This window comes from Mauremys reevesii, linkage group 22 (genome assembly GCF_016161935.1).
Source record: "Mauremys reevesii isolate NIE-2019 linkage group 22, ASM1616193v1, whole genome shotgun sequence".
Classification (NCBI taxonomy): domain Eukaryota; kingdom Metazoa; phylum Chordata; order Testudines; family Geoemydidae; genus Mauremys; species Mauremys reevesii.
The window spans coordinates 5,477,367-5,599,262 of NC_052644.1; the positions used below are offsets into that span (position 1 = coordinate 5,477,367).

At 53.4% G+C, this 121,896-nt stretch overlaps 1 protein-coding gene across 1 annotated transcript; it reads right to left on the bottom strand.

Moving 5' to 3' along the window:
* Nucleotides 1–60,759: 60,759 nt before the first annotated feature.
* On the bottom strand, nt 60,760–104,577 carry LOC120388929 (serine/threonine-protein phosphatase 5). The gene is made up of 13 exons (XM_039511052.1): nt 104,342–104,577; nt 91,503–91,744; nt 90,539–90,686; nt 86,382–86,503; nt 84,005–84,070; nt 81,019–81,117; nt 79,622–79,727; nt 77,259–77,401; nt 76,239–76,326; nt 67,522–67,562; nt 66,632–66,810; nt 65,355–65,436; nt 60,760–62,780 (listed from the first exon to the last, which is right to left on the bottom strand). Exons 1-13 carry the CDS (start codon nt 104,460–104,462, stop codon nt 62,718–62,720), a joined length of 1,500 nt encoding a protein of 499 aa, XP_039366986.1. The 5' UTR covers nt 104,463–104,577; the 3' UTR covers nt 60,760–62,717.
* Between the last annotated feature and the right edge of the window lie 17,319 nt (nt 104,578–121,896).

A 121,896-nucleotide genomic window follows, 5' to 3' on the forward strand; every position in this document is an offset into this window, starting at 1 on the left:
CTCAAAATGATTGTCTGCTGTTGCTTTCCCGGAGGAAGGAATGAGTGACTACATGTGCCCAGAACCACCCGCGACAATGAAATTTGCCCCATCAGGCACTGGGATCTCAACCCGGAATTCCAAGGGTCGGGGGACACTGCGATGGGGTGGAACAGGGGCAGAGTTTATGCTTTCCAGATTGCTTGCAGCAGGAGTGCGCACGAGATAGGTGCTGTGCATGCTCTTGTTCACAGACACAGACTAGACTGTGTTCATTGTTCGCAAAAATGTATCTTTGCAAGGAATTCACTCCCTTTTTCCCATCACACAGCTTCGACTGTCTCCAGACCTGCCACAGCATCCCCCTCACAGAGGCTGGCAAAGATTAGGCGGTGAAAGAAAAAGACACGGGATGAGATGTTCGCTGAACTTATGGGCTGCTCCCGAGCCGAGGCGGACCAGCAGAGCCAGTGGAGGGAGACCCTCTCTCTGTACCAGCGCTCACACAGCGAATGGGAGGAGAGGTGGCATGAGGAAGACAAGCAGATGACTCAAAATCTGCTTGGACTAATTAGGGAGCAAACGGACACGCTCCGGCGCCTTGTGTATGTTCTGCAGGAACGCAGGCAGGAGGACAGAGCCCCCCTGCAGTGTATCTGCAACCGCCCTCCCCCACCACAAAGTCTCATACCTCCCTCACCCAAAATAACCAGAAGGAGTGGCGCCAGGGGGCGTTAAAACTGTCACTGCACCCCAGCAGAGTGCTCAAGTACCCAAAAGCTCTCATACCCTAAATTTTGAGAAGTCCTTCCCTTCCAGACTCACCCAAGTCCCAATCCCAGTTTCATCCCCTAACTGTCTAGTTATTTATTAAAAATACTTTGCTGTTAATTACTGTTTCCATCATGTTTTTTCACAGAAGACTGTGTTTGAAGGGGGGGAAGGGGGTTGGTAATTGCATAGGACGGTCACCTTTACCAGGGTACAGACACGGGTGCAGGATCAGCAGCAGGTCACACACACAGTGCAGTCAGTAGGCACCCTGGTCGGTATGGGAGGTGGTTTCCAGGTTCTGTGTGGGTGGGGGGGGGACGGGACGTGACTTTGTAGCGGGGGAGGGCGGTTACAGATCTTATGCAGCGGTCCTTGTCCTGGACCGCAGAGTCACGCAGCAGAGGAACCTGTATCCATCCTCCTCCGCCACAAGGTCACATAGCCCCCGCACACAGAATCCCAAAAATGAGGGATGGCAGGCTCCGTTGAAACAACCAGTCCGGCACTGCAGACCGCTCTAGGAGCAGGAGCCTGTCATTCCTCGAGTTTAGAGGCGGTCTTTACATCACCGCACACCCTACCCAGCAGTCTGCGTCCCAGTTTCAACCCTTTAATGCAAAGTCATTAATAAAGAAACCGTTGTTAAGTAACAATGGAACATGTATTTTATTTTTACATGTGTGTTGGAAGTGGGGGAAACGGGGTGAACGGGGTATGTAACTGCAGAGGATAGTCAACAGTAACTGGCTAAAGAAACAGGGGCAGGTTCAGCTTCTCTGTAAAGAAACTGAACAGTCACAGGTCACGCTGCTCGCTGGTACTTGAAGAGTTCCTTGTCGCTGTCCAAGGCGCCTGCATAGGGCTTCATGAGCCAGGGCATTAGCGGGTAGGCTGGGTCCCCGACGATCACTATAGGCATCTGCACATCCCCAACAGTTATTTTGTGGTCCGGGAAGAAACTACCTTCCTGCAGGTGTCTAAACAGACCACAGTTCCTGAAAACACGCGCGTCATGAACCTTGCCTGGCCACCCGACATTGATGTTGGTAAAACGTCCATGCTCCACCAGTGCTCGCAGCACCATTGAAAAGTAGCCCGATTTCTCAGCAGCTGACTGTGGAAGAGGTGGACGATAAGGTGCGAGGAGGTGAAAACAGCCATAACTGCAGCGGGCTCCATGATCGCAGTGCTGTGGCGTCCGCGCTGTCACTGACCAGAAAAGTGCACGAACAGATTGCCCGCAGGCGCTTTCGGGGAGGGCGTGATTGACGGTTCAATGATGACAGTTACCCAAAACCACCCTCGACACATTTTTTCCCCCAGCAGGCATTGGGGCTCTACCCAGCATTCCAATGGTCAGCGGGGACTGCGGGAACTGTGGGATAGCTTCCCACAGTGCACCGCTTCCAAAGTCGACACTGACCCCGTTAGTGTGGACTCACAAAGTCGAATTAGTGTCCTTAGTGTGGATACACAAATTCGACTTCGTAAGGTCGATTCCACAAATTCGAATTAAGTTGAATCGAACTACTCTTGTAGTGTAGACATACCCTAAGGTGCCACAAGGATTCCTGTTCTTTTTGCGGATACAGACTAACACGGCTGCTACTCTGTAACCTGTTACTTGATACCTATTTGCATTGGTGCGTTCATCAGCCATGTATGCACATATTTTGAATATGGTGCGAGAGTTCTTCACTTTTTCAATTGCTGAGTCTTTCACTGTTGCACCGCATGCTCCCAAGAGAGTCTGCTGAGTTTTTTCAGAAAGATACCGAGCATTTGCCAGTCTTGTTCAAAATCAGTGTCCAGCTTCAGGATTAACAATCGACAATGCACTTAACATTGGCCTCCAGTTTGTAGTGTGTGGTATCTCTTGCTTAAATAGAAAGTATGGTGCAACAGCCATGTTGGTTCACATAAGAATGCTGGAGACACAATTCAGTTTAACAGCCACATGAAGTTCTTCTAAAATTGGCTTTGACAGTGATTGGCTTACAAGACTTTCTGCATGTTGATGCAGTCCAGAGACATGTAGCTTGTAGCTTTTTCATATAGGTTGTCAGTATTGGCTTAGCTGATCAGTCTGGCAAATCAAGCTCCTCCATTTCTACTATGTAAATCCTTGACATTCGCACATCTTGAACACTACGTGCAGTTCCGGACACCCCATCTCAAAAAAAATATATTGGAATTGGAAAAGGTACAGAGAGGCAACAAAATGATTAAGGGTATGAAACAGATTTCATAGGAGGAGAGATTAAAAAGTCCGGGACTTTTCGGTTTGGAAAAGAGATGACTAAGAGGGGATATGACAGAGACTTATAAAATCTTAACCAGTGTGGAGAAAATGAATAAGGAAGTGTTATTTATCCCTTCACTTAACACAAGAACTAGGGGTCACCCAATGAAATGAATAGGCAGCAGGTTTAAAACAAACAAAAGAAAGTGTTTCTTCACACAATGCAGTCATCTGTGCAACTTTTTGCCAGGGATGTTGTGAAGGCCAAAATCAATAACAGGGTTCAAAACAGAACTAGGTAAGTTCATCGAGGTTAGGTCCATCAATGGCTATTAGCCAGGATGGGCAGGGATGCAACACCATGCTCTGAGGATCCCTAGCCTGTTTGCCAGAGGCAGGGAATGAGTGACAGGAGATGGATCACTCGATGATTTCCTGTTCTGTTCATTCCTGCTGAAGCACCTGGAATAGTCACTGGGATAGATGGACCATTGGTCTGATCCAATATGGCCGTTCTTACATAATAAATAATTATGAAGAATCAAAAAGTTTAGTACAGAAACTCCCCAAGATAACGACTTCTTGAGATAACAATGATGTGAGACAATGACCTTGGCAAATAATGCATTTTAAAAGTCTTGGCCTACTGGGAAACGTATTTATATAAGTTTCCCAGTCACAGATCTAGCATTCTGGAGCGAAGTCACTAAAACATAGTCCACTGTTCTGGCCGCTGTTTGTTCACTCTACCGCTCCGTCCCCAATGGCCCTGAACTGTCACCTCCTGCTGCCACCTGCCACTGTGAGCTCTGCGAGTCGGTCTGTCGAGGTTCCACCCGGCTCTCAGTGATGGAACCTCGCTGCTAGTGCCAGCTGGGCCGTCTCTTCCTCAGAAACACTGCTCTAAAGCACTTACACCTGATTATCAATGATTTCAGCTCTAGTGGTCACTTACGAAGCCTAATCAGCTCTCTCACCCCACCAAGAAAAACACCTGTGTCCCATCCTCTCTCTCTTCACTAGGATCTGGCATCCAAACCTCCTGCTTAGTGAGTGCTGATCAGTTGAGGATGCCCAGTGCTTAATTTGTAATCAAAGAGGTAATGGGCTCAAGCAAGTTTCTTACTTTCATAGCTGATCTGACAAGCCCAGAGATCCCAGGGCTCTGACCTGCCCAGCCTAGAGGTGCCAGGGCTCAGCCCTAGCACAAATTAAGCACTGAGGGAGACCCCCTCATTCAGGCAGGCTAAGGACAGTTCTGCAGCCCTTTACTCACACAATAAGGATGAGAACATTTCATAACCCCCACATTTAATACATCAGTGATTTGTAATCCAACTGTGTCAGTGTACCCCATAGGGCTTTATGGGGGTGTGTGCTTATAAATGTATGTATGATATAACTGGAATGGGGTTTTGCTACATATGCCATGTAACATCTCTCTGTAAAGGTTAGTCTACAATATCTATTCACCCTATTTGTACACACATCATTTTGTATTTGAGGTTAAGAACATGGGCTGTATACTTGCTTGATTTCTAAGTAAGCTTTGTGAGGCATTTGGTCAGCTTCTTTAGGAAGGAATTTGCAAGGTTAAGTATCAGAGGGGTAGCCGTGTTAGTCTGGTTCTGTAGAAGCAGCAAAGAATCCTGTGGCACCTTATAGACTAACAGATGTTTTGCAGCATGAGCTTTCGTGGGTGAATACCCACTTCTTCGGATGCAAGCAGTGGAAATTTCCAGGGGCAGGTGTGTATATATAAGCAAGCAAGAAGCAGGCTAGAGATAACGAGGTTAGATCAATCAGGGAGGATGGGGCCCTGTTCCAGCAGCTGAGGTGTGAAAACCAAGGGAGGAGAAACTGGTTCTGTAATTGGCAAGCCATTCACAGTCTTTGTTTAGTCCTAAACTGATGGTGTTAAATTTGCAAATGAATTGGAGCTCAGCAGTTTCTCTCTGGAGTCTGGTCCTAAAGTTTTTTTGCTGGAGGATGGCCACCTTAAAATCTGCTATTGTGTGGCCAGGGAGGTTGAAGTGTTCTCCTACAGGTTTTTGTATATTGCCATTCCTAATGTCTGATTTGTGTCCATTTAGGTACCCGATCGCACTGGAGCCCTACAAGATTCCATGTGGACAATGGCTTCTGCTTGTAAAGACTGAGTCATGTAGGGACATGTGACTTACCCAGGTGACTCCAGAACTCCATCTTGGAGCTGGACTTTGCATAGGAGTGAGGAGGGGTCTCCACCCACAAGAGCAAGTCTATTTAAACCCCTGGGAGACCCCTCCATTTTGGCTTCAGCTGGCTAAAGAAGGAGCCTCTCCACCCCCCCCCCCCCCCCGCCCCAAGATACTTGAAAGAAACTGGAACAAAGAACAGTAACTACAGAGGGTGTGAGTGATTGCTGGACCCAGGCTAAAAGGAGATTAGCCTGTAAAAGGGAGCATTCTGGAACTGGGGAGGATCTTATCTGTATTTAGTTTGATTAGACATAGATTTGCGCATTTTGTTTCATTTTGCTTGGTGACTTACTTTGTTCTGTCTGTTGAGCTCTTCTAGCCTGTCCTTTCGCTTCTGGGTAATGTGGGCTGCTGGGAATAGGACCAAAATCCTATTTCATGCGGAATGACAAATCCTGCGGTAATTGTGGTTCATTGTTTATCACTAGCTGTTCTGCAATACCCAAGTGAGAAAAAAGTGCACATCCGCTGCTTCATAACACTGCGACGTGTTGAGTCTTTCAAGCACATTATTTCTATCTACCTGGAAAAAAATAGTCTAATACAGTAGAACCTCAAAAGATGCAAACACCAGCATTATGGACTGACTGGTCAACCGGACACCATGTGGAACCGGAAGTAATCAGGCAGTGGCAGAGACAAAAAACAAACAGCAAATACTGTACTGCAGGGGGTTGCAGCCTTTCTTTCTAACACCCTGCTCCAACATACTATAACAACAACAACTCCAGGGCCCAGCAGGAGGGCCTCGGGGCTTCAGCCCTGCAGGGGGTGCTGGGGCTTGGGGCTCTAGCTATGGGGGGGCAGGGGCTCCCTGCAGTACTGCTCCCAGTTTCATCTGCAGTGGCCCCTGTAGCTAAAGCCCTGAGCCCCTGACCCGGAGCCCTAGCACCCCAAGAGTCAGAAGCCCTGAGCCTCACCCCCCAAACCTGGAACCCTGATCCCCCTACAGGATCCCCCTGATCCCCCTACAGGATCAGCCCCAACACCCTCCCACCATGTTGGAAGTCCATATTATTTTGTTCAGAGTGACAAACATTTCAGAGTTAGGAACAACCTCCATTCCTGAGGTGTCTGTATCTGAGGTTCTACTGTACACCCAGGTAATGATATCCTATGAACTTGACTAAATTTGCAGCTAGTCTCTTCCCAAGGTCTGTCCGGCAGCTCAGGCCAGCGCCATCCATGGTACTATCAGTGGCTAAACAGTATAGTGTAGTCAAGCATCCCATACACTTCCCCGTGGGAACGTAACTTCCTCTAGGAGCTAAATTTTAGTAACTGAGGCTTCCCTTCCCATGTGTTGATTCCAGCCCAGAAAGACCCAGCAACTCTGTCTGAAACACCTGATCTCCCACCTCCCAGGGCGGAAATCACTTCTTCCCCTCTCCCAATGGGGTAGCATTGCCTAGAGGTTAGGTACAGAGCTAAGTTCCTTCTAAGCTGCATGGCTATCAAGGGCTGTGGGGAGAGGCACCTCTCCCCCAGCCCCGGGCTGCTGAGGTGAGAGAGAGCTGGGGGGAGTCCTCTCTTCCTGCAGCAGCCCCAGAGCAACCTGCACCCCAAACCCTCATGTCCGGCCCCACCCCAGAGCCTGCATCCACAGCCAGAGCTCTTACCTCCCCCGCACCCCAAATCTCTGCCCCAGCCCCTCCCACACTCTGAACCCCTCGGCCCCACCCCCGCCACACATCCCCTCCCCATAACAAAATTCATTCAGCACATGGATGTAAAAAAATTAGAGGGAACATTGGTCAGGCAGATAGTTCATAACATCCCCCTTTGTGGCAGGCCCCTGTCAGGTTAGCCTGGCATCAGCCTGTCTGAGCATTGATACAAGAGCTCTCACTCATGTTACAAAACTGGAAGCCTCCCGCCAACCTCAGGGCCCTGCCGTGCTGTGAGCCTTGTGCTGAACAGACACGTGCGTTGGGAGCTTTGGGCAGGTTGACTGGACCCTGCTGCCAGGCGTCTCAGTACGGACATCAACACTGAGCTCTTGCGGAAATCACGCCCATTACGAGAGACAATCCCTGTCTCAGCAGTGGGAGGGGAAACTGAGGCACCTAGCAGTCAAGATCATTCAGCAGAGCTGGGGCTAGAACCCAGGTCTCCTGAATTCCAGTCTAGCCCCCTGCCCACTGGCCATCTCAGAAGGAAAACAGCTCTAAGCGACCATGGCTGCTGCCATATTGGGGACTGAATGAAGGACCCCTCGAACTGAAAGCTTTTAAGCTCCCTAGCTGGGGCTGTAATAGGCTCCTTCCCAGTCACGTAGTGCTAAATGTTACAGCGCAGGAGCCCTGCAGAAATTATCTCAAGTGAGTAATTCTGTCACATGAGCAAGTCTCCAAAATCCATCTTGTGTGTGACGTTCCCAGAAGATAAAGCACCCACATTCGAAACCAAGCTAATATCTTACCCGTCAGATTTATCTAACTGAGAAGTTGTGCAACAGCAGTTATGAGACTTCAACCCAGTTTTAACAAACACATCTCATACCCATAGCACCATGATAAAGTTTCCCCTGTGGCCATGTGACTGTTTAGAAATGTGATCTCATCAAGTTTTCAATTTTATGTGATATCAGTGGGGGTGATTTAGATTTAAAGGCTCTTTTAAACTCGATCCATATTCCTAAAGTGAGAAATCATCATATCCGTTCAGTGAAACTATTTAAGTATAGCTGGTGGCCATCCAGTATTTATTTACGATGCTGCAGTGGTCTCCATTCAGGTGTAAATATTTGTCAACAGAAATCGGTACCTGAAAGAGAGATCATGTAGAATTATCAGAGCACTTTAGCAATACTCTTTGTAGCTCAGAATGCTGGATAGCTACTTCTTCATAGACTAGGGAATAAATGTGATTCTTAGATAGCCTCGTGTGGTGACTATTAGGAAGTGTTGATTTTTTTAACACGTGTTCTATATCCTGATGCCAATAATATCACTGAAAATATTACGAGACAGGCACTGTGTGTTACAGCAGACACAATTCAGCCACAGAACATATGACTTTTGGAACATGGCTTTCCAAATTGCTTTATTGCTGGGAATTAGTTTAATAGACCAGAGAGAGAGAGAGTGAGACGGGGTCCCTGGGGTGCAAACTGGACTGAGGCCGTGGAGTCTTCTGACCCATCACCCTGCGCTGACATTCACACTGATGCGGATGCCAACTTACAAACCTCTGATAAGTATCAGAGGGGTAGCTGTGTTGGTCTGGATCTGTAAAAGCAGCAAAGAATCCTGTGGCACCTTATAGACTAACAGACGTTTTGCAGCATGAGCTTTCGTGGGTGAATACCCACTTCATCGGATGCAAGACTGTGTGCCGTCCCCGCCCCCTTACTTGCTGCAGGCGACCCTCCCCGTTCTCCCCTGCCCCAGCTCCCTCTGCCTAAATGCCGGCGGTGACCAGGGTGGCCGAAGCTCCTGCCGCCGCGGTCGCTGGCGAAGAAAATGCTGACCCCAAATCCTAGCACCCTAGGCGACCGCCTAGGTCACCTAAATGGTTGCACCAGCCCTGAAGGAGGTCCATCATTGGTACTTAGCTATACACATTAACATACGGCCATTTGCTTGTTCCTTCATCATTCACAGTACATTTCAAAGAGAGATTAATACCAAGATATCCTGTGTTTACAATTCATTTAAATGCTAAACTGTTCTTTTGACCTCTGAATTATCAGAATACAGCATAGACAGGGACTGTTGATTACATTGCTGACCCTTACTCATACATAACATCACAAAAATGCAAACATTATCTCCTCACTTGTCTTTTGAGGGTTATTTAGTTTGCAGGATGTTTAACCCTTGTTGCAGAGTTGCATCGCCGGTATGAAGCATACAAAGAGGTATGCAGCTACTTCAGATTTATGAACAATCTGCATCTCCTTTCTGCATCAGAACTACATGATTCAGCTGTTAAACTACAAAACAAATAGAGTACCGACTTACAAGAGGATTTTGCAGATGAATTGGTTCCATTTAGGGAGTTCACAAAAAACAAAATGGCAAAGACACTACTTCAGGTTTTAAGACCACAGAGTCTGCAGTCTGTATTTCCCAATGTAGACATTGCCTTATAGATTTTTTTTGACACTGCCAGTAACTAACGCTGGAGGGGAAGATGTTTTTTATTAGCACCAATTTTGAAAACTAAGCTGAGGTCAAGCATGGACCAGATGAGCCTGAATAATTTGGCTCTAATGTCAATAGAGTATGACTAGATGTCACTGAAATCCAGTTGACTAAGCATCAAGGATTTCTTAGCCCTGAAGACCAGAAAGGAACTAATATAGCAGCTGTTTTAGGTAAGAAGTAGGATATTTTGAATTAACTTAATATTCTACATGTTTTAAGACTGAAATGTAACCACACAGAACCGCTTTATGGTAATTAAAAGGCAAGTTTAGTAGAGCGTTAATACCCTCGATGCCATAATTGTGATCATTTTCTTTTAAATTAGGAAAAAGACTTGTATAAAGGGCGGCCCCCACAAAAAAAAAATCTAGTAGCCCGGGGCCCACAGGAGAGTTAATCTGGCCCTGCACACAATCCAACAGGATATTAGCGCTCAACAGATCAAGATTTTGAAAGTGATGCCCCACACGGCATGCATTGTATAAAGCATATCATAATTATAGGAAAGTGGTGAATATGAGGGAACCGCCGAGGGACAGTGTCCCAGTGAGGTTTCATTGAGATCAAATGGAAAGCTCTGAGAACAGCCAATATAATTTTCAAAAGCTTTGGCTCGTTAAGAAATATTAAAATGATTTCTCAGACCATTAAAGAAGCCTGGAGTACCCATCAAAGCCAAGAAAGCTGCCGGACGTGTGATGGAACCGTTTCCTGTGATCTTAGCTGAGGGGTGGGCGGTGTTCCACTGAGACTTTACGGGACACATTGTTATTGAAAACAAATTTAACTAGCGGTATAGGCAAATCAGAACCAGGCGTCCCTCATGACTTCTCATCCCAGTCCAAATGCGCACCGCATAGCGCCATTTCCTCTTCCTGGGCCCTGGTTTGAACAGAAAACTGCTTCTCTTGCTTGCCAAAAGTCACAGGCCCAGCAGCTGAAATTCATTCTATCCGCAGCAGATCTACCAAGCAGACACTGACCTGACATCGCACCGCTATGCTGTTTCAATGGTTCTGGGCTGTATTTATAGAAATGGCCCTAAAATACGGCTTTATCGCGGCTGATTCTGTTTTTATCTGGGACCTGTTTCTTTTGCTTGGGCTATCTGGTGTTTTTTTTCCCTTTTCAGTGCTTAAAAACGGCTATGGCTAATTACAGAAAATGTATTCAAATGTTTGCAAACTACAGCATATGCTGGTGCATGTCGGCAGGTGGACACTTCAGTCAGTCAGCTTTGTCACATGTTTTGGTAAGTGAAATAAATCAAGTTACATCCACAAATGTGCTTTCTGCATCACTGACATTTTTCCAAGCCATGATGGGCTGACTCCAACCTCTGCGGTCCACCGCAGCCAGCCTCCCTAACCAGTGTGGACTCCAGAGGTAGGGAAAGATTGGCACAAATTGACCCGCAATTCCACAGAGGAGTCTGAATTCAGCTAATGGAGTTCACGAGTGGGCAGGGATGTGACTAACTCAAGAGTTGTAAGTTTGTAAACTTTCCTTCAACCAAGGGCTAAATCATCCTTGCTCCAATTACAGCATCCTGAAAAAGCCAAAGGCATTCAGACAACTCCAGTTCTTTGTATACTTTAATAATAATCAGCGCATCTGTGATAAATAAGGTGGTGGGTAGAGCTCCCTTTGATGGACACCCAGCCAGCCAGTTAGCTGTAAAATCCCTCTCAGTAGCTGTTCTTTACTTGCTTTACCTGTAAAGGGTTAAAAAGTCCCCCAGGTAAAGAAAAAAAAGTGGGCACCCGACCAAAAGAGCCAATGACAAGGCTAGAGCTTTTTAAAATGGGGAAAGAAACTTTCCCTTTGTCTGTTGTTCTCTGGCCTGGAGGGACAGCAGCCATGCTATAAGGAGCTTAAGCCAGGTATGATCATAAACCATCAGATCATGCCTAAAACTACTTATCTAAACTCCAAATGTGTAAGTCGATCAGAATGTTTAGCTAGACGCGATCAGGTTTATTTTCTTTATTTTGGCTTGCGGCTCTCTTCTGTGCTAACCCCTGATGCTTTTGTTTGCTTGTAACCTTTAAGCTGAACCCCAGGAACGCTGTTTTGGGTGCTTGATTTTTGTAATTTGTTTCTTTTGAGATCTAGCAAAAAGCTTAAGTTCCAGATGTATTTTTTCCTTTTTATTTTTAATAAAATTTACCTTTAAGGACAGGATTGGATTTTTGGTGTCCTCAGACGTTTGTGCATGTTATTTGATTAGCTGATAGAAAACAAAGGAAATTAGCTGTGGCTTTCTCAGCTCTTCCCCAGAAGAAGGGCTTGAGGGTAACCCCACAGGGAGGACTTTCCAAGTGCTCCTTCCTGGGTTCAAAGGGGTTTTTTTTGCATTTGGGTGGTGGCAGCATTTACCAAGCTAAGGTCAGAGAAAAGCTGTAACCTTGGGAGTTTAATACAAGCCCGGAGTGGCCAGTATTAATTTTTTTAATCCTTGCGGGCCCCCACCTTCTGCACTCGAAGTGCCAGAGTGGGGATTCAGCCCTGACAGCATCCAAGACCGGGATCGAAAAAGGATTTGTAAATTCTAAGGCCAGAAGGGACCCTTGGGATTGCGCGAACCCCCTGGATAACCCTGTCCAGAAACCTGCCCCACAATAATTCCTACAGCAGAGCCTTTAGAAACCAAGCCCACCTTGATTTAAGCATTGTCACCGATGGAGAATTCACCACCCCCCTCAGTAAATTGTTCCCATGTTAATTTACACCCTTTTTTCCAGCGTGAATTTGTCCAGCTTCAACTCCCAGCCATTGGATCGCGTTAGACAAGTGGTTCTCAACCTGCAGCCCAGTCAGCACACAGCTGTGGTCCATGTGACATCCCCAGGGCCCTACAGGTTGGGTACTGTGTGGATGCGGCCCCCGTAACACATGGGGAGCTGCATAGAGAACCCCTGTGTTAGATCTGTCTCTGCCAGATTGAAGAGCCCATTATTAAATATTTGGACCCCATGGTGACGGGGTGCTCAGCTGGCGCCTCCTCCTGGCCGTTCAGGGGGAGACCACCACATCCCACGGCTGCACACGCCGTCTCTCTGCCTCTCTGGGTCTGCTGCTGCCTCTTCATGACTCAGCCCCCCCCCCCCCCCAGGTCTCTACACGCGTCTTCCCTCGCCGGGGTGCCAAAGTCTTCCTTCAGCAGTGCCCGCCAGCAGCTGGCAGGGGAACCTGGGCACCCCCTCGATTCTGGGTCCCAGCTCAGGGATCCCCTGGCTTGCAGGCAAGGTCTGGTCCCTTCTAGAATGTTCTGACTTCCCCCGAGCCCTTCCCTTGCCACCTGGCACCTCCCCTCGTTGGGGTTTGCCAGCCTCCTAAGGGAGTAATGCTGGGCTACCCGTCTCTGCAGCCCCCAAACCCTACTCCCTTCTCCCAGGGAGCATCCACAGCCTTCCCCAGCAGCCAATTTCCTGGGTGGGGGGCTGGGAGCAGCCTGCAGCCCTTGTCTCTGCCTGCCCGGGGCGCGCTGCCCAGGGCAGGTGGAGGGTCCGGGGCTCCCCACAGCAGCCCAGGCTCCCTGAGTGGCTCTTACCACGGCCTGGCTCTGTAGGGTGACCAGACAGCAAATGTGAAAAATCAGGACGGGGTGGGGGGGGGGGTAATAGGAGCCTATATAAGAAAAAGACCCAAAATCAGGCCTGTCCCTATAAAGTCAGGACATCTGGTCACCCTACGGCTCTGGCTTCTGGCCTGGCCAGGGGCGGGGCCTCAGGGACGAGGATGACCAGGGGGTGGGGCTTTATGGCAAGGAGGGGCTAAGGCCGACCTCAGCCCCCCACACCGGGAACAGGCTGGCGCTGCCCCTGAGCCTCAGGCAGGGGTGGAGCAGCACCGCAGGGAATCCGGGGGCAGGGATTTGAACTCTGCCCCACCCAATTTGGGACAGGTGGTCACCCTAGGCCCAACAGGTGGAGCGGGACCAGCTGTTGTCAGGCTCCGTCCCAGCTGGGTGCCCGGCCTCCCCTACCCCTGCTCTGCTCCTTACCCCTTCCGGCTGGCTCGCTGCTTCCCACCAGTCCCCGGCGCCGAGAGGGGCCTGGCAGACAAAGCAGGACCCAGCTGCCGGCCACGCTCAAAGCCACGCGAGGTGGTTACTGTTGCACCACCTGTAGGGGTCTGTTGCCATCCCTCCCTGTCAGTCTTGGAGGGAGGCCACGCCCCCTTGCTACCACGTATCTGTAACGGCAATCGTTAATGGGGAATTAGCAGTCTCAGCATCGGATCCTCTGGCAGGGCAACATGCAGTCTATAGGGCTCTGGCCTTCTGGGCAGGGCAGAGCAGTGAGCAGTCTTTCACCTGATCTCCCGGCTCAGGTACAGTGGACAAATGCAGGCCTCTTGGTCTAAGGTGGGTAGGCAGCCACCCCAAAGGTGGGGCAGCTGCACCGGGTAGGGGGACCCGGGCCCTCCCTATTCCAACGGGTCCCAGCCCAGGGCCCTAACAGTGGTGGATGGTCCCGCCACCGGGCCACCTAACTCTGTCCGCATATCTATTCAAGGGACACCATCATAGGGCCTAACCACATCAGCCACACCATCAGGGGCTCGTTCACCTGCACATCTACCAATGTGATAGATGCCATCATGTGCCAGCAATGTCCCTCTGCCATGTACATTGGCCAAACCAGACAGTCTCTATGCAAAAGAATAAATGGACCCAAATCTGACATCAAGAAGTGTAACATTCAAAAACCAGTAGGAGAACACTTCAGTGTCCCTGGACACTCAACAACAAACTTAAGTGGCAATTCTTCAACAAAAAACCTTCAAAAACAGACTCAAACGAGAAACTGCAGAACTGGAATTAATTTGCAAACTGGACACCATCAAATTAGGCCTGAATAAAGACTGGGAGTGGCTGGGTCACTACAAAAACTAATTTCCTCCCTGCTGATACTCACACCCTCTTGTCAACTGTTTGAAATGGGCCACCTTGATTCCATTGAACTCATTAGCATGACAAAAGTGATTTTCCTCCCTCTTGTCAGCTGTTGAGAATAGCTCACTTCCACCTTAATTGAATTGGCTCATTAGCAGTGACCCCCCATTCGGTAAGGCAGCTCCCATCTTTTCATGCGCTGTGTATTTATACCTGCTTACTGTATTTTCCATTCCATGCATCCAATGAAGTGGGTTTTAGCCCACAAAAGCTTAACCAATTTATTTGGGCATAGTGTCTAAGGTGCCACAAGGACTCCTTGTTGTTTTTGCAGATACAGACTAACACAGCTACCTCTCTGAAAACAGGTCCTGAGCTCCTTCATACGAGCCTTTGTTTTGGGTCATGATGTGTGCCTGGGTTTTGGGTGGAGGTTGCTTTTATTTCAGCCAGCTGGCTTCAGAAAGGAGCTTTAATGGCTTCAAGCAACTATCTTAACCGTAGGGCAGTGGGGTGACATCTCCAGTTTCAAAGGGATTCACGCTAACTTGTAAAACTCCCATCTGAGCTTAGCCCATCATCCCCATACCGCCTACAATGGTAACTGTCTAAAGAACAGAGACAGAAAGAAACAAAAAGAGTTTAACGAGTTGCAGATGATACAGTCAGCTACCTAATATCTCTCATGAGGTTTTTTTACATCACACAACAAAACCGCTCCCTGCCTGATTTCCTGTCGGCCACTGCCAGATCTGATGGTGCAATAAATTCTCTCCTGAGAACTTAGGCTTGTGCTATAATTAACTATACTTTCGTTTCCAGTCCATGTCCTTGGGCCAGTGCCACCTCCAAATCATAAGCACTAGTATCTGTTCCCAGTACGGAAGGGGCTTGACACGTGGACAGGGCAGGACAGAAGCAGTCCCCAGAGCCATTTTTAACTCTGAAAATGCTGCGTCACACTCTGCTGACCACTGGAATGGTGACCCCATCTCACCCGACCTATGCATTGGTTTTGCACTACTGGCACATCCACAAATAAACCTTCTATTACGGGAGCAGAGGCCTACAAAACCCAGCACATCTTTAAGAGTCTGTTGGAATTGGCCAGCTCTGTCCAGCCTCAGCTTCCTTTCCATCCGTGGAAATTCCCTCCTCACTGATTGTGAGCCTGTGAGGATCAGGGTCCAGATGCCCCAGTGGGAGAACAGGGAGTCTGAAACCCTCCAAATAAGCAATTGAATCAACTGATAATATACAACAGGGGTAGCCAACCTATGGCACAGGTGCTGAAGGTGGCACGCGAGCTGATTTTCAGTGGCACTCACACTGCCTGGGTCCTGGCCACCGGTCCGGGGGGGTGGGGTGGGAGGGGGAGGTGGCTCTGCATTTTATTTAATTTTAAATGAAGCTTCTTGAACATTTAAAAAACTTTATTTACTTTACATACAACAATAGTTTAATTATATATTATAGACTTATAGAGAGCGACCTTCTAAAAATGTTCAAATGTATGACTGGCACGCGAAACCTTAAATTAGAGTGAATGAATGAAGACTCGGCACAGCACTTCTGAAAGGTTGCCAACCCCTGATATACAATATTCCTGTACAGTAAAAGTGTATCAGAAAAAGTACTGTAAGCATGCAGACTCACCCCTGCCGTGCCTCCTGCTGGTGACTTCCAGGAATTAGCTTGTTCCAGCTCCGAAGAGCCCTCTGCAGGCTGGTGATCTGCCTGTCCTCTGGCCCTGTGTCCCTCCCAGGACCCCAGTGCCCCATTTACCTGGGGTGCTGCCCCCTGGCAGTAACCCCTTTCTCTCAGGGTCTCCCCTCCACAGGGAACCCCCACCCACTATCCCCACCTTGCCTCAGTATCAGGCTACTGCCAGTCATTGCCTAGCCCCCACGCCCTGGGGCAACTGCAGTATCAGCCACTCATCACTGGCAAGGGGGGGGGTTGGACCTGCCGCCTTGGCCTACCCCTGGGCTGCCCTCTGCAACCCCCAGTACCTGTTAGCCCAATGCTAGGCCGCAGCCTGGGGCTTTCTAGGCTGGAGCTCCCCAGCTCCTCTGCCTTTCCCCAGCCCTGCTCCACTCCAGTACTCTGTCTCTAGCTCCCTGCAGCCAGGCCCTTCTCCCTCTACAGCTAGAGACCGCTGGGCTCCTGGCTCCCAGCCTTTATAGGGCCAGTTGAGTCTGTTTGGGGCATGGCCCCAGCTGCAGCCACTTCCCCCAATCAGCCCAGCCTAAAAGCTGCTTTCTCCAGCCACAGCCCCCTCCCAGGGCTGTTTTTAACCCCTCTGGACCCGAGCAGGGTGATCACCCCGCTACAGGTACCGTATAAAAACTGGTGACCCACTGGCTATGCATGTGGTGGATTCTCCTTCCTTAGAGGTTTTCAAGGCCAGGCTTGACAAAGCCCTGGCTGGGATGATTTAGTTGGGGATTGGTCCTGCTCTGAGCAGGGGGTTGGTCTAGATACCTCCTGAGGTCCCTTCCAGCCCTGATATTCTATGTCATTGCGGGATGTGTGTGTGGGCTGTGTACAAAGAGTTATGTCTGTGTGCTGGAAATATGTTCTTAAAGTGTGTTTTTGAGGTCGGGGGTGAACCTAGCCTGCCCTAGACATACGAAAGTAGATTCCCCATCTGCCCGGCTCACAGGCAAAGGGCAATGACAGGAGATTGATGGGTCAGGTGAACAAAGCCATTGGAACGAGACCTGTCTCTTCTCTTGCTTGGTATCACCGACATCTCTGTTTTCTGTGACGATGATGAGTGGTTTATAGGCTGCAGTCCGCCCCAGTGAACGGGAGCTAGATTGTGACTGGCAGTAACCACTGAGGTGAGGGAGGGATAGGGGGTTGGGGGTTCCCCTGGGTGGGGGGACCCAGACTGAGGGGATACTGTGGTGGGCAGAACCCCTGGGCAAAGGGTCTGGGAAGGACTCGGGGGGCCAGCGGCAGGCGAGACACCAGCCAGCAGAGGGGGGTGTCAAATAGTGCCTGTGACTCTTAGGCGGAGCCCACCCCACCAAGCAAAACACCTGTGCCCCACCCTCTCTCTCTTCACTAGGATCTGGCATCCAAACTTCCTGCTTAGGGAGTGCTGGTCAGTTGAGGGTGACCAGTGCTTAATTTGTAATGAAAGAGGTGCCGGGGCTCAAGCAAGTTTCTTACTTTCATAGCTGATCTGACAAGCCCAGAGGTCCCAGGGCTCTGAACTGCCCAGCCTAGAGGTGCCGGGCCTCAGCCCAAGCACAAATTAAGCACTGAAGGAGACCCCCTCATTCAGGCAGGCTAAGGACAGTTCTGCGGCCCTTTACTCACACAATAAGGATGAGAACATTTCATGATTCCCACATTTAATACTTCGTGATTTGTAACCCAACCGTCTGGTCCTGAAGCCGTCCCTTCTCCCCTGGCTCATCACTAGCTGTCAGGGGAGAGAGCATTCAGGCCTTGCTTACAAATCATCACTTGGAATGATTGGTTAGGCCCATATAGCAGAGACGAATGTGCTGAGATTGTCATAAACAGCTGTATGAGGAAGCTAGTCTTTGTTCATACTTTTCAAACCCATTCTGCTTTCTCAGGTACAAGTCTTTTCTCATATACTGTGTATGCTTTTAAAGTAAGAACATAACAACGGCCGCACTAGGTCAGACCAAAGGGCCATCCAGCCTAGTATCCTGTCTACCAACAGTGGCTAATGCCAGGTGCCCCAGAGGGAGTGAACCTAACAGGCAATGATCAAGTGATCTCTCTCCTGCCATCCATCTCCACCCTCTGACAAACAGAGGCTAGGGACACAAAGCGTGGATTAATGTTTGAATTTCAATTCAAATTTCCAACCAACAACTAAATTGGCAACACTGCATGAAACTGGGGGGGGAGTGTTGGGGAAATTCAGTGTGTGTGTGGTGGGGGGGGGGGGTGTCATTGTCAGTCCAGACTGGGAGTTTTGTGGCTGGCTTTCCAACCTGCCTGGACTCTGCAGCTGAGGCAAGAGCAAAAGATTTGATCTCTGACCAAAGGTCTCTCTCATCCCCTGCCACGAAATGTCCAGATGTTTTTTGCAAACGCCCAAGCTCCTCTTTTAGGTCTTGTGTAAATCCCTTGTGGCCATCGGTGATTTCTGAGAGCACCTCCATTATTTGTTCCCTTAGGGGCAAACAAAACACCAGCTCACAATTTTTTTCCCTTGAAAATGGGATCCCAGTGTTACCAATTTTTTTACCTCAGTGGCTAGGCACAATTCAGGACCCTGCGGGTTGTTTCCACTAGGCGGAGAAATTGGTGGTGGAGTCAGGGGTTTCTCTGGTGCAATCATGTTTATTTTACAAAGTCCTGTTTCCCTGAACACAGAAGAAATCAGACAACAGGAGACGGTTTCTTTGCTCAGAGCTCCACGCCTCTTTTCAGCCAGCACTTTGCCCCAAGAACTCTCTCTTTCTCTTAGCTTTTTCTCAGGGCCATGATACCAGAACTTCTGTGGTTGTGTCTGGTGCTTCCTTCTTCGTTTCCTTCTGCAGTGTTTGTTTCCTGGGCAGCTTCACTTGTGCCTGCGTTTTGGGTGGTAACATGTTCTCGTGCGTTGCAATGAGGTTTAACACAGCCCATAACACATAAGTCAGCACAGAAGCCAGCCCTGTGTTGCCCTGGCACTCTGCAAACTCTACTGTTTCGCTGCCTGATCCTGCTCTGAATTAGAAGCATGGGTCCTACCGCGCTCCCAGACCCTGAGCAGGTGGATAGGAATGTCCCTGCAGACTGCCTCTCAGATCTGCCCTTTGAAACTTTTCCAAAGCCGTGGTACCACCCACTCCCCTCTGCTGTGACACTGACACAAAACTGAACCCTCTGTGGGCCCCTGCTGGGCTGGGCTGGCTGAGCAGAACTGGTTTTTTCTTCCCATGTTTTCCCTCATCCTGAGTGTATTTGCCTCTTGCCTCATGCTGAGGTTGTCAGCTCTCCAGGGCAAGGACTGTCTCTTTGTGGTGTGTTTGCACAATGCCTGGCCCAATGCAGTCTACCATAATACTCCTAATAGCCATAAAAATGTACAGCACCTTGCACCATGGGATTGTGGGCCATGAGTGGGGCTCCTAGGGGCTACCATAATACATCTATCAGTAGGGCCAGGGTTGTCTGGAAATTGCTGTGCTTGCCGCTCCCTCTTGCCCCCTGAAATCACCCTCCATTTCTGGAATCGCCAACCAGAGGCAATGTGTGAGTGGAGCCCCCCAGATTTCTTCCAGGAGACACCTGACTCCTCCCCAGGGCGCAGGGCAGAGGCTAGGGGTTGGCTGATATTCAGATTCGCTACCAACTTCTCCCACACAGGCCTGGGCTCAGCAAAACTGCCCCGGAGTTTCCCTTGGGCTGGCAGGGCGCTTGGCAGCAGGAGGCCAGGGCTCCCTCGCCACGCTGCAGAGTGGACGGCACTCACACCTGCTCTCGGCAGCATCCCCAGCACCTCTCCCCCCTCCTCACCTTCCCTGCACACAGCCGGCCTGGCCCTAGCTGGGGGGGCATTGACTAGCATCTCCCTGTTGATAATTCATGAGTGGCTTAGAGGGCATTCATGCAACTCAGCTGGGTGTGTGTCTCCACATGGTGACGGCTGAGTGATCACAGCACCTGGAGGGGTTTGTGGCTTGTCACTAGCATAGTATTGTGAGAGACAGCCCAGGCTGAAGAGTTTAAAGGGACTTCACGGACCTACAGGCTAGGTTGTACCCCGGGGGGATGGCACACCGACCAGTACACATTTTTTCCCCCTATTGATCTTGTTCCAGTCCAGTTTTTCTACTGTGGAAGCGAAGATGTTCGAAAGACAACCGTCGCAATTCCAGAAAGTAACGTACTTACAACAAATAATCCTAATCTGAGGTAAAATGACTCCATTATTAAGAACTTTAAATTTCAGATAATGGTGAAAACAAAGTTTGCAACGGGTCACGTAAGCTCTGAAAAGGTGTTGAAAGACTCTGATGGGTGCCAAACCGAAGCTTGTGGCTTTCTGCCAAAGGTTATTCACATCGAACCATGAGAAAGTTGACATTTTACCAATTCAGTTTTAGAACTAACTATTTCAGCTAATCAGAAACTAGCGTATACGTATACATTAAATCCTACTTTTAAGAGGCCAGGTACGGAGTAGCCAGAGCACACGACAGCGTGTTCGGTCATTACTAAACCAATGAGAATATACTTTTTCCAATAATACTGCAGGGGGGGAATATTCATCGCTCCATTCTACCAATGCCTCATCGGCGGTACATTAGGATGGGGTTAAATAAAGCTGCCTTGAGGGATGCAGGGATAGAGGCAGCCAAAGGTCTCACAACCGCAAATGGAAGCATAAAAAAACCAAAACAAAGCCTGTGTGTCACCACATATTTTGCAAACACCAAAAGACACGGGGGGAAGGGGGGAGGACTGGAAGAGGAGGGAAGAGACCAGGTCATGTTCCGGGGGAGAGAAGTGATTGAACACTAAGAGGCGAGGAAGGGTTATGTGGCCTCCCACAATGTGTGAGTGTGGTGTGGGGGGAGGGTTGGGGGATTCCAAGTTTCCTGCCTTTAGCAGGACAGAAGAGAATCCTCCCATTTGGCTCCCATGTGCATGGAGGGGGGGTTGCATTTCCCTGGAGGCTGGCCCTGGGGGTTGAGGTTGTGGGGATTTTCCAAGCCTATGGGGGGGGCAGGATAGGGGCTGTGGGGGGATTTCCCCCCCTCCCGCCTACTTATGTTCTCCCTCTCGCTGACATGCGGCAGGTTTCAGCCTGTGCCCTGGCCACTCGGCTCGGGGCGGTAGGACTGCAGCCAGGAGGGGGCATATCCCGCGCAGCTTGGGGCTGGAGGAGACGCAGCAAGAGGGGTTGTTCCCCCTCTTCCTTCGCCCCCTCCCCCCCCGTCACTCGCCCTTATGGCCAGTAATAAGTGATGGGACCCTGCTGCCCTAGCAGCGTGAGATTTTTCCAGGGGCCCCCCCAACGGGCTGGGGACCTTGGGCACGGCCCCGTGGGCCTGTGTGTTAATCGACTCCACCGCTCCACCCCTCAGGGCCCAGCTAGGGTTGGCACCTGTCTAATCACACAAACCCAAACACCCTTGCCCCGCCCCCTGCCCCGAGGCCACACCCCTGTCCCGCCCCCTCTCCGATGCTCCACCTCCCCCCTCCCTCCAGCCCCCTCCCTCCGTCGCTCGCTCTCCCCCACCCTCACTCACTTTCACCAGGCTGGGGCAGGGGGTTGGGGTTCGGGAGGGAGTGGGGGAGGGGGCTCTGGGCTGAGCCTGGGGCAGGGGGTTGGGGTGCGGGAGGGGCTGAGGGGTGCAGGCTCCGGCTAGGCGGCACTTACCTCAGGCAGCTCCTGGAAGCGATGGCATGTCCGGCAGCAGCTCTGCGTGCTGCCCCCGCAGCTCCCACTGGCCATGGGTCCCTGTTCCCGGCCAATGAGAGCTGCAGAGTCGGCGCTCGGGGCGGGGGCTGCAGAGACCTGCTAGCCACACCGCTGCTTAGGAGCTGCTGCCAGGACAGGCCAGTTGCTTCTGGGAGCGGCACGGAGCCAGGGCAGGCAGGGAGCCTGCCTTAGCCCCGCTGCGCCACCAGACTTTTAGTGGCCTAAAATCTCCCAGATTGGCTTCAGTAGCCTCTGGGCGATCGAGCCCGATTCCAGGAGACTCCTGGCCAAACCGGGAGGGTTGGAAACTCTATGCCTAACATCTGCCTCCCTTCCCCTGCACGCAGCTGTCTGTTGTCCTTCCCAGCAGTACACCGCTGGCTCGAGGCACCTGGCTCACATCTCGCTCCCGCTTGCAGGCTCAGTGAAGCTCCCTCACGGCTAGAGCCTCTCCCCACCCCTCCTGCAAGCCGATTCCTTCCTGTTTTTCCACCTTGTGCTTCGGCTCTTCAAAGCCGCTCCCTACCAATGCCGAGGGGAGAGTTAAAGAATTCAGCAAAGATGTGCTCCATGTGGGCGGAGGGACGTTATTTTGTACCGTTTTGCAGCCAAGGGCTTGACCATGTGAAAAAAGGACCACACAGGCAGGCACAGGAAAGGTCCACGGCGGGATGCAGCAACGGAAAACAGAAAACGAAGGGCGACGTGACAGCAGCAAAGCCCCAGCTCACAATTGCTGGTGTGCGTACACGGCAAAAGGAAAACCAGAAATACAGGGAAAAGATCGCACGAGATCGGGAGGAGGCTGGTGGCAGGGCAAACATCCCTTTAGGAAAAAAAAACAGACTATCCCAAAATGCGAGAATTCCTAAACGAAATGGGGGCTTTATTCCACAAGCGAGTCCATCTTCCCCGCCCGCCCATCTTTGAAGAAAACAAGCAACAACTGAGCGCTGAACAGAAGGATCAGACAGTAGCTGTCATTCTGGATGACTATACAGACAGCCTACACTGGCACGTTGCAAATATTCGAATACAGCGCATGCAGGTTTCAGACGGTTGCCCAGCTGCCACCAAGCTCGTCGAAACAGTGGAAGTAGGACGTGTTAACTACGCTCCAGTTGCACAAGCTGTTACAAAGACCCTGGTACAACATGAAATTGACTTGTCAAATGCAGGGGCTTATGGGGCAGGTAATGCAAAATCCCTGCGGCCGTCGTTCAAAGACAGGTTAAGTGGCGTTTTAACCAGCGGCATTCCTGTGACCTTCTGGGCACACGTTACAGCTTTGCCAGGCGAGTGCTAGCACCGTTTCTATACAGAAGTGGATGCTCTGTGTGCTCTAATAAACCTTCCACTCAGACCTGCTCGCTTTAGAGACTGCCTAAGTTGAAAGCCTGACACTACCTCTGGAACCAGTTGCAACAAGGTGGAATACTCGGTTTAAAGCCATAGACTATGACAACCATAGTGTGGAGTACGACAAGAGGTTCATTGCTCAGAAAATCAACATGGAGGACATGATGGCCGTTTTAGAGGAGCTACGGGTTTTATTGCAGAGTGAATCACTTGTGGCAAATTTAATTTATCCAGCTCCACTTGTTCAGACACAACTTACGTTTGAATCACAGTCGACATTATCAAGAGCAGTGTACAACCTTGCATCTGATTTGCCGGCAATGCTTCTGTTCAAAGGACGGCATGCACTGGACAATCCCAAGTGTCATGTTTTTCAAAGCTGTGCCGAGTAACTGCAGGGTACATAAACACAGACAAACAGCCAGCATAGGTTGGCCACAATGTGAAAATCCTCGATCTCAAGCAAGTCTGTGTACTCTCCCACCACTGCAGTGACTGGGAACGGAGTATTTCACTGCTGCGCTTTGTACCTGTGGGTGAGTGGGCAGTTTATTTGAGCATTGTAAATGAACTTCCTCGTCCCAATGACATTTCTCTCTCCAGTTTTTGGTAAAAGCACAGACAAACGTTTGCCAAAACTTAGCCAGATTGCTCGTGGTCTTTTCGTGATCCCGTGCAATTCATTTGACGCTGAATGTGGTTTCTCCAAATTTGGAGAACGGCTAACCCCACCATGTCATTGGAAAGTGCGACGATGTATGGCCAAATGAGCGGTAATGTGCCCTAAGCGTGTGTCAATGAATATTTGTATGCTGATACGGGCGATAAACAATAGAACGTTAGTTTACTTTAGGCAGAAATGTAATTATGGCAAATTTCCCTGTGCTGTTAGATTATTTTAATTGCATAATCTTGCACGGCAAGAATGTTTTGTGTTTATAGTGATGAAGATGATCACTTAATAAATTCGTTATGTTCTAAAACTGACAATTTCGGTTGTCAAAAACAATTTCAAAAGCGTCTGTAAACACTGTGATGCAGGCTACTGCATTTTGGTGCTATCAAGGGTTACATGTTGCTCGGGTTTGCCGATCCGTATATTTTCTGTATTAATATAATGCATAGCTGATATTTCCAAAATATACAGCTTTGAAAAGCTGAAATTACTTTGTTTTCATTGCTGCAAAAACCCTGGGCCCTACCTCTCAGCAACGAAAATGTACAGCACTGTTGTATTAATTTAGATGGAACATATGGGCCAAGGGTATCAACACAACCCAGTCACTGTCCAACATTAAACAGTGTCCGACAAGGTTTGGAGTTTGGTATACAGAAATGTCAGCCTGCTTCGTCCCATGGCAAACACGTCATTCAAAACTCTTGTAACCTTTTATTAAAGATAAAGAAAAGAAGGAAAAGCAGTGATGGCAGTTGCAATGTCAGATATTAAATAAGGCTTTCGTTTTAACAACATTCCTAGTTCCCCTTAGCAGGAGAGAGTTTTAGAAGGAAAAACTCCCTTCTTTGTCAGTTTTAGATTGTTTGGAGTCTTGTTATAACTTCTTGGTTCCAGGATGAGAGAGAAACAGAGTGGGTGAGGTCATATCTTCTGTTGGTCCGATAAAAGATATTACTTCACCCACCTTGTCAGTCACTTGGACGGTGTTGAGGATTCAGCTGGCACCAGCAGAGGTCACGGTGTCAGCTGGGTCCCTCCCTCTGGCCCTGTTTGCTCAGAACATAGATTTAGGGTGACGAAAGTCCAGAGTCCCAGGAAACAGTGGGGGGGGGGGGGGAGAGTGGCTGCTGTGATGGTCTTCAAATATTTGAAAGGCTGCCATAAAAAAAGATGGAGAAAAGTTGTTCTCTCCTGCCACAGAGGGCAGGACAAGGGGCAGTAGGTTCAAACGACAGCCCAGCAGATTTAGATGAAATCTCAGGAAAAACTCCCTCGCTGAAAGAGCAGTAGGAGAATGGAACAGATGCCCAGGGAGGCTGTGGAAGCTCTTTCACTGGAGACTTTCACAAGAGGCCGTCTTGGATGATTTAGACGCAACAAATCCTGCATCTTAGACTAGATGACCTCGGCCGCCCCTTTGAACTCTGTGTGACACTCACTCCAGTAGCATCCATCTATGCTTCCGTATCTGCCCACAAAAAGTGTTTAATAGCCCCGCCCCTCATTATTTTGTCCACCAATCAGGCAAGGGCACCCCGGCAGACTGGCACGGCGTGGCTTCGACTGGGGGTGGAGAGGCAGCTGGCAGAATTTCTGACCCACCAATTTCAGTTCATTGGCTTCCGGATTTACATTTTCTTGGGCGTCGGGCACGGACTTAACCCAGTCCCGGAGTTCTATCAGGAGCTGTTTTGTGTCGGCTAATTCCGGTTTTCTGTCCCCGGGGTGTGCCTCTTCCCACCAGCTTTTGTGATGGTAAATTATTGGGACGTCTTAGGAACGTCCTCATGCTTTTTACAGCTGAGCTCACAACTGGAATAAATACGCAGGCTCAATTATGACAACAGTGGGGCCCAGACCTGGGGCATAGGCGCCGACCCCGTGGGTGCTCCGGGGCTGGAGCACCCATGGCGGAAAATTAGTGAGTGCTCCGCACCCACCGGCAGCCAAGCTCCCGCGCGCCCCACCTCCTCCTCCTCCGTCTCCTCCCCTGAGCATGCCGCGTCCTGTTCCTCCACCTACCTCCCAGTGCTTGCCACCTCCAAACAGCTGTTTGGTGGCATAGCAAGCTCCAGAAGGGAGGGGGGAGGAGCAGGAACATGGTGCGCTCAGGGGAAGGGGGGGCGGGGCCGGGATTTGGGGAAGGATTCAGAATAGGCGCAGGGAGGTGGTGGAGTTGGGGCAGGGCCGGGGGCAGAGGGGAGTCAAGCACCTGCCGGCGTGAGCGGAAGTTGACGCCTGTGGCCTGGGGTGCTACCGTAATACACCTAAGAACAATAAAAATGTACAGGGCCTAGCACAATGGGTTGCAGGGCCATGACCTGGGTTCCTAGGTGCTACCATAATACACCTAATAAGCAATACTCACCACATCGGCACGGAAAAAGAAATGTAACTTGGCTGCTGCCAGCTGCCTCTCCAGCCCGGGAGAAGCCGGGCCGGGCCAGTTTGCTGCCATGCCCTTGCCTCTGAGCACGAGGTGTCGGGGGAACTGAACTGTGGGCAAAAAAAATCAGAATCGGCCATTTTGTCTGCAATTCCCGGAGGCATTTCCCGCCCCTCCAGGACTCCTGCAAGACCCTCACAGCTCAGCTGAGTTCTCTTTGGCCTGCGTAAGGGCCAGGTGCTTTCAAGCCATCCCCGAGCCGTAGCCCCACGCCCTCAGCTGGGAGGCAGCCAAGCAGTCACGGGAAGGGCTGGGACCCTCTCCCCTTAAAAGGCCGGTCAGCCTGTGATATACCTGCCTCCCCCACCAGCGCCTCCCTCACCCCCAGGGGACGCTCTTCCACCCACACCATGAGCCAGGGCTCAGTGTGCCGCCAGCTCCTCCTCCTTTCCTACCCGGCTGGGGGATTTGAGTGCCGAGCTTAGCCAGGGGCTGCTGCTGCTCCCAGCCCCCAGTGTGCCCCCTCCTCCCAACTCCAGTCTGGAGTGGATCTGCCCACTCCAGCTGTGCACAGGGAGCAGAGGGGAAAGGGGATGAGGGGCTCATGCGCCGAGTGGGGCTGCTGGTATTCGGGCAGGTATCCTGGGTCACTCATCTCCCCCTGTCCAGCCTGGGGATACCCACTCCCCCCCTCCATCCCAGACCGGGGAGACCCCTGCCCACTACACGGGACCCAAGGAGAGCCCCACAGACCATCCCGCCTCCTCCCCCCCCACTCCAAGTCCCCGGGGGCTGCAGGACATCCTGTCTGTCGCCAGCACTGCCAGAAGGAGCCCCGGGTCGACCCAGCGCTGCTGCGGGATGGAGAGCCGGCAGACGGGTGCTGGGGTGTGAGAGGCCCCGGGTCGACCCAGCGCCGCTGCTGGGATGGAGAGCCGGCAGACGGGTGCTGGGGTGTGAGAGGCCCCGGGTCGATCCAGCGCTGCTGCTGGGATGGAGAGCCGGCAGACGGGTGCTGGGGTGTGAGAGGCCCCGGGTCGATCCAGCGCTGCTGCTGGGATGGAGAGCCGGCAGACGGGTGCTGGGGTGTGAGAGGCCCCGGGTCGATCCAGCGCTGCTGCTGGGATGGAGAGCCGGCAGACGGGTGCTGGGGTGTGAGAGGTCCTGGGTCGATCCAGCGCTGCTGCTGGGATGGAGAGCCGGCAGGCGGGTGCTGGGGTGTGAGAGGCCCTGGGGCTGGCGGATGGGTGGGGGGGTGTCAGGGCTTGGGGGCAGGGGTGTGGGGTAGATTAGGGAGACGAAGGGCCTTAAAGCCTGTCCCGGAGGGCAGTAAAATCAAGCTATTCTGCATGGCAAACACCCGGCCAGCAGCATCTCCCGCCACGGGACCCCGGCTCACGACCCCCCTGACCCCAGCCGGGCAGGATGGCCCAGGGGGAGACGCCGTCTCCCAGGCAGATCCCAAGCCACTTGGGGCTTTGTAGGTCCAAACTACCACCTGAGCTTTCACCCCAAACGGCAGAGAGCTGCTAGCCCAGAGGCCTCTATTTACCCACGGAGCAGGTCCAGCCCAGGCCGCGCACGTCGCTCGCAGACAGCTCCAAGCCCGAGCGTTGTCCGCAGCGTGTTCCCGGTTAACACTGTCTGGCCCCTCGGCCTGCCACGGGCTGGGCGTCTCTAGACTGCCGTGTGGGCCGGCAAGCTGGCTGGCTTCCACGGTTTCCTGCAGCACGCACGAATCTGTCTCCATCTGGCTCCAGCCACCGCTGGAATGTGCTGAAGCCCAGCCAAGAACCACAGTGCCCTACGGAACAAGCCGGGGGTAGGGGCCGGTCCCTTTTCCATAGCGTGACAACAGCCAGAGGGCTCAGCTGACATCGGGGGCCCACGGAGCCCGGCGCTGCCCAGACCCCGACCGAGATCGGGGGCCCCATCGCGCGGGTGCTGCCCAGACCCAGAGTCTGAGACAGTCCCTGCCCCAGAACACTCACAAACAGATCTGATGACAGAGGGTGGGGGACAGATGGGGTATTCTCCTCACTCACGTGGGTGTCGCAGGAATAAACCAATAGTGCTTGCGAGGTGCTTAGCTACCGCTCCGCTGGGAGCCCACCAAACCACGACAAGAACGCTAGGCAAGCCGGTGAGCTGTTCCGCTTCGGGCTGTTTTCCTGGCTTCCGGCTCGACGCTGGGTGTGGTCACCGACTCGTGGGATGGGAAGGTGAGCCCGGCACCGTATCTGATCTGGCTGGGGCGCTGCCAGCCTCCCTCCAAGGTGGGACATGCCAGTGCGGTGATCTGACCTCCTGCCTGGGCTGTCTTCACCTTCTCTCCCCAGGGGCATTTTTTGTTTCTCACCTTGTAACAGGGGCGTGGCCTCGTCCCGCTTCGGCGCCTCCTACTGGCCCATCTGGGGATTAGCTCGCCCCCTGGTCCGATGCCCCGTCCTGCAGTCACTGAGCTTGTCGTGCATCCTAGCTCCCTTCCAGGTGCAACCTCTGGCTAATTGGTCTCTCTTGCCTATATTAACCCCTCCAGGGCTAGCATGGGGGTGAATGGCACCTGTTCCCTGACAGCACCTGTCCCCTGACTGTGGGGTGGCTGCCTCACATCACCCGTGACGGGCGTGGAAGAGGAAGCTAAGCAGAGAAGAGGCCATCACCAGCACGTCAGAGACAGGGCAACCGAAGCCAAGAGAGAGGCAGCGATTGAGCCCCGCAGGACACACGGACGGCATGAAGCCAGGACTTCCCCAGCCATTTCCAGCCCCACCAGACCAGCCTTGGAGACATCATCACGGGAGCTCCTTCAAAGCCGGTGGAAGAACTGGTGGCTCACTGGGTACTCACAACCTCCCCGGTCTTTGCTCCTCACCGGTAACGCTTCTCCAGCCGTTGGCCTAATGACCTATGGCCCAAAGTCAACACTAGAGACTTGGGCATGGACACCTGCTGTTACTCACACACTCTGGGACACCCCACCTTTACCCTTCCGTGGGCTCAAGGCCTACCCCAATTAATTTAGGCACCTTGAGGTGTACACAGTTCCTAGGGCTCAGGGCGTACTCGCCTGTGGGTTTGCAGGGCCTTTTCCCAGTGAAAGAGCCTTACACAGTAATATCCTTAACCTCTATTTATTAACAATCACCACACGCTAAGCATACAATGCTCACCCAGCCTGAGCACGCAGGCAGACTTTCCTTGTCGGCCAGGCGAGGTCAGGCTCTGGGTTCTGGTTACGGTCGTGCAGAGGATTCTAGCAGTTCTGATCTTGGGCTGTGTCTTGGAGATGAGTTTTTCTTCTTCATCATCTTCCAGCTCTTCCCTTCTTCTTTTCCTTTCTTTCCCAGCTGGTCTCCTTCTTGGACCCCAGTTTATATCGTGAAACTCGAGTCCCGCTCAGCTCTCCCTGAACCATTTTCGGAAACAATTCTTTGACCAATCCTACCCCACTCCCTTAGTTTATTTAAATCTGGCAAAATTATTTATGCAACAGACAAACAGTGAAAAAAACCAGACGGAAACCATTCAGATCAATGACAGCGAAGTAGGGACCCTAAAGAAGGAGAGATTTCACATTCACACTGTTGATAAGTGATTCCTTGCCAGACAGAATGTCATCAAACCAAGTTTTCTTTAAACATCTTAAGATCTGTTTCCAGAGGCGTCAACTTCCCCAGTTCACGGAGGGGCTCGACCACCGCTCCGCCCCAGGCCCTGTCAGGAGCCTTCTAAACAGGCCCATTCTACATTGTTTTAATGGAATTTAGGTAGACTGTGAGGATGTGACTTTCTGCTTTTTAGCTCATGGCTGCTGCTGTCCTACTGTAGCTGCAGAAAAAGGCCTCAGGCTGTTTGGGTGACTCTGGGTGACCATCTCAGAGGGACATCAGCCAGCGCCTGGTCGTGTTTGGGGCACCCAGCTGAAGACACCTGATGTTCCAGAAGCGCTGAGCACCCACCACTCTGGGAATCAGGCCCAGGGCCACCCAGAGGGAGGGGCAAGAGGGGCAATTTGCCCCAGGCCCCCAGGGTCCCCCACGAGAGTTTTTCGGGGCCCCTGGAGCAGGGTCCTTCACAGGCTCCAGGGGCCCAGGAAAACTCTCGCAGGGCCTGGGCCCCCAGAGCTTCTTCCGCTCCAGGTCGTTGTTGGCAATTCGGCAGCAGGGGGTCCTTCCACTCCGGGACCCGCCACCGAAGTGCCCCGAAGACCCGCGGTGGGGGGTCCTTCCAGCACTTCGACGGCGGGTCCTGGGGTGGGTCTTCGGCGGCGGAGGGGCCTTCCACCCCGGGATCCACCGCCGAATTGCCGGGTCTTCAGCAGCGGGGGCCCCCTGCTGCCAAAGACCCGAGGTCCCCCTGAATCCTCTGGGCAGCCCTGATCAGGCCCTTTTCAGGCAGCTCAAGCAGGGAAACCTGCATAGACTGGACACACCCGACTTCACAAGCTGCCTGTTGAGAATCTTGGCTGCTGTTAGCATCACAAAGCTCTGGGATGCAGCAATGGAAAAGTCCTGTTAAGCCATCTTGCTCCTGCCCCCGTCTGGGATTGCTCTCTGCAGTACACTTGCTCCAGATTTCTCCAGGGGAAGGCCGCCCCCACGGTAAACGGCGTCTCATGCACTGTTTACCATGGGGGCGGCCTTCCCCTGGGAAAATCTGGAGCAACTGTGAGGAACGTTCCTCTGGCACTCAGCGAACATTCTCCCAATTCTGCAGTGCATTCTTAGTTCCCACTAGCTCTGAACCACTCATAAGTCTTCCTTCCAGCCTTCCTGGAATTTGCAGATGTATTTCCATCACCTCCCCAAAATACCACACAGGATTCCTCTACACTCTGTTTTTCCCCCACCCCAGCTGTGACAAAGTGGGGATTTTCCCTTGTTAGGTTGTACGTGAGTCTTACTGTTTGAGTTTTACTGTTCTGCATGAATAAGGTGTGTGCCTCAGTTTCCCTGTGTGCTGCACCAATACCCCGGTGGTGGGAATAGGGGTGTGTGATTTTGGCTGAGACCTCTGGGGTGGGTGAGGCTGCTCCAGCTGTCTGCATGGATGGTCTGACTGGGGCCCTTCGTAACCTGAGACCCAGGAGGGGGACGCAACCAGGTGGTGACCAGGTGTGTCTTTGCCCAGGAAACGAGACAAAGCCAAGGAGGAGGAGCACTGAGGGTGTCTGAGGTCAGGTTGCTGGAAGCTGGGCAGTCTGCTTGGGGGGACTGGAAGAGGGGGAGGCCATGCCGCCTGGCCCAGGACTTCCCAAGATGGACTTAGCTGAAAGTCACTGATTTCTGTGCTAACGAGTTCTGTTCTCCACTGTGTTCCTGTCGACTAATAAACCTTCGGAGGGGTACCGAAAGAAATGACACCATCTGCTCAAGAAACTCCCTGCTATAGCACAGGAACAAATCTACAGGGACACCCCCCTAGAACCCCAAGCAGGGGTATTCTATCTGCTACCAAGATCCACAAACCTGGAAACCCTGGACGCTCCATCATCTCGGGCGTCGACACTCTCACAACAGGATTATCTGGCTATTTGGACTCTCTCCTAAAACCCTACACTCCCAGCTATCTTCGAGACACCCCTGACTTCCTGAGGAAACTACAATGCATTGTTGAGCTTCCTGAAAACACCAACCTGGCCACCCTGGATGTAGAAGCACTTTAGACCAATATTCCACATGAGGATGGACAACAAGCTGTCAGGAACAGTGTCCCTGATGAGGCCACGGCACACTTGGTGGCTGAGCTTTGTGACTTTGTCGTCACCCGCAACCATTTCAGATTTGGAGACAACTTATACCTTGAAGTCAGGGGCACTGCTATGGGTACCCGCATGGCCCCACAGTACACCAACCTTTGTATGGTTGTTTTAAGTCAGCGCTTCCTCGGCTCTCGTCCCCTAGCGCCCCTCCTCTACTTGCGCTACATTGAGGACATCTTCATCATCTGGACCCACGGGAAGGAGGCCCTTGAAGAATTCCACCTGGATTTCAACAATTTCCACCCCACCATCAACCTCAGCCTGGACCAGTCCACATAAGAGATCCACTTCCTGGACACTAAAGCGCAAATAAGTGATGGTCACATAAACACCACCCTATACTGGAAACCTACTGACCGCTGTACTTACCTACATGCCTCCAGCTTCCATCCAGACCACATCATACGATCCATTGTCTACAGCCAAGCTCTAAGATACAACTGCATTTGCTCCAATCCCTCAGACAGAGACAAACACCTATAAGATCTCTATCAAGCATTCTGAAAACTACAATACCCACTTGGAGAAGTGAGGAAACAGATTGATAGGGCAAGACAGGTATCCAGAAGTCACCTACAACAGGACAAGCCCAACAAGGAAAATAACAGAACACCACTCACCATCGCGAACAGCCCCCAGCTAAAACCTCTCCAGAATGTCATCAACAATCTACAGCCTACCCTGGAAAACGATCCCTCACTCTCACAGACCTTGGGAAACAGGCCAGTCCTCGCTTACAGACAGCCCCCAACTGGAAGCAAATACTCACCAGCAACTACACACCACACCACAGAAACACTAACCGGGGAACCAATCCCTGTAACAAACCCCGTTGCCTACTCCATCCCCATATCTACTTTGGCGACACCATCATAGGACCCAACCACATCAGCCACATGATCAGGGGCTCATTCGCCTGCACATCTACCAATGTGATATATGCCATCATGTGCCAGCAATGCCCCTCTGCCATGTACATTGGCCAAACCAGACAGTCTCTACGCAAAAGGAGAAATGGACACAAATCAGACATCAGGAATGGTAACATACAAAAGCCAGTAGAAGAACACTTCAGTCCCCCTGGATATTCAAACACAGATTTCAAAGTAGCCATCCTTCAACAACAAAAAATTCAAAAACAGACTTCAAAGAGAAACTGCAGAGCTACAATTCATTTGCAAACTTAACACCATCAATTTAGGCTTGAATAAAGTGGCTGGCTCACTACAAAAGCAGTTTTCCCTCTCTTGGTATTGACACCTCCTCCTCAGTTTTTGGGAGTGAGCCACATTCCCCCTCACTGAACTGGCCTTGTGAACGCTGGTTCTCCACTTGTGAGGTAACCCCCTTTTCTCCATGTATCAGTATATTTATGCCTGTATCTGTAATTTTCACTCCATGCATCTGAATTGGGGATTTTTGCCCAGGAAAGCTTATGCCCAAATAAACCTGTTGGTCTTTAAGGTGCCGCCGGACTCCTCGTTGTTTTTGCGGATACAGACTAACATGGCTACCCGCTCTGATGATAAACCTTCCGTTTTACCGGCTGGCTCAGAGTCACATCTGATTGCGGAACTGGGGTGCAGGGCCCTCGGGCTTCCCCAGGAGCCCTGCACGGGAGGACTCACTGCAGGAAGCGCACGGTGGGGAAGCGCCAGAGAGGTGGCCAAGGCTCAGGAGAAAAGCAGTGAGGTGTAGAGGTAGTGGAGAGGGAGCCTGGAGCACAGGACCTGGGGCAAGACAGCAAAGCCAGGCCATGCTAGGAGACAAAGTCAGGCCCTGTCTAGAGCAGACGCTTGCTTAGAAGTTCACCGTCTGGCACATGAACTTGGCAAAGGCACGGCTAGCAGGGCTGGGAGCCAGGAGCTCCTAAGGACTAGGCCCTAGGTGTTCGTGTAACCTCATCCCAGAAGGTTAGCCCAGGTTCACCCCGGTCCAGAGGTGCAGTCATAGGCGGCAGGTTTGTATAATTTTTGGTGGGGCCCAAAATGGTGGTACCCCCCCACTCCCGCCCTGTAAGCTGATATAAAATGAAGCTACAACACGTCAGCGCCACAAGATTACAAGGGTCAATTATAAGTGGAAAGTCAGAAGCAGCACTTGCCTACTTCAATATACGGTATTATATTTTGTTGCACCTGTTGTGATGAAGTGGGAATGTTCTTAATATTTTCTCTGAATACTGTGTGGGTGCCTCAGTTTCCCCTGCAAGATGCTACCTGAAGGTGTTGGGGACAAAGAGATCAGGTGGCCTCCTTGTCCGGAAGAGACACAGAGGCCAGAGGAGGGAGTGTCAGTTTGGAGCTGGCTGGGGAAATGGGGAGAGACCCAGAACTTGGTTCTGGGCTCCCACCCCGCAAGATGGACCTGACAGAGGGGTTCTGTTTTCTGTACCAACAAGCTCTGTTTAAACTGTGTTCCCGTCATCTAATAAACCTTCTGTTTTACAGTCTGGCTGAGAGTCACATCTGACTGCGGAGTTGGGGTGCAGGGACCTCTGGCTGCCCCAGGACCCCGCCTGGGTGGAATCACTGTGGAAAGTGCATGGTGTGGAAGGGCATGCTGAATGCTCCGAGGTCAGACCCAGGAAGGTGTAAGCTTCTTGTCCTGGAGACAGTCTGCTGTGAGAGGAGGCTCCCCCAGAGTCCTGACTGGCTTTGAAGGAGTGGTTCCAGAGCATCCCAGCATCCCCTTCCACCCCATGCACTTCCCAGAAGTCTGCACAGGCACTAACACTCCCTCCTCTGGCCTTTGTCAAGAAGGCTAACAGCATTTTGGGCTGTATAAGTAGGGGCATTGCCAGCAGATCAAGAGACATGACCATTCTCCTCTATTCAACATTGGTGCTGGGCCCCACATTGCAAGAAGGATGTGGAAAAATTGGAAAATCCAGTGGAGGGCAACAAAAATGATTAGGGGGCTGGAGCACATGGAGGAGAGGCTGAGGGAACTGGGATGGTTTAGTCTGCAGAAGAGAAGAATGAGGGAGGATTTGATAGCTGCTTTCAACTACCTGATAGGGGGTTACAAAGAGGATGGATCTAGACTGTTCTCAGTGGTGGCAGATGACAGAACAAGGAGTAATGGTCTCAAGTTGCAGTGGGGGAGGTTTAGGTTGGATATTAAGAAAAACTTTTTCACTAGGAGGGTGGTGAAACACTGGAATGGGTTACCTAGGGAGGTGGTGGAATCTCCTTCCTTAGAGGTTTTTAAGGCCCGGCTTGACAAAGCCCTGGCTGGGATGATTTAGTTGGGAATTGGTCCTGCTTTGAGCATGAGGTTGGACTAGATACCTCCTGAGGTCCCTTCCAACCCTGATATTCTGTGATACTCTAAACTGACCACCAAATTTAAGTTGTGTGTTTTTCCTGTCAGGTGAGGACTCTGGGGCAGGGCTGGGGATAAGGAACTTGGGGTGCAGACAGGCTGCCCCAGGGCTAGGGCTAAAGAGGACTCCCCTCCACCCTCCCTGGCAGCAGCAAGCTCCAGGGGAGGGACCCCTCCTCTCCCCCGCAGTTCACTGCACATGCTCCTAGGGTCCCTCTCAGGTCCAGAAAGCCCACTCGCCTCCCCTATGGTGGGTACCGAGGGGGGAGGTTGCCATCATGTATGGCCTCCCCTGCTGCCACCCCTCACCATAGCCTCACTGGGGATGGGGCTGCCCCTTGCCCAGCATGGTGCAGGAGTGGGGACTGCAGGGTGGTAGCTGGGGAGGGGCAGAGTATCACAAAATTCACCCAAGCCCCAGCTGCACAGGTCTAGGAAGCTCCCCTCCCCAGTGGTGTAGCCAGGTTCTAACATCGGGGGAGCGAACACGTAAAAAAGATGCCAGCCAACATATCCAATTACTAATCAGGTAGTTCTATAACAGGCTATAACAGTCTGCCCTGGACCCCATCACCCCCTGAAGCACAAGGTAGGGGTAGGCACCACCATGTTGTGCAACAAACACTTGACAAAATTACTGGACTTAGTGATGGACAATGCGGGCAGGTGGGTATTATGTCATTCAATCATTCAACCCATAAAATTGCACACATTTTGCCTCAGTGAAATTAAATATCCGGAGAATTACTGGGCCTGTGATGATGACCAGGGCTTGCTCACCTGTGGCTCCCCCTTCCTGTGCTGTGGAGGCACAGCCAGGCAGGTCTGCATCTGCAAGCAGGCACCCTGCCTCAGGTGCAGCTCCCATGGGCCCTGATAGCCACTAGACTGGGAGCCTCCCGGCCCATGGAATGGGCTGGACTGGGGGGCGGAAGGCAAAGGGGGAGATTGTAGGGAGCTTTGGAGGAGGGGAGGCAGTGGGGGAGGGGAGTGGTCTGGCACAAAGGGGAGGGCTCTCTGGAGAGGAGTGACAGGGGCACAGGGGTCATTGGGAGTCTCTCGAGGGGGCAGAGGGTTGTGTGGGTCTCTCTGGGGCAGGGGGTTGTGATGGGCGGAGCCAGCTGCAACCTGGGTCTGCTCTGCGGGGGGGGGGGTGTTGCTATAGTCCCCTCAGGAAGCCCCCCTCCCGTCCTGTGTATTTTATACCAGCCCCAGGGTGCCCATTGCTGCTCCTTTCCCTGCCCACGGCTCCATCTGTCTGTCCCCACAACCCCCCAGCTGTGTCCTGGTGTGTGTCTGTCCCACAACCCCCTGGCTGTGTCCTTGTGTCTGTCTGTCCCACAACCCCCGGCTGTGTCCGTGTGTCTGCCCCCACCACCCCCGGCTGTGTGTGTCTGTCCCACAACCCTCTGGCTGTGTCCTTGTGTCTGTCTGTCCCACAACCCCCAGCTGTGTCTGTCTGTCTGCCCCCACCACCTCCGGCTGTGTGTGTCTGTCCCACAACCCCCCGGCTGTGTCCTTGTGTCTATCTGTCCCACAACCCCCCGGCTGTGTCCTTGTGTTTGGCTGCCCCCACCACCCCCAGCTGTGTGTGTCTGTCCCCCCACCGCTGTGTGTGTCTGTCCCACAACCCCCTGGCTGTGTCCTTGTGTCTGTCTGCCCCCGCCACCCCCGGCTGTGTCTGTCTGTCCCACAACCCCCAGCTGTGTCTGTTTGTCCCCACCAACCCCCCCTCCCCAGCTGTGTCTCTGTGTCTGGTTGCCCCCACAGCTCACCGGCTGAGTCTGTCTGACAGGCACAGACCCTGCTGCTCGCTCTGCCCAGGGCTCAGCCGCTGCCGGTGGCTCGCTCCCCCTCCCTGCTGCGGAGGCGCGGCCAGGCAGCTCCGGTACCGCCCCGGCAGCTCCCATTGGCTGGGGTTCCCGGCCAATGGGCTGTGAGCCCAGTCGGGGCTGGGGCCTCTCCCGGGAGCTGCCGCTGCGGTGAGAGCGCCCGGCATTGCGATGCGGGGACCCCCGAAGCACAGGGACTGGGGCCCAAACTTTGGTGGAGCTGGGCCCAGCTTCAGGATTATTGGTGGGGCCTGGGCCCCACGGGCCCATAGAACTCGCCGCCTATGGGTGCAGTACAAACACACTCCTGGGAGGTGGCACAGGGACACAGCGACCCCAGGTCAGACCAGGATGGGAGGACAGGACGGTGCACCCGGAGGTTTGGTACGAGGCCTCAGGTTGGAAACTAACCTCCGGAGTGTAATATGCAACGTGTTTGTAGCAACGGGTACAAGGAGAAGTCATGGGAGAGACACCTTCGTCCAGCGGCGAGGGGGCAGCTGCGGACTGAGCTGGTACCAGTGTCATGGGCACACATGCGTTGGCGTACCTGAGTGCTCGGGCTGTGCTTCGTCGGCATTAAACCTGGCCGAGCGCCTTCACCGCCCAACCGAGGCCGCAGCCTTTCTGTGCAGTGCTATGGAGGTCTGCTGGGCCGGCACCCGGAGACAACTGACAGCGTAGAGTAGGTCAAACCTTGGCTGCCAAGGAGATGGCCCCAAGCCTTGCCTACCTCTCTGTCTCTCCCCCTTCTCCGGGCCTGCCAAACCCCAATCCCTCCTCCCAGGGACTAACAGTAGGCTACTTCCCTCCAGGCCCAGACACCGCACCCATCCCTCCAGACCCTTCTGTTGCCAGCTTCCCCTGGCTTATCTACGCCCCTCCAGTGGAGTCTGTTTCTAGTCAGTTCCTGGCTGTCTCCTTCTCCAGATGCAGCCTGTGGTGTTAATTGGCCCATCTGGCCATTTTAACCCCTTCCAGTCCTGTGGGTGGGGTGGACACCCCATCGCAGTCCCCCTGATAAAACGGGGGACTCTATCCTGGAGCGCCATGACTCGGGAAAAGACCCCGGGGGCCGGGGAGGACAATGAGAGGAGCGGATAGTGGAGGTGCCGGCTGAAAGCAATAAGAGCTGGCCAAGAGAAATGAAATCATGAGCCGGAGACATCTCAAGAGACATCGGGTGGCTTCTCAGAAGACAACTCGCCGGCAGACATAAAATCTTCGATGCAACAGACGCTACAAAGTCTCTGGCTAGACCTGGAAAGTCCAGCTGCAACATTCCCAGCCTGGCCTGGCAGGACAGATCGACAAGGAAACCGGCTGGACTGCTGGGAGTTATCCAGGAAATAGGGGTGGCTATGAAAGCGTTGATCATCTGGGTACTTGCTAACAGGCCTAGGACACGTTCAGTAGCCAGACTCCTGCTGGGATCGTTGGACTACCCAGATCCAGGCCGTGGGTTGAGAGGAGAAGGCTGGGGCCAGGCTGCTGTGCTGCTTGCAGGGTTAAGGAAGCCACCCCAAGGAGTGGGCCATGTACAGCGTGTGTGTGGGGGGTAAGGTTTCTGCCACAGGCTGGGAGTGGTAACTTCTCACAGGCAAGCCCAAAACCACAACCGAGCCGGATTGTTACCAACCAAAGGGATGGGGAGAGGGTGAGCCTCTATGGGGAACATCCTTAATAAATAATAATACGCTCTTACCTAGTGCTTTTCAGCCACAGATCTCAACATGCTTTACAAAGGAGATTGGTACCATCACCCCCATTTGATACATGGGGAAACTGAGGCAGAAAGCAGGGATGTGACTTGCCCAAGGTCGGCCAAGCCAGGAGTCCTGAGTATCAGACTGTTGCACTACCCACTAGGCTCCTGTAACAAAAAGGAGACTTTTGCTGTAATATTTTTATGAACTGTCTGTCTGACTCTGTGCCTAACCCCTTGGCATCGCTACCCCTTGGGGCGGGGAGCAATGGATTTACTCCCTGGGACATGAGAGATCAGGACTAGGTGTTTGAGGCATGTAGCCACTGGGGGTACGTCTACAAAGCAATCACACACCCGCGGCTGGCCCGAATCAGCTGACTCCCGCTTGGGCTGCGGGGCAATGAAATTGCAGGGTAGACATTTGGGCTTGGGCTGGAGCCCGGGCTCTGGGACTCTCCCGCCTCGTGGGATTTCAGAGCCCCGGCTCCGCTGCAATTACACAGCCCCAGAGCATGTGCCCCACAAGCCCAAGTCTGGAGAACCAGGCTCGGAGACAGTCGTGGAGCCCACGTGGCCTGCCCTGGTGGGACCACGTGGCTGCTTCAGGTCCAGCACGCGGCGGGGGCTAACCCCCAGAGACCGGGCACAAAGCAGGTGCTTAGCAGCGACTCCTGGCTCTCGCGTCAGCTAGGGCTGTCCAGGTCAGGGCTTGCGCTGCTCTCAGCTGTGCATGGCTGGGACGGGAGGCGGGAGGGGACTGGCTTGGCAGCTCTCATTTAAGGCTGGATGGTACCTGGCAGATTCCTGGGCTGGATCCTAAAACTCTGGCTCTTGTCTTCACCCCTCCCTGCCCCCCGGCCTCAACAGCTCTAGGGCTGGGGGGTTGAAGGTGAGATCTGGCCTGAATCGTGCAGCCCTCGATGGAGCCCGTGCGCAGGGCCTGGGCGGGAAACGGGAGCAGGGACGGGTGTTCTGTGGAGAGGAGCAATTGGGAGGGAACAATCACACAGCCAGGAGTCTCCCTGGTCTCACACACACACACACACACACACACACACACAGAGCCCCAATTCTCCCCTGGTCACACACACACACACACACACACACACACCCCGATTCTCCCCCGGTCTCTCTCTCACACACACACAGCCCCAATTCTCCCCTGGTCACACACACACACACACACACCCCGATTCTCCCCCGGTCTCTCTCTCACACACACAGAGCCCCGATTCTCCACTGGTCGCGCGCTCTCTCTCTCTCTCACACACACACACCCCTGATTCTCCCCTGGTCTCACACACACACACAGCCAAGAGTCTCCCCGGTCTCTCCCACACACACACTCCTGCCCACTGCATGCCAAGGTGAGAGGCATGAGTGGGCAGGAGTGTGTGTGTGTGAGAGACCGGGGAGATTCTTGGCTCTGTGTGTGTGTGTGAGAGAGAGAGAGCGCGTGACCAGTGGAGAATTGGGGCTCTGTGTGAGAGAGAGAGAGACCAGGGGAGAATTGGTGTGTGTGTGTGTGAGAGAGAGAGAGAGAGAGACCAGGGGAGAATTGGTGTGTGTGTGTGTGTGTGTGTGTGTGTGTGTGTGTGTGTGAGAGAGAGAGAGAGAGAGAGAGAGATAGAGAGAGAGAGAGAGACCAGGGGAGAATTGGGGTGTGTGTGTGTGTGTGTGTGTGTGAGAGAGAGACCAGGGGAGAATCGGGGTGTGTGTGTGTGTGTGTGTGAGAGAGAGAGACCAGGGGAGAATCAGGGGTGTGTGTGTGTGTGAGAGAGAGACCAGGGGAGAATCAGGGGTGTGTGTGTGTGTGTGTGTGTGTGTGTGTGTGTGTGTGTGTGTGTGTGTGTGAGAGAGAGAGAGAGACCAGGGGAGAATCAGGGCTGTGTGCGCGTGTGTTTAGAAAGCAAGACCGGTGCGTGTTAGGCACGTGGCTCGCACTGCAAGAGGAAGAGTGTGTCGACGTGTGTGCAAACAGTGTGTGCGATGGAGCCTGGCCATGTGACTCACAGCTGGACAGTTTTGCTGAGTCAGCCCGCTGCTCGGCATCCAGGATCACTGACAGCCTCTCCGCTGCCCCGCGGGCACAGGCACCTCCGGGGGTGGGTAGCGCAGTGAGGTTGGCACTGGGTGGCAAGGGGGGGAAATCAGGGGCGAGCTATCAGGGCGCACTGGGGTCGGTTTGGTGTAGAAAATGCAGTGGGGTTTCTTAACTTGTGTTGGTGTCAGTCAGCCCCCCCCCCCCCCTCCTGGGTTCTGTCTCCAGCTCTGGGAGGGGAGTGGGGTCTAGTGGTTAGAGAGGGGAGCTAGAAGGCAGGCTCCTCTGGTATGCCCACCTCTGGGAGAGGAGTGGGGGGTTGGGGGCTGGGAATCAGGACCTCTGGGCTCTATTCCTGGCCATGATGGGTGACCTTGTCCCCTGCGTATGTCTCAGTTTCCCCAGCTACCAAGTGAGGCTCTGTGGTCAGCATGGGCCGTTCCTCCTGCCTCGGGCCACCTGCGTGTGACCATCCCTGACCCCGAGGCGGGATCCAGATTCCAGCAGCGGCTCCTAGGTCGCTTGCCAGCAGGCAGGACCCAACAGCTGTTCTCAGCTTCATCTGGACTCTGAAGAGCACCCCACGCCCAGAGTCACTGATAGGAAACCAGGCAGCTTCCAGACAGAAAGAGTTGCATTATATAGAGTAAAAAACCACCGCGACCACCAGCCAACCCCAACCCCTTCTTGTGTAACCCCATTCCCTTCACAAGCTCCGTGGGCAGCAGAGCCAGAGATGACGCATGACAAGGGCCAGATGGTTCTGATAATGCAGCTGCACGTGGCCAGAATGCAACATCAGCCAGGGAGTTTGGGGGCTCAGGGAGAACCCCTCCCCCTCTCTTTGCCATCTTCAGCCAGGGGCCCTTTTCTTTGTTTCTTAAGGGACGGGAAACCAAGGAAGTAATTGAGCCTCATGAACTCTCTGTGGGAGAGGGAGTCTTGCTGAGTAGGGAGAGCAAGGGGGGTTGAGAATCAGGACTCCTGGGTTCTTTTCGCTGCTGATCAGAGCAACAGGTTGGGATTCAGCATGCCTGAGTTCCAGCCCCAGCTCTAGGGCGACAGTCTAGTGGTTAGAGCAGAGAAATCAGCTGTCAGGACTCTAAAAATGTACAGCACCTTGCACCATGAAGGCCTGGGCTAGGACTACTGTAATACATCTAATAGCAATAAAAACATACAGCGCCAGGCACCATGGGAGCTGCCCCGTGCTTGGGACCTGTAGAGGTGCAGACTCACCCCTGCAGCACCTCCTGCTGGCCGTTGTCGGGAATTAGCTCTTCCAGCTCCGGAGCACCCTCTGCAGGCCGGTGATTCACCTGTCCTCTGGCCCCCATGTCCCTCCCTGGCCCTGGTGCCCTTTTACCTGGGGTGCTGCCCCTCCCTGGGTCTCCCCTCCCTGGGAAACCCCCACCCTCTATCCCCACCTCGCCTCAGTATACGGCTACTGCCAGTCATGGTCTAGCCCCACGCCCTGGGGCAGACTGCAGTATCAGCCACTCAGCACTGGCAAGGAGGGTTTGGACCTGCCGCCTTGGCCTACCCCTGGGCTGCCCTCTGCAACCCCCAGTACCTGTTAGCCCAATGCTAGGCCGCAGCCTGGGGCTTTCCAGGCTGGAGCTCCCCAGCTCCTCTGCCTTTCCCCAGCCCTGCTCCAGTCAAGTACCCTGTGTCTAGCTCCCTGCAACCAGGCCCTTCTCCCTCTACTGGCAGAGAGAGACTTCTGAGCACCTGGCTCCCAGCCTCTTTATACAGGCCAGCTGCGGCCTGACTGGGGCATGGCCCAGCTGCAGCCACTTCCCAATCAGCCCAGCTTAGCCACTCCCACCCACAACCTTCCCCCAGGGCTGTTTTAAGCCCTTCAGGGCAGGAGCAGGGTAAGCACCCTGCTACAGGGCCCCGCGTGTGACTGTGGGGCTTGGTTCCGGTCCTTAGTCCGTTCACGTCTCCGGGCGGAGTTCCTCTGGGCGGCGTCCGCTGGCTCCCTTGACGCCTTCGAGGAGCTGTGGGCGCTGTCCGGGGTTCTCTGCTTGGTGTCCCCGTCAGGCTCCCTTCTTATGACCCTTTGACCGCACTCCTGTCCCTGTTCTTTTATTAGTTGTCCCCCAAAATTAGTGGGTTTCTGAGGTCCTGTAGATCCTCCCCTTAGGCTGGGGCGGGGATCCTTTAGCATTGGGCGAGCTTCCGCCCGCCTGGTTCCCAGAAACCCAATAGATACAGGGCCCCTCGGCGCCATTTCAATACGAATCAGTCATAGCAACGGTCGTTTCTGAATCTCGGCTGCGGTTTGGGCAGGCCCTGCCCTGTGCAGCGACGAGGATGATGATGGCCCACGATGAAGATCTTGAGCAGCAGCCGTCCTCCGCGGCTCGGCGCAGGCATCCCCCCGGTGGCAATGGGGCTGCGGCGGCAGCTTTGCGACCAATGGGCACAGGTTGGTCCTTCAACAGAAAAGCCTCAGGGCAAAAGGAAATAGCAGGTCCACTGCCCGTCACAGGCTGCTACCCCCAGCCCCGGAGCTCATCACCCATCTGCAGTGGAGATCGGGAGTTACTGAGTGCTGCAAAAAGCAGCAAGAAATACCCCTGGCCAGTGGCCACTGTGACCGCATTTGAGAAGCGCCACACTAGGACATGATTCAGGCTACGATTTAGTCACGGGTATTTTTAGGAAAAGTCATGGAGAGGTCACGGACAAGAAACGAAAATTCACACCCCGTGACCGGTCCATGATTGGTACTATAAATACCCCTGACTAAACCTTAGCTGCCCCCAGGGCGCTGCTGCTCTGCTGCAGCTGCGGAAGTGTCACAGAATCCGTGACTTCAGCAACCCTGCATAACAGACCCGCAGCCTTAATTGGGATGGTCCCGTGGGACTTTAAAGTTCATGTGTCATGACCCCCGGGGCATGAACCCAGCCCCACAACGTTCATAGGAGCACCCGCCCACCAGCCGCTGGCCTGCTAGCCGTGGCTTCTGGGCCCCTCGAAGCCCAGCCCTCCCCGATTGATGGAATCCCACCTGACTGATGCCAGCAGATGTGCTGGAACCTGTGTGAACAACTGGGCTCCACCCTGCTCCTTGATTTCCTGGCATCCAGAGCTGGCTTGACGCCTGGCTTCTGACTGTAGCTCCCGATATCCAGTTTGCCTCCTGCTTTTGATGTGCCAGTGTCCTAATCTGCAACTGTGGTCTCTGGCTCTGAGGGTGATGGCTGGCCTCCCACAACCCAGCCATGCACGAGGAGTCTATGAGCTGAAAAATTCTGTTTTGCAACTGAGCCTCAAATAAATTATATTCCCGGATTTTTCAGACTAGCAGCCAATGAACCAATCAGTCCGTTAGTCTCCTGGTTCTAGTTAGAGCGAGGGTGGGAAATCTGCCCTTGGGGACACAGACAAGACAGACAGACAGACAGACATGCCTGCTAGCATGTCTCCTGTAATTAGGGGTTCCTAAATACAGATGTGTGTTTAAGCCTCTTGTTCTTTTAAGATCCTTTTCTCTTATGTTCCCCCTGGCTACTAAATTCACAGCTAGAGACATAGCTTAAGTTTCATAGTGTATACGGCCGGAAGGCACGCCATTACGGCCCAGGAGCAGCAAAGGGGGGTTTTGTCAGGGAGCTCACCCGGTGAAAGAGGAGCTGTTACGTGACCGTGGGGGTGAGTTTTTAGTTTTCATGTTGCTGGGTGCTTGTTTGCTTGCCAGGTGTCTGCTCGAGATGAAATTCAGTGTCAATAAATGCACAGTAATGCACACAGGGGAAAACATAATCCCAGCTCTACATACGAAATGATGGGGTCTAAATTAGCTGCTACCACCCAAGAAAGATCTTGGAGTCACTGTGGATAGTTCTCTGAAAATATCTGCTCAACCTGCAGCGGCAGCCAAAGAAGTGAACAAATGGAAAGAGACAGATAAGAAGACAGTAAATATCATATTGCCACTAGATAAATCCATGGCACGCCCACACTTTGAATCCTGCGGGCAGTTCTGGTCACCCCATCTCGAAAAAGATATATTAGAATTGGAAAAGGTACAGAGACGGGCACCAAAAATGATGAGGGGGATGGAACAGCTTCCATATGCAGAGATATTAAAAAGCCTGGGACTGTTCCGCTTGGAAAAGAGACAAGTAAGCGGGGATATGAGAGAGATCTATAAAATCATTATTGATGTGGAGAAGATGAATAAGGAAGTGTTATTTACCCCTTCACATAAGACAAGAAGCAGGGGTCACCCAATGAAATTAACAGGCAGCTGGTTTAAAACAAACAGCAGGAAATACTTCTTCACCCAACGAACTGTAAACCTGTGGAACTCATTGCCAGGGGATGTTGTGAAGGCCAAAAGGATCACTGGATTCAAAAAAGAACTGGATCAGTTCCTGGAGGACAGGTCCACCAGTGGCTATTAGCCAAGATGGTCAGGGACACAACCCCGTGCTCTGGGTGTCCCTAAACCTCGAATTTGCCGAATGTGGGACTGGACAACAGGGGATGGATCACTTGATAATCACCCTGTTCTGTTAATTGCCTTTGACCCCCTGGCACCAACCACTGCCGGAAGACAGGACACTTGGCGAGATGGACCATTACTCTGAGCCAGGAGAGTTATGTTCTAGATTACATCACATCCATTAAATTAACCTCTTGTCCAAAGACAGTCAATGAGTAAGTTGCAACGCTGGGAAGTGAACTCAGGCTCCCCAAGTCTGCAGCCAGTGCCTTAACCACAAGCCTTCCCTTCCTTCCGTCGGGTCTGGGAACAGCCTCCCAGGCTCTGCCCCTCTCTGGGAAGAGGTGAGTGGGATCACATCCAGCTGCACTCGGGGCTTTCTCAGCAGAGGGGAACCTGCTCTGAAGGACGTCTGGGTCTCCTGGAACCGGTCGGCGTCACGCTCAGACCAAAGGAGCTGGCTAGCGGCGGGGGGGGGGTCTTGAGATTAAGGCCCCGGCCTGGAATGCCGATGACTCATTTTCCCTTTGTGTCTCCGTCACCCACCACATAACCTGGGGCATGTCCCTTCAGCCCAGATCCCAGGACCTGGTTCTTAATTATTAGTATTTTTATCTCTATTGCCCAGGAACACCAGGCAGGGATCATGACCCCATTGTGCCAGGCACTGTACATTTCTATTGCTTTCACAGCTCACGAGGGGATATTGACCCCAGCTCGGGAAATCACAGCCTCTGCAGCTCAGCTCCCCTGCTGGGAAAGGGAGACTCCCACGCGCCCTTTCCCCCACCTGGCCCGGTTAGGCTGGAAGAGCTTGTCTGCAGGGGGAAGGTGTCCTGGCAGGAGGGAGGGAGGGAATTTAAAGTGCTGGAGCTATTCTGAGATAAGTGTGTCCGGGGTGGGGGTGGGGTGACTATTTCGGAATAGCTACTCTAGGCAAGGCCTCAGCGCCCTCCTCTGGGGATGGGCAAGGGTGCTAAATTGATCGGTATCCTTAAAATGCTTTATGAGAACATAAGAATGGCCGTACTGGGTCAGACCAAAGGTCCATCTAGCCCAGTGTCCTGTCTTCCCACAGCGGCCAATGCCAGGTGTCCCAGAGGGAATGAACAGAACAGGTGATCATCGGTGATCCATCCCCTGTTGCCAGTGGTGCAACTGGAAATCATTTCTCGCTGGTACTGCATTCATGGGAGGGACACGAGGGGCAGTACGTGACCTCCCCATGTGACCCTCCATGTAACACCTCCCTGTTCCCCCCAGCCTGGGTCTCCCATGCTCTCCCGTCCCTCCAACACCCCTCTTTGTATATACAAACATCAACATGCTTAACTGCTCACTTTCCCCCCACGTATGTAGTATTCAGTCTGTTTATACGGAATATGGGCGTTGGGTGAGGAGTCATTTCCGCATATGTCTGACTTATTCAAAGACAAATTTTAAGTACAGCTGTATCCTAAACCGCATTATGATATTGCACCCAAACATTGCATTTCAATGGGCGATTCAACTTCCTTTATAAGAACAGAACAGACTCCGGAAACTCTTACCAGTCCACAAAAGTGGTACATACTCATGCAAATAGTCCCATTGTCTTCAGTGGGATTGATCAAATGATTACGGGTTTACAGGACTAGGTCCCAAGTTTGTAAATTGTTCTTGGTGAAACTGACAATGCCTGAGCTGTCAGCTCAGAAGGAGCGTCATTCGAATAAAGGTGGGCAGATGTGTGAGAAGTCTTAGCTCCGTTGTTAAGATGAGGAACATATTTTCAGCAAAGTTCTTGGCAGATTCCTGAGGTTTAAGGCTGTCAGTGTGCGGCATTATAATCTTCACTTATAGTTCTCTCACCCACAATGCTGGAAAATGAGGCATTTGTTTTCTTTGTTTTGCTGCTCCAGTTCCAGTTAACAAAATGTATGTTAGATTAGACTGGCTGCAAAGAAGAATTCTGTGTACACTGGGGACAACACATAATTCCCATCAGGCTGCAGAACTGGGCTGACGTCAGAATCCAAACATCCTCTGGTCAGCGTAAGCAGAGCTGAGCCGGACTCGATGTGATGCAGTATGGATGTCATGTCAATGGTGAGAAACAGAATAAAAAACATTCTTTAAACAGCTTCCACCCCCCCACACACACACACACCCTCCCTCTCTGGAGGTCTCCCGACCAAAGCCTTTGTTTAAGTTTGTTGGCAGGGGACTGGATAAATTCATGGTGGCTAAGAGCATAAATGGCTATTAGCCAGGATGGATAAGGAATGGTGTCCCTAGCCTCTGTTCGTCAGAGGATGGAGATGGATGGCAGGAGAGAGATCACTTGATCATTGCCTGTTAGATTCACTCCCTCTGGGGCACCTGGCATTGGCCACTGTCGGTAGACAGATACTGGGCTAGATGGACCTTTGGTCTGACCCGGTACGGCCTTTCTTATGTTCTTATGTTCTTATGGCATATGTATTGTGCTGCTAAAGCCATTTAAAGAATGAATGTCCTCCCTAGCCATATTCTGTTCCTTTAAGGAGCAGAGAGCAGCCCCTCACCCTCCGAAGGAGCAGGTGGACTAGCCCCAAGTGTTTCCGGTACTCCGTACCTGCTAAAAATTTCTTGCCGGTACTGCATACTGGAGGGTACTTGCACTCCTGCCTGTCACCCATTCCCAGCTTCTGGCAAAGAGAGGATAGGGCAGGGATGGGCAAATTTTTTGGGCCGAGGGCCACAGCTGGGTATGGAAACTGCATGGCGGGCCATGAATGCTCACACAATTGGAGGTTAGGGTGCGGGAGGGGCTGAGGGCTCCGGCTGGGGGTGCGGGCTCTGGGATGGGGCCAGATATGAAGAGTTCAGGGTTTCGGAAGGGGCTCTGGGCTGGGGCAGGGGTTTTGGATGCGGGAGAGGGTGACAGCTCTGGCTGGAGGTGCAGGGTCTGGGGTGGGGGGCAGGGATGAGGGGTTCGGAGTATGGGAGGGGGATCAGGGCTGCGGAAGGGGATTGAGGCATGGGGCAGAGTGAGGGCTCTGACTGGGGTGCAGGGTCTGGGGTGGGGGCCAGGATGCGGGGTTCAGAGTATGGGAGGGGGATCAGGGCTGCGGAAGGGGAGTGAGGCATGGGGGAGTGAGGGCTCTGACTGGGGTGCGGGCTCTGGGGTGGGGGGGCCGGGATGAGGGGTTCGGAGTATGGGAGGGGGATCAGGGCTGTGGAAGGGGATTGAGGCATGGCGGGGAGGGCTCTGACTGGGGTGCAGGGTCTGGGGTGGGGCCGGGATGAGGGGTTCGGAGTATGGGAGGGGATCAGGGCTGCGGAAGGAGTGAGGCATGGGGGAGTGAGGGCTCTGACTGGGGTGCAGGCTCTGGGGTGGGGGCTGGGATGTGGGGTTTGGTGTAGGGGTGGGGGATCAGGGCTGCGGAAGGGGATTGAGGCATGGGGGGGAGTGAGGGCTCTGACTGGGGGTGCTGGGTCTGGGGTGGGGGGCAGGGATGAGGGGTTTGGAGTATGGGAGGGGGATCAGGGCTGCGGAAGGGGATTGAGGCATGGGGGGGAGTGAGGGCTCTGATTGGGGGTGCAGGCTCTGGGGTGGGGGGCAGGGATGAGGGGTTCGGAGTATGGGAGGGGGATCAGGGCTGGGGAAGGGGGTTGAGGCATGGCGGGGAGTGAGGGCTCTGACTGGGGGTGCGGGCCCTGGGGTGGGGCTGGGGATGAGGGGTTCAGAGTATGGGAGGGGGATCAGGGCTGCGGAAGGGGATTGAGGCATGGCAGGGAGTGAGGGCTCTGACTGGGGGTGCGGGCCCTGGGGTGGGGCTGGGGATGAGGGGTTTGGGTTGCAGGAGGGTGCTCAAACCACTGAGCTATTCCTCCCCCCTCCAAGGTAGAGGAAATCGCCGACATTCTCCAGTGCCACTCCATTGATTTTGATAGCTGGGGCACGTAACACCTCATTTGGAGAGGGCTGATAGAGCACTTTAGTCTTCTTGATATTACGAGCGAGATCAAGACATGTGTAAGCATCGGCAAACACATTCAGGATAGTTTGAAGATCTTTCTCAGAGTGGGCAAAGATTGCGTTGTCCTCTGCATACTGAACTTCCACAATAGATGTTGTGGAAATCTTACTCTTGGCTTTCAGCCTAAGCCTGAAAAACTTTCCATCCCTCCTGTAAGTGATTTCAATGCCAGCTGTAAACTTCCCAGCAATTAGGTACAGAATAACAGCAATAAAAGCCGCAGACATGGTTGGAGCGATGCTACAGCCCTGTTTGACTCCAGTTTGTGCTTTGAAAGGTTCACTCTGGGAGCCAGTGCTGCCCAGAACAGTCGCTTTCATGTTATCATGAAGCAATTTTAGGACATGGACGTATTTATCAGGACATCCAATCTCAGAGAGTCCAGTCCAGAGGGCGCGGTGATTCACTGAGTCAAAAGCTTTTGTTAGATCAATAAAAGCCATGTACAGTGGTCGGTTTTGCTCCTCACACTTTTCTGGCAGCTGCCGTGCTGTGAAGATCATATCTGCAGTTCCACGACATGGTCGGAAACCACTCTGTGACTCCAGTAAAATTTCTTCTGACAGGGGCAGAAGGCGGGTTGCAAGGATCCACGCCAGAACTTTGCCTGCAGTGGCTAGGAGAGAGATATCATGATAATTTCCACAATCCACTTTATCCCCTTTCTTGAAGAGGGTGACAATCAAGGCACCCCTCATTTCACTGGGTATCTCCTCCTTTATCCAGAGTTTAAGGATAAGCAGGTAAAACTGCCGAGTTCGCTCTGGTCCACCGGTTTTGAAGATTTCAGTGGGGATCCCAGCTAGACCTGCTGCCTTGTTGTTCTTCATCTGCATGGTGGCATTGTGCACCTCATACAAATTGGGAGAGTCTCCAAGCTTGTCCCTAAATGGTCGTTGAGCGATTTGCTCAAGGACTTCATCTGCCACCACAGAATTACGGTTAAGGAGATCTTCAAAATGTTCTTTCCAGCGAGAATTGATGGCTTTGTTGTCCTTCAGAAGTGTGCTTCCGTAATTAAGATACATTATAGCTCAAAGATATAGGAATAGGGGTTATAAATTCTAATTCTGTAGTATGAGACAATATATTCATGTAATGTTTAAGAAAAGTTTTGTACATGAGTTCCAATAGTTCATGGATTAGGGACCCATCTTATGGGGTTCCAGGGGCTTCTGTAGAGATTATTTAGGTTAATCTTTCTATCTACCCAATGGGACTCAGTGCTCAGTCTAGAAGATACCATCAGAGATGCTTAGTTTTGCAGTTCTCAGACTGTGGATTTGTGTCTCCAGAGATAACGTGCTTGTTAACGGCAAAAATGTTTTTAAATAAATAATATATAGAAATGAGAAATAACAGACCTCAACCCTATGAATAGAAGATTGTTGAGGGCAGAATAGATCTGCACAAGGAGAAGAAGTCTGGAGATAAATGTGAGAAGGGAGGGACAGCTGCTTGTTTTGTTAAAATATTATGTGTTTGCTGTTGAAGAAAAAAATCCCGAATACATAACGTTGTTGTTTTAGTTAAATAAAACAAGTTAAATGTCTGTCTGGTGATGTTCTCATGATACAGCCTGGCAAGAAAATCCTCCAAATATTAATGATTAACCTGTTGAATTGGCGATAGTTCACCTCCCAGTGACTTCATAAATATCTGCGTCAGTTACCTTTGGTAAGAGAAATAGCCAAACAATCATTCGTTTTCTGATATAGCTGTAAAACGAATCTGAAAAGTTTTCAAAATAAACCACTGTTTAAGGTACTGTGTGTACCTTCTAAAAACGAAACTACATCTATCTCTGAGTTGTGAAGACTATGTATTAAGGTTATAACAACCAACAAGAATGCACTTGTATGTAGAAATCCATGATTAAATCGAGGCTCCCTGACTTGTGATTTAAATCACATCCACCCGCTTTTTCGCTGTCTCCAATTACGTGATGTAAATAAATGGGCCTCTTTTTCATGTGACTGTTACTCATCAGACTCTACCCGTACTTTATCATCTTCCATCCTCTCCTCCTTACTAGGACATAGAGAATCTCCGTTAATAGATCCTCCCCTAAGGGATGTCGATGTTGGCTTTCCCCCAGACCTTAGTTTAAAAACTGTTCTACCAACTTTTTAATTTTACGTGCCAACAATCTGGTTCCATTTTGGTTGAGGTGGAGCCCATCCTGCCTGTCAGCGGCGGCTCCAGGAACCAGCACACCAAGCGCGTGCCTGGGGCGACAAGCTGTGGGGGGCGCCTTGCCGGTCCCTGTGAAGGCGGTAGTCAGGCAGCCTTCGGCGGCGCGCCTGCGGGAGGTCCCCGGTCCTGCGGATTCGGCGGCGCGCCTGCGGGAGGTCCGCTGGTCCCGTGGATTCGGTGGCAATTTGGCAGTGGGTACACCGAATCCGCGGGATCAGGGACCTCCTGCAGGCTAGCCGCTGAATCCGTGGGACTGGGGAATCTCCTGCAGGCAAGCCGCCGAATCCGTGGGACTGGGGATCTCCTGCAGGCAAGCCGCCGAATCCGTGGGACTGGGGATCTCCTGTGGGCAAGCCGCCGAATCCGCTGGACTGGGAATCTCCTGCGGGCGCACCGCCGAAGGCAGCCTGCCTGCCGTGCTTGGGGCGGCAAAAACGCCAGAGCCGCCCCTGCTTCCTGTATAGGCTCCTCCTTTCTTAAAAGGTTCCCCCGGTTCCTAATAAATCTAAACCCTCCTCCCTACACCATCGTCTCATCCACGCATTGAGACCCTGCAGTTCTGCCTGTCTAACCGGCCCTGCGCGTGGACCTGGGAGCATTTCAGCGAATGCCACCATGGAGGTCCTGGACTTCAATCTCGTACATGGGCAGTGGGTGAAGCTTCCCCTGGGGGAGGTTAGCTCCCTGTCCCGCCTCTTCCGCCCTCAGCCCCAGCCCCACTCCAGGCACCCCTGCCCCCGCTTGGCCCCTCCCTGCTCAGCCCCCCTGCCCACTGCCATGTTCCTCCTCACCCTCCCGCCTGTGGCGAGATCCCCCCAGCCTGCCGTTTGCCACGTGCCTCCTGACTCCCCCGCCAGACCCTCCCCCTGCTGCGAGACTCCCCCACCGCTCGCGGGGGTGGAGAGTGAGCAGGGACGCTGCGAGCGGCGGGGACCTCCGGAGGTCAGGGGTGGAGTAGAAGATGACTTACCAGGCAGGCAGCAGCAGGCGATGGGGGCCTCGGCGAAGAGCCAGAGCAGGGAGGGGAAGAGGCATGGCCATCACGGTCCTGGTGTCCGCCGGTGGCTGCACCTTCCCTGGCCTATTATACCCACTGCCCGTGATCAATTACCCTGAATATCTTAGAGCATCATCATGGCAGGCTTTCGTATTGGGCCATGCCTGGTGCCCGGACTCATGTCTCTCCATGGAGCACAGGGTGGGGTTGTATCCACCGCCCCATCTCATAGCTGGCCCACTAGAAGATAACAGCCTACTGCAGCCACCGGCGATGGGAGCCGCTCCTTTAGCTTCGGCAGCAGACCTGCTCTGCTGGAGATTCAACAGCTGCCGAAATCCCACGCAGGGACTAGTGAACCTGGGTGATAAAGCACAGGTGGGCCCCACCCCAGAGGCAGCATCCGGCAGCAGGCACTGGAGGCGGAGAATGGCTTCTGGCTCAGCCACTGAAGGGACCCGCCAGGAGTCCTCTTCATTTCTCCCTCCTGCCCTTTGGTGCCCTCGCTCTGTTTGTCTGTGCAGCACGTGGTGGGTTCCCACGGGCTAACATCACATCATAATAGCAGCTGACTTCTTGCTTGAGAATAACTCCGGGAAGGCAGGCAGGGAGCGGTGGGAGTAGGTGGGTGGGCAGGGACAATCCTCTTGAAATCAAAAGGGCATTGAATACTTTCAGGCGAGCGCTGGATGCTGAGGGGCCGATGACAGGCTGAAGGGGAAGAATATGCTGCCATTGCAAGGGCGGCTGCTGGGTTAAATTTAGGGTGGTTACAAAAGCAGGAATGTTCCCAGGGTTTTGTTTCTTTCTCACTTTGCTTTGCTTTTCCCCCACTCAGAACAAGTTTGGGGTTTTTCCCCCCTCCCTTCCTCCTTTATGGGAAGTCACTTCCCTCCTTGCTCCAGCTGGAATGGCAAACATCTGGCCGGCTCGGGAAAGTGGCGAACGAACAGGACGCCAAGCGGCCGGTTTTCATCATCCCCCCCAAGGGAGGAGCGAAGCTTCCTCTCCAGAGCGGTGGATTTCTGCACCGCTTAAGCAGAGGAGGAAATTCATATGATTGTTCCGGGCACTGCACAGACCCCAACCAAGAGCAGGGCCAGGGGGAGGCGGAGCCTTCTCAAAAGTGGGGTGCCAGGAGCCCCACCCCCTCCATGGCCCCGCCTCCTCCTCTTCCGCCCATAGCCCTGCCACGCCGGAAGCCGGAGCGGGCCAGGAGCGGTGGATCCTCCACCTGCCCAGGGTGGGGGGCCCGAGAGCAGACCCTGCCCGTGTCCCCACCCTACGGGCCCCCCGCCCTGGGCAGGTGGAAGGTTTGCGGCTCGCCACAGCTGCCCACGCGGTTCTTACCTCGGAGCCACAGCCTAGCCATGGTAAGAGCCACCCGAGCAGCTGTGGGGAGCTGCAGCCCCTCCACCTGCCCAGGGTAGGGGGCCCGTGGGGCAGGGACACGGGCCTGGGGCTGCTCTCAGCCCCCCACCCTGGGCAGGTGGAGGGTCTGTGGCTCCCCACAGCTGCCCAGGCTCCCTGGCTAGGCTCCTGCTGCCGGCCTAGCCATGGGGTCGGGGGGGGGGGATTTGGGGTGGAGAGGAGGAGCAGGGGCAGGGCCCATGCCGAAAAGTGGACAGGCCAGGCCCATCCACTTTCAAAAACTGGGAGGGCCAGGGCCCCCCTGCCCTGCTCAGGGCCCCCATTGTGCCAGGGGACCCTGACCGAGATCAGGGCCCGGTGGTGGGGGGTCAACCCCACACAGGACTGGAAGGGGTTCAGATGGCCAGTGAGAGGGGTCCACGGAGTGGGAGAGATCCTGCCGGAGGGGCCGGGGGCACAATGGCTGGCCAGAGCTAATCCCCAGGATGGCCAGCAGGAGGCGCCACTAGCAGTGAGTGCACCCCGAGGCCAGGGCAGTGTACCGGGCACGGGGCTCCCGCCCGAGGCCAGGGCCCCCCCGACACAGGACGTGAGACAGTCCCGGCCCAAATTGCTTCCAGTCCGAGTAAACAGGCAAGAGAGAAATACTATCCCCATTTCACCGCTGGGGGAACCGAAGCTCGGAGAAGGGGAGGGACGTGCCTGGGCCGCACGAGGCGTCCGTGGTAGAGCTCAGCCTCGAGCCTACAGCTCCTGAGCACCAGCCTCGAGGCCTCACGGGACGGCACTGCCTCTCGTCGCTCCTTCCACCTGGAGCAGCTGCTCCACAGATGGGGTCAGCGCGTGTGGGGCAGGTGACCGTTCGGGGGTGGGGGGGCACTTCTGATTCTAACGCCCCTGCCTTTGGCACCAGGGGGGCCGGTGATGCCGGGAGTAAAGAGGGACGTGTCAAAGGGACCCACTCTGCTCAGGAGCAGGCAGGGTCCTCTCCTCCCTTTCAGCTGCTGGCCATACGGCTTCTGCTTTAACACGGGATTCTTTTTTAAACCCAGCCGTGTCCCATTAAGGCCAGGCTCTGTGCCAGCAACGCTGCCCCATGCCACCGGGTGCTCTGTCTCCTGCAGCCAGACGCTGCCTCCGGATTTACTCCGACAGCAATGCTGCCTCACTCCAGCCTCAGCGAAAGGTCTGGGTTTGGAGGGCCCGTCCCTGCCTGGGAGCAGGCGAACCGAGCCAGCCCATCTGGTTCGCAGCTGGCACAGCTTGTGCTGCTCTAGTGATTTCGAGGAAGTCACTCCGATGCCTTCAGTGGGTTCCTACTAGTTTGTCCCTGTGTATTTTATTAAAGAACCAAGGATCAGAGCAGCAATGCTGTGGGGTCGAGCGGCTAGAGCAAAGAACTGGTTTTCAGCTAGGGTGACCAGACGTCCCGATATTTGGGGCTTTTTCTTATATAGGCTCCTATTACCCCCCAACCCCTGTCCTGATTTTTCACACTTGCTGTCGGGTCACCCTATTTTCAGACATCTGGGTTTTTCCTGTCCCCAGTTTTGGGCTAGAAGGGGCGTGGGGTCGAGTGGTTTAGAGCGAGGGGAAGGGGAATCAGGACTCCTGGGTTCTATGCCTGGCTTGCTTTGTGGCCGTGGCCGAATCCTTTCCCCACCTGTAAAGCAGCGCTAATGGTCTGACCCCTCGGTTTGGAAGTATGTCAAATCCTCTCCGGCCAGCTGCAGTTTGGGAATGTGCTGAACGCGCTTTGCCAGCTCCGGTACGCACCCAGGGGAAGCCCTGCTCCTGATCCACGAGTAAGCCCCATTCCTGGGAACCAAATTCCCAGCTCCCACATGCAGCTAGGGCTACAGCTGGGCAGCTTATCAAGGCACTTAGCCGCAAGAGCCCATCTGCTGGGACCGCAAGTAAAGACTTCTGGTTCTCGGGAATTGGCTTCCGTCAGTTATGACGTCCCTTCACTTTCATGCACTGAGGGTGCCATTGCCACATTTAGGGTTATATTTTTCTAAAAGGGCTCATGATTTCGGGGGCCCAACTGAAGACCTCCTAAAGGTTATTCAGAATAACCCCTAGCCCTCAGAATCGCTTGATCTCAAAGAGGGAGAAATTCAGAGATGCTGTGGAGGCAGGAGCAGCGCCAGACTTTCTGGCGCCCTAGGCAGAATTCGGGGGGTGGCATTTTGTGCGTGCCCCATGGGGCGCGCGGGAGCTTCCGGTTCCGCTCCCATCGCGCCGCCGAAGGACCCTCCGCCGAAATGCCGCAGGCGACAGCGGCAGTCATTGAGCTGCTCAATTGCCTGCCGCTGTTTTCCGCGGCACGTCGGCAGAAAGTCCTTCTTCGGCGGCGCGACGGGAGCGGAACCGGAAGCTCCCGTGCGCCCTGTGGGGAGCTCACAAAATGCCACCCCCCGAATCCTGGCGCCCTAGGCGACCACCTAGAGTCGCCTAATGGAAGCGCCGGCCCTGTGTGGAGGAGAAGGGCAAGTTGGTTCCTACGGTAGGAGACCTGGAGCACGAACAGGATGACTTTGTGGGCCCAGCTATGACCGCTCTGGGGGAGAAGGTACCTGCCCACTCAAGGGTTGCAGTCTTGAGGGGGAGGGTTCGTGAGGGGGTGTCCACCCCACACAGGACGGGAAGGTGGCCAGGTAGGCCTTAACGCCACAGGCTGTGCCTGGAAAAGCCAGGGAGTAGATCGCAAACAGGTCCTGCTGGGCAGGAACAGGCAAGGCCTATAAAGCCAGGAAGCTGGCAACAGACAGGGGCTGCAGTGCCTTGCATCTGAAGAAGTGGGTATTCACCCACGAAAGCTCATGCTGCAGAACGTCTGTTAGTCTATAAGGTGCCACAGGATTCTTTGTTGCTGGAAAGGGCAGCCACTCCCTGGGTGTTGGAAGTTGGAGGGGGTACACCCAGAGAAGGCGGGGGGATGAGGAGTGGCGGGAAGGAGCAGGGAGACTACAGCCCAGAACTGCTGGGTTGAGGGGTCCGGGTTCCCCTACCCGGCCCTGGGGAAGTGGCACTGGCGGGGCAGTGAATGGGAAGACTGGAGGATTCTCTGCTGCTTGAAGTCTTCAAATCACAATTTGAGGACTTCAGTAACTCAGACATAGGTCAGGGGTTTGTTACAGGAGTGGGTGGGTGAGATTCTGTGGCCTGCGTCGTGCAGAAGGTCAGACTAGATGATCATAATGGTCCCTTCTGACCTTAAAGTCTATGAGTCTATGAGACCACCTGGGTTACTGTGGGAGTGACAGAGAACGTGAAGGACCCCGGCAGGGGAAACCACGGCCGTGATCGAGCCGGAGGGCTGAGTCATAGAGGCGGCTGCGGTTCCTGGAGGGAGCAAGGGGCTGCAGAGAGACGGCACGACGACGGGCGAACTGTGGGAAGGGGTGTAGCACCTGGCAGAGCTAATCCCCAGGACAGCCAGGGGGAGGTGCTAGCCAGTGGTGAATAGAGCACCCCATGACACTGGGTCAGACCAATGGTCCATCTAGCCCAGTGTCCTGTCTTCCGACAAGGCCCACTGCCAGATACTTCAGAGGGAATGAACAGAGCACAGAAATTACCGAGTGATCCATCCCATCATCCATTCCCAGCTTCTGGTCAGCAGTTTAGGGAAACCCAGAGCAAGGGGTTGCGTCCCTGAGCATCTTGGCTAATAGCCATTGATGGGCCTGTCCTCCAGGAACTGATCCAGTTCTTTTTTGAACCCAGTGATACTTTTGGCCTTCACAGCATCCCCTGGCAATGAGTTCCACAGGTTGACTGTGCGCTGGGTGAAGAAATACGTCCTTCTGCTTGGTTTAAACCTGCTGCCTATTCATTTCATTGGCTGACCCCCGATCCTCACGTTATGTGAAGGGATAAATAACACTTCCCTGGTTACTTTCTCCACACCGTTCATGATTCTCTAGATCTCTGGCCTATCCCCTTTGTTGTCTTTTTTTCCAAGCTGAACAGTCCCAGGCTTTTAAATCTCTCCGCATATGGAAGCTGTTCCATCCCTAGCTGCAAAAAATAACTCTTCATACTATAACTTTTATGGTGCTACTATAACTTAGCTGGTCCGCTCTCTTGGGACATCTTTCTGCTCTGTCTTTGTACATCACCTGGCGCAATGGGGGCTGGCTCCTCGGTGCTAACACAAAATTAGGAATAATGGACTACAGCGTCAGGAAAAGGAAGAGACCCCAGATGTGCTGAACCCCTGTCCTCTCCTCTAACCACTAGTCTCCATTCCCATCCAGCCCCAGAAGGGGAACCCAGGCATCCCGCATGCCAGCTGGCTCCTCTCACTGCTCGTTCTCTCCTGTTGAGTCTCTTCTGGCTGCACATTGCGCAGAGCGACCAGGCTGCAGTGTGTTTCCTGATGGCTTCATGCGCCCCAGGGACAGAGCGAGTGGAAAAGCGTGACCAGCTGAGCCTGGTTTGTAGCTTGCTTGTGATCTCAACCCTGGCGTGTGCTGACAGATCCGTGGCGGTATCTCTGTGTGTGCATCACTCACATAGGCGGAGCTGAAATGGTTCAGCCAACCTCATTCATAGACCTAAGGGACTTTGATAAGCTCGGGGACTTCCTAGCTTAACAAGATCCTAATCAAAGCCCAGACAAATGGCTAAAAGCCAAGGACATTTACAAGAAACAAACCCCAAAGAGTTCATTAGACTGGGCCGTGGCTGCTATGAGGTTAAAAGGTAGCGGCACTGCACTGAGAATTCGAACTGGGCTGAAAATCCTCATCCACCCACCCTGGAAAAGGTCAACAAAAACAATTATTTTTGAACAAGCTTCTCAAACCCCCAAAATGTTCTTTTTGCAGCAGCCAAAAGGCAACATTTGTTCAGTTTAAAACAGATACTATTGTTCAGTTTAAAACTCAGCTATTTTCAATGGCAAAAAAATAACACACTGAGGAAACGGAAGTGGCTTTCCCAAGGTCAGCCAATGGCAGACCCTGGAATAGAACCCTGGGTTCTTGAGTCTCAGGCCACTAGGCTACGCTGCCTCTCAAACAGCATGTCATAAAGACTGCTCCCAATGATGCACACAAGGTGGGGCAGCATTAAGGTTATGGAAACATCCTTAAACCTAGGGCCTGGTAACAGCTGTGTGCTTGTCTTTGCAAGCTCGATAAGGTTCTTTTAGTGTCACTTTTGGGGGATGTGATTAACTACAACAAAAGGAAAGGGGGGGCAGAGAGGAGGGACTAAGACTCCCCCACCTGCCAAGCAGGAGATACCCAAGAGGCACGTTAGAGGGTGAGGCGGCCATGTTTGTTGTGGGCGAGGCGTTCTGAAGTTTTTCTGAAGCCGATATGCTAAGGAACTAAATGCAAAGGCCATATTCATGGCAGAACCAGAGTATGGATCTGGGGTATCAAGCCAGTGAGTCTAGAGCTGGACAAACAACAGATTTTTTTTCAGTCCACTGGCAATTTCAAAAGGTCAGGGGGGAAAAATCATTTGGAGTCAAACCAAACATGAAAATTTTCAAGCAATTGAAAAGTTGGGGGAAAAATGAGGGTTGGGTCAAATGCCACATTTCACTTGGACAAAATGTAATTTTTTTTTTTTGCAAACTCTGACCGAGTTGGCAACTCTCCCCATTGCACAGAGCCCAGCTAAAGTCTCTTCAGGGGCCTCTTTGCATCCTGTTCTATTATCTCCAAGCCCCTCCGCCAACACGAACGCCAGCAGCAGTTGTGTGATCAGTTGCTGGCTGATGATATCCAGGGCAGGGCCTGGCTGTCAGCTCTGGGCTGAACTGCAAGCCAGCGCCCAGCAAGGAAAAAGCCCCATCATTCCTTCCGCAGATCCACCCAGTCCCTTTCATAGACAAATTAGAGGATTGGGCCAAAAGAAATATGAGGAGGTTCAACAAGGACAAGTGCAGAGTCCTGCACTTAGGACGGAAGAATCCCATGCACTGTTACAGACTAGGGACCAAATGACTAGGCAGCAGTTCTGCAGAAAAGGACCTAGGGGTTACGGTGGACGAAAAGCTGAATATGAGTCGACACTGTGCCCTTGTTGCCAAGAAGGCTAATGGCATTTTGGGTTGTATAAGTCGGGGCATTTCCAGCAGATCGAGGGATGTGATCATTCCCCTCTATTCAGCACTGGGGAGGCCTCATTTGGAGTACTGTGTCCAGTTTTGGGCCCCACACTACAAGAAGGATGTGGATAAATTGGAGAGAGTCCAGCAGAGGGCAACAAAAATGATTAGGGGGCTGGAGCACATGACTTATGAGGAGAGGCTGAGGGAACTGGGATTGTTTAGTCTGCAGAAGAGAAGAATGAGGGGGGATTTGATAGCTGCTTTCAACTACCTGAAAGGGGGTTCCAAAGAGGATGGACCTAGACTGTTCTCAGTGGTAGAAGATGACACAACAAGGAGTAATGGTCTCAAGTTGCAGAGGGGGAGGTTTAGGTTGGACATTAGGAAAAACTTTTTCACAAGTAGGGTGGTGAAGCACTGGAATGGGTTACCTAGGGAGGTGGTGGAATCTCCTTCCTTAGAGGTTTTTAAGGTCAGGCTTGACAAAGCCCTGGCTGGGAGGATTTAGTTGGGTTTGGTCCTGCTTTGAGCAGGGGGTTGGACTAGATACCTCCTGAGGTCCCTTCCAACCCTGAGATTCTATGATAGCAGCTGATCAGGAGCCCTGAGCACCATCCTGCAAAACCCCCCTGCTCCGCCAATGCACAGCCTGAGGAGCAGGAGATAAGCTATGAAATGGCTTGGGGAAATTGATTGGCATAACTAGGGAAGTAGAGACATTCTGCTCTAGCTCCACGGGTCAATTTCCCTGTGTAAACGGGGGCCTTTGGCAGCCCAGGCAGGAGAACAGCAGGGGGCGCTACGGCCACTCGGGACAAGCGATCTGCTTGCGGGCAGGCCCGGGACACAGGAGTGGCCAGTTAGCCCGCAAGGCTTATAATAATTATTTTATTTTAACATCTTTAATTACAGACAGTAAAATAGCTCGAGAGGCGGCGGTGGGGGGCGGGCTCCTGGATCCGGTGGTGCGCATGGAGACACCCAAGTGCTTTGGACGCATCTGCTGTTGGCTTGCGCATGTGGCACAAAAGGCCGGTCGCGCTTCCTCGAGGAGGTGCCCGACGCTCCCCAGGCTGAGAGAAAGGGGCAAAGGTGGGGGTGGGCAACTGGGGTAAAGCACCCCACAAAATCCAGTCTGGTGCCCCCCCACTGCCCCTGCTACACACACACACCCACACACTCCTGGCATGAGTTGGAGGCTGGGCCTCTGCCAGCCCAACACCCGCACGCCTATTGCTTATCTGTAAGGCTAAGATTAGGTCACGGATTCCAGGACTTCCCGAGACCTCCGGGACATTTTCTGCTTCAGCCCTTGGGCGGTGGGACTTCAGCTGTCAGCCAGCAGAAGGCCCCCTGGAGCTCTGAGCCACCATGGGGGGGTCCCACATCTCCCAGCTGCCGCAGACCTCCCCCCTTACCTCCCCCGCAGCAGGGCTCGGACCCTCATCCCACCCGTCAGCCCCATTTTGTCACAGTTCTGTTGAGCGAAAGCCAGGGCCGGGTCACGGGCTTCTGTGAATTTGTGTTTATTGCCTGTGACCCGTCCCTGGCTTTTACTAAACAAACTGTGACAAACTCTTAACCTTACTTCTTTGTCGTGGAGGGCTAGAGGCAGAGGCCCAGGGAGGAGGAATGTCTCATGGGAAGGGAGGGGCGTATGCTGCCCCTGTCCTCTGTAGCCGGGAGCTGCGATGAGAGAGCTCACAGGGGACCTGTGAGAGGTCCCAGGGGTGAGAGCGCTCCTGTGAGATTGGCAGCTGGTGGTCCTGGGACCAAGACCCCGGCACCCAGGGGTCCTGCATCCAGATCCTGGCAGCCAGGGGTCCTGGGACTCAGATCCCAGTATTAGGGAGGTCCTGTGAGACTGGCAGCCAGGGGTCCCGTGGCCCAGATCTCAGCAACCAGAGGTCCCGGGGCCCAGGTCTTGGTATTAGAAACCTCTTGTCAGACTGGCAGCTGGGGGCCCTGGGACCCATATCCCAGCAGCCAGGGGTTCCAGCCCCACAGATCAGGGGTCCTGGGGCCCAGATGCCAGCAACCAGGGGTCCCGGGGCCCAGGTCTCGGCATTAGAGACCTCTTGTCAGACTGGCAGCTGGGGGTCCCGGGCCCAGCTCCACCGAGCACTGAATGCCTCCAGGGATGCACTCAGGGATCCCTACTGTGCCCAGCTCTCGCCCCACCTCTCTGAGCTGACACAGGGAGTGCCTCCGAAGCTGGTGACAGCACAGCCCTGCCTGCCCACCCTGGGTTTCTGATGCAGAGGGAGAGGATGACTACGGATGGGACCCCCCCCACGCCAACACCTTGCTTCTGCTCGTGACCTGATCCTAACCTCTGACCCCACCAAGCCCCCTCACCTCTCCTGAAACCCCCAAGCCTAGAGACCACCCAACAGAGACACGCCTCAAAGCCAGAGCACTTGGGGAAGGGAGGGGAGGCCTCCGCGCTCCACCCTGCAAGCCAATACCGTCTGTCGGGAGAGATCGGGCCGCAGACAGAGCTGGCTTGGGCCCAGCGGCCTCTCTGCTCCGGGCCGGAGGCTGAGCAAGCCCTGGGAATAAATACAATCTTTCCAATATATTAAAAAAAAAAAAAAATACTCCTGCCTCTCGGCTGTGCGGCACCAGCTCACGGCAACACTACAAATGGGCTCGGCGTGGGGGGGAAGAGAACCACAGCAACCCCCCCTCCCTGCCCTCGTGATGGATGCTCCGGCACCTGGGCAGTCCGGGCTGATGGTGGAAGAATGTAAAAAGGCCGAGGGGCCGTCTCTGCCTAACATGAGGGGCCTCCAGGCGGGGGCGGTGGCGACAGGGCAAGTTACATCATCCCCAGCTGGAGGAGGGTGTTGGCATAGGCCATCGGTTTGACGTTCGGGTGAGGCTGAAAGAGAAGAGGTGGCCAGGTTAGGGCCCGGCGGGGCTCTGGGGGTAGCCCTGTCCCCCCTCCCATGGTATCTGCAGATTCCCCCACCCACTCGGGGAGCAGAAGCACAAACCAAGAGGCTGGAGGGAGACTGCGACGGGGGCGCTGTCCTCTCTCAAGCAATGTCCCAGTGTGGCACTAAGGGGCGCCATGCTGCAGCAAGCAGGGTGGGGGGCGCTCTCCCCAGCAGTCAGTGCTGGCCCCAATCGCCTGGAGCAGCAGTAGGGGGTGCTGTGCTGCACGGAGTGTTTTTTGGAGTAAATCGGTAATATCAAGGTCTTGCTTGCTTGTGGTTGTCAGAGGCGAAATGGGATCTTCCCTCCACACACAAGCTGGGGCATCTGCCTCTTCCCAGATACATTCTAATTGGATAAATATGTCAGGCCCAGGGTTTCTGTTCACTTCCAGCCCTGAACGGGTGTGGTTTTGCTGACAGCTGTTGGCAAACTTCTGTGCTTGACCCCAAACACAACTGTGCTTCTGCGCTGGCGGAAGTGATTGTGACGCGCACACACGCTGAGCCATTACGCACTTAGGAATCTCGGATGCTCCAGATGGGTAGTAAATTAATGATTACAGGGCCCCAGTGCAGAGCCAGGGGGCGCTGGGCAGATGCCAATGCCCAGGCAGGGTGTCAGGAGGCACTGGGAGGGGGAAAGGATTGCCCATGCAGCTGGTCAAAATGTAACAGGGGGCACCACCACAGACACGTGGATCACAACTCTCGACTGGGGATTAGAGCTGGGTGACAAATTGATTTTCCCGTTCAGCAGCTGAACCAAAAAAATCCAAACCCACTTCCGTTCAGATTGACCAAAACGAAAAAAGGTGGCGGGGAGGAGGAGGGAGAATTCCATTTTGGGCAGAATTAAAAGGTCCGTTTTCTGGTGGGTTAATGGATGTTTTCACTCTATGTTTCTGAGGGTATGTCTACACTACCCCCTGGATCGGCAGGCAGCAATCGATCCAGCGGGCGGGGGTCGATTTATCACATCTAGTTTAGACACGATAAATCGACCCCCGAGCGCTCTGCTGTCGCCTCCTGTACTCCGCCGTGTGCGCAGGCAGAGTTGACGCAGGCGGTTATTCACGTAGCTGAAGTCACGTAACTTAGCTCAACACCCCTCCCCACAGCGCAGACCAGGCCTAAACTATTCAACTTTCTGGAATTTTTTTTACCTGTTATTCTTTTCAGCTGAAACTAGTAACCAAATTTGACCTCAATTCGCAAACCGTTTCGCTCCACCTGAAACTGCATTTTTCACCCAGAACTGCCCATCTCTCTTAGCCAGGGCCAGGGCTCCTGCCCCTTCTCGAAATCAGACCCTTTGGGAGTCTCAAATTGGGCCTTGAATCACTAGGCACCTTGGCAAACATAACCCCGGAGGGCCTGTTCCCCCCCCCCAGTTACGGGACACTTCTCTCCCCTTCCCTTTGATGGGGCAGAGGCTGCCCAGCTATTCTGAGAATCGGGCCCTGTCCCTTTAAGACCCCTCAGCCCCCACTGCCCCACAGGAGGGGTTTAAGGGCATCCTAGCCTTTGTCTCCCATGGTTCATTCCCCTCAGGAGCCTTGTTGCCAATGGCTGACTCCCCCCTCAGGCAGCGGGGCTGGAAAACCCCCTCTAGCCCAGAGATCCTGTGGCTGGGATGAGGGGACCACACCCCAGGGCAATGACTTCATTGCAGCGAGGAGCAGAGACAGGAGAAGGGTAAACATCCCCTCACAGCCAAGGGCTGATGAAACTTCAGCACAATTCCTCCTCCCAGGGAGGAGGGTTAACACTGCAGCTCCCAAGCAGCTGGCGCCTGGCTGCTGATCGGCCTGTGTCCAGAGCATCCGAGGGAGGCTGACTCCATGGGCTGGGAGATTCGGAGGGGCACGTGGTGGGCACGTTTTTCCAGGATCCGGCCTCGTTCCAGTGACAGTGGGCCCCATTCCCAGCTCCCCTGTCCCTGGGGAGAGGGGCAGGGGGCAGCTTTAAGCCCCCTCTGCGCTCCCCATATACTGGGCCCCTGGTGTAAGACCAGCCCTGAAGCTGCTGTAATTAACTCACGCGCTCTGCCCCTATGGGCCCTGGAGGGCAGAAAACTGCAACTGCGCTGTGTGCTCTGAGCATAAATCTGATCTCCCTCTTCCGCACTCCACACCTGCTGGGGAGGCCCCTTGAGCGGGGGATGTGGGGGGTGTTTCTGCCCCCCTCAAAGGCCTCTTCATGTTGCCAGAGCGGCCTATAGGGCCCCGGTCTGTCTGCACACTGCAGCACAGGGTGGTATGGGACAGGACAAGCTCAGAGATTTCACAACTGCCCCCACCCCCCACCCAGCCTCCCCAGGTCTGGTTGCTAGGAGCTGGGTCTGGACGGGCAGGGAACCCCAAGAGGCAGACGGAAGGAGCAGGGGAAGGCTTGGGATTGTCTGCCTAGCCACGGAAACAGGCCATGCCCATGAAACCGCACCCTTGGCAGGCAGGCCCACAGGGGCGGGTGCAGTCAGTGCCCGGAGGCCCCGACGGGACAATCCAATCACTCACCACGGCTGTGAACTGGTGGAATTCGGGGCGCAGGTCCGACCCCCGCAGGTGGATGTATGAACCTTTATTCCCCATCTGGTCGCTGGGGAGAGAACGCACAGAGGGCTGGTCACGTCCCGCAAAGGAAAGGGGAATCCCATCCCCCGCCCACAGAGACCTCCCTGACCTTTACCCAGTGGGCCTGGACCGCCCCTGACTCTGCTGCTTCGTGGGAGAAAACCACCAGACCTGTCTGCTGCATCTGCTTCAGGAATAGGGCGAGCAGCGCTCAGCACTTCCATTGAAACCTCAGAGGCTTCACCTGCAGGGCTGGGACCCCCATGGGGAAACCGAGGCACAGAGCAGTACCGTGCCCAAGCACTTGCTGAGTTGGAAATAGAACCCTTGAGTCTGACTCCCAGCCGCCTCCCCTGCTCTAACCACTAGACCACACTTCCCTCCCAGCTCTAAATACTAGGTAACGCTGCCTTTTACAACACGTGCGCACAGCCTGTTAGCTGCTTGCTGGCCGCACTGCTCCCCTTTCCCAGGCAATGCGCCCTCCCCCGCTAACCACGCTGGCTTTGCTCCTGCACAGGAAAGAGCAGCCTGGAGCCCTGTGCTGTCCCCCTTGAAGCTGGGCTAGGTCAGTACCGTACCATGACTTGAGACCTCCCGGAGAAAGCCAGAAACTGCCGGGAGCAGGGCAGACGGCTCAGCAGGGGGTGCGCTCCCTGCTGGCCACAATGTCCCAGTGCGGACGCTGTGCTGCAGGGGGCGGGGACTCACCCGGGGGTGCTCTCCCCTCACACTCAGTGCTGGCCAGTGGTGCTAGGGGGTGTAGGAAGCGTGGACAAGATTGAAGCCTGAGATCCTGACCTCCTGGGGGTTGTTAAGAATCGACAGCACTTCTCACAGGAGCTCAAAACTCGGCTTCCTGGGAAAATCTAGCAAATTCCCTCTGGCCCTAGGATTCTTTACTTCCTGCCCTAACCTTGTCGTGTTGTGTTACTGCTGTTAAACAACTGCCACGCCCCAGAGGTGTCTGCATCTCAGCAGCAGGTGAGCCATCCCTATACAAGCAGTGGCCATGTTCCACCTCAGAGGTGGCTGCATCTCAGCGGATGGGGAGAGGGAGCAGTGATCCCTGGGGTTGAGACTTCACGATCCGAATGCAGCAGGCTGGACAAGCGGCAGGGGCCCATACAGGCCAGGCCCTGAAGAAAACAGAGACGTGCCCTGCTCACTCCGGGGTGTGGCCAGCCAGGGGTCCCCAGGGCACGGCCCGGAGCACTCACCAGTAGTTGGGCGCCGAGAAGACGGTGATGCACTTGCCCTCGTGCGTCACCTCGTAGCCCTCGGGCTTGACCTCGTGGCTCCGGATGATGTAATCTAGCTGGTTCCGCTCCAGGAAGCTTTTGGTGACGTCGGGCCCGAACTGACAGCTCACGCCGCGCTTGCTGACCGACCGGCCGTTCTGGAAAGGCAGGGGGAGGGGATCCCGAAGGAATCACCGAACATGTCCTGATGCGGCTGGGCAGGGGGAGGGGTCTGCACGTGGTGTGGGGAGCAGAGATCCCACAGACGCAGGCTCACAAGGCAGTGTGGATGCCCTCACCGACTCCCAGATGCAGCTTAACTCCCTCCTGCCTGCCAGAGCTTTGGGCTGGCGCCAGGTGCTGCAGACAGCTCTGGGCAATCTCCTTTTCACCCCCGCACTGATAAACCTCTAAGGGGCGACGGGGATTCAATTTCCACGTCCCTCAGCCTCACAGCAAACGCGCTTGTGCCAGCAGAGACGGGCAAGCCCCTGCCACGCCTCTGAGCTGAGCCCACCAAACTTACCTACCCCAGCCACTGCCAGAGGGTGGGGCTGACCCTGGGCTAGCACCAAGCAGAGCAGCAGATGGTCCCTCCTCCCCCCGCAATGAGCTGTCAGCTGGGGCGGAGAACCAGCGTCAGCTGCCAGGCAGTGGGGGGCCCCCACACAGCTGCCTGGATGCCCCACGCCGGTGAGGGCCAGCAGAGGCCGCTCTGAGTGAGCCCACCCGGAGCAGTGACCCGCTCGGCCTGTGATCGGCGCTTCCGTGCAGATGGGGGGGCAGAGGACAGCGGCTCGGCGCGGAGCCCGCACCGGGAGCTGAACTAGCCGCACGCCCGCAGTGCGGGGGATTTCACTGGCACTCACCTGAGGCTGTGGGTCGGACCAGAGCAAGTCGCACATGGGACCTGCCAATGAGGAGAGAGCACGTCACTCCACGCAGGGTGCGCTGGGGAAGCGCCACCCTCGTGCGAATCCTACACCAGCTATCGGCTGTGACTGAGTGAGCCTTCCTCCTCCCGCCCTCCCCGGCTCAGTCCCCTGGGCCCCTCCAGTCCGGACCCTCCCCCCACCCTCCCCGGCTCAGTCCCCTGGGCCCCTCCAGCCCGGACCCTCCCCGGCTCAGTCCCCTGGGCCCCTCCAGCCTGGACCCTCCCCCCACCCTCCCCGGCTCAGTCCCCTGGGCCCCTCCAGCCCGGACCCACCCCCGCCCTCCCGGCTCAGTCCCCTGGGCCCTCCAGCCTGGACCCTCCCCACCCTCCCCAGCTCAGTCCCCTGGGTCCCTCCAGCCCAGACCCTCCCCACCCTCCCCAGCTCAGTCCCCTGGGCCCCTCCAGCCCGGACCCTCCCCGGCTCAGTCCCCTGGGTCCCTCCAGCCCGGACCCTCCTCCACCCTCCCCAGCTCAGTCCCCTGGGTCCCTCCAGCCCGGACCCACCCCGGCTCAGTCCCCTGGGCCCCTCCAGCCCGGACCCTCCCCCACCCTCAGGGGAGGATTTATTAAAGTGGACACTCTGTATCAATGGTTCTCAACCTTTCCACATTTCTGAACCCTCTTCAGGAGTCTGGTTTGTCTCGCACACCCCAAGCTTCCCCCTCGCTCACAAAAATCAGACATCAGAATTCACGGGTGCCCCAGCGCACAGCTACTGAGCAATTGCCGGCGTTCTCATTTTTACTATCTAATGATAAACGAAGGCGACGGGACTATGAATACGGCACTTTCATTTCAAATGTGATACCTGAGCCTGGTTTCCCCTCGCGAGCCTGGTCACTCCCGGAGGCGGTGGAGCGACACCAACAATTAGCTTTTTCTCCCCAGTGAGTCTCTTCCTGCTCTTTGGCTTGGCTGGCCGTCAGGGCAGAACACGAGACTTCACTGATAGGTTAACCCGGAAGGTAACAGACCATCCGAAGCCTGGTTCCCGCGGTCAGTGTCCTCTCTCTGTACTAAACACCAGAACTGGGCGAGTGAGGAGTCACTAAACATCATTCGCAGACCACGGCCTGAGGCTAGCTCAAGAAGATTTTCTTGCTGGCCGGCAGAGCGCTAACATCTGACAAAAGGAATGGGTTTTTTACCAATGTGAGCCGAGTTGTGTTGAATGTTGGGGAAATGACTTGAACGCAGATGTTTACTATTATTTCTTTAATTTTGTTCTGCTCAAATTTCCCCTGTGCAGACACCAGTGACATATGCGTGACGCAGTGGAAAACAGGTACAGTCGCTGCCTCCGCATCTGGACTTCCAGAATTTCTTGATAAAAGCATTCATTTTGCCAGAGAGAGTCAGAATGTTAGTGTCACGGCCTAGCGTGGACAAATTTAGATCATTCCGCTTGCTGAATACATCTGTGAGGCAGGCAAGTTGCGCTAACCACACATGTTGTCAAACACAGAAGCAAGAGAGGATGAATGATCAGAAAGAAACGTGAGCTTCCGTGCGTCATTCAAACAATCTGTTAAGTACTTTTCCTCTTGAAAGCTAGTAAACCTCTGGGTGAAGCAACAGTTGCTGATGTTCGGACTCCACCTCTTTGCAAAGAATGGGAAACAGGCGAGCATTGAGTGGCCTGGACAGGAGAAAGTTGACAAGTTTTGCCAGACTCATTTAAAGCCTCATGCAGCTCAGAACTCATCTCTTTTGAAGCAAGTAGATGGCACAGTGCAGGCTCTGCAAGGAAGGGTTTTTTGTCCTGATTCTAGCTATTAAGTCTGTTCACTCTCCGGGTCAATGCAGCAGCCCCGTCAGGGCAGATGAATCTGCATAAATTCCAACTCAATTTGTGTGCAGAAAAAACAAGTCAATTAAACACGTCCTCTCCAGTTGAGCGGGCCCTGGGCGGTGTGTGAACACCCCTGCCCCCTTTTGGGGAAGCTAGCCCCCCCAGCCTTGCCCCTTTCGCCGGAGGCCCTGCTCCCCCTCGCCCGCTGAAGCCCCAAGTCCCTCTCCCCCATGGCAGGAGGAGCCCCGGACGGCTCGTCCGAGCACTGCCTCGACCCCCGGCCTGCCGACCAGCCCAGACAGCTCCGAGCCACCAGCCGTTTTGAGCCCCGAGCTCCAGGCTGCCAGCTGGAGCTGTGCCCCCACCGGCTTCAGGGGAGGGGGGGCAGGGCCTCAGGGCAGAGCGTGGGTGGGGCCACGGCCTAGGTTAGAGGAGGCATAGCCTCCCCTGGCCTCTAATACCCATCAACACCCATAGAGTTGGCCTTTATCCTTTTGCAAAACAGTATGTGCTCATTGATATCAGTGGTTTCAAGCATCGAATGTGAGCAGCTGAGCTTCTCCGCTGATATCCGTGGACTCATCAAGCTGAAGAGCAAATGTTTTTGCCATTTTAAGTTTCCCTATAAGCTGAGAGACAATATCCTCAGCCACTTCTTCACTTCTACAGCACATGGTGTCATTTCATCAGGGTACTTTCTTGAGTGTATCGGCTGCTTTTTTAAAAATCAAGCATGTTTTCTACAGGCGCCACAGCGGCAGGCAAAATCAGATTTCCTGCACTTGTGTACATCATCTTTGATTTTGCTACAAGAAGGGAGACCGCAGATGAAGCTTTGAGTGCATCTGTGGAAGCAGTTGAAGCTTTTTTCATTTTAAGCTGGTAAGTCTGGACCTCAGAAAGCTTTCTTTGAAAAAAATTCTACTGACTTATCCGCATGCACAGGGTGTATCTTCAAACGCCATTGCAAATGCACCGGCTTCATACTGTTAACTGATGGTTTCTCCGCAAACGAAACACAAAGCTTGAGGTGGATCGTTATGTGTAGATGTGCATCCAAAAGCAATATACTCCTCGCAGATCTGAGGATGGCGTTTTTCCAGTCTTTTTCAATTTCCTACAATTTTCACCATCGCCACTTCCAGCTCATCATTTAAAAAAAAAAAATCTATGCACTTTTACATCACAGCCGCATACACACCATGACAACTTCAGCCTCATTAACGTGCCTGAATGCCTCAGTGACATAAAACGCATGTCTAATACAGTGCAGATACGCAGGTTACGTTATAGAAAGCAGTCTAAACAAGTCATTGTCTGTATGAAACTTTAGTTTGCATTGACTTCGCCAGTGCTTTTTATGCAGCCTATTGTAAAACTAGGCAAATATCTACACGAGTTGACGTAACCCCTGGGAGACCTCTCTGTACCCCTAGTTGAGAAGCACTGCTCTGCACCCTGGTAAAGAGGAGAGGGCAGAAGTTGGTAAAGTACAGGCAGGAGCTGAATAGAAACAATCAAACGAAAGAGAGTCCCATTCAATTACATCAGAGGAAGGCAGACAATTATATACTAACGCATTCTATAAGTAATTGTGTACCTGTGCTAGAAGTCTAAACACTAAGATGGGAGAACTAAGGGGTGGCCTTAAATGAGGATATTGCTATAACAGGCATCAGAGAAACTTGGTGGAACAATGCTAACCAATGGGACACAGTCATAACAGGGTACAAAATACACAGGAATGATGAAGTAAGTCGCGCTGCTGGGAGAGTGGCACTGTATGTGAAAAGAAGCAGAGTCCAACATAGTAAAAATCTTCAATGAATCAGACTGTGCCACAGGATCTCTACAGACAGAAATTCCATGCTTGAACAGTAAGAGCATCACTTCAGGAATATACACCAACCATGTGACCAGGATGGTGATGGCGAAATGCTCAGGGAGATTAGAGAAGCCCCAAAACCAACAAATAAGGGGGGATTCCAATAACCCCCCATACGGACTGGGTACGTGTCACTTCAGGACATGATGCAGCTAGTCCCGGAACCCACAAGTGGAGATGCAATTCCTGATTTAGTCCTAAGCAGAGTTAGCGGAACCATCCAGTAACAGCAACCATAAAATTATTACATGAACATCCTTCTAGGGGGGGAAATACCAAAAACTCCACATTTCAATAGCATTTGACTTCAAAAAGGGGAATTAAACAAAAATGAGAAAGTTAGTTAAATGGCCATTAAGACAGAGAAATGCCTGCAAGCTGCAAGGAAACTATTTAAAAACACCATAACTAAATGTAAACAATCAATCCACACATACATACAAACAAACTGTAAAAGCAGCAAAAAAACAAAGGCCACTATGGCTAAACAGCAGAGTGAAATGGCCATTAGAAGCAAAAGGACATCCCCTTTGGAAGTCAAATCCTAGTGACAAAAACAGAAAGGAGCATAAACTCTGGCAAGTCAAGTACAGAAGTATAATTAGGCCGGCCAAGACAGAATTTGAAGAGCAACTAGCAAAAGGCACAAAAACTAGCAGCAAGTTTTTTGTTGTTGTTGTTGTAAGTACATCAGAAGCAAGGAAGTGGGCTGAACAATGAGTGAGGCTGCTGGACAATTAAGATGCTAAAGCACCACTCATGGAAGACGAGGCCATTGCGGAGACGCTAGTTGGATCCTTTGCATCAGTCTTCACCACAGAGGATTTCAGGGAGATTCCCACACCTGAGACACTCTTTTGAGGTGACAAATCTGAGGAACTGTCCCAGATGGAGGTGTCGATAGAGGAAGTTTTGGAACAAATTGATAAATTAAGCAGTAATAAGTCACCAGGACCAGGTGATATTCACCCACAACGTCTGAACGAACTCAACTATGAAATGGCAGAACTACTAACTGTGGGATGTAACCTATCGCTTAAATCAGCCTCTGTACCAGATGACTGGAGGGGAGCTAATGTAATGCCAATTTTTTAACAAGACTCCGGCAGCAATCTTGGCAATTACAGGCCAGTAAGCCTGACTTCAAGACAAATTTCCTAATTTTCAGACAAATTAGTTGAAACTATAGTAAAGAGCAGAATTATGAGACACACAGATGAACATGACATGGTGAAGAAGAGTCAGCATGGCTTTTGCAAAGGGAAACCATGCCTCAATCTATGAGAATTCTTTGAGAGTGTCAACAAGCATATGGACAAGGCTGATAGAGTGGATATAACGTACTTGGAGTTTCAGAAAGCCTTTGACAAGGTCCCTCCCCAGAGGTTCTTAAGCAAAGTCAGCTGTCCTGGGATAAGAGGGAAGGGCCTTTCATGGATCAGTAACTGGTTAAAAGACAGGAACCAAAGGGTAGGAATAAATGGTCAGTTTTCACAGAGAAGAGAGGTAAACAGCCAGGTCCCCCAAAGATCTGTACGGGGCCAGTGCTGTTCAACACAGTCATACATAATCTGGTAAAGGAGGTAAATATTGAGGCGGGGAAAGTTTGCAGATGATACGAAGGTATTCAAGACAGTCAAGTCCAAAGCAGGCCATGAAGAGTTACAAAAGGGATCTCACCAAACTGGGGGACCGGGCACAAAATGGCAGATGAAATGCAATGTTGATAAATGCAAAGTAATGCACATTGGAAAAAAAAAAAAATAATCCCAACTATTCATACAAAATGATGGGCTCCGAATTAACTGTTACCACACAAGAAAAGAGATCTTGGAATCATTGTGATTAGTCCTCGGAAAACATCTGCTCAACATGCAGTGGCAGTCAAAAAAGCAAGCAGAATGTTGAGAACCATTAGGAAAGGGAGAGATAGTAAGACAGTAAATATTATAATACCGCTCTATAAATCCATGGTACGACCACCCCCAGAATACTGCCTGCAGTTCTGGTCACCCCATCTCGAAAAAGATTTCTTAGAATTGGCAAATGAGGAGAGATTAAAAAGCCTGGAACTGTTCATCTTAGAAAAGAGACAACTAAGGGGGGGATTTGATAGTGGTCTATAAAATCATGGAGAAAATGAATAAGGTAGTGTTATTTACCCCTTCACGTAACATAAGAATCAAGGGTCACTCAATGAAATGAACAGGCAGCTGGTTTAAAACAAACATAAGGAAGTACTTTACATAAAGCACAGTCAACCTGTGGAACTCATTGCCAGGGGATGTTGTGAGGGCCAAATGTATAACTGGGTTAAAAAAAAAAAAAGAGAGAGAAGTTCCTGGAGGACTGGTCTATCAATGGCTATTAGCCAAGATGTCCAGGGACGCAGCCCCATGCTCCAAGTGTCCCTAAACTTTTGACTGCTAGAAGCTGGGACTGGATAACAGGGGATGGAACGCTATATTATTGCTCTGGTTGTGTTCATCTAGCACCAGCTACTGTCGGAAGAGAGGGTACTGGGCTAGACAGACCACTGGGATGCCCCAATACGGCCACTCTTATGTTCATTCCCTCCCCCCAAAAATATTGGGATTTAATCCAAAAAAAAAAAAAAAAAAGCTTTTTGGTTTCCCAATGGAGAACAGACGATTTCCCAAGTCACTTCACCTCTCCTGGTACATAAGAATGGCCATAGCGGGTCAGACCAATGGTTCATTCAGCCCAGTCTTCTGACAGTGGCCGATGCCAGATGCTTCGGGGGTGTACACAGAACAGGGCAGCTGGAGTGATGCACCCGTCTGCCCCCTCTCATCCTCCAGCAGCTGGCAGTCAGAGGTTTAGGGTTGTGTTCCTGACCATCTTGGTGGAGAGGAAGGAGGGCCCAGTGGTTAGAGCACTAACCTAGTACTTGGGCTACGTGGCCAATTCACTGCTCTGCCACAGACTGGTCTAAGCAGCTTATCGCCATCTGTAAAACGGGATTACAGCACTGCCCTGCCTCTCTGGACGGTTATGAGGATAAATATGGTAAATATTGTGGGGTGATGAGGGCGAGACAAAAACCTGAACAAGGCGGAGTGACTCCCCGGGACTTGGGATCACAGATTGTTGTAGTGCTTTAGAGACAGGCTGGGCACTGAGGCCTTTTCAGGCTAAGCATAGGACATGGCAGGCGGTGAAACTACAGGAGGGTGAAGGATCCAAGTGGGCCCCCGAACGTGCTTTTAAAGTGCGTCTCACTCTCGAAGGAAAAGTTAACAAAAAGAAACGAAGCTTTGGGGGGGGGGAAGAGGGGAGGAGAAAGCGGTGGCAAGAGACATGGGGCTCAGGAAGCCTGTTCTAAGCACACCCAGCCCCTGGGAATACGAACAGATAAGGATCCATCACTCAGCATGGAAAGCCGCCAATTGGGAGGGGAGGGGTGTGACTATGTAACAGTGCATAGTAACAGTGGCTGGAACAGTGGAGCTAATTGAAACTGCTGGTGAAACTGTTACCAGAGCTGAATCTGAGCCAGGACACCCCTGGTTAAATAAGCCAGTCTTGGGAAAAGCAGTCGGTAACCGGTTTGTTTTGTCCTTAAAACAGCATTTCCCCCTAGAGCGCTGGTGCTGTATTGACTCAGGGCAGCTACCTACCAGCCCCACTTCCTGCAGCACGGCGCCCCCTAGGGTACTGCTCCAGTATTGATTTACAGGGGCAGCTACCTAACGCCCAGCCCCACTTCCTGCAGCACGGCACCCCCTAGGGCACTGCTCCTGTACTGATTTACAGGGGCAGCTACCTACCACCAGCCCCACTTCCTGCAGCATGGTGCCCCCTAGTGCACTGCTCCTGTACTGATTTACAGGGGCAGCTACCTACCACCAGCCCCACTTCCTGCAGCATGGCAGGGCTCCCTTCCCCTTGGTCTCCCATCCAAGCACTGACATGGCCTGGCTCTCCTTAGCTGGGGGTGGGATGAGACATATTACAGCATGCGACATAAATCTACAATACCAGCTCCCTGACCCTTTTCTCTGATGTTTCTATCCAGCTGAAACAACACCACCCTCCGGACTCCCACGCAGGGCGCGTCACAAGCACCGTGGCCTGGAGGCAGCCCCGGGTGACTTTACCGAAGCTGGTGGGTTGACAGCAGCGATCAGTTTGCCCCAGTGCATGACTACAGAGCTGAACATTAACTCAGTCCAGTTTCCAAAGGAAAACACTCCACTCTGCAAGCCAAGCAGTCCCTCGTGGAAATGAGCAATGGAAAGTCTGCAACACATGTGATCACTTTCCATTCAGTGCAGAGTCCGTCCTTAGTCTATGTTCTCTAAGTTGTTTCAAAGACCCGAGCTGCCAGATTTCCCTCAGCTCCCTAGGAAGGGGGCCATGTTATCTGGCCAAAACGTAATTCCTTTACATTCCTCTACATTCCTCAGTCCTGCCTCTTTAAACAGCACATGTTACTTCCTCCAGATTTACACCCTTCGATTGGGTTCGAGGCAACTGATCCAGGGGATCCCTCAGTGGTTTCCACACCTTGCTGCATCACCTGACACCAGCAGGCCTCTGATAAGCCCAGAATTCTTGAAGCCCGGTCCCATGGGGTGTCAAAAGCAGCAGGGGAGGAGGATCCGGTGCGAGATGGCCAAGCTGGGGACAGGGGTACGGTCATGCCCAGCCCCTGAGCGTTATGCGGGCCAGTTCCCCACTGACGTAAACCAGCACAGAGCCATTGTAGTCACTGAGGCAACACGGATTAGCACCAGCAGAAGTGCCCATGTACTACAGGGACGGGTGCTTCACAAAAACAGGAGACTCTGCTGTACAGTGCGATCCAAGGGGTCTTCCCGTCACTCCCCATGGGCCAGGATCTGTGCACCCAGAGGACCGTCCCACCCCACCAGTGCAACCTCTAGCAGTGGGAAAGGCCCAGCCTGAGACAACACCCCACCCCGCGCATGGCGCGCCTTCCTATCCTGACCTGAATCCGGAGGCTGCCGATTCCTCTCGATCTTCCGGATGTCGTCCAACGTGACCCCGTCTTCACTGAAGAGCCCGCCGTGCATTATCTGGCAGGGAGCACAGCACAGGTCAGGGGTGGGGAGAGGGCGCTCGGATAGGTCAGGCCCTAGCAACGAGTTGGCCTTAAGCTTCCACACCGCCCAACGGGAGTGGGGCAGGAACAGCTGGGAAGGGGAGTAAATGGCAAGGGGGCACATCGGAACCCTAACACACTCAGTGCCCTCCCAGACCAGCTCCGAGGGAGGTAACGGAGGGGCTACAGCAGGGACAGGCAAACTTTTTGGCCCAAGGGACACACCTAGGTATGGAAATTGCATAGTGGGCCATGAATGCTCACAAAACTGGGGGTTGGGGTGCGGGAGGGGGTGAGGGCTCCATCTGGAGGTGTGGGCTCTGGGGTGGAGCCAGAAATGAGGAGTTCAGGGTGCGGGAGGGTGCTCCGGTCTGGGACTGAGGGCTTCAGAGGGCGGGAAGGGGATCAGGGCGGGGGTAGAGGGTTGGGGCGTGGGAGGGTGTCAGGGGTGCAGGCTTTGGGCGGTGATTAGCTCAAGCAGCTCCCAGAAGCAGCAGCATTTCCCCCCTCCGGCTCCTACGCAGAGGTGCGGCCAGGCGGCTCTGTACACTGCCCTGTCCGCAGGTGTCACCCCTGCAGCTCCCATTGGCCGCAGTTCCCGGCCAATGGGAGCTGCGGGGGCAGTGCTTAGGACAGGGGCAGCATGCAGAGCCCCCTGGCTGCCCTTATGCATAGGAGCCAGAGGGGGGACATGCCTCTTCTTCCGGAAGCTCGAGGGCCAAATTTGAACGTCTGAGGGGCCGGATGTGGCCCCCGGGCCATAGTTTGCCCACTCTTGGGCTACAGGTAGATCCAAGTCAGGGTGGTGCCCAGGATTACACACAGGGCCTTGGCTATTCTCCATGCCCACTGCCGGTCCGGACACGTGTCCCCCCCACCCCCCACGGTGCTGCATTCTGCTCTCACCAACACTTTGCCATTGATGCATTGCGCCAGGGGCAGCCACTCAAAGACCTCGCTGAAAAGCGCAAACATCTGGGCTGTGTATTTGGCTTTCACTTCCCCCTCGAACCCGTAGATCTGGTTCATGTTATCCGTCTCGTGATTCCCTGGGGGCCAAAGAGATGGGGGAAGGAAGAAAAAAAACAAAAATCAATCAACCAACGGGGGACCAGCTGGAGAGAGGAGAGCCACTGTCGCCCCTTTCCCAGGGCAGAGGGAGGGATGGGGTGTGAGGAGTTCACTGCAGCAGTGTATTAATAAAGGTCAGTGTGGCTGATCCCCAAGGAAGGCCCCTGGTCACTGGGCTGATTTGACAGCTCTGCCGTTCCCAGGCTTCGCGAATGGGCCGCTCACAGCCAGCGGTAACAAGGGGGAGGGGGTGAGTTTTACTGCTTTAGAGATTCACCGATGCCAAGGCCAGACGAGAGCATCTAGTCTGACTCCTGCATAGCACAAGCCAGAGAACTGCCCCCAAACAATTCCCTGGAGAGCTTAGCCATTGGAACTGGGCCCACTGGAGCGAGACGGAGGGGGAAAGGGGGTGTCACCTCATTAACCCTGCGCTACCTGGCTCCCTCATGCATTTCTGAGTGAAAGTCAAGCGGTGGCTTTTAACCTGAAGTTAAACCTGGCCTCCCACACTCTAGTATCTAAGCACCTCTTAATCCTTAATGCATTTATCCTCCCAGCTCTGCGGTGAGGCCAGGAAGGACTAATATCCCCATTTGAAAGATGGGGAAATGGAGGCGCAGAAGGCCTAGGGGACTTGCCCCAGGTCACACAGGGAGTCTGTGGCAGAGCTGGGACTTGAACTATTGCGCCCTAACTACTGGGCCATTCTTCCTTCCTCTCTGGAAGCTCTACCGAGCCCCAACTGGCTTGTGAGCTGGGACGCTTTCCTGTGTTCATACAGGACTGGAAAGCAGCTCCCACACCTCCATCTGTTTAGCTGAAAGAGAAGGTGAAGGGGTGACGATCACAGTCTGTAAGTACCCACATATGGGATCACAGGCTCCTCGATCTAACAGACAACGGTCTAACAAGAGCCAATGGCTGGGAGTTGAAGTGAGACAAATTCCGACCAGAAATAAGGAGCTAATTTTAACCGTGAAGAGAATCAGCCAATTGCACCAGTTTACCAAGGGCTGGGCTGGATTCGCCATCAGTGGCCATTTTAAAATCAAGACGGATGGTTTTTCTAAGGGCAGGTCTACATTACAGCGATGCTCTGAGATTGATCCACAGGGCGGTCGATTTAGCGGGTCTAGTAAAGACCCGCCCAATCGACTGCAGATCGCTCTCCAGTCGATCCCTGTACTCTACCCCCGACGAGAAGAGTAAGGTAGGTTGACAGGAAGTTTTCTCCCGTCGACGTCCCCGCGGTAACTCGACCTAAGATACGTTATTCACGTAGCTGGAGTTGCGTCGCGTAGCTCGACTTATCGTGGTAGCGTAGACATGGCCTAAGATACTGGCTCCAACAGGAATTGCTTCAGGGCGGCTCTCTGGCCCGTGCTATAAGGGGGGGCAGACCAGATGATGCCTTGCAGGAAGCAATCAATGAAACAAAGCACTCTGGGACTGGCAGGCCTTAAATGTGGATCTCGCGGCTGCTGCTCAGTGGAGGGCCTCTAGCTGGGGTAACTGCTCCTCTCACAAGAGTCACCCAGAGCCTGGGTTGGTTGGCAAAGTTCAGCTTCTCAAGCATGCGGAAGGGTGAGAGTGGTGGCACCTTTCTCTCGTTCCTGGCAGGGAAGAGGTTAATATTGCTATACAGGAGTGATCGCCCTGGGAAACTTGGTTCTTTTGTGGACGGGGGCGTCAATTTCGGTGGGTTTAGCTCAAAGCAGATTTTGCAATTGGGCTGGTGAATTTTCATGCCCGTTTGGTTCGGCTGAGTTAGCTTTAGGGGAGGGGTGCACCCAGGTCTTTTCAGATACGCAGGCTTAGATAGAACCATGAAATATCAATGGCTCGGAGACTGTGACCCACCCAGAGACCAACTGAAAGGGCGCGAGATAGCTGGGAAAAGAAAGGAAAGGAGCAAAAGCCGGAGCATCCAGGAAATTCTGCATTTCCATGATGATCCCCATGATCCTCTGCAGCTGGGGAATCCTAGAGACAGCAGGTGGATTTGGAGAAGCCAGTTTTGCTAAGAAGGGGAACTCCAACTCTGGGTCTCAGCTGCAGGCTGGGGAAGCACCAGGAAAACAGTCAGCGGAGGGGACAGTTTGGGGAGTTCTTGCCCCGCCTTGAGTACAAAGTAGGGCTCTCCAGTGCCTTATTCCCCCTTCTCCACCCCCAAGGTGGGATGGGACTGCACTTACCACGGAGTAAGTGGAAATGATCCGGATACAGCAGCTTAAAACCGAACAGCGTTAATATCACTTCCACGGAGAAGGAGCCGCGGTCGACGAAATCCCCATTGAATATCTGCCGAGGAGGCTGCGCTCAGGAAAAAGGGCCCAGGCATCACTCTGGGATGAAGAACATTGCGATCCACCTTAGGTACTCGTGTGCCCCACACACACACCCTCCACACTACTGCAGTACTGGAGCAAGCAACCCTGGGAATTGCCATTTTACAGAACCAAAGCACGGAGAGGCTAACGGATTGGCTCAAGATCACACAAGGACTTAAACCCTGGTCTCCAAGCCCTAGGCTGGCAGCCCTAGCCACTGGGCCGGGCTTCCTTCCCCCTCTTTCAGCACCTTTCCTCTCCCCAATGCTGCTTTTCTGGAGCCTCTTTCCCAGTCCCACCCAAAGGCCTGACAGATGGTGGGTGGCCCTCCTCCAGCTCCTCTCCCCGGAACGCATCTCAGAGGCATCCCAGCACACCCCAGCACCAGTGTTGCCTCTAATTTTTCCCACCCATGTGCAGAATGAATTTTGTTACGTGCACCAATATGGAGGTGATGTGTGACACACCACAATTCATGTGGTGGGGGTGGAGCCAAGGGGTTCAGAGTGTGGGAGGCACCTCAAGGCTGGGGCAGAGAGCTGGGGCACTGGGGCTGTGGGCTCTGGGGTGGGCCCGGGAATGAGGAGTTTGGGGTGCAGGCTGCCTCGGGGCTACAGCGGGGAGAGAGGACTCCCCCAGCTCTCTCTCCCCGCAGCAGCACCTGGGCTACGGGGGAGAGGTGCCTCTCCTGCGGCAGGTCCGGGGCTGCACTGGGGTCAGGGCACCTCTCCCCCGGCCGTGGCAGGTCTGGGGCTGGGCTGGCGTCAGGCTGCCTCTCCCCAGGCCGTGGCAGGTCCGGGGCTGGGCTGGGGCCAGCGGTGAGAGGCGCCTCTCCCCACCATGACAGGTCCAGGGCTGGGGGAGAGGCATCTCTCCCCGCCGCAGCCCTGAGTACCTGCGTGGCACTTAACAGGCTGCTGAGCGACTGTGCAGGTTAGAAGGAATTTAGCCCAGCACCACCAAGATGTAGTTTTAACTCATTCCCGACTCGTGCTCTGTTGTCAAACTCAACAAAGAAATTACCTGCCCCAGCACGGCAGTCAGGAATGGGAAACGATGGGAGAATAACCTCTATGCCGGTCAGGACTGTTTCCCGCACAGTACAAATGTGGAAACCGAGGCACAGGGAGGGGAAGCGATACATCCCAACGCTGGAACAGAACCCAGGTCTGTCTCCTAGCCCTGTCACCTCCTGTTTCTACAGAGCGCCTCCATCCGCACACGTCACATGCTGGATCAAAGCGGGAACCAGCCAAGGATACATATGGGTTCGTTTCAGACGGCAGCCCGTTGAGTTCAAATATATTCAGCAAGTCGTAATACTGCCCATGGGTGTCTCCGCACACGGTGACCTTCTCTGTCTGGAAGAAGAAAGGCCGAGAGAGGAGAAGAGGAAAAGGAGACAGAAGACAAGTAAAACTCAAGCCAGACAGAGCTCCTCTCCCCCTGCAGGATCCCAAAGCACTTTGCAAGAGTGGCTTCAGCCCACCGTGGACACACGGCCACCTCTGAGGTGGGACGTGGCAGCTGTTTATACTGGGATCCCTCACCCAGCACAGAAACTCAACCACGTCTGGGGTGGAGCGTGGCAGCTATTCATACAGTGATCGCTTCCCCATCCACCTCTGGAGGGGGCGTGGCAGGTGTTTAAACAGGGACTGCTCACTGTTCTAATAATTGGGCCTATAAATTTACCCTAATTGCAAGGTCAATTCTAAAAAGTGAGTATACGTTTAATAACCTATAACGATGACTGTTGATGGAAAAAGGTGCCAAAGGAAGACAAAAAGTCTGAATCAGTCTCAACCAAAGGCCTACTGACATAATTCAATGACTGTGTTACGATCGTGCCTGGTAAACAAGTGTGGGACTAGAAATCAACGAACCAAAATTGGTGTGTCGGAAAACAGGCTGAATGGCAGATAAAATAATGAGAGGTCGGGTTATTCCAGCCATCACGCCCTTCCAGGGTCCTCCAAAAGAGACTTCAGGGGAGGAGAAAGCTGGCAGACATGGGAACAATTTACCAAAGAGTTGTGGTAGATTCTCCATCACCAACAAGTTTTAAATCCAGAGCGGCTGGTTTCCCAAAACATCTGCTCTAAGAATGACTGTGGGGAAGTTTGCTGGCCTGCGTTACGCAGGAGGTCAGACTAGATGACCACAATGGTCCCTTTTGGCCTTGGAACCTATGAAACCATGAGGCTGGCTGACTCAGACACATGCTTCACCATCATCTCCGCTACACCCATCATCTCCTGGGACCCTGGAACATCTTCATCCCAATCCTGAGACATATCCTGACCAGCCCGGCCCAGAGAGAAGAAGCCAGACGACATCGTCACCTCCAGCAGCTCCAGCTAAACCCTGAATGCCACCTGGGACGTGAGACTTTGTCTCCTTCCTCCAATGTGCCCTTTTCCTTCCCTACTTTATTTCTTCTCTTTCCTGTGTCTCTCCATTTTCCTTCTGTCTAAGGGTATGTCTATACCACCTGCGGATCGATCCAGCGGGGATTGATTTATCACGTCTAGTCTAGACGCGATAAATCGACCCCCGAGAGCTTTCCCCTCGACTCCTGTACTCCAGCGCCGCGAGAGGTGCAGGCAGAGTCGACAGGGGAGCAGCAGCAGTCAGCTCACTGCAGTGAAGACACCACGGTAAGTCAATCTAAGTACATTGACTTCAGCTACGTTATTCACGTAGCTGAAGTTGCGTAACTTAGATCGATCCCCCCTAGTGTAGACCAGGGCTAATGAGAGTCTGGCTTAGCCAGCCAACACTGCTGTAAGCCTGGGACCAGAAAGAGGCAGCCCAGGCAAGGCCCTAAACAGCCCGATGCTAGTACAAGTTTGCCAGGTCTCAGAGTGGCTGATCAGACCGGGGACAGGGCCTGAGTTTTTCCAGCAGCGAGGCTGCAAGTGAAAGTCGACCGCAGAGACAGAAGCTGCCTTTTCTGTCTTTCCTCTTGTGGCTGTTTGTCTGGTCTCCTCTTATCTTTCAGACTGTAACAGCAGCCGCTCAAATGCATCTCAACTAACTTTGTCTCTTTTCCCCAAAATGTATAGTAACTACCATCTGTAACGCCACCTAAAAGACTGGCAGAAACGGGGAGTTTCTTTCTAAAATCTGTCCAGCTAAAGGGAACAGGAACAAGGGATGCCATTAAAATGACAGCTTGACTTAATATTTTACATTTCAACCTGTTTTTCCTTATTTTCCGTATCTTGAATAAAAGATTAAAATGACGTTTAATAATGTGCTTGCCGTGGTGCTAAGCCGGCTGTGGTCCCCACACGTTGTTGAACTCTGTTTAATGTTGGACAGTTGCAGGGCCAGGTTAATGCTTTTGACTCATTGGGCCCATATGCGCCATCTAAATTAATACATCAGTGGTGAAATGCAACCACCTCTGGGGTTGGACATGGCAGCTGATTAACAGGGCACAACAACACTGCACGCACTGAAGACACAAGGAGAATACTGGGTCCAGTTTGACCAGCAGGAATTTAGGGAGACAAGGTAGGTGAGGTAATATCTTCTATTGGACCACCTCATCTCTCTAATATCCTGAGACCAACACGGCTCAACTACACTGCATCCAGGAATTTAGGGAGGCTGGAATTGCATGCATCTGAATCAACGATAACGACATCACCATGCTGGGGCAAGGAAGGAAGTATGTAACTCAAGGGGAAGACAGTGGCCTATTTCAAACAACCCCACCCCTTTGCGGGCTCTGACCCTGGGTACAACAGCAATGGGTGGATCAAAGGACAGACAGCTCAGAGCCTCCCACTGCAATCCCGAAAGCTGTTAAACAGCTGTTCAGCCAGCTGCAAACGCTCACAGATTAGGGTTGGACACCCAGCGACGGATTCCCCCTCCCACTCCACTGCCCCATGCTGCAGCAAGGGGCCATCCCAGTGGCTTAGCCGGCCAGGGATGGATCTCCACTGGTCCAGGGCCCCATACAGGGTAGCCAGGCATGCTCCACGGTAGGTGAAGTCAGATGTGGGAGGAGACATGGCATGGATTGTACAGCTTCCCATAGGCCGTGCAGGCAGGCCATGGCTCGAGTTACACCCCAGGTGTTTTGGTCCCCAAGCAGCCTGTGGGGGTGGGGTATGAAGCCACCGGAGGTTCTGCTCACCCAGCATTGTGGGGTTGGGATCCAAACCCGCCCCCTGGTTATACAAAGTACATCCCAGCACCTGCCACCCCAAGGCTGCAGAGAAGGCTACCCACCTCTTTTAACGTGGTTTCTACTAGAGTGGGAAGTTTGACGAGCACCTCCTTCACCTGCACCAAGATCTGCCCAAGGGGAGAAGGGAAGAGTTAGCAAGGGCAGGAAATGAACGACACAGCCCTGTCTCCAGATACAACAGGTCCCCGCCCTTCGCCAGCGTCTTGCTGGGCGAGTCCCTGGCCTTGCAAACAAGGGGCCTGACACACAGGGTGGACAGTTCAGCTCCCAGCATGCAATGTGCCATCTCGACGACTTGCAAGCACTGCATGCTGGGAGGTGTAGTCTTCGTGGCTCCCTCTATGTCAGAATCATAGAATCATAGAATCTCAGGGTTGGAAGGGACCTCAGGAGGTATCTAGTACAATCCCCTGCTCAAAGCAGGACCAACCCAACTAAATCATCCCAGCCAGGGCTTTGTCAAGCCTGACCTTAAAAACCTCTAAGGAAGGAGATTCCACTACCTCCCTAGGGAACCCATTCCAGTTCTTCACCACCCTACTAGTGAAAAAGTTTTTCCTAATGTCCAACCTAAACCTCCCCCTCTGCAACTTGAGACCATTACTCCTTGTTCTGCCATCTTCTACCACTGAGAACAGTCTAGATCCATCCTCTTTGGAACCCCCTTTCAGGTAGTTGAAAGCAGCTATCAAATCCCCCCTCATTCTTCTCTTCTGCAGACTAAACAATCCCAGTTCCCTCAGCCTCTCCTCATAAGTCATGTGCTCCAGCCACCTAATCATTTTTGTTGCCCTCCGCTGGACTCTCTCCAATTTATCCACATCCTTCTTGTAGTGTGGGGCCCAAAACTGGACACAGTACTCCAAATGAGGCCTCACCAGTGCTGAGTAGAGGGGAATGTTCACATCCCTCAATCTGCTGGAAATGCCCCTACTTATACAACCCAAAATGCCATTAGCCTTCTTGGCAACAAGGGCACACTGTTGACTCATATTCAGCTTTTCGTCCACCGTAACCCCTAGGTCCTTTTCTGCAGAACTGCTGCCCAGCCATTCGGTCCCTAGTCTGTAACAGTGCATGGGATTCTTCCGTCCTAAGTGCAGGACTCTGCACTTGTCCTTGTTGAACCTCATCATATTTCTTTTGGCTCAATCCTCTAATTTGTCTAGGTCCCTCTGTATCCTAGCCCTACCCTCCAGCGTATCAACCACTCCTCCCAGTTTAGTGTCATCTGCAAACTTGCTAAGGGTGCAGTCCACACCATCCTCCAGATCGTTAATGAAGATATTGAATAAAACCAGCCCCAGCACCGACCCTTGGGGCACTCCACTTGATACCGGCTGCCAACTAGACATGGAACCATTGATCACTACCCGTTGAGCCCGACCATCTAGCCAGTTTTCTATCCACCTTACCGTCCATTCATCCAGCCCATACTTCTTTAACTTGCTGGCAAGAATACTGTGGGAGACTGTATCAAAAGCTTTGCTAATGTCCAGAAATAGTACATCCACTGCTTTCCCCTCATCCACAGAGCCGGTTATCTCACCATAGAAGGCAATTAGGTTAGTCAGGCATGACTTGCCCTTGGTGAATCCATGCTGACTGTTCCTGATCACTTTCCCCTCATTTAAGTGGTTCAGGTTTGATTCCTTGAGGACCTGTTCCATGATTTTTCCAGGGACTGAGGTGAAACTGACTGGCCTGTAGTTCCCTGGATCTTCCTTCTTCCCTTTTTTAAAGATGGGCACTACATTAGCTTTTTTCCAGTCGTCCGGGACCTCCCCCGATCGCCATGATTTTTCAAAGATAATGGCCAATGGCTCTGCAATCTCATCGGCCAACTCCTTTAGCACCCTCGGATGCAGCGCATCCGTCCCCATGGACTTGTGCTCGTCCAGCTTTCCTAAATAGCCCCGAACTACTTCTTTCTCCACAGAGAGCTGGTCCCCTCCTCCCCATACCGTGCTGCAGAGTGCAGCTGTCTGTGAGCTGACCTTGTCTGTGAAGACAGAGGCAAAAAAAGCATTGAGTACACTAGCTTTCTCCACATCCTCTGTCACTAGGTTCCCTCCCTCATTCAGCAAGGGGCCCACACTTTCCTTGACTTTCTTCCTGTTGCTAACATACCTAAAGAATCCCTTCTTGTTACTCCTAACATCTCCGGCTAGCTGCAACTCCAAGTGTGATCTGGCCTTCCTAATTTCACACCTGCATGCCTGAGCAATACTTTTATATGTTACAGGCTGACACTGGCTGCAAGCTGGCTCCATTTTACACCCTGGACTCCTGTCAGCCTGCCGTGGCAGTCTTTGTCACCCACAGCTGGGAAAGAGGATGCCAGCTCCTTCCGAAGAAGGGGGCGAAGGATTCCACACATGAGCCTCCTGCCCTATGGCAGGGCAGGCGGGCAATTACCTGATAGGCACATTTTCTGTGGAGTTTCTTTTGATCCTTGTACCATTGCATTAACTCCTTCATGAACGCTAGCGTCACCTTCCCGTTGTCCAGCTTGGGCCCACTGTACTCGTCCTCGATGGCTGGCAGTGGTAGAGACGGGAGGAGAGGAGAATCACTCGTTAGCAACAGGATGGCACCCAATAATCCAGAGCCCTGCAGGCACTGCCCCATCCCCCTCCGCTGCTTACACGGGCTGCCCGCTACCACCCTACACATCCCCAGCTGCACAGGAATCCTCTCCTTCATGCATCAGCTCCGAGTGCTTAGAGCCACGGCTGCCAAAGGAAGAGTCGTAAGGGGACTGATCCTGCCAGAGCCAGAGTCCCCTTGATTCCCACTCCAGAGGGTGCTCGACACATCATGGGATGAACCCCGTCGGCTCAAACGGGCCCTGGAACCAAAGACATTCATCTGACAGAGGGACAAGCCACTGATCAAAAAACCTCCATGAATTGTCCAGGGTTGCCTGGCAGAGGAGACTGAGCTGGCACAGGCAGAGAAGCGGATTAGGTGCATGTTTTGGGCACTGGAGCTGCTCTCAGGTACAAAGAACTGATTCCTACCACAAGCACAAAGCTCTGTGGAACAGATGGATGGTCCTGTAGCCATTCGCTCGGTAAAGGGGCCGGCACTTGGAATTTGTAAGCACTCCTTTTTCCACACGCTGAACAAGGGCAATTAACCACTGGAACCAACTCCCAAGAGAAGGGGTGAATTCTCCATCTCTCGACGGCTTCAGGTCAAGATTGGACGCCTTTCCGGGAGAGACACTTAGCCCACCACAAGGTTAAGGGGCTCAGCACAGGGGTAGCGGGATGGGTGTTATACAGCAGATCAGACTAGATGACCTAACAATCCCTCCTGGCAATAAAATCGAGGAATCTGTGCCCCCAAAGGGTCAGAATTTCAAGAGCTCTCAGCACCCAGTAGCATGAGCTCTTCAAAAAACTGGCCTAGGTGATGATTTGCTACGATTCTTGAGTCATCAAATCACGTTTCCTTGTAATTTTCCAGCTGGAGGGATATTTATAGACACCCTGGGATCGTTGCTTTAACTGCTCAGCTTTTCCTAGCTACTTCTTGGCCTTTCCCCGTATTATTTGTATGACTGCAGCACCCTGGAACCCGCCCCATTCACTCAGCTCAGCAAGACAGGAATGCCGGTCCGATTCCAAACAGCGCGTCTTGGATTTACACAGGCGCTGACTTTTATCGTCCTGCACGACACAGTTCACTTATGGGTGAGGGATGTTAACCGCAGTTTGTGGAGTCAGCTCTGACTCAGAGAACCAAAAAGTCAGAGGTGAAGAGCCCCAAGAAACCAGAGCTAATCAGTGGCTCCCAGCGAGGGGTCTGCCAGCAATACATGACAACACATCTACTATCTACTGCAGACACACCCTTGAAAGCAAAGAAGTGAAAAGGGGTGAAACCATCAGCGGCGCTCCGGCCCCTTTAGACAGAAGAGACGAAGTGGTGCAAAGGGGCCTAACCCCCACCCAGATCCAGCCAGACCAGGATTCTCCCCGTCGCAGGCACTGTGGAAGCCAGCTGTAAGGCTGTCAGCAGAGGACCCTCTCAGAAGCGCTGGCATAAGGGGGTGTTGGGGTCAGGACACAACCTATAGCGCTGTGACTTAGACAGGCCCCCAGGACTATCTAAGATATGCTGGCGGGGCCTTTCCAGCCCCTGAAGCACCCCAAGATTGGGAGGGCATAAAAGTGACTTAAAGCCACCTTAGCGCCCCCCCACTCTCAGCAGTACCCTAGCTCTCAGCAGACCCCGCAAAGGCACCCAGAGTGTGAATCTTCTGCTCCTCCAGGCAGACACCACCCTCCACAGCCATGTCTCACCCTCGTCCCCCCAAACACACCTTATGAAGGACACGGTCAAGTCACGGATTGCATAAATCTGGCACTCTCCGGTTGGAGGAGGACACACATTCCTCTCTTGCCCGGCCGACTGAGTGGGTTGACACAGGGCCAAGCTGACAAATCTAAGACCCCAGAATGTCTGTAAACAGCCCAGAAGCCAGGAGGATACGAGGAAAAATGATTTGGGTGATTCATCCAAAAAAAACAAAGGGGGGGGGGCAAAGCCTAGCCACCTCACCTGCGTGGTGTGTGAAATAGATGGCTTTGATCCTACAGCCTGGTTCCCCGAGCCACCAGACTACCTGGGCCTCTTCCTGAGACATCTGAAACATCAAGGGGAAGAGGGAGCCTTTTGCTCTTACAAATGAAGCAAACGGGATCTAAGTCGCTGACAGAAAACAGCCCACAAAGCTCTTCTGGCAGAACCCCTTTTTACGAGCTTGGCACGGCACTCACTCCGAGGGGCTAACCAGTCTGAGTCTGGTTTCCAGAGTCGGGAAGCCTGCGTCCCTGCCACAGATGACGCAGGCCCTTCTGATACTAGCAGGAGAATGGGGGAAAAGGGTTACAGCCCCTGATCGGGACGTGGCGGAGCTGAGTTTAGTTCCTGCCTCCGCCATGAACTCGCTGTGTGCTCTGGGGCAAGAATTTTCAGAAGTGACTAAGCAGGTTTTCATTAAATCAGCAGGAGCTGGGTGGCTCAGTCCCTTAGGGCCGGGTTTTCAAAGATGTTTAGGAACCTAAAGATGCAGCTAGGTGCTTAACTAAGGTGGGATTTTCCACGGTGCCTGGGCAGGTGAGGTGCCAAAACCCCCATTGATTTCACCTGCTTCGGTGCCTCTGAAAATCCCACTAGGTGCCAATCTGCCTCTTTAGGTGCCTAAATCCCTTTGAAAACCTGCCCTAAGGGTCTGAGGCGCCCGAGTCTCGATGACTTTGGATGTTTTACAAATGGGATTAAGGCGCTTTTGAAAGATTTATCCCTAATCTTTCTGGACCTCAGCTCTTCATCTGTGAAACAGGGATAGCGATTGTTCCTTTGTCCCTCGCCTTATCTACTCAGACTGCAAGCTCTCCTAGGCAGGGACTAACTCCCTGTGTACGTGCACTGCCTGGCAGAACGGGGGCGCTGATCCCTAGCACATGTTACTGTATAGATAGATTCAAAAGCAACCGGGGATTTCCCAGCTTCCAATCCTGGGTTTTAGTCATGAATCAGCAGCCTTTGTGGTCAGGGTAACACCACCCCAGGACGCATCTGCCCCAGTTCTCTGCAAGGATGCCAGAGGCACATGGGAGAGCTCGGCTTTGTCGGAATCATACACACATATTCCTCTCCAGCAACGTCCTTGCAGTCTCATGGCAATCACACACACGAGGTGTGGCGCGTGTGATCCCAGATTAAAACTACACAGAGCAGAGGCGACACAGAGGCCAACTAGCTATTATGTTAGGCCCAGAGACGCATCTTTTGGTAGCTGCGTTCCTGAGACATGCATCATTCACGAGGCACTTATGGCAAGATACCCATGCAACAGGAAGCAAGACCAGATCGTAGTCTGCTCTGACTTCCTGTACAGCACATGCCAGAGTATTTCCCCTGTGAGTCTAATCACTTGTGTGTGACTTAGGCGTCTTTCAGCAAGGCAGCCGGGCTGGAGAACCCACCACTTCCCTGAGCTGTTTGTTCCAGTGGTTAGTCACCCACATTGGTAAGCATTTGGCTCTGATTTCCAGCTGGAATTTCTCCAGCTTCACCTGCCAGCCATTGGTCCCTGTTCTGCCTTTCTCCGCAGATGTCAGAGCCCTTCATTCCCCCGGGATGTTCTCCCCGGGAAGGAGCTTAGACACTGTAATCAAGTCACCTCTCAGTCATCTCTTGGATCAGCTACCCAGATCGAGCTCTGTCCGGCCCTGGCCCGCATTTCTCCAGCCCTCAGATCGGTTTCCTGGCTCTTTTCTGCACCCTCAACAATTCTGCAACATCCTTTTTTAAAATGCAGGCACCAGAGCTGGATGCAGGATCCAGTGTCGGCTCACCAAGGCCGGGTACAGCGGGAAAAGCCCATTCCCGCTATCCCCGTTTCAACATCCAAGGGTCCCATTAGCCCTCTGTGCCCCAGCGGTGCTCCGGGAGCTCATGGTAACTGCCCCTCCCCCAAGTTAGCCAGTTCTCCCCCAGCACCCCTGGAATCCATGTGACCAGAGAAGCCAGGCCCGGAGCCCCGCAGCTCAACTCACTCATGCTCTCTATGTCCAGGGAGTCGACCACGGAGCGCTTGTGCTCGTCGCTGGCGATGGCGCGCTCAAACGCCTTCTGCTTCACGATCTTGTTGCACTCCTGATACTTCATCTTGGCATCTTTGTCATTTGGCTTCACCTTCACCACCTGGAAGGGAGAGAGCACAGAGCCCATCACAGGCCAGCGTCAGGCAGGAAGGAGAAACGGAGGGGAAGGCAGACAAAGGGGCATGGCAAGGAGAGGCCCGGGGAAGTGTGAGACTTGGCATTAGGCTGGGAGGCAGGACTCCTGGGTCCTATACCCAGCTCTGGGTGGGGAGTGGGGTTAAGTGCTTAGAGCAAAGGGGCTGAGAAGCAGGACTCCTGGGTTCTATTCCCAGCTCTGATAGGGGAGTGGGGCCTAGTGCTTAGAGCAGGGCAGGCTGGGAGTCAGGACTCCTGGGTTCTCCTAGCTCTGTATTGCTGGGCACCCCGCTTAGTCTCACCCACTGAAAACACGGTGACCCCCTTAATAGGCACCGTCATTATTGAGGGAGGCGGGGCCTGCACCCTACCTAGTGGCACTATAATGCTGCTGGGTGAACCGTGAGCAGGCGGGACCTGGACACACATGGGGCAGAAGTTAGGGGGCTATTTTTCTGGACATCACCGCACTCGTGTGTCCCAAACAATGGGACCTCTCCCTTTCCCCGGTGGAGACAGTTCACAGTCTAGCCTGACCAATGGGAAACATTCCCCAGGACAGGGGCTAAAGATCTCTTTGTTTAGTTCATCCCAGTCCTACCTGTCCCCCACCCCGTTTCGACCCATCACCCTCCACGGCTAGCTCTGCTCTCAGCTACACCCAGGTGACGTTACCGACCAGGTGTTGGCAAAGGCAGAACTCGAGTCAGAGCGTTGCAACGCCGGAGGGGACCGCGGCGCTGACGCTGGGTTCCCCGCACAGCGCCCTGCTCACACTCACCGTCTCATAGTCACGCAGGGCGGCCTTGAACTTGCCCAGGGCCATGTTGCTGGTGGCCCGCCGGTAGTAGCCTTTGATGTACTTCTTGTCCAGCTCAATGGCCTTGGTGGCGTCGGAGAGCGCGTAGCCATAGCACTCTGTCCGCAGGTAGGCCAGGCTGCGGTTGCCGTAGTAGATGGCATTGGCGGGGTTCAGGTCGATGGCCTCGCTGTAATACTTCACTGCGTTCTCGTAGTCCTTGCCTGGGGGGGAGCAGAGCGGAGACGGGGCGTCAGCGGGATGACCAGGCCCGAGCAGCTCCGGGGGACCCAGGAGCATTTTGCAGGGGTAACAGATCCATTCAGGGGCAGCAACAGCAGCAGGAGGCGGCCTACAGGCGTGGGCTGTTCCCGAGCGCTCTCTGACGCGCCAGTCAGGATCGAGGGCACAAGTCAGCAGAACTGAGGCTCCCCCCACCTCCCCCAGCTTAGCAGTGACAGTGAGGGCACTCGCCCCCGACTCTCTTCAGGGCACTGCCAGCTACCTCCCCAGTGGTGCCAGCAAGGACTTCCAGAGGCGGTGCACCTGCCTGCCCCAGCCACGGTAAGCCAGCAGGGCCCCTTTCCCACTCCTGCGGCGCCTCCCCACTGTAAAGGTGGCACCTACGGGTCCATCATAAGGCCCAGCACTCACAACAGCCCTCAGGCACCCAGGGCTCCCCTGCACCTCTCCAGAACTCAAGCCGTCCCCATAGAGGCTGGTCCCCAACCCCCAGCGATTGTGCCAGAATGTGGTCAGGGGCCCCTCCCCACCCTGAAGCAGAGCCGCACTCAACAGCATGTTGGGATTGGCCCGGCCCCACAGTGCTACATCAGAGGCCCAGAGAGGAAGGCAGAGCCTAGAGAGCCTTTGTCCACCCCCAGCCCCCTCAGAGCGGCATTCTTAAGTACAGTGGAATAGAGAGAGAGAGCCTGGAGCAAGACCTGAGGCCTGAAGCACCGTCAGCAAAGCCAGGCCATGCTAGGAGACAAAGTCAGGCCCTGCCATCAAACAGACGCTTACAAGTTCACCGGCCAGTACGTGAATTTGGCAAAGGCACGGCTAGCGGGGCTGAGACCCAGGTGCTCCTGAGTACTAGGCACTGGGTATTCGTGTCAACACATCCCAGAAGAGAAGACTCGCCCAGGTCCACCCTAACGGAGCACAAGATAAGATGGTTTGACAGAAGTGATGAATAGGGATGTTTTGTTCGAGACAGCAGCAGCAAGGTACAAGGGGAGGTAACCGACAGATGTCAGGAAGCAAGGAAGGTGGTACATAAGTTGTTTGTTCACCATACAAATATCAACAGACTACCCCTTGATTCTTCATGCTGGCTTAGGGGACAACTTGACGTTGAATATGCTGGTACCTTGCCACGAGCATACAAGCAATGCACCCATACAGTGTATGGGACGCTGATAACGTGCTTTGGAGACAGTAAACCTGGCCGAGCCTTTCTGCCACCGAACCGAGCCCGTGGGCTTTCTGGGTAGTACTACTGAGGTCCTCTGAACCAACTACCTGTGCAGAGATGGGACAGCACGCAGCGAAAACTCACACACACGTAGATGTGCAAAGTGAACACGAGCTCAAAAAGGACAGTGGGGAAACGTGGTCTGGAATCTGTAAAGTGGACTAACACTTAGACTTGATGCATTAAAGACTAATGAACTAACTGCTTTAATGGGAACCATTAGAAAATTGTAATGAATTTCTGTTGCAGAGACACAAACATTCCCAATTGCTGCAAGAGGTGGGAATCCATTTGGAGGAGGAGCCGTTGCTTTTTTGAACACTACTAGGCTCTTGGGAATAACGTTACTCAAATGATTACTTGGGTAACTCAAAACCATCCTGCAATGTAGGAACATCACGGGGAATTGCACCTGCTGGAGTGCTTTCAATGTAAACTGGATAGAGGGGAACACAAGTTGCAAAAGTAGCTGCACTCAGATAAGTGTGAAAACTAATGAAAGGAAAACAAATTAAAGTAATTATTGGGACCAATTCGGACGATGTGTACAAAGGTGTTACAATCTACCTTCCCTGGTAGAGTACTATAAACTGTACAGGAATGGACGGGTCTGAGATTAAACACAAGCCACTATGGCATAGATTAGAGAACCTGGCAATTAGTTATATATATAAAAAATCAGAATAGTTAAAATAAAGTCACATTAAAAAAGAGGGGGCCACTGCAGTGGGGGAAATGAACAAGTAGATAGATTTGAGGATATTGTGTGTGATACCTGTAGCTGTAACCACCCATGCTCGGGCCAGGGAAGAACAAAAGAGAAGTAGAGAAAATCAGGAAGGAACACGGACACTGCAGAAAATGCAAGATGACTTATCAAGCAATGGATTTCAGAATGCCCTTCAAAGCAGCATGGGGTTACAATAAATAAAAAAGAATTTACTCTTGGCCAATCCAGAGAACAATTGGGTTTTAGTAATTCCACAGCAACTATGACATTGATTGGAGAGCTGGATACGTGAATCTCTTGTAGGGGGACATCTCAAGTTAGAAGAGGCTATAGGCTGGTGGCCAACGATAAGGGAAGACGTGGAAATGCATACACACCACTGCTTAACATGTGCAAAACAAGATCCTGCACAACGAATGCACCAGGCTTCGAAAGGGCTGTTCCAAAGCCTGCGGGTGGATTTTGTAGGGCCACTGCCTATAACATCTAGGAAGAACTGATTTTTGTTTGTCATTGTGGATAGTTTCAGTCAGTGGGTGGAGGCATTCCCCACAAGAAAGGAAGGTAGCAATGTCACCGCAAAGCCTTAATGAGAGAAGTATTTCCTAGATGGGGTTTACCTCACAGTGTCGATTCTAATAATGGGCCAGCATTTATTTGACGTGTACCGAAGCACGGGAGCTCGGGCTGGTATTCCCTTACCATTGCATATCCCATACCACCCTCAGGCCAGAGGACAAGTAGAAAGAATGAATAAATCTCTTAAAATTGAGTTATCTACAGTACGTGATGGACTAGGCACAAATTGGGATCCAGATCTCCCATGGGTGCTCATGAGAATCCGTAGTCGTCCAAACCGTATGACTAGGTTTAGCCCACATATAATACTGTTTGGAAGGCCTATACCTGCATGGGAAAATCCATTCTATCCCCCAGATTGAGAAGCCATAGCAGTATTGGCCACAAAAACCTGGATGAATAGTGTTAAATATTGACTGGGCCCAGCAGCTGTGCAACAGCAAAAAGTGACCCAAGTCTTTCATGAAAATAGTGGCAATTAGGAACTAACTAATGGTTAAAACTATCCCACCACCCAAAAAGAAATGGAATGACGCGGTCCACATCAGACTATAAACAAACTGGGACCATCACTGTACCCGGTCGAAAGAGAGAACCAACCTCGGTGGAAACACGCCATGCAGTTCAAAGAGCTCAGGGCTTAAACTCTATGTTACATCTCTTGCGCTTGTTTTTACAGACGATCTCTAAAGATAACCATCTACAAGTAAAATGGAATCTTTTCAAATTGGGATGGAGTTTTATTAAATTTGGACCTAAGGGCCGTATCGGCACCCCAGGCATTAAAACAAGTAGCCTGGAATCAAATGACAACCTATCCTGTCAGACAGTTAACCAGAAAAGCATGAATATGGTGGAAAACAGACAATGTACTAACTATTTGGTGAAATAATAGATACACAGCAATATGGAAAATGGAACAGGAAGGAAAGAAAACACTCTGGATGCTGGGCCCAAAGGCTGGATGGAAAACTGCCAGGACTATAATCCAACCAAATCCTAGATTTTTTTTTTATTTTATTTTTTATTTTTTTGGAAATCCCATGACAGAGGATGAAATTTTGGTTGAATTGGATGTGGAGTGCTGGCAGGAAAATGGCTTTTTCAATAGAACCAATGGTGCCCTTTCCAATGTACCTCAATCAAATAAGGTTTACAATACATTCAATTAAGCCGCTTTAAAAAAAACACACTCCAAAAGTGATTGTTTTTGTTTTCACAGGTCATGAAATTAATCTGGATACGAGGACTGCTGAGTGTAATGGTAGTGATCCAATGTGCGGAGGGACTGGCTAACACCCAAAGACTAAACCAGACACATTTCGTGACCAGAGAATTTGGGTAGAAATTTCAAATAATCCCACTGTACTGGAAGCGGCCAGCCAAGCTCATCCTGCAGGAACTGTTCTAAATGTAATATGTGAAACAGAAGGAAGAGTGTAAAAGCAGCAAAGAGTCCTGTGGCACCTTATAGACTAACAGACGTCTTGGAGCATGAGCTTTCGTGGGTGAATACCCACTTCGTATGCATCTGACGCTCATGCTCCAAAACGTCTGTTAGTCTATAAGGTGCCACAGGACTCTTTGCTGCTTTTACAGATCCAGACTAACACAGCTACCCCTCTGATACTTGACACCATAGAAGGAAGACTGTAGTCGGGCTACATCAAAGACCAGCCGAGAGGCCGGCAGCAGAGTTCCAGGTGCAGGGCGTTAGCGGGGAGCCCAGGCCCGGGGCAGAAGCTGGGATGCCAGCTGCTGTATTTGGAACACTCACTCGCCGGCTGGCACCCCGTTCTACATGGAGCAACCTGGCATGGACAGATGCCCAGCCTGGGCATCCCCACCCATCACCTTTTAAATGAGGTCATTGATCAACACAAAAGGTCAGTGAAATCAGGGAAGGGCACAAGCTACTACAACCCACTGAATCCAGCATGGAGCTCCGGCCCAAACTGTCCCTTCACTATGGTGATTCCTCCAGGGCTTTGTCCCCTTCCTGGGGTTGAGATCCTGTTATCCAGGAAACTTCTCCCTGATACTCACCCCTTGCTTTGCTTCATCCCCTTGCACTGCAGTAACGTTCTCTGCCATGAATGCAACTAGGTCGTTATGTACCACTTCCCACCTGTGGTCATTTGGCCAAACTAGGCAAGTTTCCCTCTCTCAGCCTTTCCCTATAAATCCATTCCCCTCCAGCCCCTTGACTGTTTGTTTGCTTTTCTCTGAAATCACTGCAGTCTTATTGACACCCTCTTAGCACGGACGCCTCCAGAAATATACCGTATATTTTAAAGGGCTGTGAAGGAAGCCCCCTAGTGGCCAATTCATTGCAAGTCACAAACCAGAAGTTTTACCAAACCAAAAATAGGAACCTGGATAAGATGCTGTATGTAACCCTTCAGGACTGAAAATCAATTACCTGATCACATTTTAAACATAAAATGAATTATTTCTCCCCTGCCAAAACAGTACTTGAAACACTAGACCAGGGGTAGGCAACCTATGGCACACGAGCTGATTTCCAGAGGCACTCACACTGCCCGGGTCCTGGCCACCGGTCCGGGGGGCTCTGAATTTTAAATTTAATTTTAAAATGAAGCTTCTTAAACATTTTTAAAACCTTATTTACTTTACATACAACAATAGTTTAGTTATATATTATAGACTTATAAAAAGAGACCTTCTAAAAATGTTCAAATGTATGACTGGCACGCAAAACCTTAAATTAGAGTGAATAAATGAAGACTCGGCAGAGCACTTCTGAAAGGTTGCCAACCCATGCACTAGACAATATAGCAGTCACTTGGAAGGATGGGTCTCTGATCCTCTCAGCATTTGTGATATATCTTGACTTTATATATATCTTGACTTTAGCAAAGCTTTTGATATGGTCTCCCACAGTATTATTGCCAGCAAGTTAAAGAAGTATGGCTTGGATGAATGGACTATAAGGTGGACAGAAAGCTGGCTGGATTGTCAGGATCAACAGTAGTGATCAATGGCTCCATGTCTAGTTGGCAGCCAGTATCAAGCGGAGTGTCCCAGGGATCGGTCATGGGGCCGGTTTTGTTCAACATCTTTATTAATGATCTGGATGGTGGGATGAATTGCACCCTCAGCAAGTTCGCAGATGACACTAAACTGGTGGGAAAGGAAGATATGCTGGAGGGTAGGGATAGGGTCCAGAATGACCTAGACAAATTGGAGGATTGGGCCAAAAGAAATCGGATGAGGTTCGACAAGGACAAGTGCAGACTCCTGCACTTAGGAAGGAAGAATCCCATGCACTGCTACAGGCTGGGGACCAACTGGCTAAGCAGCAGTTCTGCAGAAAAGGACCTGGGGATTACAGTGGATGAGAAGCTGGATATGAGTCAGCAGTGTGCCCTTGTTGGACAAATTGGAGAGAGTCCAGTACAGGGCAACAAAAATTATTAGGGGGCTGGGGCTCATGATTTATGAGAAAAGGCTGAGTGAACTGGGGTTATTTAGTCTGCAGAAGAGAAGAGTGAGAGGGGATTTGATAGCAGCCTTCAACTACCTGAAGGGGGGTTCCAAAGAGGATGGAGCTCGGCTGTTTTCAGTGGTGGCAGATGACAGAACAAGAAGCAACGGTCTCAAGTTGCAGTGGGGGAGGTCTAGGTTGGATATTAGGAAACACTATTTCGCTAGGAGGGTGGTGAAGCACTGGAATGGGTTACCCAGGGAGGTGGTGGAATCTCCAGCCTTAGAGGTTTTTAAGGCCCGGCTTGACAAAGCCCTGGCTGGGATGATTTAGTTGGTGTTGGTCCTACTTTGAGCAGGGGGTTGGACTAGATACCTCCTGAGGTCTCTTCCAACCCTGATAGTCTATGATTCTATAATACCTCTCTCTTGTACAGCACTTTTTATCCCTAGATCTCAAAGCGTTTCCCAATCCTTAGCGTACATACTCCCACAACACCCCAATGCGGCACAGCCCGGAGAGGCAAAGTGACTTTCCAAGGTTACACAGGGAGACTGTGGCAGCACAGGGAACTAGGCCTGCATCTCTACAGTCCTAAACTAGAGTGCCACGATCAGTGGGCCATCCTTCCTCTACACACGTTTAACCTCGACCATTAGACCATGGAACTCAAGGGGACCAGTCACAACGCGTGGAACTTTGTGTGTGCAGTATAGGGGCTTCACGTCTAGTAAAGACATACCTGATCAAGTGATCTCACCAGATGCTAAGCCAGGTGATATACTTTCCTATTTCTGCTCTCCATATTTTGGTTAGACACGAGTAAAAGCATTTTTTAGAAGTGCTACCAGCAAGAGCCAAATCGCTGACTGATGGGGAAGAACGTACTGCTCTGATCATTGCATGTTCCTCTGAAGCAGCTGGTGCTGAGCACTGCGGAGAGATGGGAAACTGGAACTACCCCCCATTGGGTCTGATCCAGTTTGGCACGTCCTTTGTTCCTAGAGTCAGTGGCGGTGACAGGGTGTGTTTAAGTTCCAGGACAGGAAGTGCAGACTTCCTCATAGTCCTCCATCCTGCCTCGGAGGGATCATATCTAGAGGTAAGAGCGGTACCTGGGGTTGGGGACATGACTTCCAGCCTCCTCCTGAAGGGCTGCCTGCAGAGAGGATGGTTAAAGTGATAAAGAAATGACTGACCGAGCAAGGAAGAAAGGAGGCTCTCTCCTGCTGAAAAGCTCTCCAAGCTGGGGAGATGGGGTCTCTTTAGCACAAGGCCAGCCAGACACTCCCATGGACAGAAATTCAGGCCTAAGGACAAGCAGCCTTAACGAACTCACACACATGGCCTACTCCAAGAGGGTTGTGGTTGCTCTCAGACTGGACATTAACCCCTCCTAATACAGAAAGAGGGAAGTTAAGCAAAGCAACAATCAAGTTAAAGTATTTCTTCAGGCGGCTCCCAGCTGGCAGGGCACAGCCAGGCTCTTCCTGTTTATGCCAAAGAAACAGGCCAGGCTGCTTCTGAAGCATTCAGAACCAAGCCACAAGGTGGGAACCTATGGGAACCAGTGCCCTGTTTGCGACACCCATCCGCAATGTCTTCCCTCTCCCGCCAGTCGCTTGCTCCAATAATGTATTTCATCTCACTCACTATTAAGCTCGGCTCCACAAATCCTCCCCTGAGGGAATATGCCCTCTGTTGCATCAGACGGTACTTCCCTTTCCTCACCTCAGGACTTGTCTACACATGAAAGTCACTCTCGAATTAGGTAGGGTGTGAATTTAAAGCAGAACAGCCATTCAGGAATAACTCCATGTGTGCACACATCTTATCCAAGATCAAGAGGGCCTTGCTCTGGTTTGGCTTAATCCATTTCCAAAACAGACTAAGCTAATTTGGAAAAAGGCACTTTTATTCCAGAATAAGAACTTGTCTACGTAAGATACTTTGCAATAAGGTAGGATGTGAATTTAAAACAGAATAGCTACTCCAGGATAACTGTGCGTGTGGATGGTCTTATTCTGGAATAAGGATTTGTCTACACAAAAATGTTGCACTGGTTTAACTTATATCTGATTTTAAACCAGTTTAGTTAAACCAGTGCATACTGCCGTGTGGATGTTTGATTTAAGAGGGGCTTACTTCTGGTTAATTTAAACTGATTCTTAACCAATTTAAGATCAACTGAAATAAGCCTGGTTTAAATGGAAATAAGTGTGTCCACACACAGGGTTTTCACTGGTTTTATTTTAAACTGATTCAACCATGGAGTTATTCCAGAATAGCGCCATATGTAGACAAACCCTGTGACACATCGTCTCCTCTAACACTAACTCCATCAACAGATCAGATCGTTATGCTAATCACTTCAGCTGAACACTTTCCCTCCCACCCCACACACACATCCTGAGGCCCTTTGCTAGCTCAGCCTCTCTTACTCTGATTTAATACCCCAGTGATGGGTATCAGGGAATATCTACACATCAAAAGTGAATCACTAAGTGTGACAGCACAGTTACAGCAGTACAACCCTATTGTGTGGACACACTTACATCAGTATAAATATGTGCTTAGACCAATATAGTTTATTCTCCTAAGTGATCCTGGTGTAACTGCTTCTGCAATAGGGCTTGCACTGGTGTAATTATTTCAGTTAACAAAAAACAATCACTTCCCAAGTCACAATAATTATACCCATAAAACTTTCCTGTGTAGAGCAGACCTCAGCAGTTAGAAGAGGGAACTCGGAACTGGAACTCCTGGCTTCTACTCTCAGATCTGCTACAGACTGCCTGGGTGACCCCGAACAAGTCACCTCCCCTGCCCCATGCCTCAGTTTCCCCAGCTGTGAAATTAGGATGCCCAGGGGGATGTAGCGGCGAATTAACAAATCCTTGCAAACTGCTTGGAGATCCTGGATAAAAAGCAAGAGAAGGGGGAAAGCATTTGCTCTGAAACCATAATGCCCTTTCTGTTGGTACCCTTGCAAACGGAGCTGAGTGTGTAGGGCAGTGTGCTTCCACTGCTGGCATGAGGCCTCTGCCCTGAACGTAACAACAAATAGCAGCGATGGTGATAATCCTGAGCTCTTCTCCAGCACTTTTCAGCAGTAGCTCTCAGAATGCTGTACAGAGCAGAGCAATATCATTATCCCCGTTTTACAGATAGGGAAACTGAAACGCAGAGCAGGGATGCATCCTGCTCACAGTCACCCCACACACCACTGGCAGAGCCAGGAACACAAACCAGAAAAGCAGACTTTGACTCCCTCAGGGAACTGATGGGCAGGATCCCGTGGGAGAACAACATGATGGGGAAAGGAGTCCAGGAGAGCTGGCTGTATATTAAAGAATCTTTATTGAGGTTGCAGGAAAAAAACATCCCGAAGTGTAGAAAATACAGGTCTGTCGCAACTTATGCGCATTTAACATGCGCGATTTCAGCTTTACGCTGAAGGGCCGGAGTCTGAGGGGGTGGGCATAGCTTCAAGTGGAAGAGGCGTGGCCTAAAGATTTAAAGGTCCTGGGGCACCAGCTGTGGCTGGGAGACCCAGGGCCTTTAAATCACCCAGGGGGCTCCCAGCTGCAAAGGCAGCTGGTAGCCCCTGGAGCGAACTAAAGGGCCCGAGGCTCCAGCCACCATGGAGCACCGGGCCCTTTAAATGCCAGCCCCAACCCGGCTGCCAAAGCTGCGGGCGGGATATAAAGGGCTCCTCCAGACTCCTCACCGCGGCAGGAAGCCCGGTGGAGCCCTTTAAATCCTGCCGCAGCTCCGGCTGCCAAGCTGCGGGCCAGCATTTAAAGGGCTCCTCTGGGCTCCCCGCGGCGGCGGGAAGCCTGGTGGAGCCCTTTAAACCCCGCCCGCAGTTCCGGCGGCGGGGCTGGGGCCAGCATTTAAAGGGTTCCACTGGGCTCCCCGCGGCAGCGGGAAGCCTGGTAGAACCCTTTAAATCCCGCCCGCAGCTCCGGTGGCCGGGCCGGGGCGGCATTTAAAGGGCTCCTCTGGGCTCCCCACGGCAGTGGGAGCCAGGAGGAGCCCTTTAAATGCCACCCTAGTCCTGCCACCGGAGCTGCGGGCGGGATTTAAAGGGCTCAGGGATATAATTTTCAGTATACGCAGTTTTCGCTTTACACGATAACTGCAGAACAGAACCCCCGCGTATGATAAGACTTACCTGTAGTAACTAAGGCAGGCGACCAGCTTGGCTTAACAGTGAAATCCTTGCTGATTTTAAACGCAAAAAAGAAGCTTAAAAGAAGTGGAAGACTGGACAAATGACCACGGAGAAGTATAAAAATATTGCTCGGGCATGCAGGACTGAAATCAGGAAGGCCAAATCACACTTGGAGTTGCGGCTAGCAAGAGATGTTAAGAGTAACAAAAAGGTTTATTCAGGTATGTTAGCAACAAGAAGAAAGTCAAGGGGCCAGTCAGCCTCACCTCAGCCCCTGGAAAAATCATGGAGCAGGTCCTCAAGGAATCAATTCTGAAGCACTTAGAGGAAAGGAAAGTGATCAGGAACAGTCAGCATGGATTCACCCAGGGCAAGTCGTGCCTGACTAACCTAACTGCCTTCTATGATGAGATAACTGGCTCTGTGGATGAGGGGAAAGCAGCGGACGTGTTATTCCTTGACTTGAGCAAAGATTTTCATACGGTCTCCCACAGTATTCTTGCCAGCAAGTTAAAGAAGTATGGGCTGGATGAATAGACTATAAGGTGGATAGAAAGCTGGCTAGATCGTTGGGCTCAACGAGTCGTGATCAATGGCTCCATGTCTAGTTGGCAGCCAGTTTCAAGCGGAGTGCCCCAAGGGTCGGTCCTGGGGCCTGGTTTTGTTCAATATCTTCATTAATGATCTGGAGGACGGCATGGACTGCACCCTCAACAAGTTTGCAGATGACACTAAACTTGGAGGAGTGGTAGATACGCTGGAGGGTAGGGATCGGATACAGAGGGACCTAGACAAATTAGAGGATTGGGCCAAAAGAAACCTGATGAGGTTCAACAAGGACAAGTGCAGAGTCCTGCACTTAGGACAGAAGAATCCCATGCACCGCTACAGGCTGGGGACCGACTGGCTAAACAGCAGTTCTGCAGAAAAGGACCTGGGGATTACAGTGGACGAGAAGCTGGATATGAGTCAGCAGTGTGCCCTTGTTGCCAAGACGGCCAACGGCATATTGAGCTGTATTAGTAGGAGCATTGCCAGCTCCTACTAATATCCAGAGAGGATATTCCCCTCTATTCAACACTGGTGAGGCCTCATCTGGAGTATTGCGTCCAGTTTTGGGGCCCCCACTACAGAAAGGATGTGGACAAATTGGAAAGAGTTCAGAGGAGGGCAAAGAAAATGATCAGGGGGCTGGAGCACATGACTTATGTGGAGACGCTGAGGGAACTGGGATTGTTTAGTCTGCAGAAGAGAAGAATGAGGGAGGATTTGATAGCTGCTTTCAGCTACCTGAAGGGGGGCTCCAAAGAGGCTGGATCTAGGCTGTTCTCAGTGGTGGCAGATGACAGAACAAGGAGCAATGGTCTCAAGTTGCAGTGGGGGAGGTCTAGGTTGGATATTAGGAAACACTATTGCACTAGGAGGTTGGTGAAGCACTGGAATGGATTCCCTAGGGAGGCGGTGGAATCTCCTTCCTTAGAGGTTTTTAAGGCCCGGCTTGACAAAGCCCTGGCTGGGATGATTTAGTTGGGGACTGGTCCTGCTTTGAGCAGGGGGTTGGACTAGATACCTCCTGAGGTCCCTTCCGACCCTGCTATTCTATGATTCTAGGAGTTAATCCCCTGCACTAATGACTAGACCCCACAAGTCTCCCAGTTCTATCCATCCCACATAAGGCATGCATTTTTAACAGTGACGGTAAACCACCTTTGGAGCAAGTTACCAAGGGTCGTGGTGGATTCTCCAAGATGGGATGGGTTTACATAAGAACAGCCACACTGGGTCAGACCAAAGGTCCATCTAGGCCAGTATCCTGTCTTCCAACAGTGGCCAATGCCAGGTTTCTAAGAGATCTGCTCTGGGAATTATCTGGGGCAGTTCTCTGGCCTGTGCTGCATGGGGGGGGGGGGGGGTCAGACTAGATGATCTGTTCCCTGCTGGCCTTGGAATCCATGACTAGAACGCAGGAGCCCCAAGTCCCACTCCCCTTCTCTAGCCACTAGACTAGACCTACCACCTTCTCTGCTCCCCACATAGGACTCACTCTCTGGTAGCCCCTCCCCCACAGCTAGCAGGACCCTCCCACCATCATCCCTCCCACATGCCCCTTGGTTCCCCATCTAGCTGCCCCCTCCCTACAATGGCTCCCTGTGTGCCAGCCCCCTCCCTGCTATAGCTCTCCGCTATGTCAACCCATCTGGCAGCCCCTCCCCCAATGGTTCCATATCTGGCAGCCCCTCCCCCCTCGACTCCCCCTAATGGCTCCGTATCTGGCAACCCTCCCCCAGCTCCCGCCAATGGCTCCATATCTGGCAGCCCCTCCCCCCCCAACTCCCGCCAATGGCTCCATATCTGGCAGCCCCTCCCGGCTCCCCCAATAGCTCCTTATCTGGCAGCCCCTCCCCGCTACCTTTGAAGAACTCGTTGGCCTGGCTCTTGAGGGCCTCCGCCCGGTCCAGCGCCCCGGCCTCCCCCTCCCGGGGGGGCCGCCCGAGGCCGCCGCTCTGCTCCGCCCGCTCTCCCTCCGCCATCGCCGGGCCGTAAAGCGACCCTGGCAACCGCGCGCACCCAACCGCCCCGCCGAGCGCTGCCGCAAACAGCAGGGGGGAGGGGCCGCGAGGGGTGTCGCAAACGTGCGCGCGCGCGCTGAGGCGCCGGGCCCCTCTGTCAGCGAGGGGGCGGGGCTCGGAGCTCAGCCATAGAGAGGCGGGGGGAGCGAGGGAAGGGCGACTCCGCACCATAGAGTCCAGGGAAGGGGGGGCTAGAGTGCCCATGCCCCCCCAAGGCTCCATTGGGCAGTGCCCAGTGGGACGTGATTGGGCATCACCTGGACCGGGGGGAGGGGCATGGTTGGGCAGCACCCGGGGGAGGAGGCGTGATTGGGCGGCACCATTGGCTGGCACCAAGGGAGGGAGCAATGATTGGGCAGCACCTGGGGGAGGAGGCGTGATTGGGCGGCATCAGGGGGGCACATGATTGGATGACATCAAGGTGGAGACACGTGATTGGGCAGCACGGGGGGACCAGGCCAGCACATGGCATGGTTATGACTGGGTGGCACCAAGGGAAAATCTCTGAGCCCACATGGGGGGTGCCCGCCCTCCCCGAGTCCTGTCCTGGGGCGCGTGGCCATGGGGCCACAGGACCTCAGCAGGTGCAGCGAGATCCAGCGAGATCCAGCGTGCGGCCCCATCCCAAAGCACCTGGCTTTGATGAGTGCCATGGGCTCGGAGCTGATGCAGAGCGAAGCTTGGGGCTGTCGTCCCCTGAATGAGCCCCCCCAGCCTGAGAGCTCTGCTGAGGACGTGCGGCCATGCTGAATACTGCAAGCCCCCATCTGCTGCACGGGATCATTCCCCCACAGCATCTATTCTGGAGTAATAATAATATCATCCCTAGCTCTTATCTAGTGCTTTTCACGGGTACATCTCAAAGCACTTTGCAGAGGAGGTCAAGATCATCATCCCTATTTTACAGATGGGGAAACTGAGGCACAGAGTGAGACAGTGACTTGCCCAGGATCACCCAGTCGTGGAGCCAGGATCAGAATCCAAGTGCCCTGAGTCTCAGTCCAGTGCTCAACGTGCTAGGCCACGCTGCTAGATATCACTGGACCTGCCCCTGGGGCTCTGACCACAGACGTTAGGCTCTTTCCATGATCATCTAGACCCAATCGTCAGGTGCTCAGGGTAAACCTGCATCTTGACCCGCCTCCCCAGGAAGTTCTCCAAGGGGAGCGTTTTCAGTAGCGTGGGTCATTTGGGAACCATCTAGGGAGCTGAGAACCCAGAGCTGGTGGTTAGCCATGGTCATGTTGTGCAAGGGACCAAGAGAGGGGTGCAGGGTAAGAGGTTCTGGCAGCTGCTCCTCATTACCTTCTCTGTGGCTCATGCATCCTGAAAACAGTGCACAGAGCCAGGGTCCTTTATGCTCATTTTGAGGGTAGAGGTCTGGTCTACACTACAGAGTTAGGTCGACGCAAGGCAGCTTTAGTTGACCCAACTATGGAAGTGTCTACACTAAAATTTTGCTCCCGCCGATGTAACTACCCCGCCGCACCGACTTAATAACTCCGCCTCCACGGGCAATGTAAAAGAGGTTGATGCAGTGTCAGCGTAAAGGGCAAGTGACGAGGGGGACGGAGTGCAGAGGAGCGAGCAGAGGGCGGGGTCTTGGGAGGAGAGGCAGAACAGGGGCGGGGCTTTGGGGGAATGGGCGGCAAGAGGGCGGGGGCTCTGAGAGAAGGGCCAGGGCCTTGGGAGAAGGGGCAGTGCAGGGGGCAGGGCCACAGGAGCCAACTTTCCTTGGTGCCAGTGGGTGCTTGTGCCCCCCGGTCCAGCCCCGACTCCGCCCCGTCCCTGTCCCTCTTGGACCCCTCCCCAAATCACCGCCTCTTCCCTGAGCATGCCACGTTCCTCCTCCTCCCCCCTCCCTCCCAGCGCTTGCCGCGAGAAACAGCTGTTTCGTGGCGCAAGCACTGGGAGGGACACAGGAGAAGCAGAACACAGCAGCGCTCAGGGGATTAGGTGAAGACAGAGCGGAGGCGGAGGTGAGCTGGGGCGGGGCAGGACGAGGTGGGTGCTCCACCCCCGGAGCACTCACGGAGTCAGCGCCACGGTTCGAGCACCAGTGGCCCCCCACTTTTAGGAAGCTTCCACCACTCCTAGTACAGCTATGTCACGGTAGCCCTTCAGTGTAGCCACTACCTGTGCCAATTGGAGGGGTTCTCCCACTCAGCATAGGTAATCCACCTCCCCGAGAGGCAGTAGCTAGGTTAGTGCTGTCTGCTCCAGGGGTTCGGTCGGTATAGCTGCATCTTTTTCAGCTTGGAAAAGAGAAGACTAAGGGGGGATATGATAGAGGTATATAAAATCATGAGTGATGTCGAGAAAGTGGATAAGGAAAAGTTATTTACTTATTCCCATAATACAAGAACTAGGGGTCACCAAATGAAATTAATAGGCAGCAGGTTTAAAACAAATAAAAGAAAGTTCTTCTTCACACAGAGCACAGTCAACTTGTGGAACTCCTTACCTGAGGAGGTTGTGAAGGCTAGGACTAGAACAATGTTTAAAAGTGGACTGGATAAATTCATGGTGGCTAAGTCCATAAATGGCTATTAGCCAGGATGGGTAAGAATGGTGTCCCTAGCCTCTGTTCATCAGAGGATGGAGATGGATGGCAGGAGAGAGATCACTTGATCATTGCCTGTTAGGTTCACTCCCTCTGGGGCACCTGGCATTGGCCACTGTCGGTAGACAGATACTGGGCTAGATGGACCTTTGGTCTGATCCGGTACGGCCATTCTTATGTTCTTATGTTCTTATCTCTCGAGTGTGGATTTTTTATCCCCCTGAGGGACATAGCTATCCCAATCAGGGCCGGCTCCAGACCCCAGCGCGCCAAGCTTGCGCTTGGGGCGGCGTCCCGCGGGAGGGCGGCAGGCGGCTCCGGTGGACCTCCCGCAGACGTGCCTGCAGAGGGTCCGCTGGTCCCATGGCTCCGGTGGAGCATCCACAGGCGTGCCTGCGGGAGGTCCACCGGAGCCGCGGGACCAGCGGACCCTCCGCAGGCACGTCTGCGGGAGGTCCACCGGAGCCGCGGGACCTGCGACCGCTACAGCGCCCCCCATGGCGTGCCGCCCTGCTTGGGGCGGCGGAAATCCTAGAGCCGCCCCTGATCCCAATATACATTTCTAGTGTCGACGGGGCCAGATTCACAGCTGCACTGCTGTTCAGGGAACAGAAAGCATCTCTGGGGAGAAGCTGGTAAGCATGTTTTCTTTCATAATGCGAACATGCCGAACCTGAAAATGATGCGCGCCACGGTGAATGGAAACCGCAAATTGGCCACCGTTTGGGAAATAAACAGCAAGTAGGGGGGAGGTATCAGTGTGGAATAGGCTCCCCAGTTGGAATGCTGCGCTATCCGCAAACCCTCTGTTGAAGGTCATTCTCACGTCTTTCTCTTCCCACGCACTTGAGTTGTGTTGGTGTTTCTCGGGAATCAGGGCCCGCGGCAGAGCTAGTCCCCAGATAGCCTCATCAGCGCAGCTGGCCAGCAGCAGGCTGCCTGATTGGCCACAAGCAGCCAGCAGGCTGGCTCTTAAGCCAGCAGCCTCTTGGTGGCTTCTTAATGCTCCTGTCTACCCCTGTGCCTGCTCCTGTGTGACCAGGTTGCTCCTGCCCCGGCCTTGCACCCAGCCCGGCCTCTGTCCTGCCCCTGCCTTGAACCCCTGGTTGCCTGTTACCCTGCTCGCTCCAGTTCCTGCCCTCCGGTTCGACCCTTAGATCTGGATACTGGATAGTGACTCTGACTCTGACCTCAACCCCAGAGAAAGAGAATTCAGCGCTGGGGATGGGCCGGGCCCTGGGGGATTCTGGGTAACAGGGAATGGGGCGCTGGGGACTGGCAGGGCCCTGGGGGATTCTGGGGAATGGGGAATGGGGCACTGGGGATGGGCAGGGCCCTGGAGGATTCTGGGTAACAGGGAATGGGGCGCTGGGGATGGGCAGGGCCCTGGGGGATTCTGGGGAATGGGGCGCTGGGGATGGGCAGGGCCCTCGGGGATTCTGGGTAACAGGGAATGGGGTGCTGGGGACGGGCAGGGCCCTGGGAGATTATGGGGAATGGGGAATGGGGTGCTGGGGACAGACAGGGCCCTGGGGGATACCTGGTAACTGGGAATGGGGCGCTGGGGACAGACAGGGCCCTGGGGGATTCTGGGTAACAGGGAATGGGGTGCTGGGATGGGCAGGGCCCTGGGGGATTATGGGTAACTGGGAATGGGGCACTGGGGATGGGCAGGGCTCTGGGGGATTTTGGATAACAGAGAATGGGGCCCTGGGGACAGGCAGGGCCCTGGGGGATTCTTGGTAACGGGGAATGGGGCACTGGGGACAGGCAGGGCCCTGGAGGATTCTGGGTAACAGGGAATGGGGCACTGTGGCTTGGCAGGGGGGTGGGACCTAGCATGAGTCTGTCTCAGAGCTGTGATTGGAACCCAGGAGTCCGAGTGCTTGCACCACTGCCCCGCGCTTTCCTGATGCTGCGCACAGACTCCCCTGCAGGCTGGGCAGGCTCTACTCTGCCCCAGGGCCCCCCTGTTGTTTCCAGTGTCCTCAACACAACCCCTTCCCCCCGCCCCAGCCACACGGGCACCTCTGCCCTGTGACGGGATGTGAGCGCGGCATCCCGCCTGTCCTGGCCCCACAGCGTTCCGTCCCGGGCCAGAACCAGGGCGTGGAGATGGGTGTGTTCATATGAACCCACTTGGAAAAGCCAGCGCTAGGGGGTGAAGAAAGAATTGGTACAGGGAGAGAGATGGGGGGCGGGGGCAGGAGGAAAGGTGTTTTCAGTGGCTGTTGCTGGATTTGAACACCAGGTGCCACTAAGCGTCCGCCAGCCAGGGCTCAGTCCTTCTGTAGGGTCCAGCAGAAGTCACTTCCGCCAGAGGGCGTCTGTGCCTGAGGCGTGCAGGGCAGAGTGTGAGCATGGGTGTGATGGAGCGTGAGTGTGATCATGGGAGATGGTTTGTTTGCGTGTGTGAGAGAGAAAGTGTGCATGTGATTGTGTGTGACAGCTTGTGTGTCTGTGTGATGGAGTGTGCGCGTGTATGTGTGTGAGATACAACAGGTGCGTGATCGAGCGTGTGCATGTGTGATTGTGCGTGCAAGAGAGTGGGGCTGATTATGTGTGACAGCTTGTGTGTGTGATGGAGTGTGCTCGTGTATGTGTGTGAGATACAACAGGTGCATGATCGAGCGTGTTTTGTGCGTGATTGAGCACGTGTGGGTGTGATCATGTATGCTGTGAGAAAGTTGTGTGATAGAGCATGTGTGTGTGAGCGTGTGTGGCAGAGCACATGCCTGTGACCATGGGTACATGTCTACAACAGACCACGCCAGGTGTCCGTAGTGATGTGGCTAAAGAAAAGGCGACTGGCTTGTAGCGTCCCCTGCACCCTCCCAGAGCAGCTCTTGGGCGCTGGCTCCCAGCTGGGAGGGGGCTGAGGACGCGGGTTTGACCCCTTCTTTCTGTTATTCGTTTGCAACAGAGGGGCAAAAAAGGCCAAGTTAGCCGGCTTCTACCACAGCGACAGCTGGGGACCCGAGTCGGGAGGCCCCTGTCGGAGCCATTGCATGTTTAGTGAAGGAAAACATCCTCCCTTATCCCTGCAGTGAACCTGCCGACCGGAGTGGGGCTGGGAGGGTGTGTGTGTGGGGGGGTGTTGGTTTGGGGGCTTTGTGCAGTTTAGCGAGGGGAAATTATCAAGCTTGGAAGGGAAAGTCAGTTGGCAGTCTTGGAAGTGTGGAGCATCTACTGCTCCTCCATTTTGTGTGTGTGCGTGTGTGTCCTTTTTGTGTGTGTCCGTGTGTGCGTCTCTAGATATCTATATAGCTGTGTCCGGGTGTGTGTGTGCGTGTGTCTGTGTATCCATGAGTGTCTAGATATCCGTGTCCATGTGTATATCTAGATATGTGTGTAGCTCTGTCTGTGTGTATCCCTGTCTCTGTGTATCTCTGTGTGTCTAGATATCTGTGAATCAGTGCGTGTCTGTGTATCCATTATCAGAGGGGGAGCCGGGTTAGTCTGGATCTGTAAAAGCAGCAAAGAGTCCTGTGGCACTTTATAGACTAACAGACATATTGGAGCATGAGCTTTCGTGGGTGAATACCCACTTCATCGGATGCATGTAGTGGAAATGTCCAGGGGCAGGTATATATATGCAAGCAAGAAGCAGGCTGGAGATAACGAGGTTAGTTCAATCAGGGAGGATGAGGCCCTCTTCTAGCAGTTGAGGTGTGAACACCAAGGGAGGAGAAACTGCTTTTGTAGGTGGCTAGCCATTCACAGCCTTTCTTTAATCCTGAGCTGATGGTGTCAAATTTGCAGATGAACTGAAGCTCAGCAGTTTCTCTTTGAAGTCTGGTCCTGAAGTTTTTTTGCTGCAGGATGACTACCTTTAAATCTGCTATTGTGTGTCCAGGAAGATTGAAGTGTTCTCCTGCCGGTTTTTGTATATTGCCATTCCTAATACCTGATTTGTGTCCATTTATCCTTTTACAGAGGGACTGTCCAGTTTGGCCAATGTACATAGCAGAGGGGCATTGCTGGCACATGATGGCATATATCACATTGGTGGACATGCAGGTGAATGAACCGGTGATGGTGTGGCTCGCTGTCAGTGCTGACCCCAATGCAGCACTAGGGGGCACTGTGCTGCAAGGAGCGGGGCTGGGGTTCAGTAGGGGGCGCTCTCTTGCTGTCAGAGGCTAGGACTCCAGCTTGGAAAAGAGACTAAGGGGGGATATGATAGAGGTATATAAAATCATGAGTGATGTCGAGAAAGTGGATAAGGAAAAGTTATTTACTTATTCCCATAATACAAGAACTAGGGGTCACCAAATGAAATTAATAGGCAGCAGGTTTAAAACAAATAAAAGAAAGTTCTTCTTCACACAGCGCACAGTCAACTTGTGGAACTCCTTACCTGAGGAGGTTGTGAAGGCTAGGACTAGAACAATGTTTAAAAGTGGACTGGATAAATTCATGGTGGCTAAGTCCATAAATGGCTATTAGCTAGGATGGGTAAGAATGGTGTCCCTAGCCTCTGTTCGTCAGAGGATGGAGATGGATGGCAGGAGAGAGATCACTTGATCATTGCCTTTTAGGTTCACTCCCTCTGGGGCACCTGGCATTGGCCACTGTCGGTAGACAGATACTAGGCTAGATGGACCTTTGGTCTGACCCGGTACGGCCATTCTTATGTTCTTATCTCTCGAGTGTGGATTTTTTATCCCCCTGAGGGACATAGCTATCCCAATCAGGGCCAGCTCCAGACCCCAGCGTGCTAAGCGCGCGCTTGGGGCGGCGTCCCGCGGGAGGGCGGCAGGCGGCTCCGGTGGACCTCCTGCAGACGTGCCTGCAGAGGGTCCGCTGGTCCCACAGCTCCGGTGGAGCATCCACAGGCGTGCCTGCGGGAGGTCCACCGGAGCCGCGGGACCAGCAGACCCTCCACAGGCACGTCTGCGGGAGGTCCACCGGAGCCGCGGGACCCGCGACCGCTACAGCGCCCCCCATGGCGTGCCGCCCTGCTTGGGGCGGCGGAAATCCTAGAGCCGCCCCTGATCCCAATATACATTTCTAGTGTAGACGGGGCCAGATTCCCAGCTGCACTGCTGTTCAGGGAACAGAAAACATCTCTGGGAAGAAGCTGGTAAGCATGTTTTCTTTCATAATGCGAACGTGCCGAACCTGAAAATGATGCGCGCCACGCTGAATGGAAACCGCAAATTGGCCACCGTTTGGGAAATAAACAGCAAGTAGGGGGGAGGTATCAGTGTGGAATAGGCTCCCCAGTTGGAATGCTGCGCTATCCGCAAACACAGGGTGTGGTCTCTGTTGAAGGTCATTCTCACGTCTTTCTCTTCCCACGCACTTGAGTTGTGTTGGTGTTTCCCGGAATCAGGGCCTGCGGCAGAGCTAGTCCCCAGGTAGCCTCATCAGCGCAGCTGGCCGGCAGCAGGCTGCCTGATTGGCCACAAGCAGCCAGCAGGCTGGCTCTTAAGCCAGCAGCCTCTTGGTGGCTTCTTAATGCTCCTGTCTACCCCTGTGCCTGCTCCTGTGTGACCAGGTTGCTCCTGCCCCGGCCTTGCACCCAACCCAGCCTCTGTCCTGCCCCTGCCTTAAACCCCTGGTTGCCTGTTACCCTGCTCGCTCCAGTTCCTGCCCTCCGGTTCGACCCTTAGATCTGGATACTGGATAGTGACTCTGACTCTGACCTCAACCCCAGAGAAAGAGAATTCAGCGCTGGGGACGGGCAGGGCCCTGGGGGATTCTGGGTAACAGGGAATGGGGTGCTGGGGATGGGCAGGGCCCTGGGGGATTCTGGGGAATGGGGCACTGGGGATGGGCAGGTCCCTGGAGGATTCTGGGTAACAGGGAATGGGGCGCTGGGGACGGGCAGGGCCCTGGGGGATTCTGGGTAACAGGGAATGGGGCGCTGGGGACGGGCAGGGCCCTGGCGGATTCTGGGTCAATGGGAATGGGGCGCTGGGGACGGGCTGGGCCCTGGGGGATTCTGGGTAACAGGGAATGGGGCGCTGGGGACGGGCAGGGCCCTGGGGGATTCTGGGGAATGGGGAATGGGGCACTGGGGACGGGCAGGGCCCTGGGGGATTCTGGGTAACAGGGAATGGGGCGCTGGGGATGGGCAGGGCCCTGGGGGATTCTGGGTAACTGGGAATGGGGCGCTGGGGACAGACAGGGCCTTGGGGGATTCTGGGTAACAGGGAATGGGGTGCTGGGATGGGCAGGTCCCTGGAGGATTCTGGGTAACAGAGAATGGGGCGCTGGGGACGGGCAGGGCCCTGGGGGATTCTGGGGAATGGGGCGCTGGGGATGGGCAGGGCCCTGGGGGATTCTGGGTAACAGGGATTGGGGTGCTGGGTACGGGCAGGGACCTGGGGGATTATGGGGAATGGGGTGCTGGGGACAGACAGGGCCCTGGGGGATACCTGGTAACTGGGAATGGGGCGCTGGGGACAGACAGGGCCCTGAGGGATTCTGGGTAACAGGGAATGGGGTGCTGGGATGGGCAGGGCCCTAGGGGATTATGGGTAACTGGGAATGGGGCACTGGGGATGGGCAGGGCTCTGGGGGATTTTGGATAACAGAGAATGGGGCCCTGGGGACAGGCAGGGCCCTGGGGGATTCTTGGTAACGGGGAATGGGGCACTGGGGACAGGCAGGGCCCTGGGGGATTCTGGCTAACAGGGAATGGGGCACTGTGGCTTGGCAGGGGGGTGGGACCTAGCATGAGTCTGTCTCAGAGCTGTGATTGAAACCCAGGAGTCCGAGTGCTTGCACCACTGCCCCGCGCTTTCCTGATGCTGCGCACAGACTCCCCTGCAGGCTGGGCAGGCTCTACTCTGCCCCAGGGCCCCCCTGTTGTTTCCAGTGTCCTCAACACAACCCCTTCCCCCCACCCCAGACACACGGGCACCTCTGCCCTGTGACGGGATGTGAGCGCGGCATCCCGCCTGTCCTGGCCCCACAGCGTTCCGTCCCGGGCCAGAACCAGGGCGTGGAGATGGGTGTGTTCATATGAACCCACTTGGAAAAGCCAGCGCTAGGGGGTGAAGAAAGAATTGGTACAGGGAGAGAGATGGGGGGCGGGGGCGGGAGGAAAGGTGTTTTCAGTGGCAGTTGCTGGATTTGAACACCAGGTGCCACTAAGCGTCCGCCAGCCAGGGCTCAGCCCTTCTGTAGGGTCCAGCAGAAGTCACTTCCGCCAGAGGGCGTCTGTGCCTGAGGCGTGCAGGGCAGAGTGTGAGCATGGGTGTGATGGAGCGTGAGTGTGATCATGGGAGATGGTTTGTGTGCGTGTGAGAGAGAGAAAGTGTGCATGTGATTGTGTGTGACAGCTTGTGTGTCTGTGTGATGGAGTGTGCGCGTGTATGTGTCTGAGATACAACAGGTGCGTGATCGAGCGTGTTTTGTGCGTGATTGAGCACGTGTGGGTGTGATCATGTATGCTGTGAGAAAGTTGTGTGATAGAGCATGTGTGTGTGAGCGTGTGTGGCAGAGCACATGCCTGTGACCATGGGTACATGTCTACAACAGACCACGCCAGGTGTCCGTAGTGATGTGGCTAAAGAAAAGGCGACTGGCTTGTAGCGTCCCCTGCACCCTCCCAGAGCAGCTCTTGGGCGCTGGCTCCCAGCTGGGAGGGGGCCGAGGACGCGGGTTTGACCCCTTCTTTCTGTTATTCGTTTGCAACAGAGGGGCAAAAAAGGCCAAGTTAGCCGGCTTCTACCACAGCGACAGCTGGGGACCCGAGTCGGGAGGCCCCTGTCGGCAGGGCTGGCTTTAGGCCAATTCCACCAATTCCCCCGAATCGGGCCCCGCGCCTAAGAGGGCCCCGCACCCAGTTTGAATCTCTTCCTTAGCTAGAGGCACCTTTTAAATTTTTACTCACCTGGCAGCGCTCCGGGTCTTCGGCGACACTTTGGCAGTGGGTCCTTTGCTTGCTCTGGGTCTTCAGCGGCACTTTGGCGGCGGGTCCTTCAGTGCCACCGAAGACCTGGAGCGAGTGAAGGACCCGCCGCCGAAGACTCGGAGCACTGTCCGGTGAGTACAAGCCCCATGTGTTTTTTACATTTTTTTTTATATATATAATCATCCCTGCCGGGGCCCCATTGAAACAGTTCGAATTGGGCCCCGCACTTGCTAAAGCCGGCCCTGCCTGTCGGAGCCATTGCATGTTTAGTGAAGGAAAACATCCTCCCTTATCCCTGCAGTGAACCTGCCGACCGGAGTGGGGCTCGGAGGGTGTGTGTGTGGGGGGGTGTTGGTTTGGGGGCTTTGTGCAGTTTAGGGAGGGGAAATTATCAAGCTTGGAAGGGAAAGTCAGTTGGCAGTCTTGGAAGTGTGGAGCATCTACAGCTCCTCCATTTTGTGTGTGTGCGTGTGTGTACTTTTTGTGTGTGTCTGTGTGTGCGTCTCTAGATATCTATATAGCTGTGTCCGGGTGTGTGTGTGCGTGTGTCTGTGTATCCATGAGTGTCTAGATATCCGTGCCCATGTGTATATCTAGATATGTGTGTAGCTCTGTCTGTGTGTATCCCTGTCTCTGTGTATCTCTGTGTGTCTAGATATCTGTGAATCAGTGCGTGTCTGTGTATCCATTATCAGAGGGGGAGCCAGGTTAGTCTGGATCTGTAAAAGCAGCAAAGAGTCCTGTGGCACCTTGTAGACTAACAGACATATTGGAGCATGAGCTTTCGTGGGTGAATACCCACTTCGTCGGATGCATGTAGTGGAAATTTCCAGGGGCAGGTATATATATGCAAGCAAGAAGCAGGCTGGAGATAACGAGGTTAGTTCAATCAGGGAGGATGAGGCCCTCTTCTAGCAGTTGAGGTGTGAACACCAAGGGAGGAGAAACTGCTTTTGTAGGTGGCTAGCCATTCACAGCCTTTCTTTAATCCTGAGCTGATGGTGTCAAATTTGCAGATGAACTGAAGCTCAGCAGTTTCTCTTTGAAGTCTGGTCCTGAAGTTTTTTTGCTGCAGGATGACTACCTTTAAATCTGCTATTGTGTGTCCAGGAAGATTGAAGTGTTCTCCTGCCGGTTTTTGTATATTGCCATTCCTAATACCTGATTTTTGTCCATTTATCCTTTTACGGAGGGACTGTCCAGTTTGGCCAATGTACATAGCAGAGGGGCATTGCTGGCACATGATGGCATATATCACATTGGTGGACCTGCAGGAGAATGAACCGGTGATGGCGTGGCTTGCTGTCAGTGCTGACCCCAATGCAGCACTACGGGGCACTGTGCTGCAAGGAGCGGGGCTGGGGTTCAGTAGGGGGCGCTCTCTTGCTGTCAGAGGCTAGGACTCTTCAGCTTGGAAAAGAGGAGACTAAGGGGGGACATGATAGAGGGATATAAAATCATGAGTGATGTCGAGAAAGTGGATAAGGAAAAGTTATTTACTTATTCCCATAATACAAGAACTAGGGGTCACCAAATGAAATTAATAGGCAGCAGGTTTAAAACAAATAAAAGGAAGTTCTTCTTCACGCAGCGCACAGTCAACTTGTGGAACTCCTTACCTGAGGAGGTTGTGAAGGCTAGGACTAGAACAATGTTTAAAAGTGGACTGGATAAATTCATGGTGGCTAAGTCCATAAATGGCTATTAGCTAGGATGGGTAAGAATGGTGTCCCTAGCCTCTGTTCGTCAGAGGATGGAGATGGATGGCAGGAGAGAGATCACTTGATCATTGCCTGTTAGGTTCACTCCCTCTGGGGCACCTGGCATTGGCCACTGTCGGTAGACAGATACTAGGCTAGATGGACCTTTGGTCTGACCCGGTACGGCCATTCTTATGTTCTTATCTCTCGAGTGTGGATTTTTTATCCCCCTGAGGGACATAGCTATCCCAATCAGGGCCGGCTCCAGACCCCAGCGTGCCAAGCGCGCGCTTGGGGCGGCGTCCCGCGGGAGGGCGGCAGGCGGCTCCGGTGGACCTCCTGCAGACGTGCCTGCAGAGGGTCCGCTGATCCCACGGCTCCGGTGGAGCATCCACAGGCATGCCTGCGGGAGGTCCACCGGAGCCGCGGGAACAGCAGACCCTCCACAGGCACGTCTGCGGGAGGTCCACCGGAGCCGCGGGACCCGCGACCGCTACAGCGCCCCCCATGGCGTGCTGCCCTGCTTGGGGTGGCGGAAATCCTAGAGCTGCCCCTGATCCCAATACATTACTAGTGTAGACGGGGCCAGATTCCCAGCTGCACTGCTGTTCAGGGAACAGAAAGCATCTCTGGGGAGAAGCTGGTAAGCATGTTTTCTTTCATAATGCGAACTTGCCGAACCTGAAAATGATGCGCGCCACGCTGAATGGAAACCGCAAATTGGCCACCGTTTGGGAAATAAACAGCAAGTAGGGGGGAGGTATCAGTGTGGAATAGGCTCCCCAGTTGGAATGCTGCGCTATCAGCAAACACAGGGTGTCGTCTCTGTTGAAGGTCATTCTCACGTCTTTCTCTTCCCACGCACTTGAGTTGTGTTGGTGTTTCTCGGGAATCAGGGCCCGCGGCAGAGCTAGTCCCCAGATAGCCTCATCAGAGCAGCTGGCCAGCAGCAGGCTGCCTGATTGGCCACAAGCAGCCAGCAGGCTGGCTCTTAAGCCAGCAGCCTCTTGGTGGCTTCTTAATGCTCCTGTCTACCCCTGTGCCTGCTCCTGTGTGACCAGGTTGCTCCTGTCCCAGCCTTGCACCCAGCCTGGCCTCTGTCCTGCCCCTGCCTTGAACCCCTGGTTGCCTGTTACCCTGCTCGCTCCAGTTCCTGCCCTCCGGTTCGACCCTTAGATCTGGATCCTGGATAGTGACTCTGACTCTGACCTCAACCCCAGAGAAAGAGAATTCAGCGCTGGGGACGGGCAGGGCCCTGGGGGATTCTGGGTAACAGGGAATGGGGCGCTGGGGACGGGCAGGGCCCTGGGGGATTCTGGGGATTGGGGCACTGGGGATGGGCAGGGCCCTGGAGGATTCTGGGTAACAGGGAATGGGGCGCTGGGGACGGGCAGGGCCCTGGGGGATTCTGGGGAATGGGGAATGGGGCGCTGGGGAAGGGCAAGGCCCTGGGGGATTCTGGGTAACAGGGAATGGGGCGCTGGGGTTGGGCAGGGCCCTGGGGGATTCTGGGTAACAGGGAATGGGGTGCTGGGGACGGGCAGGGCCCTGGGGGATTCTGGGGAATGGGGAATGGGGTGCTGGGGACAGACAGGGCCCTGGGGGATACCGGGTAACTGGGAATGGGGCGCTGGGGACAGACAGGGCCCTGGGGGATTCTGGGTAACAGGGAATGGGGTGCTGGGATGGGCAGGGCCCTGGGAGATTATGGGTAACTGGGAATGGGGCACTGGGGATGGGCAGGGCTCTGGGGGATTTTGGATAACAGAGAATGGGGCCCTGGGGACAGGCAGGGCCCTGGGGGATTCTGGGTAACAGGGAATGGGGCACTGTGGCTTCGCAGGGGGGTGGGACCAAGCATGAGTCTGTCTCAGAGCTGTAATTGGAACCCAGGAGTCCGAGTGCTTGCACCACTGCCCCGCGCTTTCCTGATGCTGCGCACAGACTCCCCTGCTGGCTGGGCAGGCTCTACTCTGCCCCAGGGCCCCCCTGTTGTTTCCAGTGTCCTCAACACAACCCCCCCGCCCCAGCCACACGGGCACCTCTGCCCTGTGACGGGATGTGAGCGCGGCATCCCGCCTGTCCTGGCCCCACAGCGTTCTGTCTCGGGCCAGAACCAGGGCGTGGAGATGGGTGTGTTCATATGAACCCACTTGGAAAAGCCAGCGCTAGGGGGTGAAGAAAGAATTGGTACAGGGAGAGAGATGGGGGGCGGGGGCGGGAGGAAAGGTGTTTTCAGTGGCAGTTGCTGGATTTGAACACCAGGTGCCACTAAGCGTCCGCCAGCCAGGGCTCAGCCCTTCTGTAGGGTCCAGCAGAAGTCACTTCCGCCAGAGGGCGTCTGTGCCTGAGGCGTGCAGGGCAGAGTGTGAGCATGGGTGTGATGGAGCGTGAGTGTGATCATGGGAGATGGTTTGTGTGCATGTGTGAGAGAGAAAGTGTGCATGTGATTGTGTGTGACAGCTTGTGTGTCTGTGTGATGGAGTGTGCGCGTGTATGTGTGTGAGATACAAGTGCGTGATCGAGCGTGTGCATGTGTGATTGTGCATGCAAGAGAGTGGGGCTGATTATGTGTGACAGCTTGTGTGTGTGATGGAGTGTGCTCGTGTATGTGTGTGAGATACAACAGGTGCATGATCGAGCGTGCTTTGTGCGTGATTGAGCACGTGTGGGTGTGATCATGTATGCTGTGAGAAAGTTGTGTAATAGAGCATGTGTGTGTGAGCGTGTGTGGCAGAGCACATGCCTGTGACCATGGGTACATGTCTACAACAGACCACGCCAGGTGTCCGTAGTGATGTGGCTAAAGAAAAGGCGATTGGCTTGTAGCGTCCCCTGCACCCTCCCAGAGCAGCTCTTGGGCGCTGGCTCCCAGCTGGGAGGGGGCCGAGGACGCGGGTTTGACCCCTTCTTTCTGTTATTCGTTTGCAACAGAGGGGCAAAAAAGGCCAAGTTAGCCGGCTTCTACCACAGCGACAGCTGGGGACCCGAGTCGGGAGGCCCCTGTCGGAGCCATTGCATGTTTAGTGAAGGAAAACGTCCTCCCTTATCCCTGCAGTGAACCTGCTGACCGGAGTGGGACTGGGAGGGTGTGTGTGGGGTGGGTGTTGTTTTGGGGGCTTTGTGCAGTTTAGCGAGGGGAAATTATCAAGCTTGGAAGGGAAAGTCAGTTGGCAGTCTTGGAAGTGTGGAGCATCTACTGCTCCTCCATTTTGTGTGTGTGCGTGTGTGTCCTTTTTGTGTGTATCTGTGTGTGCGTCTCTAGATATCTATATAGCTATGTCCGGGTGTGTGTGCGCGTGTGTCTGTGTATCCATGAGTGTCTAGATATCCGTGCCCATGTGTATATCTAGATATGTGTGTAGCTCTGTCTGTTTGTATCCCTGTCTCTGTGTATCTCTGTGTTTCTAGATATCTGTGAATCAGTGCGTGTCTGTGTATCCATTATCAGAGGGGGAGCCGGGTTAGTCTGGATCTGTAAAAGCAGCAAAGAGTCCTGTGGCACCTTATAGACTAACAGACGTATTGGAGCATGAGCTTTTGTGGGTGAATACCCACTTCGTCGGATGCATGTAGTGGAAATTTCCAGGGGCAGGTATATATATGCAAGCAAGAAGCAGGCTAGAGATAACGAGGTTAGTTCAATCAGGGAGGATGAGGCCCTCTTCTAGCAGTTGAGGTGTGTACACCAAGGGAGGAGAAACTGCTTTTGTAGGTGGCTAGCCATTCACAGCCTTTCTTTAATCCTGAGCTGATGGTGTCAAATTTGCAGATGAACTGAAGCTCAGCAGTTTCTCTTTGAAGTCTGGTCCTGAAGTTTTTTTGCTGCAGGATGACTACCTTTAAATCTGCTATTGTGTGTCCAGGAAGATTGAAGTGTTCTCCTGCCGGTTTTGGTATATTACCATTCCTAATACCTGATTTGTGTCCATTTATCCTTTTAAGGAGGGACTGTCTAGTTTGGCCAATGTACATAGCAGAGGGGCATTGCTGGCACATGATGGCATATATCACATTGGTGGACATGCAGGAGAATGAACCGGTGATGGCGTGGCTCGCTGTCTGTGCTGACCCCAATGCAGCACTAGGGGGCACTGTGCTGCAAGGAGCGGGGCTGGGGTTCAGTAGGGGGCGCTCTCTTGCTGTCAGAGGCTGGGACTCTTCAGCTTGGAAAAGAGGAGACTAAGGGGGGACATGATAGAGGGATATAAAATCATGAGTGATGTCGAGAAAGTGGATAAGGAAAAGTTATTTACTTATTCCCATAATACAAGAACTAGGGGTCACCAAATGAAATTAATAGGCAGCAGGTTTAAAACAAATAAAAGAAAGTTCTTCTTCACGCAGCGCACAGTCAACTTGTGGAACTCCTTACCTGAGGAGGTTGTGAAGGCTAGGACTAGAACAATGTTTAAAAGTGGACTGGATAAATTCATGGTGGCTAAGTCCATAAATGGCTATTAGCTAGGATGGGTAAGAATGGTGTCCCTAGCCTCTGTTCGTCAGAGGATGGAGATGGATGGCAGGAGAGAGATCACTTGATCATTGCCTTTTAGGTTCACTCCCTCTGGGGCACCTGGCATTGGCCACTGTCGGTAGACAGATACTAGGCTAGATGGACCTTTGGTCTGACCCGGTACGGCCATTCTTATGTTCTTATCTCTCGAGTGTGGATTTTTTATCCCCCTGAGGGACATAGCTATCCCAATCAGGGCCGGCTCCAGACCCCAGCATGCCAAGCGCGCGCTTGGGGCGGCGTCCCGCGGGAGGGCGGCAGGCGGCTCCGGTGGACCTCCCGCAGACGTGCCGGCAGAGGGTCCGCTGGTCCCACGGCTCCGGTGGAGCATCCACAGGCATGCCTGCGGGAGGTCCACCGGAGCCGCGGGACCAGCAGACCCTCCACAGGCACGTCTGCGGGAGGTCCACCGGAGCCACGGGACCCACGACCGCTACAGCGCCCCCCATGGCGTGCCGCCCTGCTTGGGGCGGCGGAAATCCTAGAGCCGCCCCTGATCCCAATATACATTTCTAGTGTAGACGGGGCCAGATTCCCAGCTGCACTGCTGTTCAGGGAACAGAAAGCATCTCTGGGGAGAAGCTGGTAAGCATGTTTTCTTTCATAATGCGAACATGCCGAACCTGAAAATGATGCGCGCCACGCTGAATGGAAACCGCCAATTGGCCACCGTTTGGGAAATAAACAGCAAGTAGGGGGGAGGTATCAGTGTGGAATAGGCTCCCCAGTTGGAATGCTGCGCTATC

Bases quoted from the DNA above. Each gene is read 5' to 3' on its own strand.
- LOC120388929 (XM_039511052.1), bottom strand. From the start codon at position 104,462: ATGGCGGAGGGAGAGCGGGCGGAGCAGAGCGGCGGCCTCGGGCGGCCC. The intron at 90,687-91,502 runs GTGAGTGTGAGC...TCTCCCTTCCAG, and splicing joins CCCTGCGTGACTATGAGACG to GTGGTGAAGGTGAAGCCAAA. The intron at 65,437-66,631 runs GTGAGTGCTCCG...TTCTCTCCCCAG, and splicing joins TTCTCGGCGCCCAACTACTG to CGACCAGATGGGGAATAAAG.